Here is a 131745-nt window from a genome sequence, read left to right as displayed (position 1 = left end):
ATACACCCGGTATTACGCCAGGTATACAAACGTTCACTCATCTTTTCACGGTTGCTATGTTGATGATTTAATTGACAATCAGTAATTATTACTGGTTGACTCTCCACTCCATGTTTGACAATGAAGGTTCCAGGAAGCAGCTGTACTGGAAGGACCAACACTTCTTTCCCAAACCTCCCACCTCGCAAAGGAGTTCCTTTGTACGCCAGCCTCATCCATCCCTTGTGAGCGTGTGTTCTCCACAGCAGGAGAAATCGCTTGTAAAAGACGCAACAGACTGAAGTTTAAAACATCGGAGCATCTTATTTTTCTCAATAAAAATTTGTGAAATAAAAGCCCACAAGCATCCTCATTCAAATGATCTTCACATTATTTGAACACATTGAATGTTGCAAAATGAATGCATGGATGTGAATGATATTGTACACTTCATCATCAAATCGATGAATGACCTTATGAAAATGTTTTGGAACAGTTGTAGATGCAAAACCGTGCTGGCAGCTACATAATAGATAATAAAAGAAAAATATCCCAAACCATAGGGATCCTCCCAAAAACTAAGGATGTGCTGAATAAGATCCTTGTACACCTTATACTTTTATTACTTCCATATTTGACCTATTGTGTGGGAATATGGGGAAATGCCAGTAAAACACTGTTTTAAAACTACAATACAAAGCAATCGGAACAATCACTGGTTCCAAATGGACGGAACCCACAAATCCACTGTTTATCAAATTAAACAATGAAATCTCATGACCTGATTGACTTCAAAATCGCCCAATTAATGTACAAAGCACACAATAATAACCTTTGCCAAAAGATCCAGAAGCTTTTTAAAATTCGAGAAAGTTGTCATAATTTAGGGGGTACTAATCTATACAAAAAAATCCGAAACACGAACGAACATCACACAAAGGAGTGTATCTGTAATAGGTGTAAATCTGTGGAATGATTCTGAAACGGACCAGTAAAATGAGGAACTATCTTGCTGAGATTAAAAATGAATTCGAGAGTAGTACAAGACAACTACACAAATCAGAATTAAGCTGATAAATTCGATACACTCATGAAATATAGCAATACATCAGAAATACATTGATGAGATTATTTAATATATTAATGAAATGTAGCATCCATTATGAATATGAGAAAATTGACATATACATGTGCTCTAAAGAGTATGTACTGTATATACAAACCTAATGTAAAAATGTATTAGTACAGCATACATAAGGGTAAAAGCATTTGTTGACATTTAGATTTTCTTTCCTATTTAGAAAAATGATCAATTCATATATAAGAAGGGGTAGGACTCGGGGTAGGTTTTTTGCTTCTTTCTACTCCTTTGAACACATATTTGTGATGATGACTATTTTCTTTTCCTTTTTTTATATCTTACCTTCACCTTTTGCCAATTTATTACCGAATTGTATATTTTATATGTTCAATATACAAAACAATTTATCAGTCAGGGCGGCCCGGTAGTCCAGTGGTTAGCACGTCGGCTTCACAGTGCAGACGTACCGGGTTCGATTCCAGCTCCGGCCTCCCTGTGTGGAGTTTGCATGTTCTCCCCGGGCCTGCGTGGGTTTTCCCCGGGTGCTCCGGTTTCCTCCCACATTCCAAAAACATGCGTGGCAGGCTGATTGAACACTCTAAATTGTCCCTAGGTGTGAGTGTGAGTGCGAATGGTTGTTCGTTTCTGTGTGCCCTGCGATTGGCTGGCGACCGATTCCGGGTGTCCCCCGCCTACTGCCCGAAGACAGCTGGGATAGGCTCCAGCACCCCCCGCGACCCTAGTGAGGATCAAGCGGCTCGGAAGATGAATGAATGAATGAATGAATTTATCAGTCAGTTCAGTCTGTTAAGTGGGTTGGCTGCAGGGATCTTGAAGGTCCAGCAGGTGGCAGTGGTCAGTGACACAGTATCAGCACAGTATCAACACAGTGTGTCAGTGTGTCGACACGCCTCATGAGGCCTCATGGACCCATCACTAGTAGGCAGCATTTTCACAGCCCCGCTTTGTTCAGCGAAAAGGTCGGTGGTGATGGACAGTCTGAGGCTGGATGGATGCATGGATTGAAGAGCCGACGATGAGAAGAAAGGAGCGTTAGCGCAGAGCGCCGATGCGTATGTGGAAATGGGAGCTGCGGCTTGGAATTGAAGCGGACCCTCATATAGACACAAGGATCGTCTAATCTGGCCGCAACACTGATAGTTATGGTAAGGAGCTTGATTTTCTGCAACAAGACGGTCCCATCTCGGGGTAATAGGAGACAATGACACCTCAAGTGTGTGGTTTATGTCCAGTCTACCTCGTAATTTTGTTTTAGTCGCCGTTGCTGCAGAAACTCCCCACCTCACACAGGTAGGATGTCAGAAATAGCAACAGTGCTATTGTGGCGATCTCAGAGGATTCAGCCATAACTTTAATCCAGTTGTCTCGAACGTACTTTTAAGGCCGCCGTCATTTGCGATTTCCAGCAGTTTTAAAACTCATTTTGTGACCTCCAACGTTTTGTTTTTAGCGTAATTGGTCACCTGACGGAGAAGCGTGGTTTGAAATGAATCAAGCGTCAGAGACGGATGTAACGGAGAATCCGGTAATTTTTCAAAATAAAACATCTTTCGTATTCCGAAATAAATAAAACGGAATTAAGGCAAGTTCTTTCTGTGCGGCCCGGTACCAAATGCCCTGCGAACCGGTACCAGTCCGCGGACTGGCGGTTGTGGACCACCGCTGTATGTCACACATACAGTACATTTAACAAAGTTTATCCAATCCAATCCAATCCAAACATCAGGCCCACACAACGAAACAACAAACACCATGTGACAAAACAAAAGGTAAAAATAACAAAAAAACAACAAAAAAGCAAGGCTCTTGAAGAGCATTTGCCAACGGCTGCCTACTCCAGCGCCATCCTGGAAAAAAAAAACTATTTTACTAATGCATGTGTGTATTTGACCAGAAAAATGAAGTTGTGTGGGGAAAAGATTTGTTGTGGTGTGTTGAAGTGTAGAACCGTTGTAAGTAAGCGCTTATGTATGTGAGCAAAAGAAAATTAATCATGAATTTCAATAATTTATTAATGTGAGTGACACGTTCAGGAATGACGCTTTCAGTAGTGTCTTTGCGAGGTTATCCTGAATTATGTCCCTCACGGGCCCTCATATAGAGCAGACGGTGTGCGAGTACCGACTCAGAGTCAGTTTACCATCCCCCAGGTTTGCATTCTATATTCCAGCCGTGGCAATGGCAGTTGCTGGTCAGAGATCAGCCGGCTCAAGTCCTACTGTTCTCTCTGGGAGCAGGTTGAAGTCTCCGTGGCCCAACCCCCACTCTTGCCGTTTCCCACAGCGCCAGCTTTTGGTTTGTGTCCGATTCTGATTGGCCCGCTGGCTTTATGTGGGCGGAGCGAAGGCGTATCCTTGTGCTTTGTGACCTCACAATCAGCTGTTTTGTACGTTCTACATACTGATCTGAGGATCAGCTGTAGGCAGCAATAAATAGGAGGAGAAACGATAGCGCAGGCTCGAAAAGCTGCAGATGTTATGATCTGAAACACTGGTGTAATAATTTACACGAAGCTCTTCTTCTGAGAAGAAAGCCTTTTATTTTTATACGATGGTGTTTTAACTACCTCTCTTAAAGGCTATCTAAAGCTATGCTTTAAAAATTGTAGTTCCTACTGTGTGTGATCTCGTTTACAACTTGAATAATATTGCAAAGGCAGGTAAGCAGCTTTCTTTCTTGTTGTTTTTTCGTCGAACCCTCAGTTTAAACACATGACGGCTTTGAAGATGAATTGTCAATCGTCATTCTGGAAAAATTCCATCGCGTATAAATCACCTTCTACCTGCACAACCTAAATCTTTCAATGTCGTGTGTGATTCAAATGGTCTTATGTGTTTTTGCGACGCCTTTTGCTCGGAAGATGACACCAATCTGCATTGTGCAGCCGCTGTTGTGCAAACTGCACCAATTGCTCGATGGGCGATGTTGACGTTTTCAGAGAGGCGGACATTTGAGGTTAAGGTTCCCAGTCAACATCGCTGTTATTTTCCTGTCTGCATTACTCTATTGTCAGTGTAGTTCGACGTCTTGTCGTGTGGGCCGCGTCACCGATCAGCTTCGACTGTCATTGCTTTGACCCTTCAAATGGAGGGTTTACACGGATTATTCATCTGTAACCTGGATACTAACCCATACCGAAGTCTGCCGCTAGCTGGCTTACTCCGCATTCTGCCGTGGAGTTTTACTGTTTTTACATAACGACCAGCGCCGCACATTTAACGCTCATATATTAGATGGTGGTCGACAGGTAGAATAATGACGCCATGTCGAATGCAGTAGGACGCATTTCCTGTGGCTTCACGACTACCGCGTCCTACAATTTCCCTGCGTTTGCGCCTCAGACGCTTTTTTTGTTGCGATTTCGTGACGACATTGTGACGCCACACATCTTGTTTTCACCCCTGGGCACGCCCACTATGTAATCCCCACCCCTACAGGCAAATGAGGCACTTTTCATCTGTAATATTGGGTCCTGATAGGGAAGTCACTGTACAATTGAGTTTTTAAGACATTAGGCGTAAAATAGAAGTACAATGACTTTCCGAACGCCCTCTAGAACGAACCAGTGCCGCGGTGAGCAAACGTTTATGCTCAAGGGCCACATTTGATAAATTGACAGATGGACCGTTTATCAATGAAATAACATCATTATCATATCTTGTCGCGCCAGTACTGCATCCATTGCTTGGCAGGATCACTAGTGTCTAAGAGGTCCTGATCTGTGCAGGTGGGCCACAGTTCACAGTCCCGAAGAATGTGCTCCGTTGTTTGTATAGAATGATTTAAGTGTTACGGTTCACTGTCTACATCCCAAAAGCCCACATAAAACTCTTTCCTATCACAATTCTCACAGCGTCCACCCATATTTCTGACGAACAAATCACAATGTTTGATTCTATAAATTATATCTACAGTGACCCCAAAAATGGCGTGTTTGTTTAACCATGAACATCACAGAGAGAGCCAACGATTTTCAACTGTTCAGATTGTTCCATAACTTGTAAAAATAAAACCTGAATGTGTGGACTGATGAAAAGTATATATTAGTGAAAAAATATTTAATTTACCAAATCATGACACACAGTAGGAGGTTTTGGCCAGATGTGCTCTATGAGTAGTTGCTCTGAAGTTCATTTTTACCTTCGTGTTCTCAAAAAAAGGATAGATATAGCATCTTACCGTACGCACCTGCACTCTTTATCAGCAGACTTATTCAACATTAGTTGAACATTATTACATCATTGTTGCACATTAAGCCAGGCATTATTCCTTGCCTCAGTAAATTCTACAGTGTTGATCTCATTTCCTTTTAATTTTCTGTGTGTTCTGTAAATGTGTACTTTCTGTGTGTTGCTTAATGTTATCCACCACTCCCTCTTGTTGTATTCCTTACACTAGCATTCTTTAATTATCACATGTCTAAACCTGCCAGCATCATGAGATCCAACGCAAGATCTGAATCAAAACTTGAGTTTATACATTGATATATTTGTTTTGTTTTTACACAAGGAGGTAATAATTAAAAAAATATCTTATTACTCGTGCGGTTAAAATTCACAGCCGTGTTGAACAACTGAAATGCACACTGTGTGTGTTCTCGCAACATGACCAGTCAAAACGTTTTTGTTTGAGAAACTTGTTGTAACTTTTGACTGGTATTGTGAAAGAGCGGCTAAATAACAGAAACAGCTCTCACTAGGATGCAGCATTCTACATCATTCATCGCAAACCACAATAAACGTTGAAAATGTCTATGGTTGTGCTGATCAAACCTGATACATCAGATTCGTGATCAGGTTTAAATGTTGACACAATTTAATGGAACAGCCTAGCTAGTATTTTAAAACACAAATGTTGATGAGTACTTGATTTTATTGCAAAGTGATGTGAGCTCCTTAATATATGGTACATACTGATTACCTCTGAACACAGGTCATTGTTAAAAAAAAAGAAAAAAAAGCTTTACACTTTCATTGGCATCGTTAAAATATGCAATTTAGGATTAAAAAGCAAACCAATGAGCACACTCTGAATTCACTGTGCTCTTCACTTGTACCATTAGACACAAATCATGTCCACACCATGATGACTGGGTTTTGTTTGGAGGGAATAAAACATGTTGACTTTCTAGCACTATTTGACATTGAACACCTTTCCGAAAATGTGTATCGCCAGTGACGAACACAATTTTGTAACGCCATTATTATCTGTTTGCTCTCTTTCAGGCCTTTGCTCCAAACCAAGTGAACCCTTACATTTGCACAACTGAGGCCCACGCTACCTTCATCCAAACCAAGATTCAGCAAAGGGCTCTGAGTCAAAGCAAAGTCAAATAATAATAATAATACACCGCTACAAGTCTTACGTGAAAACGAATACCATTCAAAGGCAGCTATAGCTTTTTATTTCTTCTTATTTTTTGCTCATCGAGTCTTCAAAACTTAAGGCCGAGCCGTCATGTTTCAACGTCTGAGCAACTTGTTGTTCGGAGAGGTAGACGAAGTGGCAGCTGAACTGAAGGGACCTAATCCCTGTGTGACAGAGGCCGACGAGGAAGGATGGATGCTTGTCAACCTGCCTGGTGAGTCATCTGTAGTTTGACTGCACAGTAGCTTTCGGGAGTTAAGTAACATAAGATGCCTCTTAAGTTGAGAAAACTAGAGAAATTGACTTGAAAGAGCACAGGCGCTGTCCCCACTTGTATTGAACATCATGCTTGGAGGCGAAGTAAAGGGTGTGTGTAGACAGGAATTGGATGTGCTACAGGCCCAGGAGGCAAACCGACTTGAGTTGTTTTCAGCCAGACAATGGAAAGATGCAATTCATTTTGAACATAAACCTCACTCCTCCTTGTTGATATCAATCAGGACAAAGTGGTGTAAAAAAAGTCTTCAGATGCCACTCAAAAACAACACAAACTAGGAGAACTCATTCAAAACCCAAGAGGGTCAACACAACTAATGATGTGACTCTTTTATGTTTTGTGTCTCCTTGCTCCCTCTTCTCCCCCCTCCCCCCGATTTTTTGTACACACCCTTACATCCCCCATACTGGTATGCGTGCGCGTGCGTATGTGATGGCCAAAAATGATCCCTTCTACCTGCACGGCATTTGCATCAAATCCTCCCACATCCAACTTATTGACGTCCCCATCCCTGATGTCATGCGTGCCATGCGCTTAGACGAGTCTGGCTGCATGATGCCAGCCGACGCTGAGACGCAAGCCCAATTTACTATTGCATATCCAATCTCAGACAGTAACCAATCAAACCTGGAAGATGTTCAAACACGGACTGAATCCCTAACTTCTATTCCCCGCTTACCAAACAAGCGAAGGAGGACACGTAGCGGCCGGGCGCAGGGGGCAATATTACCGACAGACCCCGCGGCTAGTCCGAACCCATCAAACACGGGCGTCACTACATTGTCAAGACGGGCCAGACGGTCCACAGCCTCCTCGACTTCTCAGTCGACTTCTCCTGCTGGGAGCGAGTGTGGGGGCAGCGGGGATAGCAGTAGGGCAGGCTCAGAGAGAGGCTGCATGGATGAGAGCTGGTTTGTCACCCCTCCCCCCTGTTTTACTGCAGAAGGAGCCACGGCGGAGGCGAGCCCCATGGAGGACCTGCTCATCGAGCACCCCAGCATGTCTGTGTATGTCTTGCCGAGCAACCTGTCCATGGTCTCCAATGGCAACCTCTCGGTGGTGGCCGAGGAAAGCATTGTGAGCATGGCGAGTAGCGTGAGGTGAGGAATTCACAAAACACTCCCCCCCCTCCCACAACCTCAGCAACTCAACAATCACATTTACCCGTTGTCTCCCCTCCTGCAGCCGAGTGGCCGAGCCAGCTGCTGCTCCAGCCACCCACACCCCTGGGCCATTCAGGGTGAGTTTTGGACCTTATGTCCAGCCTAAGGTCGCCCACGTGGCCAGAGTCCAGCGCAGCAAAACTCGCATGGAAAGGCGCCACCTGAGCCGCAACCGCATCCAACGCCAAAACCGCACCAGGGAGCAGATCCCCCGCCACGCAAGTCACGCTCGAAACACCTTCATGCACCAGCCTAGCAAGCGTAACTTCTGCCACTAGACTCCCGAGAAACTGGGGGCCATCATCTATTCTGAGGGCATTAGCAGAGCATAGTCTACCCTCTACGCCGACTTCTTTCGCCAACAGAAATTCTGTCTAATTGAGTTTGTAATACACTTTAGACTAATTGGATTCTTTCTATTTTGCAGTTAAGCCCTCAGAGTGGAACGGAATAGATCTTACCTGTATCTTCTGCCGTGTCTAAAAAAAAAAGCAACAAAATGTTCATAAAAGTTGAAGTCAGTAAGAAGCTTTGTTCATTTTCTCTTTTTCAGTAAACTGTCTTGGACTCTTTCAAGACCAAGGCATTTTTTTTCAACATTTAACATGAACGATCTTCTCTGACTGAACAGAAAAGAAAATCGTGGGAACTTTGCATGACTGCAACGTGACTGAACTTGATTCGCACAGAAAGCAGCTCATCACATCCTCATAGCTTTGTTAATATATCTGCATGAACATTTTAGTTTTGTCCAGAAAAAACAGAAATGGATGGATATACCATGTGTGATGATTGTGGAATGATAAGCGCAATGAAATTGATTTTATATATTTATTGGAGCAAACCAAATTTAACATGGTAACGGAACATTGTGTGAGTCCTCACGTCGCACTTTGAGAGCGGTGAGCGCAAGTAGGCGATGGTGCGAGCGTGAGAGCAAAATACACTAAAGAGTAAATGGAATGAAGCAGCGACTTAGACGCAATGGCTGAGAGTAAGAAGAAAAGCAAAGCGTGAAGTGTTGTAGAGCATTCAGAATTTAAATGTGTTGATGTCGAACAAATGTACAAGTTAAGTTAGCTTTTTAATCGAAAAATATTTACAGGCTCATGATATTTTCAGTAAAATAATTGAAGACAGACCTTGCGCGTGGGTTGCATGATATGACGAGATATAGTAAGTGTGCAGAGACCGGTATTGGTGGTACAATTCTTTAGTTTGTTTTGCAGTCTGCAAGGTTCCACCAATATCAATCTGTTCACGAAGACAAGATCAATGCATTAAAACTTGGCACATGGCATGATAATGACCATTCAATTGTGTGGCGAATGTGCCAGCAGAAGCAATGTGCCCAGCGCACACCAGCCACAGTGTGCGCTGTGATTCTCCACTTTTACGAAACAAAAAAAAGCAAATGTGATGGCTTTCCTTTTTTTTCTTTCTTTTTTGCTTTAAGAAAACTAATCTAAAACTTGGATTAGGTCTTTTGAACATCACCACCCGCTGTTTGTTCCTGTCTGCTCACCAAATTCTTATCATTGTCCAACTAGAGGTTCAGCTTAATGATATGTATGAAACAATATTAAACAATGGTGCTGAAGTGTAAAATAATGTTTGTACATTATTGGAGACATGGATGTATGTTTGCACTGTCATTCATTTTTGTGAGTCAAGAGTTTTAGTGGTGTGCTGTGTGCTTGTGTTTTTCTTTTGTGACCCTTTCATTGGTCCCCCCACCCCAAAAAAAAACATTCGTTATGATAGTCCTTTATTATGCTTGTAAATATTTTTAGTGCTTTGTTGGATGTCAAAGCTCCCTGTGACCTGAGGTGAATGCTCTCTGCATCCCTTTGCCGCTCCTTATCAAAATGGAAAGGGCTGCATCCTTGCCCCCCATTTGAGTCGCATCTTACTGAGGAGCACAATGAAAATCACTCCAGGCTGAGAGTCGATGTTCCGTAGGCTTGCTTACACTGCCTCCCAGAAGGTCCGCTTGGACTTTTGAGAGGATGGTCACATGGCTGTAGTGCAATCTGTTTTGCTGTGTTCAAAAGAATTGGGGGCGAACCGGTGATTCATTCGCATTCTTTGGAAAGCGAATGGGAGTTGTTTTTTTAACCAAGTAATTTAATTGTTCTTTTTAATCCCCTACCAAAATTGTTGTTTCATAAACTAATCTCATAAAAAAGGTTTCTTAAAATATGATAGTCCCCCCCTCCCCCGTTTACGATACAGTATGTGTTGTGCAGGGTATAGATATGAAATGACAATGCACAACTGAATTATTGATGAGCTCACAGATCTATGTGTGCAAGAGTGTGGGCAAATGTATGTGCATGCATGTAAAATGCAAAGCTCAAGCCATGTGTCCTGCTTATTTTTATTTGTTTTGTTTCCACGTCTGTTGTCATGTAGGAAGAAAATGTGAACGATGTGTTGTGTGTAAGCTTCGGAAAGTGTGCATTCAGAGTAAAAGACGGAGTGGTCATACAATGTGGCGAACTCTTTTGATTAGGGAAAATGGAGAGGTAAACGATGAGGCAGGATACCGTTTCTATTTAAAGAAATCAAATTATCTATCTGTGTCATATATGCTTGTATTTTTCTGTACAGTAATTAGAGCTAGGATGTTTTAAAGGAATGTCTGGGGAGTTTCTGATGTTTATGTTGTGCCCTGAATGATGGCACCTTCCCAACACCTGGGCTTTGGCCCATGTTACATCTCAAGTAGAACACACCTCCCCATGACAGAAATATTTAGACACACAAAATGTAGTGTATCTGATAGCTATGGTTATTGTGCCTTTCACTTTTTTCTGCATGGTTTTTGTGATTTCTTCCCCCCCTTATCCCTAAAGTGGACAGTTGTTCACGGACAGGCAAAACCTATGCAAAATGAACTCATGAGTATTCCAGCATCTGTTCAGAAAATACAGGTACCCACCCAACAATCCACTCTTGAAACAATACAATAAATGCTCAGGTTAACGCCTGAATCCCGTGTCGTTATTTTCATGTGGGGGAGAGCCACAATGATGAGTGCAATGACTGCGACGGGTAGGCAGGAAGAAAATGAACAGCCATTTATTAGTACAGTATTCTAGTAGTTCACAATATATCTGGAGCGGTACAGTATATTAGGAATACCGTACACTGAAAAATAAATTAACAGATGCACAAAAAGTCATATTTAAACAAACCATTTATTTTTGGCTGTCCTACATTAAAATTATTAAATTGTAAATATATATAAAGTTTAAAAAAACTCCTCGTCTCACCCCTCGGGTGGTGTCCGTCCCTCATTCAGCTCGGGTCCTCTACCAGAGGCCAGGAAGCTTGAGGGTTCTGCGCAGTATCCTTGCTGTTCCCAGCACTGCACATTTCTGGACTGATGTCCGATGTTGTTCCCGGGATCTGTAGCAACCACTCATCTAGTTTGAGGGGTCACTGCCCCGAGTGCTCCGACCACCACAGGCACGACTGTCGCCTTTACCTTGCAGGCTCTCTCCAGTTCCTCTCTGAGCCCTTGGTATTTCTCGAGTTTCTCGAGTTCCTTCTTCCGATGTTTCCATCACTTGGGACCACTACATCCACTACAACGGCTTTACTCTGCCCTTTATCTATGATCATGATATCTGGTTGGTTCGCCATTACCATCTTGTCAGTCTGGATCTGGAAGTCCCACAGGATCTTCGCTCTGTCAATCTCCACCACCTTCGGAGGTGTTTCACATTTTGACCTTGGGGTTTCCAGTCAGTTCTTCCAGTAGAAGAACAAAAAGTATGTAAGTAAATATAAATGATAAAATAGTAGCATATTCAGATTGGGTCAGTCGGGGTGAGTCCAGTTTTTTTAGGTCAGGTCTGTCTATTCAATAGCCTGACAGTCGGCAGGAAGGAGCGGCGATACCTCTCCTTGCAGCGCCGGTGTATCAGTGGCTGAAGAAGCTGTCCAGTGCTGTCAGGGGGGCCGTGGGCTCATGATGGTAAATCCTATTGGAGTTCTAGGTAAGACATGGGCCGCTGCAATATGATTAACTCCTGCATCCATCCAGGACACCCTCTAGATTAGCGCAGGCTGGTGCAGTCCCAACCAAGCCTTGAACTGATGAAGCCTACTCACATGAGAGGCGAAACGTCTCCTAAGCTTGACATCACACCAGTGGCAATTCAATAGCCGAGAAAGAAAAGAGCCAAAAGCTTGCCCTAGGATACACAGAATAAATGCGATGTCAACTCCAAATTTGTATCACATTTAAACAAGATTTATAAAATACGTACAGTATATGTATCACATTTGTACCAAAAAAACCCCAAACAAACTATGAAGTTGATCAGAGTCAGTGATATTCATAACGCTGCATCAACAGTCAGCTAATCGTACTGTAGCAAGAACGTGTCGTGCCTAGAATTTGAGTGGGAATTCCAAGTATTGCACTCAGACCGACGACCGGTGTCTAAATTGCGTTAAGAGAGCCCTGATCATGTGTTAAGCTTTCTTTGTTGATTCTGGTGTGAAGTACGATGGAGAGAGCAAGAGTGAGAATCGTGTGATTTTAGAGGCTTATGAATATGATGTGGAGAAGAGGAGGAAAAGAAAGTGATCGAGAAAGGAAAGTTAAAAAAAATAGAATCACTGATGAGATCAGAACTACAATAGGTGACCATCTAATAAACTGTGGAATAACCCAGAGCCCTCTTTCTCAACTGGCGGACCGCGATCCACGACCGGACCGCCGACCTCCTCTGTCCGGGCCTCCTCTGTCCGGACCCTCGGCAAATTGTATAAAATAATAAATTATAAAGTGATTTTTCCGTTATACAATTTCTATTTTTGGTCTATAATCTGCGCATTACCGCGATCGCTTGTTAAAATTATCCGTTGTATTATTTGCGTGCACGAACAGATGTATTGCAGAGGACGCAGCAGCGCGACTCTGTGTGTGTGTGTACAATGTTTGACGAACTGGAGACGGGGGCATGTCGGCGATAACGACGCGCTGATTGGCTCCTCTGAATTTAAGGTGTGCCCATACATCAGCGTCACGCATTCAAAATGGATGATTGTGTCAGGAAACAGACGCATGCGCGACGCCACAGTGTGCTCATAGCTTCAGCACAGGAGAGCCACACACAGACAAGACAAATCGCGGCAGGTTTTAATTGTGTGCAGTTTTGCTCCCGTCTACCCGGGGATCTTTGCAGCTGTTTAACGGCAGAACAGCGCAACATGTTAAATGAACAACCCAATGGCGTCCTCAAATAATATTTGCATGCCTCAGACATTGCATTCACCTTTAGTGGAAGAACAGCACTGCACATTCCTGTGCTCTATGGTGTCAGTATTTAAAATGGTTCTTAACTCCTCTTCTGATATATTTTTCAATGATTTCATGGGGGATGTGAAAAGGGGAATTGTACAAATGAAAATAATAATTTTGTTTTCATTTTTAGTATTTATTTTGGTAAAATTAGTATTTTGTTTTGCTTTTGTTAAATTAATGGAAAAAAGACAACTACTGTTTAACAAAGTTAAAGTAAAAAATGTCTTATTTCCCTAAAAGGGCTATTTCTATTATTAAGCAGACACAACTTAACAAAATAAAAGAGTTCCTCTGCTTCAACACAACACCTCTCATTATTTGCTGTGTACTGGCAAAGTGAATAATTGTTATTTTCATGCACCCCATTCTTGGTTGGTTGTGAGGAGTGTTGATTTGTATAAGCTTGGCTTGACCATACTAAATTGGCATATAGCCCTGCTCCCCATGACCACCGTGCATGGGACCGGACCTTGGTCTTATAAAAAAAAAAAAGTGGACCGACAGCATTTCTAGTTGAGGACCACTGACCCAGAGGGATGACATGATGTTGTCCTCCCACCTCCTTTCAAGCACTTAGTGAAATTATTGGGGGTGCGAGTGTGTGTGTGTGTCACGTTGTGCCCGAGGCGATGAAAAATCGCCTCGTGCACAACAAAAATAATGAGGTGGATCCCAGGGAAAAGCAGACACGAAAAGATTTTGTATGAAACACAAAAGGTTTTAATAACAAACAGAAAGAGCCCGACAGGGAAAACGGTAACAAAAAACGCTGGTCAAATAAGGACCAGGGAAACAACCGAAAACGCTCGCGGAAAAACAAAGAGCGAGGAAGTACAGAGATCAGTAAACTTAGAGCAATAACAATTTGGATGCAACGCGACTAATAATAGTAGTGGCCGTAAGGCAAAAAGGCAGCGAGTAATATCGAACGATGAAATAGCGAGAGAGAGCAATGGCACGGTAAGGAATTCTCCGGCAGTGAGATGACTGCCGGAATCTCTTAATAAAGGAGGGTAATCAGCCCGAAATTACGGACAGGTGTGCAGATGGCGGAGGAAAAAACCCGCCACCTGCTGGCGGACACGCGACGTGACAGTACCCCCCCTTCAATGGACGCCTCCCGGCGGACTACCCGGTTTGGATGGATGAGCAGTGTGGAAGTCGCGCAAAAGGGACGGATCAAGGATCCAGGAGCGAGGCACCCATTGCCGCTCCTCCGGCCCGTAGCCCTCCCAATCGACCAGGTACTGGAAACCCCTGCCCCTGCGCCGAGAGTCCAGGATGGCACGCACCGTGTACACTGGACCACCCTCGACCACCCGCGGAGGTGGCGGCGGCGTGGGAGGAGGAGCCAAGTCACTGGAAGACACGGGTTTGAGTAGGGAGACGTGGAAGACGGGGTGAATCTGCCGGTTCCGGGTCGCAGTGCGGGACAACGCAGCCCGGGCCTCCTTCCACACGTGATGGGCCCGCTTAAGGTGGTGCTGTATGGAAGGGACCTCCACCTGCCCCTCCTGGGATGGAAACAACGGTGGCTGGTACCCGTAAGCCGTCATGAATGGTGATCTGCCCGTGACGGAAGAGACGAGGGTGTTGTGGGCATATTCCACCCAGGGTAAGTGATCGACCCAGGATGCGGGACGGTGGAGGCACACACAGCGGAGGGCCGCCCCCAGATCCTGATTGGCGCGCTCAGCCTGTCCATTGGACTGGGGGTGGTATCCCGAGGTCAGGCTAGCAGTAGCTCCGAGGGACCGGCAGAACCGAACCGCTTCCAGACGCGAGACACAAACTGGGGCCCCCGATCCGATACAATGTCCGTCAGAATGCCGTGGAGAAGGAAGACGTGTTTGACGAGGAGGTCGCCGGTGTCCAGCGCCGACAGCAACCTGGACAAAGGCAAAAAATGAGCCGCCTTGGAGAAGCGGTCCACGATCGTGAGCACGATCGTTCGACCCCGGGAAGGCGGGAGACCCGTGACGAAGCCCAGGGCGATGTGGGACCACGGGCGAGCAGGAATGGGCAACGGCTGGAGCAGTCCCGCCGGAGGTTGATGGGACGACTTGCCGCAGGCGCAGGAGGTGCAGGCCTTGATGAACTCCGTCACGTCACTGCGGAGCTCCGGCCACCAGAAACGCTGGGCGACGAGTTGCACAGTCCGGTTCACCCCGGGATGACACGCCACCTTGGACCCATGTCCCCACTGCAGAACCTCAGATCGGTGGGATGGAGGTACGAACAGCCTCCCCGCTGGGCACCCCGCCGGCACCTGAACCCCCTCCAGGGCTGCCTGCATCCGCTGCTCAATCTCCCACTGGACGGCCCCCACGATGCACTGGGTCGGGAGGATGGTCTCCGGGGATCGGTCCCTCCCCGCAGGTTCGTGGAGACGGGAAAGGGCGTTTAGTCTTTTGGCGGAGCGGAGATAAGCGAGGTTCTTATGATCTGTGTAGACCGTAAAAGGTTCCTTTGCCCCCTCGAGCCAGTGCCGCCACTCCTGCAAGGCGGTCACAACTGCCAACAGTTCACGGTTGCCCACGTCGTAATTGGACTCGGCGGCACTGAGTCGACGGGAGAAGAAGGCGCAGGGGTGCAGCTTCTGGTCGACCGGAGAGCGCTGGGACAGCACAGCCCCCACCCCCGAATCCGAGGCGTCCACCTCCACGATAAAGGGGAGATCAGGATCAGGATGTTGTAGTACGGGGGGACTGGTAAACGCCGCCTTCAGGTTCGCGAATGCCGCATCCGCGGTCGGATCCCACTTAAATGGGATTTTAATGGATGTAAGGCGGGTTAAGGGGAGCGCCTTCTGACTGTAACCGCGGATGAAGCGTCGGTAGAAGTTGGCGAACCCCAAAAAGCGCTGCAGTTCCTTGCGATTGGTAGGAACCGGCCAGTTAGTGACTGCACGCGTCTTAATGGGGTCCGCCCTTAACCTGCCCTGTTCGATAATGAACCCCAGGAAGGAGATGACGGGGACATGGAATTCACACTTTTCTGCCTTGACGAAGAGCCGGTTCTCCAGTAGACGTTGTAGCACCAGCCTAACGTGTTGCTGGTGCTCGTGTAATGACCGGGAAAAAATTAAAATATCGTCAAGATAAACGAAACAAAAAAATGTTAATCATGTCCCTTAAAACGTCGTTGATTAGGTTCTGGAAAACGGCAGGAGCGTTGGTCAGCCCAAAAGGCATAACCAAGTATTCAAAATGACCCAGAGGGGTCTTAAAAGCAGTTTTCCACTCGTCACCCTCCCGGACGCGAACCAAGTGGTAAGCGCTGCGTAAGTCTAATTTCGAGAAAATAGTGGCCGACTGTAATGGGGCGAAGGCGGAGTCCAACAACGGTAGCGGGTATCCATTTTTAATTGTAATTTCGTTTAATCCACGATAGTCTACGCAGGGTCGCAGGGTCTTGTCTTTCTTCCCTACGAAGAAAAAACCCGCCCCCAACGGTGAACGCGATGGTCTAATGAGACCTGCAGCGAGCGAGCTGTTGATGTACTCCGTCAACGCCTCGCGATCGGGTTGGGACACCTGATACAGCCGCGAGGTCGGCAACGGAGCGCCCGCCTGCAGGTCAATAGCGCAATCGTAGGGGCGGTGTGGAGGCAAAGAGCGGGCACGATCCTCGCTGAACACTTCCTTAAGATCCCGATAGCAATCCGGCACTCCGTCAAGGCAGATCTCCTCGGGGGGTGTGACACGTTCGTGCTTCCCGACGGCCGATTGTAGACAGTGCTGGTAACAATACTGGCCCCAGCTATCTATTGCTGGGCGCGCCCAGGAAATCACGGGGTTGTGTGTTTTAAGCCAGGGTAATCCGAGAATGATCGGGGCGTTGCGAGACCGCATCAAGTAAAAACGGCGATGCTCGACATGGTTGCCGGACAGTTGAAGTTTCAACGGCTCCGTTCTATGCGTAACTACCGCCAGGAGGCGCCCATCAAGATCACAAACCCGCTTCCTATCGATCAATTTCTCCACGGAACAACCCAGCTCGGATGCGAGATCGGTGTCCATTAAACAGTCATCTGCCCCCGAGTCTACCAGAGCCCGAACCCGCCACGACCGGGACCCACCAAATATCTCCCCCTCGAGCTCAAGTCTGTTGGGGTGTCCCGGCCGCGAGTCGACTCGCCTAGACTCGAAGGGTGGCGCGCGAGGTCGTGACTCACAGTACTCGTGGAGGACAGGGGGTGACTACCCCGGATGGCTGGTTGCGGCGTGAGGAGATGGTTGAACGCTGTCAGTCGTCGCTCGATCGCTGAAACGACGCCTTCTTTCCTCCGCACCAACGTCCTTGCCTCCCAGCTGCATCTGTTCCTCCGTGGGTGTACGCCGGAACTGGAACCGATCACCTCCACGCTCCCGGCTTCGCTCCCTCAGGCGATTGTCCATGAGGAGGGAGAGGTCGATTAACTCCTCCAGGTCGGTGCTGTGGTCGCGGGTCGCCAGCTCGTCTTTGAGTTGAGGGTTTAGTCCGCGGCGAAACAGACCACACAACGCCCGATCACCGTATCCACTCTGGGCGGCCAGGATCCGGAACTCGATGGAGTAGTCTGCTACCGATCGCTCTCCCTGGTGGAGGGCGAGTAACCGGCCCTCTGCCTCTCTGCCCCGCACGGGATGGTGGAACACCCGGCGGAACGCTGCCACGAAGTCGGGGAACGAAGTACGGAGATTCGGCTTAGCGTCACTGGTCGCAATCGCCCACGACGCCGCCGAACCTGTTAACAGACTCATGACATAAGCCACCTTGGCGGCGTCATTAGCGTAGGCAGACGGCTGTTGGTCAAATATGAGAGAGCACTGGTGGAGGAAGTGTCCACACTGCCCGTGCTCACCCCCGTAGCGAGGGGGGTGTGGAAGCGATGGCTCCCTCGTCATAATGGGATATGAGGAGGGCGCTTCAGGAATGATAGAACAAACCCCGGGGGGAGATGGTCTCCGCTCCTCCACCCGGACCAACCGAGGTTCTAAATCATCGTACCGATGAGCCAGCATGGTGACCGTGCCGCGGAGTTCCTTAATGGCTTGGCCCTGCTGACTCATCTGTTGCTCTTGTCGGGAAAGAGCGGACAAAATTTTTTCGATGTCTGCGGGATCCATGGTGGCCGGAGAATTCTGTCACGTTGTGCCCGAGGCGATGAAAAATCGCCTCGTGCACAACAAAAATAATGAGGTGGATCCCAGGGAAAAGCAGACACGAAAAGATTTTGTATGAAACACAAAAGGTTTTAATAACAAACAGAAAGAGCCCGACAGGGAAAACGGTAACAAAAAACGCTGGTCAAATAAGGACCAGGAAATAAGGGAAACAACCGAAAACGCTCGCGGAAAAACAAAGAGCGAGGAAGTACAGAGATCAGTAAACTTAGAGCAATAACAATTTGGATGCAACGCGACTAACAATAGTAGTGGCCATAAGGCAAAAAGGCAGCGAGTAATATCGAACAATGAAATAGCGAGAGAGAGCAATGGCACGGTAAGGAATTCTCCGGCAGTGAGATGACTGCCGGAGTCTCTTAATAAAGGAGGATAATCAGCCCGAAATTACGGACAGGTGTGCAGATGGCGGAGGAAAAAACCCGCCACCTGCTGGCGGACACGCGACGTGACAGTGTGTGTGTGTGTGTGTCTGTGTGTGTGTGTGTGTGTCTGTGTCTGTGTGTGTGTGTGTGTGTGTGTGTGTGTGTGTGTGTGTGAGAGAAAGAGAGAAGGAGAGAGAGACAGAGAGAGAGAGAGAGCTTTGTGATTCGATGAGTGAGTTGAGGGCTGAACGCCGAGTGCAACTAATAAAAGTATTACCGGTACATTAAACCGACATAGCCTACACCATGTGCACAGAGAAAGCAAAAGCCAAATGTGTTTTTCATTCTTCCCATCAGTGTGTAGTTGGTGCATTGTGTATTTACTAATATGATGACTTGTATTAATGGTTTGATACAAACATACATTATTTGCAAAGATTTGAAGAGTTAACCATGATCTATTTTCTTTTGAAAGAAAACTATTATGTTGGCGGCCTGGTGGTCTAGTGGTTAGCCTGTCGACCTCAAAGTGCTGCTCCGGCCTTCCTGTGTGGAGTTTGCATGTTCTCCCCGGGTCTGCGTGGGTTTTCTCCGGGTACTCCGGTTTCTTCCCACATTTCAAAACATTCATGGTTTTCTTATTTGTGTGAACAGTTTTGGAAAAATAACCAACACAGTAGTAAAAAAAAAGTTCTTAAAACATTCGAACAAACTGGAACTACTCACTTGCTCTTTCTGAAGCAATTCCCCGACTTTCCCTGACGGACATGCTTACCGGTAATTTTAATGGTTTAAAATGGTGCAGTACAACGCTGACCTCTTCTGGTACGTTAATGTCATACCGACCTAACGAGAGGTGATCTCATTGACTGACTGTGCCTCTCGTCCAAAAAGTGAGGAGTCTGATCTCATGAGAATCGTGCGGTGGTAACCTTCCTGGGCATCGGCACTATTTGGGCCATTTCAGAATTGGGGGACATTTTACGTCCCACTTATCAAATTTTAAATAATACATGTACAAAATACTCAAATATGCAGTTTCTGAGTAAATTTACTGGTCCTGAAACTGAACCTTTAAAAACTATAAGAAAAGAATGTTTGAAAGAGTTTTGAAAATATCAAATAAGTCTGGAGTACCCCCTAAAATGCCGTTTTCTCTTTGCCTACTCACAATGACCAAATTCAATCTCAAATAAAATAGTTAAAAGGAAACGTAAATGTCCTTTTTAATATATTACTTGTTTTTTCACCATCAAACAGTTTATCAAAAGAATGGATGGAGCAAAGGAATTTCCTCTCGGATATTTTTCACATTTTTATAAAGTACTTAGCCTTGATTGAATGTCTCTCTCCACCTCTGAAATGCAAATAATTAGAATAAACCAAGTCTTTGAGGTCCAGGTCTTTGCAGCGGTCTCCTAACGGCTGGGCAGTCGAGGGACCTGCATGACACCTCTGTATCCCCAGAGTGACGGATTGGTAGAGCAATTCAATTGCACCTTGTGGCCGTCAGGTGTTCATAAATTGTTGTCAGCAGGCCGCCATGCGCCAAAAAGTAGACGACGTCGGGGTGCGGCCGTCATGTGTAACGTTGATGCGGGGGAAACCTCTTTCCGGAAGGCTCCGGACAGCATAAGGCGACCTCTCTCAGCGTTTCCGGAAGGTTCCGGACAGAATTGGATTCAAGAAACATGAACTTGGACAGAATTGCCAAAAAAGGGTTATTTACAAAAAGGTTGCAAGACTGACAAAGTACAACAAAGGACACTGCTACAACACCTGGAAACCGAGAAAACCAAAAATTCTTGCAAAAGGCAAGAAAAAAAATACGAATGAAAATAGCTTGTCAATAAATGGACGAGAAACCCAAATGGCACATCATACAAAACCGTAACTAACATTTACAACAAAAACTACTTACAGAGGTAAGTACAAAAAAAAACCTAAAACAAAACAACCCCCCACCCCTAAACAAACAAACAAGCAACATGGAACATATAGATTCTAGACAGAGATGTGAGCAAGGCAAATATTTGGACAGAGATGCAACCTGTAAATCCTTAAATACAGTGTACTCGGTTGATTATCATTGGCAAGATGGAGGGAAGGCACTCCTCTGCCACCTGCCGGAGACATACAAAAACAGAACCATGACACTGACATGATGTGGAGCGCACAAAAAAGGACGGACACAAATTAGCAGGTTGAGGTAAATGTTAAAATGACTAAGATAGACTTGATTTTTGTTTTAAAAAACAATGCCAGGCAAAAGCTAGCAGAGTCGAGCAGTACCTTGCCAACTAGCTCCACTCGTGAAGCGGCATCGACCTTTCCGACGGACTCTGCTTCTACTGGAGGTCAAAGGAGACTTCCAATCCACCGCAGCCTCAGATGACGAATTTGTCAGTTTCGGCTGTGCCGACCTGTGCACCTATTACATGCACACATCAAGGATTCTACAATTTTATTCTGCCTCCCGATGACAATGTAACATTTTGGTCCCAGGACTTCTCTGCTCAGAAGTGTCATTATTACAGCACTGTCAACTACATTTTGTTTGGATGTGAACAGTTAAAACTAACATTGAGTATGTCATGATTCGGTTTGGGACAAACAGGTGGCTCTGTTTGAGCACTGCGGACGCGTACAGAAAGGGGGTTAAAAGTGGAAGTGATGAAAATGACAAGAACGCGCGCGGCATGACCACGCACTTACGGCTCGGATGTCATCCGCAGTAAAAAATAGCGCCCAGGAGCTGGTTGCCACGCGACCCTTCCTGAATGGGGCGACTAAAAGTAACTACGAAGGTACACGCCTCCTTTACTTCCTCTCATCTCGTGCTGAGATTGTAGAAGCCTCCTCTACGTGCGCTCACCCTGAGTCCAATTGGTAAGGCAGTGCGTGTGCCCAACCACGCATCCTCCTCTCCCTTCTCTCCCGGAACATCGTGTTCTTTGTGCGGGCACAATGACGGCCAAGCATCGGAAGGGGAAAAGCAACCACAAACACGAAGAGGACCACGACAAAAGTGACATTCCCGAATCCGAAGTTCGAACAGGAAGGAATAGCTACACGCTTGTGTTGTTTGCATGTCTCGTCGTTGTCATCGGCGGTGCAACGGGAGCATGGTTCTGCTACCAGCAGCACCAAACTTTGACCCACTTGACAGACACCGTAACGGGAATGCAGATGAAAGTGGTGAAGCTCCAGGCGTCACAGGAGACCATGCGACAGACAAGTGATAGGGTAAGAACCCCATCCGTGCTGCAACGCCAACGAGTGATTTTCTTGCCTCCCCCCTCCACACGGCGAGGTTGCAGTGCACGCTGCCTCTTGCAAACAGGTCAGATTTGTCATGGCCCGCTGAATTGATCTATAACTCCAGTGTATAGCAGTAGGCACTATATATTTATACCCTCTTATGGGATGTGTCCTAGCTCACATGTGGTGGCTCCAAAGCCTGCAGTTGATATAAATGATATTAATAATACACAAACTGGATCCGTAATGTGCCATGACTAAATTTAGTTCGTGGTTTAAATGATTCCGGAACACAAGGCCAGACACCGTTTACTAGTCACCTCTGTAAGGGTAACCAGCAAGAATTGAACAGAGATTTTTGTCAGCCAAGGCTCAATACGAATGATGTGTTTGTGTGTGTTCTGTTCACTTTGTAAGTAGAATTAGAATCTAGAGTGTCATCGTAGAGTGTACACTGAAATAGCAATATACTATATAATAATTAATAATGACAATATGTTGGTCTGAATCGATGCTATAGCCAATAATCAAAAGTAATTGCGGCTCATGTCGCAATCACATCATGGTGTGCACCTTAATGTCACCATTTGCACCTCATCAAAGGGTTCGCTTAATAAAGATTTGAACGCTAAGCTTTGGATAAATTGCAGATCATTGTTCAAACAATTTACAGCTCAGGCGACATGGTAGGGGAGAAATTAACCTCTGCAGTAATGTCCTTGCAAGTTCTCTTAGCTTCATTGGATTGCATATTGGTTTGGAATAAGAAGCAGTCAGCAAGATCCAGCCCAGAATTCGTTGTGGTCTCAAGCGGCTCAACATGTTTGTTGCGCTTCTCGTTGCAGGTACATGTTTCGGATGACGTAGAAAGTCGCGTCAATGCTCTGGAAGAGTCATACATGTTGTCCCAGAAGCAGGTGGATGAGGCCTTAGCTACCGCAGAGCACTTCAAAACGTCGGATCTCCCCGCTCAGGTGCTATCACTACACACGGAGATGAAATCCCGTCTCGCAGAGATTCAGCGGACAACTGTGTCTGTGGAGCAGCTGAGCCAGCTTCAGGGGAAGAATGAGAAGTTTGAGGAGGTCGGACTTCAGGTCGAGGGCCTCGTTACGTTGAGCACCGACTTATCTAAGCAAGTCCAAGCCATAACGGGGCGCCTAGAAGAAGCAGAAGCCATGCTAAATGATGTTGCTACTCTGAGGGATAAACTGAAGCAGCAGACTGCACAGCTGATGGGCCTGGAGGTGCAGCTGAAGTCGTTCCAGACTGAGATGGCGACCATCAGGTTGGAGAAAGCAGCTTTTTGTGCTGGGCGGGAATAACTCCTGTCCTCTGACCCATAACATTATGTTTGCTTTGTCAAAGCCCTGCTGGCTACGGCTCTGTGTTGCTGCAAGTCGCTGTTGGTAGGCCCCGTGATCATTTTGCAAGAATTCACCAACCTATAAAAACACTCGGGCTGAATATTTGCCAAACACGTTTCAGCACGCATCATCTGCAAGTTGCAATGCTTTTGAGCTTTTATGCTCACTAAGCATTCTGCAGAAGTAAAAAGAATAAAAACTCATTCTTTGTCCTCAGAGAATGGCTGCCGAATGAGCGCTCCAAGCAGCTCACACAGGACGACATGGAGGAACAGATCGGTGCACTTCGAATGAAAGTTCGGCAACAGAACTCAGCCAGCAGCCGCCTGCACGCAGAACTCAGAGCTCAGCTGGACAACTTACAGTGGCAGGTTACACAGGTAATGGTAAAGAAACCAACCAGAATCATTATTGGCGTTTATTCAGTGGGTGAACGCAGTACGATGTTTGAATGTATTGTATTTTTTCGGGCTACAAGTCACACTTTTTTGATTGTTTGGCTGGTGCTACAACTTCAACTCAGATGCGATCTGTATATATTAAAATGAGCGCATGGACTGGCACCCTTTACATAATTAGAAGCGAACATTTCAGCCAATCGGAATTCGTTCGCTACATTTGCCAGGGGTACGTTTGGAAATTCACCTCGACGCCCTGACACCACTCTGAGAGTGCATGTGTTCAGAGAAGCATGGTGCGCTCACTTCCTATTCACTTCTGGATGCAACCTATGTTAGAAAGCCATCAGCAGCTCACACTTGAACTGTCTCCATCTGGGCTGCCTGATGCACTTCCCTCAGGCAGTCCTTTTTAGGGACTTTTTGAACGTTACGGTTCCGGAAGGGTCCAAAACAGAATCAGACTCTCAAAACGTGGACTCAGATGGAATTGACCAAAAAAGGTTTTATTCAATCAAAAATGCAAGACCGACAAAGTACAACAAAGGACACTGCTTACAATAACCGGGGAAAAACAAAACTAAGCAAAAATGCTTGCAAAATAGCTTGTCATAAAAAGACAAGAAAATAGCCAAAACACAAAGGAAACAAAAATAAGACTACGTTGAGCAACAAGAATACTTACTATGATGATCGAAAGAACGAGGCGAGAAAATACATGGAGTGAGATCGTCTAGAAAATTCAACACTTGTCGACAAAGTCATGAGCAAGGTGAGGACTAATCCGACAACGGCTTGACAGTCCTTAAATACATGGCAATTGATAAGAACTTTGGCAGCAGGTGTGCACACTGACGGGAGGGCCCTTGACTGCCATCTGCTGGTGACACACAAGAACAGGATCATGACACTGAATAGCTGAAAGGCATATTTGAATAATGCTCTAAGTTTCCGAATAGGGGGAGTGAAGTAGGGGCATGCTCAGAGAATATTTCCAATCGCACCCAGGATGAGGGAGCAGGAATTTTGCGGACGAGTCTGAGCACTATTGTTTTTGGACTAGTTTTTTTGAAATATAAATTTCTTACAAAAACCTTATTTATAATCCAGCGCAACATATAGTCCCAAAAATACCACAGCTGTGATTTTAAAACCATGTTGTTTTATGAAATTAGATATACAGTATACATTTTAATATACAGTACAGTTATCCCTCGTTTATCGTGGTTAATGGGGACCAAAACCACCCGCGATAAATGAAAATCTGCGAAGTAGCGTCCAATTAACATAAACAGGTTAAAAAAAAAATATATATATATGTAATGTATTATATATATATATTTTTTTTTAAAGTCCACAAACGGTCCACAAGAAGCTGCAAAACAACAGCGAGTCACTACTACAAAACTACTGGTATACTCAAAAATGGTTCAATGATTTTCTTGTTTACGATGATACTAGTGCAGCGTGTTATACCGGAGACAAATTCCTTGTGTGTTCTACATACTTGGCCAATAAAGATGATTCTGATTCTGATTCTGATAGAGCAACATATACAGTACTGTACTCCGTGTACAGCATATGTTAAATTTGATATATATATACACACATTTCATTCAGGGTGGCGTGGCCTGGTGGTCGAATGGTTAGCGCTTTGGCTTCACAGTGCAGAGGTGCAGGGTTCAATTCCGGCCTTCCTGTGTGGAGTTTGCATGTTCTCCCCGTACTCACGTGGGTTTTCTCCGGGTACTCTGGTTTCCTCCCACATTCCAAAACATGCATGGCAGGCTGATTGAACACTCTAAATTCTCCCTAGGTGTGAGTGTGAGCGCAGACGGTTGTTCATCTATGTGTGCCCTGTGATTGGCTGGCAACCAGTTCAGGGCGTCCCCCGCCTACTGCCCAAAGACAGTTGGAATAACGCTATATGAATAAAGATGTATTGTTTTTTTTAGGTGTCTTGGCCACTGGGTTCAGATGTTGTGGTCAAAAGACGTTTTTTCAATGGGAGAATGCGTGTATGGGAGAATACGGGCCCCACTGCACATCATTTATTTTGTCTTCTTCAAGATGATAGGAGGTGCTGAAACTGTCCCAGAGCCCATGAATGAAGCTGAGGGAGAACCATCTCCTTTCGAGGAAGAAGGTCGAGCTACAGAGGAGGAAGCAAACCTTGGAGCAGCAGATTCTGACTCAGATGAGCCGGCGCAAGAAGCTTCAGATGACGAGGCTTACACTGAACAGACGGAAGAACCGCTTCCCTCTTCCGAAACTGCAGAAACCGATGCAACGCACACAGAAAGGGAGGAGCCAAATTTGGAAGAGATTCTGAGTGATGAAGAGGAGTTCTTCGATGAGTTACTGCTTGATGAGGGTGATGCCAAACCGGGGGCAGATGCTCACGATGACAATGTTGAGAGCCGAGGAGATGCTGAACAATTTGAATCAGAAGAAGAGGAGGTCGGTGATGAAGTGGAACTGTAGAATGAATGCATCAGAAGGCAATGTTTGTGAGGCAGTAAGATAAGCAAATTCTAATAACCTTATACAGTAGTCGAATTGATTTATTGCACCATCACATGGCTGCTAATATGTGTTTGTTGTGTCACCAGAGGGGAAGAACGTCTTCCATCAGCAGTGAAAGTATGGCAAATATACAGGCATCAGTGCTTGCTGTGTGTGCGGCATGCATCAGGTGACACGGGTGCTCTTTGAAAGACCGCTTGTTGATAATTCAATTACAAGATTTCAGATTTATTTAGTCAATAGCCTCACAACCTCCAAAGCTTTTTTTCCCCCTCCAAAATCTTTCCATTTTAGTGTAAATTATGTTTCACTTATTCCAAAATCTGGGTTGGGCACTTAAAATGAAGAACTGTAAATGAGTGTTCACTGTAAGCCATCGTGACATGGTTTCCTTGTTCCCATGTCTGCTTTGTGAGTGTGTGAGGAGAACAAAAATATGAAGAAAGAATATTCAGCTTACAGCTTGGAAAAAAAACAATAAGAATGGCTGTGACATAATTGGCTTTGATAATTAATTGTTATTGATGGCAGGATTTTGACACTATTTGCAACTCAACCATCACCAATTTAAATCTGGGTGACTGGAAGGTAAACAGGGATGCGAACCATAAAAAAAAAAAAAGACAAGACCTATGCAATTCAAGAGAAGCTGTGATTTTTGGTAAACATTCTGAAACAATATTGTGAATTCATGTTTCATAGACTGGTTTACTTTACTACTGTAACAGTATTCCTTTTAACTCATTCACTCCCAAAGACGTTTTTAAACGTCTTTTCAGACTTGGTGTATAATCCGCTGGTACTGAATGAGTTAAGCACTGCTGTACATTTGACCCAGAATTCAACTGAACTAAGATGAACTTCAAGTTCAAAATGTCTTTAAAATAAACAAAATTGTTCAGTTTTGTAAAGTGCGTCTTTGTGTTAAATTCACTACTTGGTTTTGTTGATCATGTTCTATTCCAGCTGATTAGCCGAGAGGTAGGATGGATCCAAGACTGGTCACCGGCCACTCACAGGGCACATAATTCAGAAACATCAATGAGCATGCATGTTTTTATATGTGGACAGAAGGTACAGTAAAATTGCTCTGAGCACCTTTCCCTACCCAGTGCTGGGCATCGCAGTTTTTCATTCTGCCATCTGCATAGGCTTTGGGAATGAGATGCGATCGACCGCTTAGCGCCGTGCAAAAGCCAAGCAATCTTTTTGCAAATTTGGCCCTGAATTTGAAGAGGCCTTGCACAAACTCCACACAGGAAGGCTGGACTTCCAACTCCAAACCTCTCAACTGTGAGGCACATGTGCCAACCACTAGACGACAATAATGCCCACATTTGATTATAAAATACACAGACGCACAGATGTCAATGTCATGTTAAAAAGTCACAGGCATCTCCAGTGTATCCAAATTCCGTTCATCTAATTGTAAATCTATATTTACTGCTTATTAGTTCGAATTACACTAAGGAGCTATCGAGCAGTAGCGCAATCATGCAGTACAAAAACCACTTGCTTGAGCTGGGATGCAGATAATATTCAGCGAATGACAGCATTAAAATGTCAGAGTGAATTAACACTGATCCATTTATATCAAATGAGTGAGCCGGTTGTAGAAATACACCAATTTATTTGGTCAAATCAAATTCGGGTTACTTGTTGGAATATGCTATCTGCCCCGGTGTGTAACTGACTCAGACTTGGGCAACCAGAAAGTCAGAAGTGATTGATTTCTGCATGTTACCCCTCCCCATGCCCTTCCTTTACCCTCCATGCACTCTATCCTGTTTCCTTCCATCTCTCTCTCTCTCAGCCTCTCCCTTTCATCGCCGCTGCATTGCTTGAATTTCTGACCTCCTGCTCGAAATATGCACGCTTTGGTGCCCAGGTACGTTTCACGGGGAAAATTATTTCTTCCCTTGATTCTTATTTTTAAACATGCAGTGTTTTAGTTTCTTTTTTTCTTTGTTTGGTTTCATTTTTTAATGTAATTATTACATCGCTCGAGTTCCCCTTTGTATGCTTGTGCAGGTGCTGAAGGCCTGTAAAACTGATGTCATGTGAAGCTTTTACGACAGGAAGTGAGATGATATTGCCCCTTCGCACTGATGATTATCCTTTTGTTAAAAATCGTTTTAGCACGAGCCCATTAATCCCAGGAGTTACAGATGTCGACGACATTTTGAATTGTAGCACAAGTGAGGTTTTTAGTGGAATGTTTTGTTTCTTTTCCAATGATAGAATTGAACGTGAACTCTTGACTGCATCTGAACAGCTGATGACTCTGAAGCCGCGCGCTCTCCAGCATTTCAGGCTTTAGCCTTCCTCTGAAAGTGCACAGTCACGTCAGTCCATCCCCACTCAAGCTTTGCGCTGTTGATTCAGCAGAGTGCGCTGCCGACCAGCTTGTCGATTCTCAGGATTCGAAAGGCACTTAAAAGCAAGCACGGGAGCACTGGGGGAAATCGAAAACTCTCCCATAACGCTGTTTACTCAGCTGTTTTTCTCTGTGGCGCCACAAATAATGTTTTGAAGGCCTCATTCATATTCCTATTTCCTTCAGAATTTCAGTAAAATATGCACATTCTGAAAGGCGCTCAGACAATGAGGTAAACCCCTGTGTTAGTCCTGTAGACTGAAAACAACTGTGTTTGGGATCAACAGATGCAGTTTGTATTTCAGCTTTTTTTTCTTGGCCTATTAGCTTTTATTTCTTGCCATTTAAATCTGGTCGTGGTGCAAAACCGCACGATTCTCTCTCTCTCTCTCTCTCTCTCTCTCTCTCTCTCTCTCTCTCTCTCTCTCTCTCTCTCTCTCTCTCTCTCTCTCTCTCTCTCTCTCTCTCTCTCTATATATATATATATATATATATATATAATGTAAAGATAAGATAAATATGACTATTCATAAAGACCGTGAAATACTAATAATGAAATTAATATACAGGGGTAGGACTCGATAAGTTTCTGCTTCCGCCTACTTATTTTTTGAACATTTGCAAGTAGGGAAGACATCACCTGTGTTGTATTGTTTATTAGTAGTTTTGTTTTGCTCATTTTTTTCCTTTGATTGTCATTATTTAGCTTTTTTTTCTATAATTAAGTTACTGTACAAAGTTACTGCTCTTGTTTTCAATGACATTATTGTTACCGTTCTTGTTCAGAACAAATTATGAGCCAATGCTGATCCCAGAATATGATTTTAAGACACAGCCATTTTGTCTTTACGTCTATAGTTAACTGGTGCTTTGAATTTGGACTTTCGGGAGTTATAAAAACAAATACCTTTTCGGGTTATATTGTGTCTACTTTCTGATTAAAGCCTGTAGATATCTACCTATTTGTTGTAGTTTGTCAAAGATTTTCTTATTCAATGATAGCGTGATTCATTTTCTATATTGTAGATTTGCAAAATTCATTAAGTTCGTTAAGTGTAAGTGCATCAACAGTCCTGATGGTTAACTGTCAAAATTGCAGGCTAGTATAATTATGAACTATTTGTTGCATAACAGGTAACTTACAGGTTGTTTAAAAAAATTGTCTGTCTGGCTGGCTGTTCTAGTTCCAGACATTATCTGTCACCCGTCAGGGATGAAGACGCAGAGTCTCAGAGGAGGGCCAAATCTCGTCATGCCAGACAGACCCGCAGGTCAACGCAGGTAATTTCGGGATGAAGTACACAAGCCAAAAGATCACTGGTGTGTGTTTGATTCATTGATCCATGACGTTAAGTGAATGCTACGCAGGGTGTAACTCTGACGGACTTGAAAGCGGCTCAGAACATCAACAAAAGCTCAGAGGAGTTTCTACTTGATGGGAAAGTGGAGGATGGAGCAAAAGAAACCAAAATCAGTCCAAGATGGAGCAACAGAGATGAGGTTGGTGAGAATATACATCATTTCATGCTGTCAGCTTCATGAGATTCATTTCTAAATTCAAGATTTGTTTTCAGTGATTAGCGTGTTGTCATTCAAAATTGGTGTTTTGTGAATGTACAGTGGGGGAACATCGGACCCAAGTTACAAAGTGTTGCTGAGTTCACAGAAGCCTGCTGCTGGCCTGCGTCCACCATTGCAGGGATAAACTCCGTCAGAGGTCACGTTTTTTATTCGATTTGATCATCAAAAAAGAGGCAAAGTTCATTTAACTCAATGAAACTTTGCATGTGCAGTGGGTGGAAGAAGGTGGAGAGATGAAAATCAGAACCCTCTTGAAGACGAACATCTTACATGTGCAAGACAGAGGAGCAGAAGTCATGGATTGGATGGATCTGATAAATCAGACGGCACCGTCACAGAGGTACGGTGATCAATTGAAAAAGTCACGCACCGTCATTTGCATTGACCCGATAGTATAAATCATTTCAATTTATATATTACCCAAAATAAATCGGGTGCCTGCTTCGACGAAGTGTAATAATCCCCGAGAAGAGCTTTGACAAGGAACTGACATTTGCTCCAATACAAGTCACACTTGTAGCTGTCAACCCCCCCCCCCTCCAAAAAAAACATCCTGCTAAAGGTTTGACGACATTCTGCCAAAATAAATACGTATATAAAGTCAAACCAAATGTTGCATTTAAAATTTGCCTGTTTTGGTTCTTGCAGAAAATTGGTCTAATGTCAAGTAAATCCAATTCCAATGACAATCAGCATGATAACAATAGAGTGCAGAACACCATGCAGGCTGATGAGCATTGTATCACACATCATACAGAACAAAGAAAGGTTAAAGTAAGCAATGATGATGACCCCAAAAGCCCCCCAAACCCTCCTCCCCAAAACCTAATTGATCTGTAAAAAAATGCTGTGCATAAATGATGCAAGAAAGTATGACTAAGATTTGAATATACAAACAGTCTTGAAAGGGTTTTCATGTCGTTCTCACTACTACCACTAGAGAGTGTCACAGGATTTTTTGCTCACCAAGCACAACTGAAAAGAACACATATTGATTCATCGCCATGCCAACTGATAGTTTGGAGGCCCCTGGGAAGAAAATTGTTTTATGGCATACTTAAGTTGTAATGGAAGATGTAAAACCGAGATCTACTTGTCCGCCACAAACAATATGATTCCACCAAGTACATTATGGCACCTCAGGATGAGTCCGTTTTCATTACAGCCGTCATTCCAAATTCTCATCCCGGCTCCTCCGTCAGCCGAAAGGCATCTGCGCTTCAAAGGGACTAAGCTCTGGTCGCTGACGCAACATTTGAAGATGCGCTGCAACCGTAGTTGTGCCGCTTACCATCCCGCAGAGGAACCGGCTCCCCTCCCTCAAGTGGCTTTGCTTCTTCACATCACATGGCTAAAGTGTCTCAGCATTCCATACCATATTGGGCAAAACACAGGCACTTTCTGTGTAGTCCGAGCTTTCGAATTGGAGGGATTGCCTCCCTGCTTTTACCTTCTTAGCTGATACCGTGCTAGGTGGGTGAACTTTGACTCTGAACGCTGGTGCTGATTCCTCCCACTTGCGGCAGCAAAGGATGGATCGAGCAGCACAGTGTCAAACAGCATATTACCAATGCCCTTTGCAGTATGGCAGAAAGGTCAGAGGATCAGCTGCTCTCCGCGGTGGCATCAAAAACAGAAATCAGGCGGTGGTAACGTGAGAGTCTCTCAGCATTACTAACAGGACTATATCTGGCTGTGATAATCACTGCCAGGCTTTAACAGTAGCGCGGCCGGCTGCCTGTCACGAATGCCTACCGCTGTTTGACTCGGCTATGACCCCAACAGATTTTCCACATAGCTTTTCAGTAACAAAGAGGAGGACAGGTGCAAATGGATTCAGTTCTGTGATCTCGCCACCATGGAGCTGTCAGAATGTCTTGTATCAAGCTGCAGATGATCTTATGAGATCGTGTACAACATGCATATGACTCCATCGCTACTCAAATGTTTGTGGCTCCACATGTTGGAAAACATGAAAGTTCAAACTACCGGTATGTAGAAAAGGGATGTGAGTATCTGTACATGTCGTGGGTGGGGGAAGCGTTGGACACCCCAGCTGCAACCTTTAATAGTCTGCATCACTGACAGTGTACTTCACTCTCTGTATACACAAAGAATACCATTTGTGTTATTCCGATTTGGAAAATCAGACATGAGTTATAGAGGTCCAGACTTTATACAATGACACTTCTGGAGAACTAAACAATCTTTCTTGTTTCCCCCACCATTTGGAATTGTCATTTTTTTTATCTTCAGGATTGCTAAGGTTGTTTTTAAAAAATGTATTCTGATGCACTTACCGGTTACCGGTTTAAAATGTATGTAACATAAATCCAAGTACCATAATCTTAAAGTCATGAAACTTGATTACTTTTAATTACTGTTGGATTACTCGAATACCAACTATGTGAAAAAAGGCCAATACGACACATGTTTTTCATCTTTCTCTGGTCCTTTCTGTCCAATGGTTGTGTCATATGCATGCTTTTGGAATTCAGGTGGAAGCCCAAGCACCTGCAATTCAAATATAAAGAAGGAGAACTGTGAGGCAGCCATGCTAACCGCTTGTGCTGCATGCATGAACAGATAGATAGACAGATAGCTCGATAGATTTCTTTTGACTGAGACTTGATCCTGCTTGTATTATGATCAAGGGTAGACATAAGTGGTACGCAAGTGCACATGCGTACTGAAAATAGTCACGTGCGCTCCAGATTGATGCAATGACTATGAAATGTGAAGTCAACCATGAAAAAAAAAGTTCTAATTCGTTTACAATTTTCCCAGTGGCAAGTTTATCTCATGATATTGCTAATATAACACTTGTAAGTCATAAAGTTGTGGGTAATCTGTGACGGGAAATAGTGAAACATTTACTGACAAGTTGCGGGATCAGGGCTAGCCTGATATCTCCGAGGCGAAGTCTTGTGCATGCTAGAAAACGTTGTAAATGTTTTTGTCCGGGTTTGTACAATAGAAGGTTGCAAAGGTTTTCACAGACAGTTTTTGGCTACGTTCAGACCACTGGCATATCTGATTCACATCAGATTCCTCCTCAAATCTGATTTCAAGGGCTGACTGTCAGGTTTTTAGGAAGTGCACAAGATGTGGCCTGATCAGTGAACCATATGACAGGCAGAAGACATGTCTTTTTTAGTTCTTTTTTTTATTTGCCATCACCAGAGACCAAGTACCCGGTAAAATTGATCATCATGCCTGGGGAAACAAGGTACAAAGAAGAAGGCAATAAGGAGCATCTTGTTTTACGTTTGTTTGTATGAGGACACGACAAGCAGAAGAGTCACTTCGCAGCAACCTTTCAACAATAGACATTGCACACATACATGCGCACGCTCATATTTTTAACATTTTTGGAGGAACCAAAACATTTGAGTGTTAAAGGTCATTTTCAAATGAAGACATTTTCACACAGTCACTTTCCCCGTGGCGGGACCATGATCGTCGGGCCTGGTGACCTGTGTGCTGCGGAGCCCAGCCAGTGATGTGTGCACTCGTGAAAATTTCAACCCCTTTTCATTGTTTATAAGAAATATGCCTCCAAGAGTGCGGGAAACCTTCGGGGCAATCGACTGGTTAGCAAATCTGCGTCACAGTACGGAGTTCAGTGTTCGAATTTGGGTTCCGGCCCTCCAGCATAGAGTTTGTTCTCCCCTTGCCTGTGTGGGTTTTCTCCGGGTATTCTGGTTTCCTTCCACATTCCAAAACGCATGCATGGTATGTTAAATGGACATTCTATGTTGTCCCTAGGTGTGCTTGTGAGTGTGAATAGTTGTTGCTTGTGTATGTGTGCCCTGCGATGAACTGGGAGCCAGTTCTCCCGCCTAAGGTTGATCAAGCACTGGGAGAAACCCTGTCGTACTGAAACAAAAATAAATGCTTGCAATGTCACAATGTTATTATTTATTACATGTGACAATTTGAAATTTCGACACATATTTTAGCAAAAATCATAGAAACGGATGCACCTGTTTTGCTTTCGTTACATAGAACATTATGTGTCGGGGTCAGATGTGGCCCGCGGGCCCTGAGTTTGACATATGCGCCGTAATTAATTCCGTTTTTTGTGTGTGTTTTTGTCCTCCAGTGAATATGATACAAAGCAGTCAACATTCTGGTCACCTTTGAACATAAGTGCTTTAAGACCTATCTAGTGACCTGTCCGATTTAATTGTTGGCCAACACAAACCTCAGGTGGGAGGAGCAATGCCGCTCCATTAAGCTATTTTCTGACTAGTTATCCACTTAACCCCGGGAAAACTTGTTTGGCCAACTTGTTTCAGAGCGGGTGAGGACTCGACTGTGGTGTCTCCCACGTTGAAAATATAACACTCCAAAAGAATCTACATTTTTAATAAACATACCTTTTATCTGATTACATTTTTTTGATGTAACGGTAATGGACTACAGTTATTTATATTAGCTTTTGTATCCTGAATACGTAATGCCGGTACATGTATGTCGTTACTCTCCAAGCCTGCTTATCTTTCCAGCTAATCTGTTTGCACTGAACAGTGAAAAAGGACATCACCATGCAAACCTCACTATATATGGAAGGCAGCAATAGTCCAAGCTATTGCAAACTCCGTGAGCATGTGTGTGTGTCAGTGTGTGTTCAATGGAATACTTTGACATTTAGGGCTTTGCCTTCATTGTCGTTTCGGTGGAAACTGCAAATTTTGATATGACATTGCTTATGGCCACGTACTATACCGGCGTGTATACTTTATAGGATGCCAGCGTATATTGTGCTCCTGCGTGTATGATAATGATACCTAAAAGTTTTATAAAACATGATGCTTTTACAAAGCCAACAAAGGTTCATTTTGATTGGCACTGTCCATTTCTTTAATAATGATTATGAAAATAAAGTGGTTGTACTTTGTCCCGTGAAGGTAAAAGTAAGGTAACCAAAGACCTCTATGTGTGATTCAGTAAAGTTCTTCACCACAGTAAAGAACAACCACAATCATCAACATCATTCTCAATTTATAAAGAATTGATACAACCGCTAGTGTCAATCAAGACGGAGCTTTACCATCGTGAAGTTCATTCGTTCATTTTCACTGGATCTTATTCGTAAATGTAGATATTGCAAAAGATTTGTCTTTGTCCACTTAAAAGAGAACATATTCTTTGAAGTCAACTGTTACATTGCTTTGTATAAATCATGCAGCGAGAGAAATATTGTTGCAATGCGAGAGGGCAGAGCTCATAAAACCATCTGGCCTCTAACAGTTACAGTAAATGAAACACATTTTGAAAAAGTGCCCATAGTTTGCAAAACTTAGTTCCTACAGTATATCGATTTCATCATGAAGTTCCACGCTTGCAAAAACATTTTCTTGCAAAATCACCTGCCAGGTAGACTCGAGAGGCTTGTCACCTGGCGGCTGCTGACATCTCCTTAGGTGACCTCCTTGGCGTTCCTAGATGAAAACTCCAGACTCTTCGCCAGTGCTCCGCCTCCTCTGTGCAGTCCCGCGCTTAAATGGCCAATTTTAGGCCTCAGTGGTGTGTCCCTGTGCAGAGCCTCTGGAAAGATGCCACAGAAAGCTTGGAGGGGGAGAAGCAAAGGGGAGAGAAGGGCTGGGAGGGCGAGTGGGCCACGAAAGAAGTAGGCGGGAGAGAGAGAGAGGGAGCTTCTGATGAAGAGAGAGTATAACTTTGAGGGACCCACAGGAAGAGACAGCAGAGAAACTTTCTTTTGGGCCTTTTCACATGTCACAGGCATCTGTTTAAGGGCTGAAAAAAAAACACAAAAAAAACCCGAGAGATTGTGTCAAGGACTTGATGAAAATGTGCATTTTTATCAAACTATGAAGTGACTACTGAGGCTTGGAAGAGAGAAAAGGAGCAGAAAGTCTCTGGGCCATAGCTCTCCCACCTGTTTTCACTCCGGATTCCCTGGAGTGCCAGCATGGGCTCTGGTGCTTGAGGGAATCTTTGCATCTGTTACCTGGAGGCGAGAGAAGCTCTAGAAGGGAGATGTCATCCTACTTCCCCCGCAGCAAAGACCTGACTCGTACCAGGAGGTCAGTCACCGACTCACCGCCATCGTCTCCATCCCCTACAGACAAAAGCTTCCGAGTAAGAACCTTCCTTCCCGATCAAATACTTTTCTGTCCTCAACCGTGCTCTCACCACTTCCTTCTTCAACCTGCATGAGGTGTCAGCAAATTAACTTTGTCTCTTCAAATTCAATCGTCCATCTGCTTGGCAAAGCCAAACAAAGCCTTTGTTATCCTCAAAGCATTAACGATAGATTAATGCACTTGATGAGGCTTTCGAGCAATGATTCAAGCTAAATCTACATAACACCTGAGAGCTCAAATTCTCTGCAAAGGATTTGTGATTCGAGTGGAATCCGAGTCGGAGTGCTAAAAGCGTTGCTTTTTTATTTGTATTTTTTTTTAATAATTGCGCTGTGACAGCACATTCAGTATATTTTCTGATTTACTCACACTGCTATGGAATGGCCCCCTCGTGAAGCATCAAATTAGTTTGTTAAAGAGTCACCTTTGCTGAATTCAGTCTGTGGAGAAGAAAACTTTCCTTCTGCAATTTCCTGTTATGTTCCCCTCTCTAAATGGACTATTCTCAGTGGGCTACTGTCAGTGCATCGGTGCGACGGTTAAAGAGACAGAGGCATCAAACACCATTCGCCTTTCTTTGCTCCTGCAAAGTCATTGCGCGACTACAGGCTGTTATTGTAGCTAGCGTCCCAAGTCCCTCAAGCATTGTGAAACTTGGCCATTCAATTTCAATGATGCATGGGAGAGAGAATGCCACGCACTGATTGGTGCAATATGAGAGGAATGAAGTCTACAAAGGTCATTATAATTAGCATCATTTTATCCATTTCCAGCAAGAAAGATGGGGTACAAGGGGGTGTGTGAGGGGAGGTCAGAGCGTTTGTGTGCAACCGACAAACATTTTCCGACTGTAGACTTGAACAATTTAAGAAAGTTGAACGTTGCGACAAAAAGGAGAGGGGAAAAAAAAGTGACGAGTCCTCCAATGATGATGTCATGTGCTATTGACAGTGCTTTCATACTCTTAGGCAACTTGTGAGATTGTGTGAGTGTGTGTTGTTACCAAGGCGATGGCAAATGTTTGGGTTGAGTGAGACAAAGAATCAGCTGAGAGCACAGACTAATTGCAGCAGAAACATTCAGGACGGTGTCCGTCAAAGCTGATCGTTCTTTTGTCTCATCTAACAGATTGTGCAACTGTCTGCGTTGTTGATATGCTACACGCGTTGCACTTTCCGGTGTCGTACTGTAAATCTGTCCATCCCATCCCCCCATTTTCTCTCATGCGTCTCCTCACTAGGGTCGCGCACTCGCGGGTGACCTGGAGCCTCTCCAAGCTGACTGCAGGCGAAAGGCGGGTTACTCACCAGAACACATCTAAACAAACATTGATTCGTTGGCGCTTACTAAGTGACAACTTATATTTATCATTGATGAGCGTCAAGGGAACTTTGTGGCTTTAAGAGCAAGTTGACCATATGGGACATTGCGACACATCCTTCTGAATGAATAAAAGGCATTTACACTTGAAAAATATTTTGGAAGCATGCTCTGAATCACGTCAACGGCTTTCTTTTGTCGGACATGAAAAGATTTAGTGCGCGTGGAGGGGTGGAGGCCCGTGTTTGGTCAGCTCTCTTCAAACACATGACCACATAAGGACACGCAGCGCCGCCTCAGTCGTGCAAGCACGTGCTAACGAATCGCTCTTTTGACGCGCGACATCACACACTGGATCCTCAAACGGGAATAAATGTTGGCTCTTCTGCAGGGAACATTGATTTCGCCCCCGCAGAGACGAACGATGCTTTCAACCCCACCTACGTGTGCCCATTAGCTTTCATCGTGAACAGAGCTGTTTGAATCAGTAGTGTGAAATGCATACGTCTGTAGCAGAAACTTGGGAACAGCGGGGCTTCGCTGCAGCTAGTAAATGTCAGGTTGCCAAGCTTTTTGATTGGGCGGTGGAGATTCATAACATCACTACTCTTGACACATTTTTGAATACGTGAACTTTCACAAAACGCTCGTCACTACACGCAGCCCTTAAATTCTTCAGTGAAAAGGAAAGAACACACAGGGCCGCATGTTTGCGGCAGCGGCAAAAGCTTTTCCAGGTTATTTCTACAATCTCTCAAATGATGTTATCTTTATGCAACTGGAAGAAATTGAGGGATTAACTGGCTACGCCAGCAACGCTCTGCCTTTGTAACGGTCTTGAATTCCCTCGAGGATGCTGTGCACTCTTTTATTATTTACCTGGCGGTTATTCGCAGAACGGAAATGATTTCCTTTTTATCTAACGTAGACGAAGAGATACTGAAGATCTGGCTGTAACCACACTTAATTGTTCCCAGTGTTCTTAATGATCCCCAATTGACTGATTTCTTCTTTGTTTTTCAGCATGACAGGCTGTCAAGGTAAATGTTTCGCTTTTTTTCTTCTTCCAGTTACGCAACTATAAAGGTTAACCCTTCATAACACACGCACCAAAATACTTCAAGATTTGAGCCCCAGAAATGCATGGCAGTAACACTTTTTAAAACTCGATTACCGTCTTTAATGTTTCATATTGTATACGACACTAGTGGGGAGAACGTCCCTGACAGACTGGGCAGGACCAGCTCCTACACTCGCAGGGAGACCAGGCTAGCTTCTCTGAACAAACCGGAGCAAGACACCACAAGCAAAGACTATAAGAAGGTGAAACTCATTATAAAGTCATTTTCCAGGCTCTCAAAATTGTCATACTTGATGCTCCAGAGATTTTCCAACAATGTGAAAAAAGACACATTTCATTTGAAATAACATTTGTAATGACATTTCATATCATGTTTTGTGATGTTTTCTCTTTATGAGATGTACGCCGAGGCGCTACAGGAGAATGAGCGTCTCAAGTCCAGGTTGCAGGACAGCAAACAAGAACTCGTCAACATTCGTTCCCAGCTGGAAAAAGTGGCTCAAGTAAGTGACTTAATCACTTGTTCTTCCAAAGGCCGCATGCAGAAAAATGGAAGGAGGGAAGGACTACTTTGACATCCTTCATGTTTATTGAACACACAAAAGCCGATCTGTCAATGCACGTGAGATTTGCTTGGCAATTATGAATTCTTTTCACATCTTTTTTTTTTTTTCATATATCTTTTTTAAAAATAGCTAGGCGATAAAGCCATTTTTTTCAGGATTTTGAGGTGGTCCGCAGCGCGGTAACCCACTTGAATAGAACATCCGCTGATGTATTGATCAGCAGGAGACTATCTACAAAAAAATTAATTATTTAAAAAGACCAGAGCAAACTCTTTTAAGATGACCTTGACAGGGAGTAGAAAGGTTTGACGCTGTAACAGAATTCATCTTTTTTTTGATCTGTCCATTTTTGCTAGTTAAAAGAATAAACTATATATGCTCTATTTAACCCCTCCGTGAGCCGTCACCTTACCGTGGTGGAGGGGTTTGCGTGTCCCAATGATCCTAGGAGCTAAGTTGTCTGGGGCTTTATGCCCCTGGCAGGGTCACCCATGGCAAACAGGTTCTAGGTGAGGGGCCAGACAAAGCATGGCTCATAGACCCTTATGATGACTACAATATATGGACCAAGGTTTCCCTTGCCCGGACGCGGGTCACCGGGGCCCCACTCTGGAGCCAGGCCTGGAGGTGGGGCTCGTTGGCAAGCGCCTGGTGGCCGGGCCTACACCCATGGGGCCCGGCCGGGCACAGCCCGAAGAGGCAACGTGGGTCCCCCTTCCCATGGGCTCACCACCCATGAGAGGGGCCAAAGGGGTCGGGTGCTATGTGAGCTGGGCGGCAGCCAAAGACGGGGACCCTGGCGGTCCGATCCTCGGCTGCAGAAGCTAGCTCTTGGGACATGGAATGTCACCTCTCTGGCAGGGAAGGAGCCCGAGCTGGTGTGTGAGGCAGAGAATTTCCGACTGGATATAGTCGGACTTACCTCCACACACAGCTTGGGTTCTGGTACCAGTTCTCTCGAGAGGGGTTGGACTCTCTTCCACTCTGGAGTTGCTCACGGTGAGAGGCGCAGAGCAGGTGTGGGCATACTCATTGCCCCCCGGCTCAGTGCCTGTACATTGGGGTTCACACCGGTAGACGAGAGGGTTGCCTCCCTCCGCCTTCGGGTGGGTGGACGGTTACTGACTGTTGTTTGTGCATATGCACCAAACAGCAGCTCAGCATACCCACCCTTTTTGGAGTCCTTGGAGGGTGTGCTGGAGAGTACTCCTGCTGGGGACTCCCTTGTTCTGCTGGGGGACTTCAATGCTCACGTGGGCAATGACAGTGAGACTTGGAGGGGCGTGATTGGGAGGAACGGCCCCCCCGATCAGAACTCGAGTGGTGTTTTGTTATTGGACTTCTGTGCTCGCCACGGATTGTCCATAACGAACACCTTGTTCAAACATAAGGGTGTCCATATGTGCACTTGGCACCAGGACACCCTAGGCCGCAGTTCGATGATCGACTTTGTAGTTGTATCATCGGATTTGCGGCCGCATGTTCTGGACACTCGGGTGAAGAGAGGGGCGGAGCTGTCAACTGATCACCACCTGGTGGTGAGTAGGCTCCGATGGTGGGGGAAGATGCCGGTCCGTCCTGGCAGACCCAAACGTATTGTGAGGGTTTGTTGGGAGCGTCTGGCGGAATCCCCTGTCAGAAGGAGTTTCAACTCCCACCTTCGACAGAGCTTTTCCCATGTTCCGGGGGAGGCGGGGGACATTGAGCCCGAGTGGACCATGTTCCGTGCCTCTATTGTTGAGGCGGCCAATCTGAGTTGTGGCCGTAAGGTGGTTGGTGCCTGTCGTGGCGGCAATCCCCGTACTCGCTGGTGGACACCAGCAGTAAGGGATGCCGTCAAGCTGAAGAAGGAGTCCTATCGAGCCTTTATGGCCTGTGGGACCCCAGAGGCAGCTGACGGGTATCGACTGGCCAAGCGGACCGCGGCTTCGGTGGTCGCCGAGGCAAAAACCCGAGCGTGGGAAGAGTTCGGTGAGGCCATGGAAGCCGACTTCCGGACGGCTTCGAGGAAATTCTGGTCCACCATCCGACGTCTCAGGAGGGGGAAGCAGTGCACCACTAACACTGTGTACAGTGGGGATGGGGCGCTGCTGACTTCGACTCGGGACGTTGTGAACCGGTGGGCAGAGTACTTCGAAGACCTCCTCAACTCCACCAACACGCCTTCCTTGGAGGAAGCAGAGCCAGAGGACTCTGAGGTGGGCTCTCCTATCTCTGTGGTTGAAGTCACCGATGTGGTTAAAAAGCTCCTCGGTGGCAAGGCCCCAGGGGTGGATGAGATCCGCCCGGAGTTCCTCAAGGCTCTGGATGTTGTGGGGCTGTCCTGGTTGACACGCCTCTGCAACATCGCGTGGTCAACAGGGAGAGTGCCTCTGGATTGGCAGACCGGGGTGGTAGTCCCTCTTTTTAAAAAGGGGGACCGGAGGGTGTGTTCCAACTACAGAGGGATCACACTCCTCAGCCTCCCTGGTAAGGTCTATTCAGGGGTGCTGGAGAGGAGGGTCCGTCGGGAAGTCGAGCCTCAGATTGAGGAGGAGCAGTGTGGTTTTCGTCCCGGCCGTGGAACAGTGGACCAGCTCTACACCCTTAGCAGGGTCCTTGAGGGTATGTGGGAATTCGCCCAACCAGTCTACATGTGTTTTGTGGACTTGGAGAAGGCGTTTGACCGTGTCCCTCGGGGAGTTCTGTGGGGGGTGCTTCGTGGGTATGGGGTACCGAACCCCCTGATACGGGCTGTTCGGTCACTATACCACCGATGTCAGAGTTTGGTTCGCATTGCCGGCAGTAAGTCGGAATCGTTCCCAGTGAGGGTAGGACTCCGCCAAGGCTGCCCTTTGTCACCGATTCTGTTCATAACCTTTATGGACAGAATTTCTAGGCGCAGCCGAAGCGTTGAGGGAGTCCGTTTTGGGGGCCTCAGTATTACATCCCTGCTTTTTGCAGATGATGTGGTGCTGTTGGCTCCTTCAAACGGGGCTCTACAACTCTCACTGGAGCGTTTCGCAGCCGAGTGTGAAGCGGTTGGGATGAAAATCAGCACCTCCAAATCTGAAACCATGGTCCTCAGTCGGAAAAGGGTGGAGTGCCCCCTCCGGGTCGGGGGGGAGATCTTGCCCCAAGTGGAGGAGTTTAAGTATCTTGGGGTCTTGTTCACGAGTGAGGGCAGGAGGGAGCGAGAGATCGACAGGCGGATCGGTGCAGCGTCTGCTGTGATGCGGACGTTGTATCGGTCTGTCGTGGTGAAGAAGGAGCTGAGCCAAAGGGCGAAGCTCTCAATTTACCGGTCGATCTACGTCCCAACCCTCATCTATGGCCACGAGCTATGGGTCGTGACCGAAAGAACGAGATCCCGGATACAAGCGGCCGAAATGAGTTTTCTCCGCAGGGTGTCTGGGCTCTCCCTTAGAGATAAGGTGAGGAGCTCGGTCATCCGGGAGGGGCTCAGAGTCGAGCCGCTTCTCCTCCACATCGAGAGGAGCCAGATGAGGTGGCTTGGGCATCTGATTCGGATGCCTCCTGAGCGCCTCCCTGGTGAGGTGTTCCGGGCATGTCCCACCGGGAGGAGACCCCGAGGAAGACCCAGGACACGCTGGAGAGACTACGTCACCCAGCTGGCCTGGGAACGCCTCGGGATCCCCCGGGGAGAGCTGGAAGAAGTAGCTAGGGAGAGGGAAGTCTGGGCTTCCCTGCTAAAGCTGTTGCCCCCGCGACCCGGCCCCGGATAAGCGGTAGATAATGGATGGATGGATGGATGCTCTATTTAAAACATAAACCCAATTCATTAATAGTAATAGTTATTATTATTATTATTATTATTATTATTTGCAGGTAGCAAGATATGCGTATTCAGGACAGGGGTCAATATCAGCTGCCCTTTTGTGGCCGTTTTACAACTAGGAACTAAAGACTACAGTAGATGTCCGATGCTGAAGATTTCTATTGAAGTCTTGTAGGACTTGATCTTGATGTCATTGTTTCACACACAACCTCAAGTCATGGCGTGTTTCCCAAAATGAAAACGGTGTAACATATAATCAAACAAAAGTGACATAAACACACATCTATGAAAAGGAATGAACAACTTCATTTATTAAATGGATTGCACCATGCAATGCATTCTGAGAACCGAGGAGTTTTACTGTTATTATCGTGGATCTGAACATTCGATAGCCATGACGCTCGTGCCGCCGAGATGTGGGAAAGTTAGGATTCATTTTCAACTCACCGGCATTGCCTTTTAGGGAACGTTGCCTGCCACCAGAGTTGCTGAGCTGGGCTGCCACTGTGTTCTCATATAACGGCAGTTGACAGGCGTGTGCTTTTGTAACAAGCATTTTGTCACAATAGCAGTCGCACCGAGCTTCCAATCAGTGCAGGTGGAAGCCATCGATTGCTGCAAATACATTACAATGCATCTTGATATATATACAGGAGCGGTTTCTCAATGGCTGCAGCTGTAACAAAGCGCTCTACAGAACAGTTAACGTAAAATAATGAAATAATATAACAACACATAACGGACAGTCATGCAATCTTGACAACTTTTCCTGCATAGGCGTTGTTGTTTGAAGCAGTTGAAATATTTTGAAATTGGAGCGTTCCGTATTGTAATTCTCAAACAATAAGTCTTATATTTCTTTTTTGCCCCCATCCTTCCATCCATCCATCTAATATCTGATCCGTTTCTCATCACGAGGGTCACGGGTGCGCTGGGTCTGAACCGGTTGTCAACCAATCGCAGGACGAACAGCCATTCACGCTTATTTTCACATCAAGGAAATTGAAGTTATTTCCAGCTCAGCAGAGTGCTAAGACGTGACATTAGATTTCTTCTTCGTACGTCATTACATGGGTGCCACTCAGTGTTCAGACTAAGATGCCACAGTTGAATTGAATGGTGACAAACTTGTATTGCCAAAACTCGGGTGAAATGGTCGGTATTCCTTCATGTTATTTGCAGCACTGTTGTTTTTCAATTTAACAAATAATTAAACCACTGTACTCCTTGAAAAAAGTTACATTGCCACATACCGTATTTTGGTTGGGACCTTTTCTGGACGCGAGATTTCTTTTCATTTATTTTTTTATTTTAAATGCAGATTTTGTGTGTTCTGTACGAAATATGTATTTCATGAAGATATAGAAAATGCCATTCTTTTCTTTCAAATTATCTGCCATCGTGTTATGTTTTCAAGGTTCTAATGGAACACAATGTTTGCTGGAAAAAAGAAGTGAGGGATGAGAATGACGTTTTTCCTCTTACCCGGTGTAGAAAATAAGTCGGTCAATGCGGGCAAACAGCACGAGCCAATTATTAATCTTATTAAATGCCGCAGACCAATAACAATTGGATGGCGGAACGCAAATGGCCCCGAGGCCATAATTTTTACACCCCTCGGTTAACCATTGCGGCACACACAGAATTTCATGTACGGCACATGCATTTCTTTCAACATTCTGATCCATTATGTCATAATGAAGTAACCCTCTTATTTGTAGAGGCAAGACAGGATAGCAGAGAAATCTACTCTGCTTGAATCCGAGAAAAAGGTAAATCTTTGTGGCGCAATGATATACTGTATCTTATTTCACCACACTTGTTTGCTGCTCTGAGGGAGGTTAGCTGTTACTTTATACAATTCAGATGAAACCTTATTGACTTTTTATTTGCAGGAAAAACGGGCCCTTGAAAAAAGAGTCTCAGGCATGGAAGACGAAATGAAGGTCAGTCAGTCGTACATCTGGAGCGTATTTTGAATCACAGGTTGGGGGTCTGGTCAGATCTGAGAGGTGTACATCCTTTCATTTTCTCAAGCACCTGTCCTCATAAGGGTCTCGTATGAGCTGGAGCTTATCTTGACTTGAGCGAGAGGTGTGCGATACCTTGGACCGGTCGCCACTCAACTGCAGGGCATTGATAGGCAAACAATGAGTCATTCTCACATTCACACCTATGGAACATTTTTGAACTAACCTAACATGCATGATTTTGAAATGTGGGTGAACGCTCACACAAGCACGGGAAGAGCTTGTGCCAGCTGAGTCAGACGCTTGAAGTGTTAGACACACAAATGAGATGCACTCAGTTAGCCAGGTGGGATTGGAGTCAAGGAGAGGGAAGGTTAAAGCTTCGGGCTCATTAGCCACATTGCTCTGCTGGGTCACTTCCTGTCAGGCTGAGGAGTCTGCGCTGCGCCTCCCCAGCTCTGCTTATCTCACTGGCGGGGTTGAATGTTGTGACCTAGTTCCAGTTGAATACCAAACCCGGTCCAATGGCAAAAGACCTGCTTTTGTGAGACATTCCTGCTGCGCACACAGTGTTCCATTTTACAAAGAGACACAGTGCAGCAGATTGTACGCCCGTGCAGTTTCTGCAGGGTGATATAAATGTTGCAAGAAAACGCTGATGCATCCTAATACTGTACTATGCAAAGGTCAAACTCAAACACAATCGGCAGACCTTTCAAGCACTAAGTCTTTTTACCTATATTTTTTGCGCCGTTTGCCGCAACAGGGATTCAACATGCACTAAATCAGTGTTAGCAGTCCCATCCCAATTTCGATTTTACCTGTGTTGGTGGTGATTTTTCAAAACAAATGATGAAATAATGACGGAGGAAGATCAGCAGCAGGCTATCATCAGATGTTTGACATCCATGTTGTCACGGTTCCCTCAGCAGGACCCCCCAGCGCGGTTCCGCTGTGGGTACCAGCCCTGAGGGGAGGGGGTGGGAATGGTGAGTGGTCTCCATGACACCGGAGTTGCAGAGCGACACCTGCCTGTCACCTGATGTGAATGTCTTCTGTCAAAGACTGGGGCATGTTTTCACGTGTTGACACAATCCAGCTCGATATTTTGGTCACAAACCTCACCACTTTTGCACAGCCTTTGACCTCCCAGTCACTTCTTTACAGGATGAGCATCAAAAAGCTTACACCTCATTTTGAAATTTACAGTTAGCCAAGTATTCAGATAAAGGGTGTGTTTTGAGGATCTTTCTTTTAGGCCGCAACAGATGTACAAGAAAGTTATTCATTGTGATTAAAGTGTAGACTTTGAGTTTTATTTGAACGCGTTGCATAAAAACGCAACATGTATCATCTACTGTAGCAATTACTGCCATTTTATGATATCATTGGCATTTTCAAGACTTGGATGGCCTGAATTTGAGCCCACGGACACAAATTTTGTGAGGTCCTTCATGAGTGTCCTCCCTTAATATGCGATAGGTCAAGGCCTTCACAGAAGCCACTTCCAGTGGTAGCTCGTTTCTGGATCTTGCTCCACTTTTTCTTCCGGGAGTGATAAAGTATGTTGTGTTGACCTTGAATTGCGGCACTGTAGAATATTCAAAATATTTGCCTATAAAGTCTTGAGCAGCATTTCCTGTTGAGCCCTGTTTACTGTCGTTAGTCATCAGCACTGTGACATGTCATCCTATGACTTTTTAGCATTCGGCTGAATTGGAACGGAAGAAAGCCTTGAACCACACAGTCTCTAGTGCCGTCCTGTGTAGCCTATGCGCATGAACTGATGAAACTCGCTTGAATCAAAACAGCAGTTGTGATTCAGTGCACTGAGATTGAAGTAACCTGCTTGAATGAGAATATTCACAGGCCTCAATGAGCAGCAGGAGATTCAGTCGCCGAGCTGCCATACATGCTCATGCGCAAGGACAGACTTGACATGATATTTATTCCTGTTCCACATATTTCTCTGCCAGAATGAGGAGGACTCGAAAACAACTTCACCTTGGTTTCATCTGTCCAAAGAAACGGATTTCAGAACATCCGATGCCTTTGCACCTGGGTGTAAAGCCTTTGTACAGTAATTATATTTATCAAGGCACATTGTGACTGGAAATTTTGACAATGACACTTTACCCTTCTCCATAGTATTGCAAGCTTCTCTTGATGTTGTGAAGTTTTTTTTTGTTTTTTTTCCCCAGGGAAAGTATCCTGCTAGCATCCACTTCAGTGTTATAGAAAAGCAAGTTAAGACTTTTCAAAGGCAATATATATATATATATATATATATATATATATATATATATATATATATAATTTTTTTTCTTGAATATTCTTCAGTGGCCAAAACATTCAGTGCCAGTAGAGCAGAGATGGGGAACTCCAACCCCGTGACCCACGTCCGGGCAAGGGAAAACGCCGTCCAATGTTTTCGTTCATCATCAGAGTCGATGAGCCGTGCTTTGTCTGGTAACCTCACTTAGGATCTGTTTGACATGGGTGACCCTAAAGGGGCATAAAGCAACAGATCATTGGGGCACACAAACCCCTCCAACACAGTAAGGTGATGGCAGGAAATCTTCTGCTCCAATACTTCTCTGGACCTTACAGTTGAGATGCAATTAAATGCACGAGATCACGTTTACTGCATATACGTGTCTGGATTCGTTTTCAAATTCTAATGACACAGAGCATCAAGAATTCTCATCACACTACCTATTCTAACCCCCCACCGCCGCCACCACCCAGCCAAGAGGATTTCTTCAGAGAGTCAACATTGTATGCATGACCTGTTTTGTATGAAACAAGGGCATTGCTTTAAATCGCTTATGTAATTCAGGATTGGAAAAAGCAGTTAGATGTGCTCCTTCTTCCTTATTCTCAGCCGCATTTGTGTCTGCAGGCCTGTCTTGTGTGTGTTATATGTGACTGTGCACACGCATTACCTTATGTGGATGTATGCGGAGTGAAATACTGTCAGGAATTGCCTCAAATCTCTGGAACAACTTTGCGGGTTGCCTCAATTAGTAAAATCAAGAGAGGGTTGATTATATCTGTTTGCCAGGCCTTAACTGTAATCAGAGCCAATTTGAATGTTAAAATGAATAGGATTAGGCTATGAGTGTTCGTATTATTTGAAATTCACATTCACCTTTCGCATGCAACCATCCACTTTCTTGAGCACCCTTCATGAGTCGCTTTGCTTTTGTTAGCTTTTCTCCCCAATTTCATCTGAAGGTTTGATTTTGTGTCCCTCAGGGCTGTTCTTTGTTGAGCGTTTGATTGCACAGCCATCCTCTTCCTTGCACGCTTTCTCTCTCCTTGCTCCTCTGTATCCTTCTCCTCCTCTTCCTCCTCTGTGCAGGCTTTCCCTGCTCTTGCTCAGGCGCAGGCCTTGCGGAGCGTCAACGAGCGCCTCCTGGCCGAGAACAGAGCTTTGCTGCGCGCCCTCGCCCGCCTCTCTGAGACGGCCTCCATACCGGAGACAGAGGACCTCTGAACTCACTCGTCTTCCTCTCATCCCCTTCCTCAGCAACATAACACTCCTATTGGAGCCTCTACAGGCCTCTCATCCTCTTCCATGTTCCTCTCAGGCAGGTTGTGCACCGCTCACCATTGCCTAACCCCTACCCGCCTCCCCCTGCATTCTCCCCCCGTGTCCTGCATTTTTCAGTGCACCCTTTGACCCCCTGTCTCGATCGCACGAAACACACGCACTACTACTGCAAACGTTCGCATTTTGAATACTGATCATATTTTCTTACATTCATATATGTGGCATCACATGCTCTCGATAGGTATTGATCAATCACAAAGCGGATTCTGGCGTAACGTCACTGTTATCATCATGAGTCTTCATAAGAAACAATGTGAGAAAGTGAGGATCTGTCACTTAAAGGGCAAGTCAAGTGACAATAATAAATGACGGTATTCTTTCTAATACTGCATTTGTACAGTATGAATTAAGCAGAAAAATGCGCCCGTTTTTATTTCGGACAGGAGGTGGGTGGGGGCAGTTTGCATTGTCCTGACACTTGTTGTCAACTAAAAATGACATCACAGCGCCTACTGCTCAGTCCAGACCGAACGTGAAATATCGCGCTGCGCCACCTGTCTCTCGTGTGTTTACTGCAACAATTGACAAAACAAAGGTAAATGGCCACCCCCTAAGATTGATAAGAACAGGTGGACTTCTCTGCTTAATTCATATTCCACAAACTCAATACTAATCAGAATATCGTGTTTAGACTAGTCCAGACCCATACAGCATATTATCCTCAAGAAACATTTTCAACTGACTTCCCCTATAATAAATGGCTTGATTTATCATATGAGTTACATAAATGAAAACAAATGGCAATGAGAGAGTAGTTCCACATTGTGCCAAAATGGGTACAAAGATCATCCATCCGCCCATTTTTCATATCTTGATACTTATCTCATTCGTATTGCATTCGTATGGATAAAACCTATGCAAACATGGGGAGAACAAACCAAAGGCTGGAACCGAGATTCGAATCTTAGAACTGAGGGGCACACGTGCGAACTCCGCGCCACCATGATGCTGCAGATCATATTCAAGAATATGTGTGGCCTCCTTCCAACATTTAACTGTCCTTATAGTTGTTAAAGTTGAAGTGAAAGTTCAAATTTATGAGTTTGGCTCCAAGTCACCTCTACGTTACTAAGTAAAGATGCTACTCTGCAGTTACAGCCTAATGGCATGCCTAAGTGGTCCTCATTTGACATTTTTTGATACAGTGCTTCCAATATCCCCAGATACATTGCATTCATTCATTGCTACTGCTAAATTTTTGACAACAGCAAGTGCTAACAGCGGGATTTCAATGAATGTGTGAAATTTGGATGGACATTGAAAGCGTGAAATGTTATTTACGTCTCTTTGCTCTGTCATTGGTTTCAGTGACGTCTCCCGTAGAGCAGAAAGTGGAGAGGAAACACTTTGACAAAGAGGCTGTTTATTTTTAGTCATTGACCCCTTGCGAGGGACGCGACCTAGATTTTTAAGATGTCTTCTTGTTTCTCTCTTTGACCTTCCTCTTACAAGTTCCTCCTCACTGCATGATTGCGTACCATGAAGCATGTCCATGCCGTTTGGCTTTCAACGTCGCTGGTAATTGGTTGTGGAAAATGAAGTTGCTTTGGTGCCGCTGAGCTGTGTGACTGCACCATCAGCCGCTTTGCATTCCACAATTGGTGTGATTTTTTTTTTCACTCTCCATGCAACTGTGATTTCAATGTTTGCATTCACTACCCCAGGTCTTGACAGAGCTCAAGATGGACAACCAGAGGCTAAAGGATGAGAACGGCGCTCTCATTCGAGTCATCAGCAAACTGTCTAAATAAAAGGATGTCACAACCCAAAGCTCCTTGTTTGCAGATGTTCAAACCATTTATGAGAGATCTTGATTCCCGCAATCAAGTGCCTCCCATTGGGCAGTGTTAAGATGAATGGATTGTCTTGTATAATAATGACCACCCCTTATCATTTTTAGGGACCATGCATGCAGCGTGATTGATATTTGATAATAATGAGTGCATGAAGACCTCAACATATAACCTCATAATTGTTGCTCCAGTTTGCATACCGAACATTGTGTACGGAATACTGTATGTTGTCTTATTTATGAAAAACAAATCGAGTCCTTAGTGCTAATTCCCACCCCAGAATGGTCATAGCAAAATGAATACAATTTGTGAGTGCTGAGATTCAATGATTGCTCTTCTTGCAGTGGCACACAGAAACAAGCACTTAGAAACACAAATACAGCAAAAATAGTAAAAAGAAAGCAAAAAAAAAAAAGTCTACAAAAGGTTCAATTGGGACTTTTCTGATTGTTCAAGGTGTTTATGTTAACACGGCAAATCTGTTATAAACCCAATGAGATGAAAAACAAACAAACAAGCAAACAAAACAATTGGCATACTTCCACTCTTTCCTGTCCAGACTGACGCAGTTAAGAAAGGCATGCCACTGCACGGATAAAGAATGCTAACACATCAATTCAAGTATCGTCATTGATTTGGCTATAGTTAGAATTCTGAGCGAGGCTCACGTCTTCTGCATTCTATTTTCAGCACTTTCAATATGTTTCACATTTGGCAGTTTGCTGCTTCCTCAGCAGAGCCAACTTGCTACGCAGAGGGCTGAAAGATATTTTATGTATGTATTTCTTTTGATTGCTTGGTTTTCATTTCAAAGGCATACACCAGTTACTCTGTCAGAGGAAAATACAAATCACCAAGCCAAAGCATATTTGTATCCTTCACAGCTGACATATTGATGTGAAATGCTACGGGACACTTTGGAAAACCACTTGCAGTTGTCATTATGTATGCCAAAGGTGTTGCTACGCAGTTTGATTGTGAATACGTGGTCGCCCTCAACATTTCTTCTACCATTTGTAGCAACATTATCTTATACTGGGCTCAGATTAAAGTCTGCTCGTTTTGCATTGCACAGTTACCACAACTGTTGTGTGCTGAAATTAAAACAGGCTTACTGTCATCTGTTAGAAATTGAAGTCAACATCAGTCAAAATCTTGCTACAAAGCCAACAACTGCAAATATTTTGGAAGCCTGACTCACAGTTCTTTTGGGGTCATCAAAAGCATGTTGACATAGAATATTTAAATGAAACTTTTATTAAGGTTCCTCCCACATTCCAAAAACATGAGTGGCAGGCTGATTGAACACTCTAAATTGTCCCTAGGTGTAAGCGTGAGTGCAAATGGTTGTCCGTTTCTGTGTGCCCTGCGACTGGCTGGCAACCGGTTCAGGGTGTCCCCCGCCTACTGCCCGAAGACAGCTGGGATAGGCTCCAGCACCCCCCGCGACCCTAGTGAGGATCAAGCGGCTCGGAAGATCACTTTTATTAAGGCTACTGTAGTAAGGACATAAATATATCATCCACAACAGAGACAAACTATAAACAGCCCATGAACTAATGCTAAGGTTAAACCATGAGTCATTTTTGAAAAAAAGTTTACATCGGCGTATTCTATCAAGCTATCAGAGAGAATGCAGTATTTTCGATTTAAATGTTTTAAATGATTAGTATGTACACTTTGGTGTTTTCACACTGCTCATTAAAATTGTAGTTAAACAAACCAGCTGTTTGTGTTATTGAATTTTTGCAGTCTGCTACCACAGCATACCAACAATCTGAGCAAATCTCTTTTCAATGTCAGCAAAGTTCTGATTATTGATATCTCTTAAAATGATCTTGAACAATTAACCTGGTGTGGGGTGAGTTGCTCCACCGATAATCAGGGACGAAAATTTACAAAACCTGTTCAACATTTCCAATCACAAAACCTTATGTGAGCGGTCAACACTGAGTTCGGCCAAGCAACAGATTCTCATTGTGACGTGACGCGGCCAATTAGGAAGTAACTGGAAGCTGTCGTTGTTGCTGGATTACACCAATGGAGGAGGAACTGGTTTTTTAGAGTGTAAAACATGCCTTCGAAGTCATGAAAGGAAAACAGCTTGCAATGCAATCTTATTCCCGGATAAGGTAACCGGCAAGCTTTTCTCCAGCTTCCTCTACTTCTTTCCTCTTCTGGCAGCCTCAATGCCCGCTACCATCATGCTGCCATTCACGAGTCAGTCTCGGTACTGTCAGTGGAAGCGTGGTTATGTGTAGCGTTCTCTGTGGATCATCGCGATTATAATGCAGTAAGTTATTAGCACACATACGGGTACCGCCCTTCCATTTTTGGGGTCTCATTTGAGAAATTGTAAAAGACCGGCATGCGTTGTTCTCTCTTAACACAACTGCACCACATATTGGACACAAAACATCATTGTACTTAAAAGTTCTTTATTTCCTATTTTATTTTTGTTTTTTACAGAACTGGTAACACATATGATAAACTTGTAATAAGTTATTTGGCTCCCTTGATAATGTTATAAGGATCCCCGACATTTGTCCACATAAGGGTCAAGAGGAGTTTGTGAGCAATGTTTGTGTCCAGTCAAGGGCTAAAGCATGCGATCCACAGTAGGCACAAGTACTGACATGAACACGCGCACCACGACACAAGACACGAAGGAACACAGCTAGAGGACACAACCTGACAGTCCTCCGATCCATTGCTTTCGAAGAGAATGACAAAGAGAAAGAAAAAGGAAAACATCTTGAATGAGAGATGCAAGCGTTCAAAAAGGGGTCAGGTACAGGAATTTGGCAGTATTCACGATGTCCATGTTGTAAACATGGAGGCCGGCATTCTTTACGCACAGTAAAAGCAGAATTTGGGGAAGAACTCCAGGCGCTCACTTCTTGAGAAGAATGATTGATGATTTACACAGGAACAGGACAAGGACACAAATATAAAGGTAACATTCAGGTAGACAAATGCACACATTCTGCATCTGAAGAATACGTCATAGAAGGAACATAAGTGATTGCACATTTTGCTCAATAATAGCACGAATGAAAAAAAGCGAGTGATGACAGTTGAATGTGTGTGTTTGAAATTGATGAACGTTTTCCCTTTTTAAATCCCAGAATTAAAATATCTAAAACAGCTGCGCACGTTGCGTGTTACAAACAAAGATAGTGAGCAACATTTGAATACAAATGCACATTTAGGAATGAATGTGAAAGAATGATGCGAGTGTTGCACCATGGCTGCTGCGGAGGGTTGTTACTTCAGTTCCAAACAAATACACAATCCTTTCTGTACCGCAACCGAGCTTCGTCGATTGTGACAATAGCAGAGACTGAAAATCTCATCAATGTGCTTGTTTCTGCAGTTACTTTTGCTTTGTCGTCTCACATGTTACTGTGTAAACAAGTCTGGCCCTGCGAAATCTGGCAACAAATGCAGTTGGTCGCAGCAAGGAACTGGCCGCCTTTCCAAAACACTGAAATATTTTCTACTCAGATCATCAGCGGAGCAGTAAAAGCTAATACTTGGCCAAGTTAAGCAAAATTCCTTTTGCTAGTGTTTGTAATTTTGAAAACATTAACAGTTTTTACACGAAGCTAACCTCCTGCAAAGGGTTGTATTTCTGTCTACGATAGCAGCATTAGCTAAAGCTGGGGCGGAGGTAACCCTTCCTACTACCTGTACTGTATTATTAGCTTAGCCTTGCTCCAAACAATGGAGCCATGACTATGGTTCTGGTGAGAGTATTTTACAGCATGGTCTTTAAAGCTATGATCAGCAACTTGAACCTCTCTAGCTAGTAAATATGACAACACTATTATTATTATTATTATTATTATTATTATTATTATTATTGTTTTGTAAAAATTAAGCTCAATTAGCTAAGTGCATCCAGCTAGAAAAAGCATTGCTAGCTGTTGAGTTTACATTTTTATAATCAAGCAAGCCAGCATTAAAATGTTTGCTGTAACAAGTTGTTCTTGGTTTTGTAAAAATGGGTTTGAAACCATTTTGTTAGTCATTTTCATCAAAACTATGCTAAGCTAAAAAGCAGGCAACCCCAGTTGAGTTGAGACATTACACTTAATGCCCTCAGTACATCATTTTGGAAGGGTTATAAAGAATGGTGTGACATGACGGTGATAAATAATACACTCACCCTACCATTGTTAAAAGATAGGCTACTGTCAATGAATAAATAAAACATACATCTGCCCTAAAAAAGTGTTGTGGATGCACACATTTGTCTTACATATTGCCCTCTTAATGAACAAAGAGCTCCAAACCGAATGTCAGGACCAACTCTGCAGCTGAGCTCTAAAGAGTTAGTGCTTGAGTTTTATGGCTTTAGTTTTATCATTCAACTTCTCTACATATATTGTATAATAAACACAGTTGAAGACACATAGCCGAGAAGGTCATTTGAATACAAAGAATAAATGAAAAGCAAGGAAAAGTGGGTCGGGGGGTGGGGGACAGGAAACTCCAAGTCGTTTGTGATCAGTGGAATAGGCTTGTTCATTATTTTGGCCCCGCTGGAAGAAATAATCCAGACATTACTGTACTTTATTTAGGATCACCATTGGCACAAAGATTATAATACAGCTATTATTTTTGCTCTTTATTGTAATAGTCAGGATATTTTTGGAAACTGTAGGCTTGGAGACTTGGATACCCTTGTTCCATACATTAAAAACCAAAAAAAAAAAAAAACTAAACTAATGCAAAACAAGATTGAAAGTAAAGCCAAAGTAGCTTTCATATAAAACCTGAACCAAGATGTATGGTAAGCATGTTAAAAAAAAAAAGAAGAAAATTATAGTACTCGGACCACAAGGGATTAGATAGCAAGCATGCGGCTATATTTTCATCCTACATGAACTCACGCACAGTACTGGACGACACACTTGCTTAAGAATTTCAGGCGTGGAAAGGATCCTAGTAATTAGTAGTATTACGCTAACATCTGGATAGCATTCCCTCCGATGACCCTCATGGAAAATAAATATTCATTTGTTTCATTTAGAAAATATACAGTGCATCTTTTTTTTAAACCACTTTTGATGTGTTAATAAAATGACAAATGACACCCATTTAAGTACACGAGATATTTTTGCTCCGTCTCTAAAACATGCTCTTATGTACAGTATTTTGTATAAACATGCAGTTTCAACATGGATGAACTATGTGTACAGTATAGGCAAAATTACACCAACGGGTTGCTTGATTGCTTCCATGTCGCCTTTTCTTTAGTGTTGTCAACACAAAATTGATGAAGAATTCTTAATAATTGGTGGCAATAAAGAAAAAATGATTATCGCTTCCAAAACGCATTTGATCCATATTGACGAAGCATAGTCAACTGGTAGTTTTTGCTGTGAGTACTGGTGCAGTTATAGTTGTCCAATTGTGCTCATGAAATGAAGTCTTTGCAATTCAGAAACTTGAGCTATTTAAAATACAGTGAACCGAAGACAGTACCAGAAATCAATTTAACTAAAACATTCCATCCCCTCAGAAAAAAAGTAAATAAATCAGACCAAAGAACAGCGTGCTACCGAACAGAATTTAGTGCAATAAAATTCAGCCGCTCGGTACACTGTGCATGAAACACACACCAATCAGTGCCGTGCACCAGCCATTATCTTTGCAATTCAAGACAAGTTACACCCAAACAATTGAAAGACACGCAAATCTGCGGCATAAAGTACACACAATCACCTCCACAGATTATCCCGTGAATAATTCTTCCTAAAAGTAACCATTAAAGCTCTGGCTTTGAACAATGTTTAGATGAAACATTTGGAGTTAAAGTGCTTGAGGAATTAAGGTGTTTTAAATAAAATAATGGCATAAATCAAAACGAAGCGAACAACAACACTAAGCGGAAGGCGTCCCTGGTAGTTGAAAATTGCTTATTTTGATACTTGGAAGGCTTGTCTCCTTTATGACTGTAGGACAGTACAGCGGTGAAACCCTTATGTGGAGTCCATGACTTATGGCAGTAGCACTGAATGAGTGAGATACGGTGCCGTTGGGACGGGAGATGGTGGACGGCAGGCAGCGACAACCGACACCATGTCAATGTCATGTCGTTGGTGGGAGCAGTCGAGTCTTGGTCCTTGTTGCCACTCTGATAGTCCCTTGAAATGATATTTTGCAATCACAGTCAAAGACACATAAAACACACACATTTGCCCTCATCTTTGAAACCGAAGATCCATCTACCCATCCGCATGGAGAACCCGCCTTCATGAAATACGATCAAGTGGTTTCTCTCTCACCGTGCTTTGATCATAACAACCCGTGTAGAAAAAAAGGCGTGGCGTCTCCTCTCAGTATTCCTGAGATGATGGGTGGAAGGTGAACTAATCGAAAAGGCAGTGTGTCCGTGGGTAACTGGATATGTGCCTAACACTACTTGCTACCCAACTCTAGGAATGTACGTTAACCGAAAAGAATGGCCGAGTAAGATAAGTGGCAGGTGTGGAGCGTGGTGCACAATACACCCAAGGAATGGACCTGCTTGTGTTATTCCTCTATCATATGGCAGTATAAAGCATTTTTATTATTAAGCACTATCATAAGCAGACTGTGTCGCTAAAGGGAAAGGTATGATATAGATGACGAATGGGTGTTTAATCCCCCTGCTTGCTAGATTCCCATTTAGCGCTCTAACTGTTCATCGTAGTTGATGCTGTACTTTCAGTAACAGAACCACAATCCCAATACAAAAATAGATCTAAAGAAAATCAACAGAGCATCTGTCCATCCTCTAACTTGTCGTCTTTTTTTTTCAATGGCATGATTTCATATAACCTGATGGTTTTTTTTTAAGCTCTATTTTGCATCATGTACTGTATCTATGGATCTTTTGAAAGATGGTAGAGAGGAGAGGCAGGGAATTGGGAGGGTGGGGGGGATCATAATATACATTGACACGTGGGATCATGTGGACCTGATCGGAAACATGTGGGTCATTCCAGGGCACCGTGGGGAGTAGGTTGGGAGTTTACTTCTTGGCAGCCAGGGCAGCCAGTGCGCCATCCACCTCCTCCTCTGGCTGCAGTGGATGCCACTGGGCAATGGGGCGTCGGGGGTTGGCCAACATGTCGGACCAGTGTTTCAGCCCGGCCCCAGTCGACTTGCTCCCTACCCAGATCTTCCCGATGGCATCGTTTTTACCAATTTTGTCATAATCCAGCACTGTGATCACAGCTTGAATTTTCTGGGAATTAAAAAATATATATAAATATATATATTTATATACAAGAGAATATGTCTTAATCAAGTAAAAAAAAAAGAAGAAAACACCTAAATGAGAAAACTCTTACAACTTTCCAATATACAGTATTTAGAGACTATTAAACAATAAGCTCCTGTTCTCACCTGCATTTGTTCGAGAGGAATCTCAAAGCTGAACGACTCGTTGTAGTAAGGATTCAATGTATTCTTCTTAACTGTCGTCTTCTTCTTCTTCAGCCTCTTCCCATTCTGTAGCAGGTTAATCTTCACATAGGGATCTGAAAGACGGATAACACAATGAGCAGGACACGAAGGTTTGCCTGCTTGGGCTGCAATGAAATCCTGTATCAACAGATGGAGCCACAGCGGATTTTGGGGGGAGTGCAATGTGCTGCATGGTAGGTACAGTAGGTACTGCTGAATCTGCATGTGACGCACTCCTCTATAAACTAATTGAAAGCCTGGTCACCTGTGGGATTCTTTTTTTTTTTTTTTGGTCAAGTTGAACAGAACGTCCCAACTTCACTGGAATTGGCTTTGAAGGCAAATAATTAAGTGGAGAGAGGAGAGAGAAAAACCCAAATACGCCTCTCCCAGATATTTTTCACTTTAATGTTACATATAATTGAATTTAAACATCATTGTTATGGTCATTCATTCATATTTTTTCTTTGAGCATTTAGGCATATTTGTGTCAAATGTAATCTCTGACACTTCAAAAGTATTTTGGAGCAAATGGTCGCAGGGCAGTTCCTAACTTGAAGCTCCACTGTATTCTCAGGGTGTAGGGATAGTCACACCAGGGATGTGCAGCTGTAAACAAAGGTGCCCGAGTTCTTATAGGATGTAGTGTGGCAGGGGCGACTCATGCTTGACAAACCTGAAAGACCCCCCACGTCCATTTTCTTCAGGTTCTTGGCCTCCAGAATGCAGATTGTGAGCTTACCAGCAGTGGGTACATAACGAAGAGAGATGCAAATGTCACCCAGCTTCTCCGGCTGTTTTAAGAATGAAAGGTGAGAGAATGTTAAAATACAGCGGCCATGGTCTTGAGAAACAACGGGACGCATCATTAGCGCCAACAAAATCCTCCATACTACGCTTGATTACAACGCTCTTGAGAGACCGCGGGTATAAATCAACACCCATTTTTGTCATCCGCCTTTTAAAGCAGAACAGCCGGCTTGGCCACGAAGCAAGACAACGATTTTCTGAACTTTAGAGGGATGTCTGTTGGAGTTTTGCTTCCAATCAATTCAATACATTTGTAAGGTTATCGAAAGGAAGTGCAGGCTCATATTGTCATTGTAGTTCATCCTGAATGTGTTTGATGGTACTGTATTCCACATCAAAGTCATCCATACCGTTACGGTCCTTGCTTTGTGAAGTTTGGTTACACATAGGTGGAAGCATAAAATTCCAATGAATCCCCAATGGCGTGATGAATTAAGAATGAATCGGTGCATCCAAAGAGTTTTCTCTAACATAGTGCCTGTATGTAGAGCAAACTGAAGTAATGTCGTGGGCTTCCTAAATGCAGCGAAAATTCCATCACAAGAAACTAGGGAAACAGGCAGTAGCTTTGAAGAGGAATAAAGCTGCAGGATAGCACTTTGCTTCTCGACTCTCTTACCTCTTCTTGGTCCGCGCTGTCTAAATCTCGCCACTCCTCGATTGGCTTTGCCAAGTCAAGGGTGTTCATGGGTATTTTAATCTCGCCAATGACATCATGTTTTGAGAAGCGATCAAAGTCATAGACAGACATGACCAGAGTTTTTCCTCCCATCTCTTGGAATGGAATCTGGAAAACAAACCAATCCGAAATTAGGGAATAAAAAGCAAAATCCAGATTATCTGCAAAGCAAAACGACATTAGCTGTGACTTGAGTCAGGATCTTACTCATGGTTGGCTTAACACACAGCTTCAGTAGACTTGGCCAGCCTTTGACAAGCTGTTTGAAGTGTTTGTGTGTTAAATTCACCGAGCTTTGTCAGCAGGCACCAAAGGTGGCCCTGTCCTTTAATTTAATTCTCGCCCACATTCTCCTTGTCGGCCACCTTCAAAATGTCTGCCACCTTTTATTGCCAGTGGATGAAAGTATTAGCGCTAATCAGGTGCTTAATTCCCAGAGGGCAGGGAAGCAATCCAAAGCCAGATCATGACTGGTCAACCAGACACGAACGTTTGAAATAGTAACGAAAGAACGACAAGGCCTACCTTAAAGATAAAAGTCTCATTGAAGACTGGGTTGAGGGTTTTCTTGTGAACCTTTGTGTCAAACTTCTTTTTCTTGTCAGGTAGGACAAAGACTTTGACATAGGGGTCAGAGGTTCCACCGCTGTCCATGGAGAGGAGATCAGCAGCTTGCAAGATTCCCACTGTCAGCTAGAAGATGAAACACTTATGAGAAAGAGTCAGAAGAGACGACTCTGCGCATCTTAGTGTATCGGACCAAATGATCCTTCCATTGGCCTGCTATTTGATCAGGCCAAGTGCTGCATAAATACTGAGAATGTGATGAACCAGTATGATTTTGTTTCGAAAAACATTGTACGACAGTACACAGGAAGTGAATATTGAAAACTGATTCTGAACTTTGAATTCTGCAAACTTGAACGTGGCTTTACAAACCAATACCTTTCTTTTAGCTTTGACATTGAAAATTGGTGGAGGACTAATTTCAATCCACGAGATACTTCCTTTGTTACAGTCGCTATACTAGTGTGAAGGGACCTATGTCCTTGCCTTGTTCTCCTGGAAGTCATAATCAATGGAGTACTGCAGCTTGCCAAGCTTCTCCTTCTCCTTCACCTCCTCTTCTTTCTCATCTCCAGTCAGTCCAGGTTCAACATCGTCTTCCTCGTCGTCATCGTCCTGTTGTTTCTGCAAGACAGAGGGGCAGAAGGCAGTAGAGGAAATAGTGAGCGGATGCTCCAAAGTCTGAGGTTGTGCTGATCAACAACCCTCGGCCATCAGCAGACGGACGGGGTAGTCACAGCACCTACCTGTCACTTACCCCTGCACACACAGGTGTTACTAGTGCAATCTGTTCATCGATGACCACGGTTGCAACCTGACTTGATTTCACTATTTCTTGGGTGACACCATTTGCTGTCAGTTAGTTTGTTTGTATTCGCTGTCTAAGATTTAAAAAACGAGGTGATGAAGTTGCCCTGACCTAGAAAACAGTTTCACTGAGTTAATATATGGGGCCGGGGGGCAATTATATACGCACTGAGGTGGAAATCCACTGTAATTAAAAAAACAAACAAACAACAAAAAAAAGTGCAATAAAAGTAAGAGTTGTCAGTTGTTGCTATGTTGACAAACAATCTCCCTTACTGAAAATGACTGTGAGAACTTTCACATGAAAATGGTCTGACCAAGCAAACATAAAAATAACACGTCTGTCAAATGTGACGTGAAAAACAACACCGTGTTCCTGTTTCTTGACATTTCAAATAATGTGTAGTATTTTGTCCAAGCTGAGAGGCACTGAGCGACACAGCAATGAGGAAAAGCCCAACATTTGACCCAGTGATTTCTGACTTGAGTTCTGAGAGTAAAGGCCGTTTGACAAAATAGGGTGACCTTAAAGCAAGACATGATTCCTGCTGTCGGTTTAGCTTCGGACATCCTCGCTTATTCCATCGCTTACGCTGCTATTGTCTCTTACTCTCATTGTAACTAACTGTTGCGGGTATTGGGTCTTTTTTTATGAACATGATGGATGGCATAAGCAATATGACTGTCTCCGAAGAGTTCAATCGTGAGTCTCGAGACAGAATTGACCAAAGGGGCAATAATGTTCACTCAGGCTGTAGGTTTGGAAAATAAAAACTACTTCCACCTGCTGGTTGGGAGCAGGTGGTTTCTGGGAAATGATATGCCCGTTTATCATGTGGCTCCGAGTTTGTCAAAGTCCAATAAAAAAGACTTTCAGTCACGCTTCTTATTCTTGGAGCTAGAGAGTTTTGCTTTTTATTCGCCCTTTCGATTTGGATTCAAGTAGAGTATTGCTGGCTTTCCTAAGGCTGCCATCTTGAGAAAACTCAGATGTCTTCGTAAAAACCGGACGGTCCAGCTACTTTCTGGTCCGCTGAAAGAGGTGAGCTGGAACAGGGCGCATACACATATAAAACACACAACCTTACTCCACTCATTTTTCTCCCAACACACGCAAACACTCGGCTGTCTTGCATGCGGTCCAGCGTGCATGCTTGATAACTCAAGCCCTCTTGTAAACTCACACGATTGTACCTATTTGTGGCATTCCCTATTTTGGTAGTGGGCAATGCGTTTCATTCAAACATGCCAGGCCACAAAATGCAGGGTATGTTTCTTTCTCTCAATGAATCACCTTGTAGCTTGAGCACGGACAGTTTGAAAAGGGCACACATTTTTGTCAGGGCCGAAAATGTCGGAACTCATGATACTGCCTTGAGAATTGTCAGGTTTCCCCGAAAACGCCTGGGGAGGGTTCTGGGGTAAGGACATGGTATGTCTGGATGCATGCCCTTTGCTCAACATGGGATGACTATCAAGAAGAGCTTTCACGTGGAGAAACAGTGCGGTGACCAGCATTATCCTTGGAATGGACTGAAACCAGGATTCTCAGAACGGCAGATGCGGGGCAAACATTCAGGCACGCCATCTCTTTCTCATCAGTCACCTTGTGTGTCAGCAGCATGGGTCATCCAGGAAAGTTACTCTCAAGTCAAGTTGTGGCCATTCAATGTTACCTACTGCAAGGCTGTAGGCTGGTCTTTGTCAAGAGATACAAAACAAAACAAGTCTTATCCGTCGTGGAACTCGGAGCATGTTTGCACACGTGGGGCGCCAGTGAGTCAATTTCAGACATCAAGAGCAATTCGTTGCGAATCACTGATAACCACGTTGATTTGTGTGGCACTACAACGGCCCATGATGGTGGAAACAAGCCCAAAGTTCACCGGGGGTTGCGTTTGTAAGACATTATCCAGCTTAGCCCTTGCACATGCATGTTAGTGATCTCGAGTGAATTGCCGAGTGCACTCGTCATTCAAAAGGCTCAATCAGAGGGGGGGGGGGGTTCATATTCACTTCAAACCATCCGCATTAAAACGGGTCTCTGTGGCGTTTCACATTTGTGAAGAGAACCATCTCTGTATCAAGACATAGCAAATTGGTGCGGCATGTCAGTTCAGTGGATTTTGCGAAGCAGCTTAATTGCTCCCAAAGATTCCTCAAGCACCAGCAGCACCTAAACTTGCAAAGAACTAAGAAAGCCATCGCACTCATTGACATCACCACTGCAATCCATCCCTTCAAGCCCAGCCCGCCCCCACAGCTCCCCCCCTCCGCACTGGTCTGCGCTTACTCAGAGCGGCCAGAGAGGGGTGCCGCGTGCTATCAGACCTACCGTAGGCAGAGAAGTCCACCACAGTCAAGATACACGGAGCACATATAAGACACAAAGCAGGAAGGAGGAGAGCAGAGACAAAGGAAGAGATTGAACTCACAGCAGACACCAAAGAAGGGTAATCATAGCAAATGCAGTCAGCTAAACTGTCGGGAGCGAGGAAAATGACAGAGAGGCCAACCTCCTCATTACCACAATCGTATCTTGTGCAGCAGATCCATTGTGCCTTAAAATAACTTGACTTTTAGATGTTTTGTTACGCATCTGGATGAGTCGTCCAATCATCGCTAAAGCATGTAAAAAGAAATTATGATTATCAGACCCGGAACAATTGTTCTAAACTACTATTTTTATAATCACTCTTGAAAGGTTATGAAAACAGTGTTGGGGCTGAGTTGAATAGATAGGACATGTCATTTTCCACTCAAACGTGTGTGTGTGAGAGAGAGAGAGAGAGAGAGAGAGAGAGAGAGAGAGAGAGAGAGAGAGAGAGAGCAACGATAACAGTTACAGTTTGACAAATACATTGCATAACAGAAGAGAGGAAAAAAATAATAAAACAGATAATAATGCTTGGTTAGAGTGTTATTTTCATCTGTGAAGAATAGACTGACCTGGTTACAAAGCCACTGAATAGAGTCTTTGCTCATCATCTGCAGTCTACTGTTGTTCAAAAAGCAGTAATAAACGTCGCCAGTGGTCTAAAAGCCATTCGGTCGTTTCTTCTCTCAGTAGTTACTGCATAGTGTTTGTAAAGTGGTAAGAAACAGGACCTCTTAGTTTCTCTTGAGTCAAAGCTATGGCGGCCTGCACCCAGGGATGGGAATCAGGAGAAACATTCACCAATACCACTAATGACTTCACCTTTCCTGATCGCCAACCGGTCACAAACCTTGTTTTGAAAACGAGAGCTACTTCACAGGTCTCGGTAAATGGGATGGGCTACTGGTTCTGATACACACTTCTGAAATTTCAAAGTCGCTCAAATGACCTGTGATTGTGTGCTTAGTCATAATTATTGATATTTCATTAATCTTTTTGAAATACACCGCTCGTGATAATTTCTCACAATAATTATCAACAATGATTTAACAAGGTAGGAAACTGATTAATGACTAAATGCAACACTTTATTTCTGTAAATCTCTACAAGTGTTTACATTTTGAAACATTCACTTTTACAACATTCCGAGGAAACCGAAATGTCACATCACCCGCGAGCAATTTTCATAACAGGCCTGCGAGCTATTGGTGTGGTCCTTGGGGGCTACCTGGTGCCTGCGGGCATCATGTTGGTGAACCTTCTGTTCGACCTATTTGTCTCCACTTGCGGAGAAAAAAACAAGAGGGCTATTTTCAGAATTTTCAACTGAAAATAGACACAACTAAGTCATTTTAGCAATTTCAAATCTATCTTTTCATCTATCCATCTGTCTGGGTGTCGCGCTTTAAAAATGGACATTGCTACTCAACTACGTGGCATGCTTATCACAAGTTGATTGTACAAACAGTGGTTTATTTCGCATGTAGAAGATGACTTTTGAAGATGTGTTTTATCATTTGAAACTTACAGGCAGGTTTGGAATCTACCATCGGTAAACTACGCTTCAGAGAATATTAAGGTATCTTTGATTAGAAGAGTGGAGTGAATGAATAGAAAATGCAGGTTATTGATCAAATTGAACGAAATTGTTTATGAAAAGCCCTGAAAAGAAGACCAATTCCTAATAGTTAGACTTCATCAAGCAAGGTGGAAAAGGCTGACAAAATGACATGCTTTTGGAAGAGTAGCGACTCAGCCAATCGTTTTCTGATTGGAAAAACGAAAGCAGTTGGCGTAAAAATGGATTTGTGTGCCTTTATGATTCTATTTCCCAAATACAAAGCCATATTATTAATCACGTACTAGTCACAATCAAAGGCTTTAAAATGGGAAAGTACCCCAAACTCCCCCACAGTGTCACTTACCTCTCCGCCTTTGAGGTTCTTCATCCCCATGTCACCCTTTCCCTTCTTGCCCTTCTTGTTCTTCTTCTTCTTGCAACAACATTTTTTGACGATGCAGAAGCAGCACGTTAGAATAAGTAAAGCGGCGACCACAGCAATGGCAATGATGGCCCAGGATGGCACTGAGGATGGAAAACAATTCCACGTATAGGTGAAGCATTTCTAACCCGAGAGGAAAGAAACAAATAGTTTGACATTTGACCGAACACTCGTTTAGCCTTGCCCATGTCATGCTCCGGGCCAAATATATTTAGTCGGAGGTGGCACGCCTGCGATTAGATTGAGGGAAAATTAGATTTCTCTGCCATTAGGGGGGGCAGCCACTGATCAATACCGAATAAAGTCGTTATGAGGCAGCCAATGCCTGCAGCAAAAGCAGAAAATCCAATTCCAAAACGGCTGATTCGTCATCACAAGTTGATTGGAAGTTGGTTCAGTACTCACGTGGGATCTTATCGATTTCATTCAGAAACTTGTTTTTGATCTCGTCAAAGGCATCGTTCTTGCTGACTGGCTCGGTGGAGTTGTCTGCAGAGACGAGTGCGACAGGGGCGGGAGTCACAGTCAAGGCACTGGCCCCTGTTGGCTTGGCAGCGACCATGGGCGTTGTCTGGTGCTTGAACAAGTTCCACTTAGTCATTTAGGCTGCACACAGTCCCTGAAATGACATCAGGAAAACAATCATTTCCCCTGTTGTCTGTCATGCTTTGGTGGTGTTCAGCAAATGACAACCGAATCAGCGCTCATGCGCAAAAAATGGCGCTAAGCGCTAAGCTAGTCAGCAAATTCCCTTTGATTTTAAGGCAGGGTTGCCCAATACATCGATTGCAATCGACCGGGAGCCAGTGGACTGGTCCCAAGTCGACCGCGAGAGGTGGGAGGAGGAAATGGGGGAAACAAAAAGATTTGTGTGGTCGCTTCAAAAGTCGATCTTTGGGCAAAAACGTTTGCCCTAGGTGGCAAGCTGACCCGAGTAGTAAGTAACCGCTGCAGTTCGCATGCAGACAGTGCCTCTTTGAATGGCAACAACGGAATACAAAGCAGATTTGAAGAGGATTGTTCAAGAGAACGAATGCCAGAAGCAAAGGAAGGTGCTAAGCAACATGCATAGTAAGAGAAAAACGTTCTTATGTTTTTGTTTGTGGACTTGGTTGAACTGAGCGTTTGTGTGTGTGAGACAGTGCACACAATATTCATTGTTGCAAATGCCTGGCCTTTGGTCTTAGTACTGTAGGAGTCAATTTCTGTCATTATCATGTTGGTTTTTGACACTTACAATAAATTCGGCTGAGCAGAGGTAGGTGTGTGTGTGTGTGTGTGTGTGTGTGTGTGGGCGTGCGCATTCGCGATGGGGATGCAGTGATGCTTATGTGTGCCCATGTGTATGATTTGCAGTAATATAGTAACCGGCTCTTAGTCTCTGACTGGTTGGCCACCCCTGATTGATATTCACCAATGCGGCTTAGTAGTAAATTCCACTTTACGGCAGTCGAAAGAGAGAGCGAGAGAGAGAGAGACAGAGAAAAAGCACGGGCACAAAACAATTATTCCCTACTGAATGTGTAATTTGCCCGTTTGTGGAACCTGACTGCAAGACTCCATCAGAGGACAATTACCGTACTCAGGTTTTCAGTTTTGTTCAAAGTCTTACACACAGTGTCTAGGTTCGCGATTCTATAGGCAGCTGTTTACATCTTAATCATGTGTTACGTTTCAAAAGGGAATATCGGTCTCAATGTCATACGTATATACCAAGACAGAAGTGAGAGCGTGATTTAAGCCAGTGATTGGCTGGCAACCTGTTCAGGGTGTACCTTGCCTACTGACCAAAAACAGCAGCTGGGAGAGGCTCCAGCATGTCCGCAGCCCCATGTGAGGATAAGCGGATCAGAAAATGGATGGACGGATGTACTGTACATAACTGGAGATTTCTTTTCTGCAATCCGTGTGTGTGTGTGTGTGCGTGTGTGAGCGTGTGTCTGTGTGTGTGTGTGTGTGTGTGTGCGTCCTTTTAATGATTTGTTATTGTAGCATCAGTGTTCGTCATTTAGGAGAAAACAGCTTTTGGATAGCTGTCCATTGTTGTGAGATTTAACATATTAGAAATTCATTTAACTGTATTGGAATATGTTAAAATGTGTGAACACACGAAATAAACAACATTAAAAACATGAAGTTCACAGTTTTGTTTCAAAAAACAAAACTATTTCATCAGCGAGTAGTCAGTCCTTGGTTGGCCAGCCCGAAGAGTAATAAAAAAATCTTCCTGGTGGAGCTTGCCTTAATTAATGCGTGAAAGGGTTGAGGTCGTTGCTGGAATATTAATGAACATAATGATAAATTGAGAAGTTTCACAAATGCATGATGATGCCATTCCTATTCCCTGAACCCTTTGGCCTTGATCCAATCCATCTATTTTTAAGAAACAGAAGCGTCATATTCTGTACAGTGATTGACGATGGCAGCCTGCGCTACGGTCTGACACTGCACCGGTTCCAACATATTTCACGAGGCAGTGAGGTCAGTGGGCGGTGATTTGAGTTCACTTGGCAACAATATTTAAGAGAAATAACCATCAATGCTCAGTTATACATCACTTTTGCTTTGTTTGCTTGTCACCTAACGTTCGCGCCAATTGTGCCTGACCATGAAATGTGTTAGGAGGAACAAAAGAAACGTCCCCACACGCGTCCACGCGCCAAACACATGCTCAATCAGAGCTCTTTTTGGTTCCAGAAATCACCGTGTGCCAAGCGCAGGGTGGAAGCGACAAACTGATGACTGATTGGGCAAGAGCGGAGAAGGATGACAGGAGTAACGAGTAAATTCTTGTTGATTTTATTAACGTCATGGTGATATAGTCGAAAAAGCAGGATTTTTCCATTTCTGAAGTGCCAATGGTGGAATTCCAGCCGCCGTTTATTGCCGCATATGAATTATTCAGATTGAGTTTGACAAGGAGTAGAATGAGCTCGCGCCACTCACGGTCAACTCAATACTGGATATGTTTTGTACATGTCGAACGCCTTGTGCTGCTGATATACTCCCCAAAGGTGAACTGAAATAAATACATTGATTAAATGGTGTTTGTTCTGCATTCACGACAATGTATCTGGTCATGCTGAATGCAGGCAAAATGACTGCAGACCAAATTGTATTAAACGTTTACGGATACGTGCTCAACCATTCATCTCCACTGCTCGGAGAGCGACAGCAAGGACGGACAGAGAGGACAACGGCATAGTTTTTATGAGCGACGGCTTCCAACAACCAGTCTGGTGCAAAATCAACAATTAATCTGCTTTTTCTTGAGGAGCAGCGGTCGCATTCAATGAGCCAATTCCTGAGTTAAAAGCGGTTCTTCACGTCAAGTTTTAATGTTCGCATGTTAACATTGGCCTGAACATGAAGTACAACCGAGGTTCGCCAAATAGTTTGCTCCACCACTGTTCCACCACTTCCATCATGCACCCAAAAATAATAAAAAAGAAGCATAACAATCAGTATATATTGATGACAAGTTGGTGGAAGAGAAAACAAGGTTTTTTTTTTTAACAATCCTTCCATTTAAATGTGACATTTTATGAAAACAGAACCTGGTAACCTAATGATGATGCTGGGGAAAATGTCAGAGGATCTCCAGAGTGATGATGATGGATCATTTGGGCTCCTTGAACATTTGTACAAAATCTCACAGCAATCCATCAAGGTGTTTTTGAGACACTGGTGAAAAAGCGGGTGGCCATTGAAAGTGCTTTGAGCTAAATCATGTTTGAATAGCTTAAAAAAAAAGAACAGACAGAAGGATTAACAAATTTGTGAGTTAAAGGGTTGGACAGATGGGAAATGGATTTTAACCTTGGAGCAGGGAATTCAATCAATCCTTATCTCAGCCTTTTATGACACAGAACTTCAACATATCTTTTCACAAACTGAATCACTTTGAAAACTCAGTGATATACAATTACTTGTAATCAAGCGTATCATGTAAAACATGACATCTTGGATATTTCAGCATTTTTAACTTCATCGTGCTTTGTCACTAGTGTCTCTGTGATTCAAATGGCTGTTACCATGGTGGGGGTAAATTTGAATTTTATCATGGCTAGAAAGTAAATCACTCCTACCTCTGGTGTAGAATTTGAATCGCGTAATGGCATAACAACAGTTTTAATACAGCAGTCTTGTTAACATATCTTAATCCCTTCAGCTCAAATCAACTGTATCTATAGAGCACTTTAAAACAAGCACCGCTGTATACAAAGTGCTGTACATGGAGCAAAAATAATTCACAACAACAAACAATGAAACAATAAATTTATAACAAAGACTGTAGAAAACAAAACCAGTCAAACCAAAAATCAAGTCTCATGCCGAGTCGAAAGCCAAAGAATAAAAATGAGTTTTAAGACAAGTTTTCAAGATAGATAGCGAGAGTGCTTGCCTAACATTCATCGGTAGGCCATTCCAAAAGGAGGGACCAGCAACGGAAAAGGCTCTATCTCTTCTGAGCCTCCGCTTAGAGGAGATAGAGGTTACCTCTAATAGTGTCTGGTCCGCAGACCTGAGGCACCGGGCAGATGTGTAGGGGCGGAGGAGCTCAGAGTGGTAGGGTTGGGCATGGCCAAATGAAGATTTGAAAACAAATAGGATCTTAAAAAGAACTCTAGAATGTCTAGGGCAGGGGTGCTCATTGGGTAGATCTAAGACAGGTCCCAAGTATAGCCGAGGAGTGTCGAGGAGAAAAAGCACAAACCACCATTTGTGTATCTTTGTACATGTTAATAATATATATTTTTGTGTTAATGTACACTGCACTCTAATCATCTTATCAGTCTCATTTTCACCCAAAAAATATTTAAAAATAAAATAAAGCAGGTAAATCTTGAATTTACGGTGGCGCGTGATTACGTCAGCAGAAGTCGTTAGCTCTCAACAGTCTGCAATTGCAGCTTGTGATCAGAACTGTTGCGCTCTATTATCGTCATTATTTTCAGAGTTTGCTTCGTGTACAATTCACTGAGGGCACAAGCAAATGGGAATCTAGGAAGGCCCAGGAAAGCACTTTAAAACGGTACATGTGAGCTACGATAGTTAACAGGCTGCAAAAGTACAAGGACCGCTGGTAGTGCACAGCATGGCCAAAAATTGCCCACGGATAACTGAAACTTTTTCATTTGTAATATATTTAAAGATAAAGAGGAACCATGTATTTCACCATCCTTTTCGTCATTACAAAGGACATTAATGTGGTACCTACTATATTGCTAAAACCACGTTGCGAGGTGGACCCCAAAAAGCAGGCAGGAGGGAAACAATGACCCGGCACCGAGTGTTCGGGCAGGGAGTCCTTTTAAAGCCGCTAATTAACGACCAACAGGTATGCAGCTGCAGGGTAAAGCCCCACAGTGCCACCTTTTGGTTACAAGCCAAAACATGACAGTACCCCTCCCTCAAGGGACTGATCCCAGACGTCCCAAAATTGTCCAAAGGCTTGCCTCGCCGAGGAACGGGAACAAAAGCGACGACGACCTTCACCTCGCCGGAGAACAGGATCAAGAAGCGACGGCAACCCTTTGGCTGGGCGTGGCCTGAAATGGTCGGAGCTCGACGTCGCGGGGGACATGGGATAGCCGGACGTGAACAGGGGCTCAGCCTGACGTGGGCGTGGACGTGGCATGGCTCGTCATGGACGTGAATGTGAATGTGAATCCGCTCGAACAGACACGTGACGAGCCTTGGCGCAACATGGACGCGGACGGGGCTCGGCCTACCGTAGACGTGGCTTGACGAGATGAAAACATGGAACAGCCGCATAACCTGCGCTGCCTGAAGGGGAAAAGGGTTTCGGCCACAGACGTGCTCCGCCAGGCATATGGTGGAACAGGGACCAGTCCTTAGTACCTGCGGGATCCAGGTGGTCGGGTCATTCTGTCACGTTGCGAGGTGGTGGTGGACCCCAAAAAGCAGGCAGGAGGGAGGAGCAGGGTGAACTTGACGAACTATATTTAATAAAACAGAGAAATCTGAATACAAAACAAACAAAGTGCTAACAATCAAAACTAATCCAAAGTAGCAAAACAAAACCATGATTGTGGCAAAAAACTAACAGGAACAAAACCATGACAGTTGCAAGCAAACAGCAACAATGACCCGACACTGACTGTTCGGACAGGGAGTCCTTTTAAAGCCGCTAATTATCTAACGACAAACAGGTGTGCAGCTGCGGGGTAAAGCCCCACAATGCCACCTGTTGGTCACAAACCGAAACATGACAAAACCATCAATAACAATATGACCTCCTACAGTGCACCAAGCCTGAAGCAACAAGCACGCACAACAACCATTTCCTCATTCAATGAAAAGAAGAGGAAAAAACGGAACTGCATTTGCATCATAAATCGATGTCAGGAGGCCAGTTTGATTGCACAGCCTTTCCTGACAATGTGTTATGATACCGTTCAACAGGTTCAACTGAGGAGACAGCAGTCATGTCTGACATCACATGAGCCTTAGCAAGTGTTAAGTTAGTCAATAAAGTTTTTATGATGGCAGATTATTGGTATTCTGTGTGGAAAATATCTGCCCTTTGAGATTCCATTTTATATTTGTAGTCTCAATTGCAATTACAACATTTGTTTGTGGATAGCCACAAGTTTCCCAACAAAGAAATTAAAAATATATATATGTTCTGTATATACATGCAATGCCATCATTAGTAGACGCAGCCTGCTGCTGAAAGGTCAATCTAACAAATACGTAAAATGCAGCATCTGCATATATAGTAGGGATACCATATCTTGCGGCAAAACAGAAAAGACTCCCATGCAGATAACATGGCTCTAATTGTAGAGGAGAGAGTTTATAGTGAGCCTATTAGCTCCCAGGGTGGATCCGCAAAGCGAAAACAACCAAAGGAGGTTGAGCTCAAATCATGCAGCTGTTCTATTACACAAGTACCCGGCACAGCAATTAATTAACTATTTGTCCTTTGTTTCCCTGACCCTGACAACTTCCCTCAACACTGCTGTACACAGCTGTCTGCAAGTGTCCAATGTGTGTGCGCTTGTGTGTGTGTGTGTATATATGTCTGTGTGTGTGTGTGTGTGTGTGCAGATTAACGAGCATGTCTGTGTGTTAAATGCAATCTTGAATTTCGCATCCATACAAAACCTCGAACCACTTTAATCCTCACTTTCAAAATGGCTTCTGTCAACGAGGAGAAAACTGGTCATAGGAATCGTATGGTTGCAGCTGAGGGCGACATTCAGGAGCAGTGGGCCGGAAAATTAACTATTGAATATTAGGCACTGTAAAAAGGCTACCGTATTCAAAAAGGGAGACAACAGGAATCGCTGCTCGGCTGTTGCAGGTCACCAAACGAGCAGGTCCTCGAAGATAAAGAACAATCTGTGTAATGTGGCCTGTTCAAATCATTCGGCCCACACCGAGGCTACTGCTGTCTTTGATGTTGCTAGGTTATTGTATGGTGGAGTGTGTGGCCTTCACTTCAACCGTCTCTGCACCTACGTTTTGCCCAACTCTGATTAATTTGACCGCTACTGTACATTGGTGTTTAGAGACGACAGCTTATCACTTCATGTATAAAATTAAAGTAGAAGCCAAATTATCGCTGACGCTCAATGTGCATGCTCTAATATGTAAGCACTTTTCATGCTGAGAAACTCTTTCATCCAAATCTCATTGAGCTATTTTGGGTATGAGTTTGCATAAAGCTGCAGCTATCATTTAATGGGTGTTTCATACATCACATTAGAATGAATACAGGCACGACCAAGCACATAAACCAGACGATCTCTGATCTCTGAACTGAGCTTCAAAGTGACTTAAACCTGATACACACCAGTGGTGGCTGGTGGAGTTTTCACCAAGGAGGCTCTTAAATATTGAACACACACACACACACACGCACACACGCACACACACACACACACACACACGCACACACACACACACACACACACAGCATGCACAGGACACAGGTTGGCATTCTATAAGGACTGACATAAGGTCTGTCAGTATGGACTCAGTCCATCACTGACAGACTCACGTTTTGCTGAGACTGACAGAAACACTCGCCTTCTGTGTTTGTTTTTGGGCTTTGAGCAAATGACGTTGTCCCATACTGTTTTTATTTAATCAATCACCATGCTGTGTGTGTGTGTGTGTGTGTGTGTGTTTCTTTTTAAAATGTATTTGGCTGCGTGTCTCCTTTGCTGCACTTTCTCTCCAAAACCTCTAACATGGGTTGCCTACTCCTTCCTGATCCTATCCAACCTGGTCACTCCCAAAGAGAACCTCAACATCTTCATCTCTGCCACCTCCAGCTCTCCTGTCTTTTCTTCAGTGGCACCGTCTCCAGTCTAAACAGCATGGTTGGTCTCACCGCAGTTTTGTACACCTTTCCTCTCATCTTAACCGAAAGCCTTCTATCGCACACACACCTGACACTTTTCTCTGGCCGTTCCAGCCTGTCTGTACACGCTTCATTTCTTTTCCACTCTCTCCATTGCCCTGGACAGTTGAAAGAAGAATTTAGATTTCTAAAATGACTAAAAGAACGGACAGTGAAATTGATTTTTAAAATGCTTTAAAACCTTTTTAATCATACGCATAGGGAAAAAAGTATCGTTTTTAACCTGATTTCAAAGAATTTCCTCTTGAGGCGGACTTAATTTCTCTAGGTAGCTTATTTGCATGCAGAGTAACAGCTAAATACTGCTTCCCCATGGCTGCATAGAACTCCACGCTCCACTAATTGAACCAAGTATGCAGATCTGAGTGCCCTCCTGGATTTATCATTCGCAAGTATTCTCGAGAAAAACCATTAAGTGATTTATAGACCAGTAGCAAAATGTAAAAATCTATTTTATAGCTGACTGGCAGTCATTGTAAAGCCATTACGACTGTGCTTTGATCTCTTTGTTCTGGTCAGAACTCGAACTGCAGAGATCTGAATGAGCGGCAGCTGTTTGATGCTATTTTGAGGGAATCCAGTCAGAAAACCGTGACAATAATCATGTCTTCTGGAAAAAAAAGCACTGATAAGTTTCTCCTGGTCTTCTTGGAGCATTCACTCTAAATATGTTTTTTAGCTGGGAAAGGCTGTTTTGGTGATTGATTTCATATGACTGCTAAAAGATAGATCCGAATATCTCAACATAGCAAGGTTTGGGACTTGGTCTTTGCTTTAGTTAGCAGTACCTCCACGGGCCCTACTTTGGTTAGCTGGTACCTGTGCCTGGCTGAAACTTTTTTGAGCCAGTGCCAGTCTTGTCTCGTGTGTTTGGGGCCATGATTTTTCTGTCTGGGTGTTCCGGTGCATGGAGTTTTCTCTCCCCCAACACATCTGACAATTTGGTAACAGAAAGTCATCTGCGCTCAGTGTAAAAATGAGCGCATGGTCATTTCCCTGCTGGGGCAATGGTCTCGTCCAGCGTGTTTGAATTTTGGTACATGAGCTATGATTCATTGGCCATTAATGTCGAGTCCCGCGGCCCATCTCACAATTTGGGGACCAAAATTTTAGACTATGTAAGAGATTATTATTTATTTTTTTTGCGCAGCAAAGGTATATCGTGCTGTTGGGGTACTGGATCGAGAGGCGGGCAGAAAAACTCGGATGTACTGTACTGCATATGCTGGATGCCAGACGATTTCATTCATAAATATGATGCCAACATGAGACAGTGAAGAAATCAATTCTTTCAACAAATTCTAATTATTATCATCTTAAAAATGTTTTGATAATAGACACCTCACTATTGGGGACGGTGGGAGATGGTCACACATGGATGCACGATCAGGGTTGCAAAGCGGTTTTCAAATGCCCACGTCACATGCACGGCCGTCTACATCATCCATTGAGGGGAGGTCTTGCAGTTTACCTGCCTATTTCATGCACAAACCCCAGTGAGTCCATTTTTGTTTTGGGCACGCCAAGCACGGCATACTCGGGTGTACAAATGAGTGATGCTGCCACGATTGGCTAGGAAAAAGCTTGTCCCACAATGGCGCACAATGGTGCAAATGCCCAATTTTACCTATGCAAAGTAGAGCAAAATTACCAACAGAAAGAAAACTCCTCCCATTCACACACAATGAAAATATGCCAGGTTGCCTAGAACAGCAATCCTCTTTTCTTTATTGACAGAAAACAATTAAATCAGTTCTGCTTCATCCAGTTTTTCATTTGTTTTAGGCAATGATATAAAACGGTCATTCAGCTGTTGGAGCATTTGGAGACGTTGATATATGTCATCTGGATGGCCGTGATAACTAACACTAGAGTTATGAAGAATTTGACACAGGGCTAGCATATAGAGACCGAACAAAAGGGGTACAAGGACTGACCCTTGTCATGGCCATTCAATCAGATTCAAAACCAATGGTCACAAAACAATAGCTTTCGTTCAGGTAGGACCTGCACCATTTCCATTAAATCATACTGAGGTTTTCTGATGTTTTTCTAAGATACTAAACCAGAGGAGCATTAGCACTGATGCGACACCGAAGACGGAGAAGTGTGCCCGCTAGCCGGTTAAGCTCTGACAGGAGGATTTCAAACTCTTCTCCCACTGATTCATCATGCAATCCTAGGCTCCCTGCCCCCCAAAAATTGATGAGTTTCTCCTCATCACAAGGAACAAGTCTTTGCAAGTTCTGCTATGCTCTGCTGTACCGAAATTTGGCTCAGCGAACACATCCTGGATGGTGCGTTACATCTCCATCACTGAGCTATGGGGGGAAAACAAAATGTGGCAGCATATGGTTCCACATCAGTGAAAAATGGCGTACTGATGTCACGGAACTCAACACAAATTGCAGCCCAGGCGAGTCGTCGCGTTTTTTTTTGGAACTGGAAATCATTTTATTCATCGTGCAAGTTTTTATAATTTGCAGTGTTGACATTTCATTTAAGCTAACTTAACAATGAACTTTCTCAATGTAAACAGCACATTGATTGTCCCGCCAGGCAAGGCAACATTCTAGATCAGTGTTTTAGCATGCTGAAAGACACATACAATTCTGTTTTGCATGCAGCTTTGGTGTTGTCTGAGCAATTTTTAAGAAACTTAATTTCATTATTCAGACACAAACTTAAATGTGCAAAACCTGAAGTGAAAACAATGAGGTGAAACAATTATAAAAGATGAAATGATAGGACTGTTTCGACTGCACAGATTGGAGTGTCTTTGAAAGAGTATCTGGAAGCTTGGATGAATACACGGAGATGATGACATTTTTACTTCAGTATTTGTGAGGACATGCTTGTCCCACCAAAGACGTTCCGCACATTCAACAACAAATCATGTTTCACTGCTAAACTTGGACAACTCCATCAGACTAAAGATGATGCCTATCGGAATAGAGATAAAACTCTGTATATGTAGGACAGAAACCAGCCGACAAAAGAAATTAACATTGCCAAGAGAAGCTATCCAGAAAAAAAACTGTTTACTGCTGACAACTCTGCGTCAGTGTAGAAAGGTCTGCAATCAATCACGAACTATAGGAGACCACCCACCCGCCTAAGCAGAGAAAAATAAGAGGCTTCTTATGGCTGCTGAGGAAGCCCGGCCCAACGCGGTACAAAACATGCCATTATAGACTTTTCCTAGAACAAATTAGACTAAAATGAAGATATGCCCATTTTTACGCCAAGTGAAGGGGCACTTGTCTGTGAAAATAAGGCCCTCTGAGTCCGTTGCTCAGTATAGCTCTGTATTGACCCCATACGTACTGGAACCATTGAAGAGATTGGATAGGGGAGGGGGGGGGGGGATCACTCAACACAGGAAAGTCTTTTAAGAAAACCTTTATTAGTCTCGCAATGGAGAAATTCCCAATTCACAGCAGCAAAGTAATGAAAGGAAGAAGTAGAACAACAAAATATACGAGCTGCTGGAAAGGCAGACACTCTCGCGGCGCCATTTTGAAGTCAAAATAACAAAAATAACACAACCAAAGGACACAGACAGTCGTGCAATCTTTACCACTTTTCCGCATACACTTTGTTGTCTGAAGCAGTTATAGATGAAAGAAGAGAGGATCAAAGTGTCCTTTCACCCGTGGGTCAGAGACGTCATGCTGAAAATGTGCACACGTCTGCTACAAGCTAAGTTTTGAAGGCAAACGAAGCTGTAGCGTCCATTGACGAAAAGAGATTAGTTCACTTCTCCTGTCCAACGTAATCCGCTTCAAACTCCAAGCTGCGACTCCCAGTTGCACATCCGCATCGGCGCTCCGCGCTAACGCTCCTTTCTTCTCATCGTCGGCTCCTCAAGCCTTACATCCATCCAGCCGCAGACTGTTCAACAGCACGGATCTCTCCGCTGAACAAAGCGGGGCTGTGAAAAATATTGCCTATTACAGGCGCAAGACACAAGCGCTCCGGGACTGTCCAGCAACGACAGTCAAATGGCGCCGACATTCCTCCCAGTCAAAAACAGTGCTAGTATACCCATGCTGCCGAGAAGGCGCAACCACCAAGCACAGTCTCCTCCTTGATGAATGTCGTGGCCAAAGAAATGCTGAAAAAAGTCCACATCAGGTCCACACAACGTAACAAAAATAACAAAAAAAAAGTAAGGCTCATGAGAGCACTTGCCGACGGCTGCCTACTCGGGCGCCATCTTGACTTTTCGAGCTGCAGGCAGATCGGGCCATTGCTGATGTCGATCAGAAGTGAGGAAATGCTCAAATTCTGCATGATTTTCAGTGTGTGTGTTATGGTCCACTATATTTTGTGGCCGTTTATTCTGTTTATTTTGTTTTGTATGTGTGTGTGTTGGGGTTATAATCTTTGTATGTGTGCGGAAGCTCTGCCACTGCTCCTCCCTGCTTGGTGTCCCTTGTTTCCAACTCAGCCGACCAATCATGCATGGGCGAGTGACATATCTAGGTGAATAGTTTCAGGTGTGTCACCACCAGAAAAGATGAGCTACCATTTTTAAAAAGTTGCTTTCAGTTAAATGAGGATGCACTGTTTTGTGTGTAGTCAGTACCTGGGGCTGGCTGTGTCGTCTTTTTGTGGTTGTCAGCACCGATTCTTCCAGTGTCTTTTGGTATCACTGTCTTTTGGTTCATTGCCATAGCCATCATCCATTCATTTGTTTCTCTACATTATTCATTCTCGTGAGTCGTCGTTTGTTTTTAGACAGTCCAAACCATGTCAACGCTTCACATTTGACTCCTCCCCAACACCCACACTGTTGTTAGGCCCTTCCTCAGTTATCATGTGGAAGGGTCAGAACAGTGTGTAAACCACACCTGAGATCTATCACAGAAAGCACTGATCCAATCTCAAAGGCAGAGTTCAGAGAGTTACTTTGTTTCAATTACAGATCATTTGCAGCTTTGTTCCTGAACTCTACTACTCTACTCTATAGTAATGCACTCCTGCCGAAATGGGCTTGGAACTCCCAAAGTCGCAATGGTTTCATTTTGCTAAGTTCTAATAGGATTACAGGGAAATACTGATGGCCACATTGCTTATTTATCACTGAAGGTTGAGATAATGGGAGGATCATGGTCTGAGCAGAGTGCATTCAAATGGAATATGGAATCTTCAATCTCTCAAAAAGAACTGCTCCAGTGCTTCTATCATCAGCGTTTATTAAATTTTGAAGAAATTGCACATATTTAGACTACTTCAACATTGAACTAGGTTGTGTCTTTTGAGCATGGCACATTTTACATTTCGGCCATAGAGCTGCCTTGAACGCTCCCTTTCTATGTTTTTTATTCCTTTAGATGTTGTTTATGACTGTGCTCTTTGGAAAAAATATCGTGTGTGTGCGCACTGGACCAAAATGTAATGTGTTTAGAAATTGGAATAATTATTTTGCTCTGAATATATTATTGAAAATGTATGTTAATGGGTCAATTTGTCAATATGGTTTGTTTTGTAAGGCAGTAAGTACACATCATTGAAACAAACTTTCCACATTGCATTTTTTTTCTGTTGCTGATGGAAACCAGGAGAAGCCACAGTTCTTTTTCTACAAAGTGATCTGTACTCCAACATAATATGATATGTTCCTTATTCACTGCAACATAGACAGCAAAGTTGTTTATGCAACCTTTCGGGGTGAAGAATCTACTTGGGCATCGCACACGCCCCCACACTTCCCTCAGGGTTGCAGATATACTGAAAGATGTAGGCAACAGAGAACCAAAAAAAAAAAAGGACAACAATTCACAGGAAAAGATTGTGAGCATGATTCAGTGTGGCAGCTGTGTCAACATAATGCAATTAGTTCAGGAAACCCTGCCAGTGCCAGCACTGATCTGAGGGCAGCAGCCGAGATAAGGATGTCACAAAGGTGTCTTGCATATCACCTCACTGGAGAGCGTTAACGTAACGCCTCGCCTCGTATATCTTGCTGTGTGCTGACCCAAAGGGTGGTCCGTAGAGGCTTATTTACAAACGTGCTTGTGCAGATAAAACAACGCTTACTCTCACCTGCAGCTCAGTGTGACTCAGCTATTGTCAAGGGGTATTTTTGAAAATGGATATGGGAGGCGCCCGGGCTTGAATGCTCAATGAGTAGATCTTGGGATCATTTACAACCAGTTGCCAGACATCGTCAGCGCCTGGCCCTCAGTGCAACCCCTCTCTCTGTCCCCTGATAAGTCGATTAATCATTCTGTCACTGATGTAGTGAACCAATCTGCATGTAAGACTGTGCAGTGGAAATGGGAGCAAGGACAGGAACACTGCAGCACTCCAAACGATCCACATCCAGAACCACAATGTGGAAAGAGTGGGCAATGAAAGCCCAAAGACACTGCGACACGTTGGTGAATAATCTATCTATCCAGCCATTGTCTGATGCGCTTATCCTAACGTATACTGGAGCCTCACCCAGCAATCTTCGGGCAGTAGGTGGGCTTACCAGCCAATTGCAGGGCACTGATGGACGAACAGCCACTCATACAAACACACTAAAGAACAATTTCGCGTGTTCAATTAACCTACCGTGCAATGTTTTTGGAATGTGGGAAGAAACTCTAGTACCCCCGCAGGCACAGGGAGAACTTGTAAACTCCATACAGCAACGCCGGGTTGCCAGGATTCAAACCCTGGACCTCTGTACTGTGAGGCAGATGCAGTCATCCACTGTTCCACTGGTGAATATCCCATCCATCCATTTTCCGAACAGCTTCAGGGACAATTTCGAGTGTTCAATCAGCCTGCCATGCATGTTATTGGAATGTGGGAGGAAACCGGAGTACCCAGAGAAAACCCACGCAGGCACAGTGAGAACATGCAAACGCCACACAGGGAGGCCGGAGCTGGAATTGTACCCGATACCTCTGAACTGTGAGGTCGACGCACTAACCACTGGACCACCGGGCCGCCAGGTGAATATTCCATAAATTAAAAAAGAAAACAGCAACAACATTGTCAGACTGTTATAGCACTTTGCAAGCTCACAGTTCAAAGTATTTTCTTTTTTGATAGTACTGTATAAAGTTGATGGGAGGAAATATTTTTGGCCTTGAGCAGTTGCTAGGCAACCAGTAGAGATGAGAGGAAGATAGCGTTTTTTCAACTTTTTGGACAGACAAATCAAAAACGGAACATGTTACTTCATGTAGGCCGGTTTTGTTGCAATTCTTATTTTGCTTCTTCATTTCTAATGAGAATGTCAAACAATATGACGCGACTACATTTTGTGTGCAGTGAAAATCTCTTCCTGGAAATCCAGCTTTTCTTTTGAAGGTTCATGAGATGCGGCATGACATTTTTAAATGTTTATACAATCCCGCAACATTTTTGTTCACCTGCGATTCAAATTCCAAACTGGAGCAAAACTTTGCCACTCGTGAGACTAGTTGCAGAACCCATACACTGCAAGACAGTTCAGTCACGTTCTGGTTGTTTGGCCTTCAAAGAAGTGTTTTTAAACAAATATTTAATTACCGGTACATCATCCAATTAATCTGGAGGTGCTCGTCACAGACTGTTGCATTTCGGATCGATTGGGAAACTGACTCACATGTTAAATTAATGGCTACGTTCTCACAAGAGTTTACCTTTTTCCTACCTTCATGGGAATAAAATGCAGCCAAATATTACACTCACCCTCAAAATCGTCCTTCAGAAAAGGATTTTCCTTTGTACTCAAGTATTTTGTGCTAGTATCCATGCTCCAGATCTAAAGTATTGTCTATCTAGACACCTTTATTTATTTATTTATTTATTTATTGTAAAGAGAAGTTCCAACCTTGTTAACAGTCTCTGCTGTCAATACTCGAGCCCAGAGATATGAATACGTAGATACGTCACACCCTTTTTGAGATGCACACCTATGGTGGAGCAGAGCGAGGAGCGTCAAAGTTGTCAGCGCATTTCAAGTGTGTGGACTGCAAGAAAAACAACCTTTTTAAATGCTATTTATTGAATGCTTCGGCATTTAAAAAACAATAAGCCTCATAAAAATCGGGGGTAAAATGACAACTTGAATCCAATGTCGATGCAGTGAGAATCTCTCCAGAGAGGCTGCCTAGGCATGTCAGTTTGCTGAGTGCTACAGAGCTCCAGACACTAACACTCACATCTGACAGTGCGCGTGTTCGTCGAGGCAAAGCGTACTCCCTCCCATTAATTTCCCAACACAGCCTATGTGATAAAGAAATCAGCAGCTCCTGCTGTTTCCATCTGTACTTCCTGATGCAGTGGACCCTCCGTGTCCCCAGTCAGAGCGGCTAGAGCGCGCTCCGGCACTCCTTTTTGGGTGTACTCTGAATAACTGAGTGTCATTTTTGAGTAACGCTCTGAGTATCCAAATGGTCTGAGTGGAGCATATTTCTGTATGCATCGTTAGTCTTTATTTCTGTGCGCTTTGCATGTTGTTGAGTATGAAGTAGAAATAAGTCCTGCATATGCCCCAAGTGCCTCCAAAGGCATATGTGGCTTTGTCCCGAAAAAGACTTGCTTTGGAAAATACTGTACTTTTCGCCATAGGGGAACACGCCTTCATTGAAAAACCGTCATTGGGTTTTTGTTCATTTACGGATGTTTACTTGTTCCTCTCCTGAGCTTTTTCGGTACACAACTACTGACAAAGGTGTCATGGTTCTTGGTGAGCAGAGACAATTATGTTATTATGGTGCAGAAGAAAAGGAGTCGTAGTACGTGTATCACAGAACACTTTACTCAACATACTTCTCCAAACTACACAAGGAGGATGAACAAGGAAGTAGCACGGAAGTCTGGAACACCAAACACCCACCCACACACACACACACACACACACACACATACAAACACCATTTCAAGAAAAAGAAAATCCATGTTCTTCTCAAGATATTAGCATACTGTTTGATTATCAGTATGTCTCTGATATTTCTTTGCACCTTCATGTTCATTCACTGTGCATTATTTTTTGGAAATGTTTGCCCTCACCCAAGTCTTTCATGAGACAAATCGTCAGGCATGTCTGGTTAGTGTTGTGAAGTGTCTGACTATTTATTCCGTGTGAATCTGAGAAAAATAGCTCAGCAAATGTCAACTCTGATGACAAAATTTGATTTTTGTATTTTTATTTTATTTTTTTCTTCAAACTGTCGACATTGCGCAGTCAGGACGCTGGTGACACATCTGACAGCACCGAAACGCCTTGCCAGCTAACCCTCACAGAGGTTAGAGCATAAACAGCAAACGACATCTGGACATGTGATTCCATGAGGGCTCAAACATCCCAACAATCCAGAAAATCCAGAATAATTTACCAAGTGCTTCTTTTCTTTGTTACTCATGGAGTCGGCCAAGCATTTGGGCTCCAGCTGTCCTCTCGACGGGAGTCAATTGAAACCAGAAATAAGATTGGTGAACTTCAAAGCATCCTCATTTTTCTGGCTTTGCATGAGAGACTCGGAGAGTATTTGTCTGTGTCAGAGCCACAGGATGCGGCAGCCTGCGGTTCACACTTAATGAGCCTGCCTGAATGTTTTACAGGAGGAAAGCTTAGCATCAAACGGCCCTCCGCTCCTTGCCACTGCAGAGGTAAACATCTGCTGTATACACCAAAAATAGGATGTTCTCCGCGATTCTTTACCATCGCGTAAGAAAGTTGAGTGAAAATGTGACCACTTACGATATTGACTGCCCCCGATCATTTGCACACGAGACACTCTGGGGACAGACCAAATGTAGGGTATACTGTACTGTATTTAAAAATGTTATGTCAAGTCCTTGAAGAGACTGTGAAAATTGTGAACCCCTATTTGCTTTACAACTGCACACATTCCGACCGCCCCAGGCTCTCACTAACACTACATAGTTATTTATAGCAAGCTAGATTAACGTAGCAACGAATTTGAATATAATTCACTCAAATCTCTTCTAATGACTGGCCTAATGTGGAATTACAAGCAGCCCAAGATAGGCTTTGTCCTTGGTCCTGTCACCTCAGTGCTGCTGCCAGTGTTATATGTCCCATGAGAGACGGTGGGGGGAAAAAGAGCATCCTGCAGCACTTTGTGAAATCCTACCTGTCATTCTCCCCTCTTCTGTCAGCCTCCTGACTACTTACAAGAGTAAGAGCACATTCCCCGCTGTGTGTTTTGCTACATAACGGCAAAATACAGGAGGGAAAAATTATTTTCTTTTGGCTCCACTTGTGTTGTTTCTCACTGATCAAGGCAATTTAGTGAGCGGCCATAATTATCTTAGTGTCAAGAAAAGCATCTCTCAGCAGGACACACTCGTGGACACTCCTCGGGAAAGAGGCACGTCATCCGTCAAGTGTGCTAAACAAGATTGGGACCCCATCTCCTATCACTTTTCTTGAGCGAAGTTCCCGTCACGTGCACGGGCTAAAAACAACAAAGTAGGAAATGCAAAGATGAAGCCTGTCATCCCTCAACAAGCAGTGAAGTGTTCAAGCACATGCTGAGAAGAGAGTTAAAACACACCCTTACCAGCAATGCTGTGATTCCGTAATACTGTTCCCCACAACCCATTCACCAAAGAGGCACTTGGGGTTAATGATAAAATGCCTTATAAACGTCCCCAGACCGCTCTTCCATCAGTACCAGCAACTGCAGTCCTCTATGCACTGTTTCCACTGCAACGCTACTTGTTCCCCCACCCACGCAGTCTTCCGACTACCCCCACCTCTGTTTCTTTCAGTCCCTCCTTCTTTCCATCTCTGTCATGGATCCCCTAGCCCCGCCCCGCCTCTCCACCACACTTCCCCTCCCCGCACTCTCTTTCCATCCCTCCCTCCAGTCTAGTGCTCGGTACTCAGCTGATTTGCGATGCTGCTCACAAGGTGCTGTATGCAGCACTCTGCGTACCAGTCCAATGCACGCGGGCAGCCCAGATGCATCCGCATGCACTATGGACAGAGTGGTCGACGTCATCACTGTTCTGACAGCGAATGGGGTTACGCCAGCTTAAACAAACGAGCGCTTGCAAAGCAGTTCAAACAAATGACACACTGAAGATGAGACCTGGAGATAATAGGATGAAGATGATAGGAAGACGGTCATTTGCTGACTGCTTGGCACAGCATCCGACGGCTCCATGCTGTCTTGATAAATTTGTCGTGGAATATGTGTTTGGACTCGCACCACTCCCACTGTGATCAGAGTTTCAGCGTTTGAAACTCACAATCACAGCACAAATATAAGCAGGGTAAATGGTGCATAGAAAAAACAAGTTTTATATGGAGGATTTTAAGCTCGTATCACAATAATTTTCTCTTTTACTCATGAAAAGAAACGGCTTCAGAATCGGACTTTTGAAATAGTAAAACTCAACCCGCGCCATTACCAAAAGGCCACTCACAAAGCCACTCGCTTAAACTCTTTTTTTCCCCCCTACTACGTAGGACAGGACATGTGACCGTATAAATCTGCAGGTTTAATGACAGGACGTGACACACTCATTAGCTTAACACCAATACTGTGCCAGACACTTTGGAGCCCTTTGGGTAGAACAGTGTGTCACCAAGAATTATCATTGTCCCTTAAGTGAATCTCCTTGCTTATTGGGCAGGAATGGGCACTTGGACCAGAAATCAATAAAATCGCAATCACTTAGAATGAAAAAGCAGCGAGACACAGTGAGGTAGAGTTTTGTCATTTCCAAACATAAAACTGCAAATGGTGGAACCTAATTTGTATGTTGCTCAAAGGCCATATTGCGTTTCTCAGAGCAGGAGACAGGTGTTAATGAGATCTTTCTATTTGATTAAAAAGGTTGGATGAAGCTTTACGTTATTACAGAAAAAACTAAAATCATTTGCACTTGGGCGGTATCTCCTTCAAACTTAGGTCCTATACCAGAGGCCTGAGAGCTAGAGGGTTCGGCAGCGGATCTACGCTGTTCCTAGGATTGCACTCTTTTGCATGGAGACGTCAGATGGAGCCATCCACCCAGCTTGGGGGTTAATGCCCCCAGTCGCTCAAGCACGACTGACACCACTGTTGCCTACATCTTTTCTCTACTCCAATTGAGATGCTGTGGTGTGACCCAAAACGGGCAGTTCGTGCTTGAAAAGCCTCCAATATGGTGGAGTTGAAGCAATTCTATGAAGAAAAGCGGGGAAACATTCCTCCACAGGGATGTGAAAGACTCATCACCAATTATTGTAAATGCTTGATTTCAGTTATTGCTGCCAAGGGTGGCGTAATCCATTTTTTAAGTTTCTGGGGCCAATTATTTTTTTCACTTTGGTACAGGCTGGTTAGATTAATTTTTTTTTTTTGTGCCTTAAAATATTCGATTGGCATTTAGAAAGTGTGTTTTTTTTTACTTCCTTGGGTTGTCTCTGTGTGATATTAAAATTGGTTTGATGAAATGAAACCTATGCATGTGATAAATATGCAAAGAACACAGAATTCAAGAAGGGTGCAAATACCTTTTCACGGCAGTGTATACCTTTTGTGTACATCGAAAAAGTATTTGAATTCACTTTGTGAAAAATGGGAGCAAAAACAATCGTGCAGAATGTCCCTTTTTTTCGGAATGATAGCTAGTAAATCGATTGTTTGAGTTTGTGTACTTGCCTGTACATAGCAAAATATTTTACACTTTTCTAGCCTGAACACTAGTAGGTAGGTCTGTGCAGGAAAGATGTTATTGATCCAAGCAACATCCAGGGCATGCTGAGTAAACCCAAGTGGATTTGCAGCAGGCCATTTCCCGGGGAGACATAACCCTAACTCATCGACTGACAGTAATACTGTTCTGGTATGTCATGACCACTATGAAGATTCTCACTATAGATCTGTATCTGCGACAGGAAGCAAATAATCTTATAATCACGAGTGTAATCTTATTGTGTGAGCAGTAAGAGAAACACACGGTGAAATAAGCCTCCAAAGGTTCAGCGCAAGATAGAGTACATATTTTATACAGCATATTTGTCGCAAAGACGAATCACGTGGAACTCACATTAAATGGGAGCTACTGTAATGCCTTGACATTTGCCGCTGTCCCAAACATTACATGCAATATCATATGCTTCACCCGTGATGTGTTCTTACAGGCCGAAAGGGTGCTCGTGTCGCATAAACCTTCAAAACCGAAATTGAAAATAGAATAGAGTGGGAGGACTGGCAGGGCAAATAGATTATTTGCGTTGTGATAAAATGCACGGAGCAGACATGCGCAGACGGACGGAGGAGTGAATCTACTGTTATCGACTCAACTTTCAAGACTGATTCTGCAAACATGAAGCAACGGAGCATTGTTGCAGCTGCAAATCTTCTGCGAATGCTATCCTTGGCTATGTGAGCCAGATATCAAGAGTGGATTAGATGTGGCTCTCTGCATGTGCTGGTGCTAAAGATGCGAGAAGGTGCAACAATGCAGTACTTTGTTTGGTTGTGATGGCCCATTTTTTTATGTGGCATAGTGACTGGAAAACCTCTCTGCTACGAAATTTTGTTTCCACAATGTACTTCCTCACTGTAGGTATGCTTAGTATGGAAACAGAAATCTACCCAGAACTGAATGATGTGTGCTACGACTGAAACAGAAAATAAAGGCAAACACTCTCCGAAGCACAGACCGATGTGTACAACTTCATGTAAAATTGTAATCATTTCGATCCAATATTTTGTTGTCTTCATTTCAACACGTGCTGTCATTGGTTTCATAGCCGCCAGTCGTTTGTGGGCCGTCCCATCGAATTACACCTTCTGGGTTGCCATGCAAACACATTTGCCCAAGGCCTTCAGAAATCCTGTGTGCTACTATTGACCACACAAACACACACACACACACACACACACACACACACCGCTAAAATGACAAGTTCTTTTTTTTAACCAATCAGATTTCAGATTCATCACTTTAATGTTTTCATTTTTAAGTCCTCGGATTTGGTCAGTCTCACGGTAATCCGGTTTTCTCCCACATTCCAAAACCGTGTGTGGCAGGCTGATTGGAACACTCTAAATTTTCCCTCGGTGTGAGTGGCAGTGCGTATGGTTGTTTGTCTATGTGTGCCCTGTGATTGGCTGGCAACTGGTTCAGGGTGTCCCTCACCTACTGCCCGAAGACAGCTGGGGTAGGCTCCAGCCCGCACGCTATGTAGTCTGCTACGTGCACGCCTGTGATTGAGTCATTTGAATATGCCCACCAAAGATTGATTTCCAGGGGAGGACAATGTTGGACATGATTGAAATTCATTTTTAAGGCTCACTTGTCAAGAAAAAAAATGAACATTTGACCATCACCATTTCTGACTGACTTGTTTCAACCTGGAAAAGGAGATATGCACATACAGATACAGCACATACCGTAATTTATTTAAATGGCTTATATTTTTCTCATGTTTTTGGATAAATGTCGATTGTGAAATGCTCTATTGCAGTGCCCAGGTCTGGAGTTGATATGTCGGATGAAGCCCCCTCGCTGACCATCTTTAAAACTCGTATCTGTATTCTATGGCGTTTGACACGGCATGACTCAGACTTGATCTTAGTCTTACTGTTTGGTGCTTTCTATCACTCTATTTATCTGTCATATTGCATGTTTCTACCTTATTATATGACCTGATAGTGTTGGATTAGGTCACTTAAGGCTCAAGTCCAAAACTCACTGCCTTTCACTGTTCCTAAGATTAGTGTTTACTTCTTTACTTTTTCATCTGGTCCTCCTTTCTTGAAAGTGACATTCATTCTTTGTCTGTAATGAAATACATTTTAGCCTAACTTTCCATCCATCCATCCATCCATCATCTACCGCTTATCCGGGGCCGGGTCGCGGGGGCAACAGCTTTAGCAGGGAAGCCCAGACTTCCCTCTCCCTAGCTACTTCTTCCTGCTCTCCCCGGGGGATCCCGAGTCGTTCCCAGGCAAGCTGGGTGACATAGTCTCTCCAGCGTGTCCTGGGTCTTCCTCGGGGTCTACTCCCGGTGGGACATGACCGGAACACCTCACCGGGGAGGCGCTCAGGAGGCATCCGAATCAGATGCCAAAGCCACCTCATCTGGCTCCTCTCGATGTGGAGGAGAAGCGGCTCGACTCTGAGCCCCTCCCGGGTGACTGAGCTTCTCACCTTATCTCTAAGGGAGAGCCCGGACACCCTGCGGAGAAAACTCATTTCAGCCGCTTGTATCCGGGATCTCGTTCTTTCGGTCACGACCCATAGCTCGTGACCATAGGTGAGGGTTGGGACGTAGATCGACCGGTAAATTGAGAGCTTCGCCCTTTGGCTCAGCTCCTTCTTCACCACGACAGACCGATACAACGTCCGCATCACAGCAGATGCTGCACCGATCCGCCTGTCGATCTCCCGCTCCCTCCTACCCCCACTCGTGAACAAAACCCCAAGATACTTGAACTCCTCCACTTGGGGTAAGATCTCCTCTCCGACCCGGAGGGGGCACTCCACCCTTTTCCGACTGAGGACCATGGTTTCAGATTTGGAGGTGCTGATTTTCATCCCAACCGCTTCACACTCGGCTGCGAAACCCTCCAGTGAGAGTTGGAGAGCCCCGTTTGAAGGAGCCAACAGCACCACATCATCTGCAAAAAGCAGGGATGTAATACTGAGGCCCCCAAAACGGACCCCCTCAACGCTTCGGCTGCGCTTAGAAATTCTGTCCATAAAGGTTATGAACAGAATCGGCGACAAAGGGCAGCCTTGGCGGAGTCCTACCCCCACTGGAAACGATTCCGACTTACTGCCGGCAATGCGAACCAAACTCTGACATTGGTGGTATAGTGACCGAACAGCCCGTATCAGGGGGTTCGGTTCCCCATACCCACGAAGCACGCCCCACAGAACTCCCCGAGGGACACGGTCAAACGCCTTCTCCAAGTCCACAAAACACATGTAGACTGGTTGGGCGAATTCCCACATACCCTCAAGGACCCTGCTAAGGGTGTGGAGCTGGTCCACTGTTCCACGGCCGGGACGAAAACCACACTGCTCCTCCTCAATCTGAGGCTCGACTTCCTGACGGACCCTCCTCTCCAGCACCCCTGAATAGACCTTACCAGGGAGGCTGAGGAGTGTGATCCCTCTGTAGTTGGAACACACCCTCCGGTCCCCCTTTTTAAAAAGAGGGACTACCACCCCGGTCTGCCAATCCAGAGGCACTCTCCCTGTTGACCACGCGATGTTGCAGAGGCGTGTCAACCAGGACAGCCCCACAACATCCAGAGCCTTGAAGAACTCCGGGCGGATCTCATCCACCCCTGGGGCCTTGCCACCGAGGAGCTTTTTAACCACATCGGTGACTTCAACCACAGAGATAGGAGAGCCCACCTCAGAGTCCCCAGGCTCTGCTTCCTCCAAGGAAGGCGTGTTGGTGGAGTTGAGGAGGTCTTCGAAGTACTCTGCCCACCGGTTCACAACGTCCCGAGTCGAACTCAGCAGCGCCCCATCCCCACTGTACACAGTGTTAGTGGTGCACTGCTTCCCCCTCCTGAGACGTCGGATGGTGGACCAGAATTTCCTCGAAGCCGTCCGGAAGTCGGCTTCCATGGCCTCACCGAACTCTTCCCACGCTCGGGTTTTTGCCTCACACACCAGCTCGGGCTCCTTCCCTGCCAGAGAGGTGACATTCCATGTCCCAAGAGCTAGCTTCTGCAGCCGAGGATCGGACCGCCAGGGTCCCCGCCTTTGGCTGCCGCCCAGCTCACATTGCACCCGACCCCTTTGGCCCCTCTCATGGGTGGTGAGCCCATGGGAAAGCCTAACTTTCATGATTTTAAATTATGTTCACAAACCGGACGTGGGCATGATAGGAATACTAATACTAATGCTAATACTACTACTAATAATAAATCTTTATTTAACTGGGACAATGCCATCATACATACCTGTAGCTTGCTGCTGATGTGATGCATATAGAGGTTATAGCTAATGCTAATTCTCAACTCCAATCCCGGTCGGGCTCTTCAATCCAGACTGACGGAAGGTCCGTGAGTCTGTCACGGAAAGATGCCCATTTTGCTGACGATTGACGAATGACGAGAAACTAAAATGAAAAACGGACTAAGCACTGACAGAAGTGGGTCTTCATCTGTCAGTGCAATCTTCAACGAATCAAGTACCGACGGACCTCCTTCAAAAGCAGAATTGCATTTGTTCGAGTCTAAAATTGTAATTGTATGAATTTGTATATAAACCTTTATGGTTGTGCAACTATAAGTCTTGGTGTCATTATTTTAAGACAGTCTTGATGGGTTTGTGTGCGGGGATGAATTATATATGAGCAGGGCTGCTTCCATTGACTCTAGTAGTATAAAGAAATGCTTTGCGCTTCCTGTACTGTGGGTGATGGGATGCACCAAAGAGCTGAAATCAGCCAATGAACCAAGAAGAAGAAGGAGAAGCAGACGACAAGCGTTTAAAGACACAAGTAGATGTGCAAGCCACTTGGAATGAATTTTACCCTTGGCCACAATGCGAAGCTGGATTGTGGTTATGGTAAGCCAACTTACCGTAAATTAAAACATTTGGGTGTTTCAGAATTTCAAACAGCTGCAGGCATCTACAAGTTCAAAAGATTGGCAAATAATTGTATGTGAAATGCATGTGAGTTTTGTCTGTGTTTGGGTAGCCACTGTATGATGTGGATACACTGATAGATATTGCACTACATTTACCATTTTAATCGCAAATAACTAAGATTTTTTATGTCTGGTGGACTATGACATGGTTTTTGGGTGGAGGGGTGAAGAGACTGACTGGAGGACCGGTGGAATTTAGCGACGGCAGCGGATGATAGAAGCGTGGTTAAAATAATATGATTGACTGACCGACTGCCGATTACAGTTTGGTTCTGCTTGAAAAAATGTTCGACTGACGATGATGGACTGGCAAAGTCTAGTAAAATGTCCACCTCTGCTTTTTTCAATTATTCAATTACCCATTGTGATTTTTTAAGGTGGGTGGGGGTGGGGGGAGTCGTTCAAAATTCTAGCAACCCAAAGATGCAATACTACTGTCCAGTGGTACCTTGACCTACACGTTTAATCGGTTATGTGATCAAGCCCATCACTTTTTTTTATATTTCCAATCAATATTCCTGATTAAAATGATGTGAAATTAATTGGTTTCAAGCCCACAAACAACAACACAATTTTTTTTCCGACTATGTGTTTTTAATGAAGAAAAGTCTGCATTGTATAACAATGTTGGGACTTGCAGCAACAACAGCTGTCGTGTTGTATTCGTGCCTTTAAGGAGGGTGGCCTACTGAGTGATGTGCTGTTATGCTTCATGTGAACTCTTGGATGGAAGTTTTGACCTACTATAGCGCTTTGCTAGTTTTCACATTTTGTATTTGTGCCTTTGATATTTTGGACTGTTCAATAAACGTCTGAAAGTGCATCTATGACTATTTCCCCACTTTTTTTTTTTTTTTACCTCACTTGAGCAGGAGTGTATTATAGCCGGCCCATCCCTAAAATTTGGCTCATTAAAAGAAAAAAAAAACATTTCAACCAAGCAACGCCTCATAACTTGAAAAGCTCCTAAATTGGAGTACTGGTATGTCATTTAAATTCAGTATTTCATTTAAATTCTGACATAGTACCTTGTCCCAACCTGCAGAAGAGGTTGAATGAATTACGCACCTCTCCAGTATAGACAGAAACAGGTCCCAAATCTCTAATGTGCTTAATATTCAAACCAAGAGTACCCTAAGGCATGTAAACTCATTCACTGGAAGAAGCCATGATCACTGTAAACATGAAGAAAAAGGCACAGTGGGCTGAAATATGGTGATCGACTATCGTAGTCGTGCTAATATAAGAGCCGAGTCCATCCTTCCTGGCACGGTGGCTGACTGCGGGGGTTTATTGGTTTGTACTTGCCCAATTCCATCACTCATGTAAATGACTTTGATTCATCGTCCGAGTGCTCAAATGTGCAGGTGATGCAGGCAACACGCACAGAAAAAGCCAATTGTACAGCAAATATGACTTGTTCACACTGCTGCTGTATCTCCATCATCCCTGTGCCTCTCATGTTCACTACCAACTGCTGCCAGGGATGGACTGAAACGAAAAAATCGGCCCTGGCGCTTTTGGTTGAGAGCAGCCCGTCATTTGTATGTGTTACCTGAAAGACAGTATTTTTCGATGATGCTGGCACTGGCTGGTTGGACTTGACAGTTCTAGTTACATTTTATAAAGTGATCAATTAAAACTCTTGAGCAATGGCGATTGATTATTTAGTAATGTTAATTGATTGCCATTGCTGATGTCAGGTAAGAGAAACTTGCTGATGTTATGGAAGGGAAACCAGTTAACGTTAAAATCATAGCCTCAGAGTCCCCGCCTCACTCAAATCTTACAAATCTGCTAACACTTTCCCACTCACTCACCCATTGTCTGTGGGTGTTCTTCTACCTGCCCGCTGCTGCCTCAAGCCTTCGGCTGTCCAACTGGCAGTTGCTGCAGGTAGAGCCTCGCCGTCACAACGGTGGCGGCAGCAGCAGTCCATCTTGCGAATGTATCTGTGATTTTTGCTCATTTTGCAGCATCTCAAATAAGATTCTTCAAATTTTTTGCACTCTTTTTCAATTTTGGCTTGTCTTTTACAACATACTGTACATTTGACATACTGATTTGTTCAGTGTACCATTTATGCTGGAGATGAGCCAGTGGGTCACCCGGGAAGAAGCTGAACAGGTTTCGTCGGCTACGATACTATATGTTGACTGGTTCAGTGGACTGTCTACACTGTAAAGGTATTAATGTGTCAGGCTCTCTAAATTCTGGGCTGGTATCTTGGGAATAAAAGAAAGAAGAACAAAAATAAATCAATAGCACCACATTGGTCCAAAAAGATGGCAGCCAAGCGGGCATTTGCCTGCGGTGCCTGATAGCCAGTCCAGCCCTGACTGCTGCTTCTGCCACATGGAACATTTTTTCCCCGAAAGGAAGTCTTGATTAGTATCCCAACATTGTTGTCAAATTATTACATTGGTTTTAGAAAGTACAAAGAAGTACACTTCAGATTTGATTTGGGTATAAAAATGGATCGTCATAAGCAGATAACCTCATAAAAAACATGGTAAAACTGTTTTATAAATTTGTTTAGGGCACACTTTCTCCGTGGTGTGTATGACAACAGCAGATTGGGAAATTAGATTGCATCTGTGCATAGGAAGAGGGAGTATGGGAAGAGGGTCAAATGCTGTCATGGGAGACCACAGCTCACTTCCGTCTGTGAGTCAGCCCTGTACACTCAAGGGCATCGCAAATGAATCTGTTGGATGTATAAATAGATACTTCGCAAGAAAAGAATGTCGAGAGAGGGGGAAAAAAGTCAATAGAATCCCTTTTTATTGAGGCACCTTCAGTGTGTTACCATGATGTATGTTTGTTGAAAAGAAAACACACAACCATGGTGAGTGAGCCACCCGGGCCATGCTTTTAGTGGACATTCAGTGAAGCCAGAAAGGCGGGCCAGGTCTCCGCAATGACCAAGATGAATGATATCCTTTCCGCAGAGGATGGAGGCTTGTAACAATGTGCAGTGATGTGTGCCCTCATAAAGAGGGCGGTCACAGCAATGACACTGGACTTTAATGATGAAGTAGAGAATATCCCGTTCCTCCCCCAACAATACTTCTCTCGCAACCTTTAAATTCGCATGCCTCACAGTGTTGTCAAAGAGTGTGCCACATCGAGGTTCCATGCGGTTGGGCACACAAGGATCTGTGCTAGTGGGACACTTACAGCCAAATGTTGAATCTTGAAGGAGTAGCTGGAGGTCACAGTGGAAAAAGCTGCCAGTCTGATATCCTGCAAAGGAAAGACTGTGTGAACTCAAACCAGCACATTCACATTGAATTAAAACAAGCAGTTTTATGTTAAAATTTACATATAGTACACACATGCATAGATATCACTCAAATGTATTTTAATTTACTGCTAAAGTAATCCAAATGTCCCAAAAAACCAAACAAAAAAAACGGGAGCTAAATATTGGTTGCTGCTCTGTCACCCTTGAAAAAACCAAAGCCATGAATCACAAAGCTACAAGGGCAAATAAGTTAGTGGTGACTGCCATCAATTCCAGTGCTTCTCCGCAGTAAGTCAATTGATTTCATGTTAATGCAATCTTATTGACTTCAGTAGACCTCGCATATCCACGATTTGGCATTTGCAAATTCACTTTTCACACAATTTGCTTGAACACATTGCATTCTTCTCGGACGATAAAAAGTGGTAAAGCGCTGGTCGATCAATAGCCTCTAATTCAGTGTTTTTCAAACTTTTTTGAGCCAAGGCACACTTCTTTCATTGAAAAAAATCTCGCGGCACACCACTAGCTGAAAATGTAAACACCGCCCCCCCCCCGCTTATTTTAACAATTAACGTGTTTTATTGTTACTCTAACCGTTTTTAACATTGAAGAATGACGTTATAACAGTTTGAATTGGAAATGAATACAAAGAAAACTGTATTTTATCATCTTTCATATTTATTGTTTCACCGTCCTGCATTCATGTGTCACAAATTCGCTTGTCTCTCGTCGAAATACAAGGCAATTGGCTAGCTGTTGCTGCTTCCTGCGGTATGGGAGGGTACTACATGATTACTTTCTGGGCGAAAGACCGCACAGGAGACACAATAAACGGTTACTGCAGGTTATAATAACACCCCCAAAAAAACATCTCACTCATTTTTCGCCAAAAGAACACATACACACACACACACACCCACACACACACACACACACACACACACATTACCTGCACTCGCTGCTCAGCGCCCAACTCACTCATCCAATCACAAAGCTAACAGCGGCAGGTCGATTTATAATTGGATGTGGGCGACAGTCAGAGAAGAGGGAAGATGGTGGCACCCATATCTGCTACAGAGTTGTTTTGCTTCCAAATCAGCGGAATCCGAAAAAATTGCTGCACGGGAACATCGTTTAACATATCTACAACTGCAAAGTTGTATTGTCACTGCACGGTCCCAGCAGCCTTTACAGCGCTAACCATTTCACACAACTTCAGACTGCTACGCTAGTAGGACCACTGATTAGCGCGTCGGACTCTCGGTGCAGAGATCATAATTCAATACCGGCTGTGGCCTCCCTGTGTGGAGTTTGCATGTTCTCCCCGTGCCTGCGTGGGTTTTCTCCAGGTACTCTGGTTTTCTCCCACATTCCAAAAACATGCATGGCAGGCTGATTGAACACTCTAAATTGTCCCTAGATGTGACTGTGAATGGTTGTATGTCAGTGTTTGCCCTGCGATTGGCTGGCAACCAGTTCAGGGTGTTACCTGCCTACTGCCCGAAGACGGCTGCGATAGGCTCCAGCACGACCGTTGTGAGGATAAGCGGATCAGAAAATCGATGCATGGATGGATACTTCAACTCGAGGTGATATGCGCTCTTCCTTCAGGATTACAAGGAAGAATCTCCCCAAAATGTTGCATCGAAAAGAAAGTGTTAACATGAATGACAGAGGGAGGCATTTGCTGTATCTTGTAAACATCGTGTACGGTATTTTAAACCGCATGAGTGTGAGTTTTGTTCATATTTCATCAAGTGTAGCTCACCAGACCACTATATCACACGTCATGTCTTGTAAGATGCCAAGAACATGATGTCAAATCTACAGTGTTCTTAAATGTGATCGCTTGTAGCTGTTGGCTGCCGGGAGAGGAAATAATGTTTTATGATGAGCCCCATTCAACTGTTCCTCTGCAGAACCTATTTTTTATGTCGGTAAACCGTCAATTTCATGACTCACTGGGCTTAATTGCTTCATTGTAATTGTCACTTGAAATACATCCAAGGCGGTAGATAAGTAAGTTCAATTTGTGCATGCCAAGACAAAGCATCCGTTTGCACGATTGAAAACAACCAACCGCCTGAAAAATGTTTATCTGTTTCATCTGCTGTGTTTCTTTGTCTGATACCAAAGGCTGTCACAGACAAGTGCAAATGCAGTGCTCCCAAAAACAAAAAAACAACTGCGGGAAAGCATTGAAATACGGTAAACTGAAAAAAATGTTTCACTGATATCTTTTTTTCAGTAGACGTATCGTCTAATTAGAAAATATACTTGGTTTCGGATGATTTTATTTTGTGCGGCCACTTGACAAAATAAAATGGAATAGATTCAACCCCCATTTCTTTCAGCGTAGGCCTATAGCATACACTGCAGCTATGACAGAAAAAAGAAGGTGGGGCTGACAAAACCAGGTGAAGTCAATTATGACATCATGAAAATCAGACCAAACCTACCAACTGCTGTAATACTGTCATGTCATGTTCCGCTCTGCTTAGTTTTGGGTTTGTTTTCAGCACCAGCTGAAGTGTTGTAAGTGACCCTTTAGCACCTGTGTCTCGTCTCCCAATCAAACTCCAGGGCTGACAAGTCTTCAGTTCGTGGCGGATTATTGAGCTTGTTTGTTGTTCATGCTCAAGGGCTATTTTTTGACCTCATGTTCTTGCTCATAGTTGCTTTTTTTCACCTCAATAGATTTTGTTTTTTGTAAGTACAGTACCAGTATATTGTCACGTCATCTTTTACTAGTTTTACTTTTGTGTGTCTGGACTGTCGTCATTTCGTTTTGCGGGTTTTCTGTTCTTAACTTTACATTGCCCCCTCCGTGAGTCGTCACCTTACCGTGGCGGAGGGGTTTGTGTGTCCCAATGATCCTAGAAGCTAAATTGTCTGGGGCTTTATGCCCCTGGCAGGGTCACCCATGGCAAACAGGTTCTAGGTGAGGGGCCAGACAAAGCACGGCTCAAAGACCCCAATGATGAATACAATAAATGGATCTAGGTTTCCCTTGCCCGGACGCGGGTCACCGGGGCCCCCCTCTGGAGCCAGGCCTGGAGGTGGGGCTCGTTGGCAAGCGCCTGGTGGCCGGGCCTACACCCATGGGGCCCGGCCGGGCACAGCCCGAAGAGGCAATGTGGGTCCCCCTTCCCATGGGCTCACCACCCATGAGAGGGGCCAAAGGGGTCGGGTGCAATGTGAGCTGGGCGGCAGCCAAAGGCGGGGACCCTGGCGGTCCGATCCTCGGCTGCAGAAGCTAGCTCTTGGGACATGGAATGTCACCTCTCTGGCAGGGAAGGAGCCCGAGCTGGTGTGTGAGGCAGAGAATTTCCGACTGGATATAGTCGGACTTGCCTCCACACACAGCCTGGGTTCTGGTATCAGTTCTCTCGAGAGGGGTTGGACTCTCTTCCACTCTGGAGTTGCTCACGGTGAGAGGCGCAGAGCAGGTGTGGGCATACTCATTGCCCCCCGGCTCAGTGCCTGTACATTGGGGTTCACACCGGTAGACGAGAGGGTTGCCTCCCTCCGCCTTCGGGTGGGTGGACGGGTCCTGACTGTTGTTTGTGCATATGCACCAAACAGCAGCTCAGCATACCCACCCTTTTTGGAGTCCTTGAAGGGTGTGTTGGAGAGTACTCCTGCTGGGGACTCCCTTGTACTGCTGGGGGACTTCAATGCTCACGTGGGCAATGACAGTGAGACCTGGAGGGGCGTGATTGGGAGGAACGGCCCCCCGATCAGAACCCGACTGGTGTTTTGTTATTGGACTTCTGTGCTCGTCACGGATTGTCCATAACGAACACCTTGTTCAAACATAAGGGTGTCCATATGTGCACTTGGCACCAGGACACCCTAGGCCGCAGTTCGATGATCGACTTTGTAGTTGTATCATCGGATTTGCGGCCGCATGTTCTGGACACTTGGGTGAAGAGAGGGGCGGAGCTGTCAACTGATCACCACCTGGTGGTGAGTAGGCTCCGATGGTGGGGGAAGATGCCGGTCCGTCCTGGCAGACCCAAACGTATAGTGAGGGTTTGTTGGGAACGTCTGGCAGAATCCCCTCTCAGAAGGAGTTTCAACTCCCACCTCCGACAGAGCTTTTCCCATGTTCCGGGGGAGACGGGGGACATTGAGCCAGAGTGGACCATGTTCCGTGCCTCTATTGTTGAGGCGGCCAATCTGAGTTGTGGCCGTAAGGTGGTTGGTGCCTGTTGTGGCGGCAACCCCCGTACTCGCTGGTGGACACCAGCAGTAAGGGATGCCGTCAAGCTGAAGAAGGAGTCCTATCGAGCCTTTATGGCCTGTGGGACCCCAGAGGCAGCTGACGGGTATCGACTGGCCAAGCGGACCGCGGCTTCGGTGGTCGCCGAGGCAAAAACCCGAGCGTGGGAAGAGTTCGGTGAGGCCATGGAAGCCGACTTCCGGACGGCTTCGAGGAAATTCTGGTCCACCATCCGACGTCTCAGGAGGGGGAAGCAGTGCACCACTAACACTGTGTACAGTGGGGATGGGGCGCTGCTGACTTCGACTCGGGACGTTGTGAACCGGTGGGCAGAGTACTTCGAAGACCTCCTCAACTCCACCAACACGCCTTCCTTGGAGGAAGCAGAGCCTGGGGACTCTGAGGTGGGCTCTCCTATCTCTGTGGTTGAAGTCACCGATGTGGTTAAAAAGCTCCTCGGTGGCAAGGCCCCAGGGGTGGATGAGATCCGCCCGGAGTTCTTCAAGGCTCTGGATGTTGTGGGGCTGTCCTGGTTGACACGCCTCTGCAACCTCGCGTGGTCAACAGGGAGAGTGCCTATTCAGGAGTACTGGAGAGGAGGGTCCGTCAGGAAGTCGAGCCTCAGATTGAGGAGGAGCAGTGTGGTTTTCGTCCCGGCCGTGGAACAGTGGACCAGCTCTACACCCTTAGCAGGGTCCTTGAGGGTATGTGGGAATTCGCCCAACCAGTCTACATGTGTTTTGTGCACTTGGAGAAGGCGTTTGACCGTGTCCCTCTGGGAGTTCTGTGGGGGGTGCTTGGTGGGTATGGGGTACCGAACCCCCTGATACGGGCTGTTCGGTCACTATACCACCGATGTCAGAGTTTGGTTCGCATTGCCGGCAGTAAGTCGGAATCGTTTTCAGTGGGGGTAGGACTCCGCCAAGGCTGCCCTTTGTCGCCGATTCTGTTCATAACTTTTATGGACAGAATTTCTAGGCGCAGCCGAAGCGTTGAGGGGGTCCGTTTTGGGGTCCTCAGTATTGCATCCCTGCTTTTTGCAGATGATGTGGTGCTGTTGGCTCCTTCAAACGGGGCTCTCCAACTCTCACTGGAGCGTTTCGCAGCCGAGTGTGAAGCGGTTGGGATGAAAATCAGCACCTCCAAATCTGAAACCATGGTCCTCAGTCGGAAAAGGGTGGAGTGCCCCCTTCGGGTCGGGGAGGAGATCTTGCCCCAAGTGGAGGAGTTCAAGTATCTTGGGGTCTTGTTCACGAGTGGGGGCAGGAGGGAGCGGGAGATCGACAGGCGGATCGGTGCAGCGTCTGCTGTGATGCGGACGTTGTATCGGTCTGTCGTGGTGAAGAAAGAGCTGAGCCAAAGGGCGAAGCTCTCAATTTACCGGTCGATCTACGTCCCAACCCTCATCTATGGTCATGAGCAATGGGTCGTGACCGAAAGAACGAGATCCCGGATACAAGCGGCCGAAATGAGTTTTCTCCGCAGGGTGTCCGGGCTCTCCCTTAGAGATAAGGTGAGAAGCTCGGTCATCCGGGAGGGGCTGAGTCGAGCCGCTTCTCCTCCAGATCGAGAGGAGCCAGATGAGGTGGCTTGGGCATCTGATTCGGATGCCTCCTGAGCGCCTCCCTGGGGAGGTGTTCCGGGCATGTCCCACCGGGAGGAGACCCCGAGGAAGACCCAGGACACGCTGGAGAGACTATGTCACCCAGCTGGCCTGGGAACGTCTCGGGATCCCCCGGGGAGAGCTGGAAGAAGTAGCTAGGGAGAGGGAAGTCTGGGCTTCCCTGCTAAAGCTGTTGCCCCCGCGACCCGGCCCCGGATAAGCGGTAGATGATGGATGGATGGATGGAACTTTACATTGCCGTTTGCAGGCGCTTTATGTTCTCATTTGGTTTTTCTTGCCTTTTGTCGCTGATAATTTCTGTTTATACTTTGTTGGTCTTTGGCTTTTCTTGAAATATTTTTGTCGCCATTTTATCTGAGTCTGCCTTTTTTGCATCCACTGTCCTTGTCAAAAACGAAATGAGAAACGAAATGAGTAATGGATGGTCTGAAGCGGAATTATTGTGTGTGTGTGAGAGAGAGAGAGAGAGAGAGAGAGAGAGAGAGAGAGAGAGAGAGAGAGAGAGAGCGAGAACAATGTAAGATGGAGGCAAATTAGCTTCTGGAAGAATTGCAGCTTCATGATAACTTCACTGTGATCACCGGGGGTTGTGGGGAGAAAAAAACTACACAACAATCTATTTATAGAGTATGAGCGCGATAGAGAGAAGCAGGCAGGGGCATTGTCATTTGATATTGCGGCATCTTTTTCTGATAGTGGACACAAGTCGCAATAGTCTGCGAGTAGATAAAATGACAGTAGAAACAAAAGGTAATGATCCTCAGGGGATCCTGCTGAGGCTGACATCGGTTCCAATGGACTGTTTTTTTTCCGTAGAGGTTATGGAAAACATACAGACTTTTGACAGGTGTGGCTCCAGCATGTGACATACCCACAGTTGTTTGCATCCATCTGGGCATCAGTTGTGACAGCTTTACATTGCAACACTCTTAAAATGAGAATGAGTGCTTTTTTTTCAATCAAAATGTAAAACAAAAAAAATAATAAACAGATTTCAAACAAGATTGTTTGTCTCCAAGTGAAACAACCACGAACAAAACACGACCGATTTTGTATTTGTCACTTACTTTACAAAATGAAGAAGACACAAACATCTCGCAAATCACCGATGAGGACAAATGTAAGGTCAAAAGCATGCCTTGGAAGATCGTAAATTGGCTTCATGACAGGCTCTGATTTGGTGATTCTGAGATACAATCAGGTGAAATGGAATTGCTCGGTTTGCATAATTGGATCGTTCCCCTACCTATTTGCGGTACCAAGGGCCTGAGCAATTTACTGGAGAAACCAAATGAAATTTAATGAAGGCTCTTCATCGCCATTACGAGTCCTTGTGTGAACCACTCCAAATGAACACTGCTGAGCTAAAACGCAAGGTCAGGACAGGTAGGTGTAAAACAACTCATCCACGTATAAAATCCTTGTTGATTAATTATCAAAGGGTGTCTGGTCGAGAAGATGTCATGTCATTTTCCAATAATCCAACACAAAATCAGCCCCCTAATCGTTGGTGGTTTGCAGGTCAGCTGGTGATAAATGTGTACATTTTTATTTCAGATATCAGCGATGGGCAGCTCAGCCATTGCATTGGCAATGCCAGATCAAATGCCCACAACCACCGGGCCATGGACTGAGAGCAGCCCGTGAGTCATTAGGCACCGGGTCGCACAGAGTGACTGAACATAAACAAATTATTGGTTATCGGAATCTGAAAACTGTTTTATTTTGGAAAAATCTGGTGCACCCGTCTGGTCCTCTGTACAGATGTCAAACCGCTCATCTCAGTCGCATGATATGATACGAAAATATGGAAGCTCATAGGCCAGTAAAAATAAACATCTTTGGAAAGCTTTCTGCGTAAAGGGGAGAAAGCCAAATGATGAGAAAAAACTACTACATCTGTCTTTAAAAAAAGATGGACTGGCTCACTGAAGACGCAGGGTCCCACTAATTACAACGACAGTACTACTCCTACTGGTGAGTTTTATTTTTTTAGTTCTTATTTGTTTCTATGTCAGAGGGTCTGTCATATGATATGATATGATATGATATGATATGATATGATATGATATGATATGATATGATATGATATGATATGATAAGATAACCTTTATTAGTCTCGCAATGGAGAAATTCCCAATTCACTGATGGACCAGCCCTGTTTTGTGCTGCATTAGCACAAATGTCACATGTGACGTTACTGTAGAGTGTTAATCATGATCCCACCCACTATTTCAGTGGTGCACTTCCCATTGTCCCATATTTATTACACTAGCCAAAAGAATGATACTAGTCAGAGGCACAAAAATTACTCTTTAAATTACATTATTTTACTTCTTGGTTCATTCATTACCTAAAGATCCAACTCTCCTTCTGGTGGCAGCTGAAAACATCCATCCATCCATTTTCCGATCTGCTTTATCCTCACAAGGATCGGGGGGTGCTGGAGGCCACCCCAGCAGTAATCGGGCAGCCGGTTGCCAGTCAATTGCAGGGCACACACAGAGACAAACAACCATCCGCGCTCACATTCACACCAAGGGACAATTTCGAGTGTTCAATCAGCCTGCCATGCGTGTTTTTGGAATGTGGGAGGAAACTGGAGTACCCGGAGAAAACCCACAGGGAGAACATGCAAACTCCGCACAGGAAGGCCGGAACCGGGATCGAACCCACAACCTCTGAGCTGTGAGGTCAACGCGCTAACCACTCGCCGACCAGGCCACCAGCTGAAAACAGATGCAGTCAAATATTTGGACAAGAAATGATTAAATATAGATTCTTTTGCAGACTTGAATATTTTAGTTGTAGCCATGGTAAAATGCCTTCCACATTCAATTGAAGACTACAGCTTTATGACTTTTTGAATATGATAAAAAAAGGTGGACATTTTTTGGTCAGCGAGTGCAGCATGTCCACCTCGGGTCATCAAAGGGCCGCTGTCCTGCGCGTTTCATATGTCTCCCTCCTCCAACGGACCTGATTCAAATGATCAGCTCAGCAGCATGTTCAGAGCAGCCTGATAACGGGTGTGATCATCTGAATCAGGCGTGCTGGAGTAGGGAGACCTAAAACAAGCAGGGCAGGGCGTCGGCCGTCGAGGACCCGGTTTGGACACCCCTGACCTACACAATGAACATCTGGATTGCCTGCATGGCTTCTTAAATACGACTTTGGAGTCACAATGGCAGAGCCCCTCCATTCTTCACCAAGATTTCTGTTCCGCTTCTGAGAGCCAGCACTTGAATTACTTGACACCCCCCCCCCACCCGCCGCCAGGACCATGTGTTGTCTTTTTCTCTCTCTCTGGTTGTGTCTGCATCTGTCTCCACGACACGTGGCTCTCCATGACAAGTTTCTCCCACTCAGGCAGGGAAAGGGATTTGTGGGAGGGGCGTCGTGGGGGAGGGGAAAGGAGAGACCACAGAAGATTAGTAGGGCTTGTTGAGTTGAGTCAGGTGCCGTGCATCCTCTGCGGCGTTCCAGATGAGCACAAGGAAATGTGCACGTGTGAGAGTGGGTGCTCCTCAAATGGGAGGGATGTGGCCCAAATTTAATCTCTCTATTGTGACGATGATGGGTTAGAGTGAAAAAAAGGGGACGCGCCTGCTGAAATCCCCCTGGCAGTGCTGCAATGCAGGGGTTTAACATGGAGCCGGGAGGCAGGCGAACACATTTAAGAAGGAGCCCGGTGTGAACACACACAGTTTACAGACATACATCAAGATGGACACTGATTAATACCAATAAAAGACTCTTTGCTCGGCGATGGCTGTTGAAAGTCACTGTCCGGTCGAGTGCGACCTCATGTACAAACAGCAGGCCTAATCGAACCAATACATGATTTTAGCACGGATTGAGATAAAAACCGTAAACAAAGGCACAAAAATGAGAACACATGAAGACCTCGTATTGTTAGCCTGTACAGTCTCCCAGAGTGGCGTGCGTGAACTAAAGAGCATCATAGTAGTTGCCAACATGACAGATTGTTGACTGTGGGAGCCTTTTACAGTCAGCACAAGCCAGCAATTGATGACTCTTCTTTTACACGTTGATACACACAGTACTGGCGCAAGAGATTAAAAAAAAGCGCACTTGTATGACTTTTGCACATAGAGGACTGTGGCTATGGTTCAGTGGAGAGCAGTAACCCATCGACTACTTATTCGGCGTGCATTTCCATGTTTAATGCGATCTTATGATAAAAGCCAGTCCAGTGAAAATGATGCAAAACTTACTGTCAATATTAACTGCTGCTTTCATTAAGAGGCCCCGTATGCTTTAATGTTCCACCTTTACCAGGTCCATCCATCTTTCGCCACGGAGCATAATTACAGTTTATAAAATGCAGAAATATCAACAACAATGTCATCACAACGACAGTAGTCCTTATGTTGCCATTTCACACCCTGCAATATGAGCTTCTTCGGGTTAAGATCATGAGTATATTTTCATCAATATCAGATTCCAGTTGATCCCACGTTGGGGAAGGATAATGACAACTGATTCTTTTTGTTAATTGGTACCCAGTAATTTGATTCCTAGCAGTCGTTTATTTGCTTGCTTGACCATTCTGCTGATCACTTTCGTTAACAAAGCAAATCAGTGATGACAACCCATGCAAGAAGTTTATTTTACACAGCATCAAGGCAGAAGCACTCCAAAGTTGGCTTTATTTAAAATGGAAAGATGATAACGGGGCTACTCGTCCGTTGACTGGGGTCACAATTTTAGTAGGCGGAATTAGAATTGTGCTTAATACATTGTGTGTAAAATAAAAATGTCTAACGTAGGGGAAAAAAATGTTTCTACACTGATGTACCATATGAGACGGGAACAGTGTGTCAGTCGCTTTTCTATTAGGGCCCGACCGATTCATCCGTCGGTCAGTTTTCGCCCTTTTTCAACATAATCGTAATCGTTCATTAGACAATAGTTATATAGTACAAACGTTATCATCAATTGCCAACAAAATGTGAGTCATGCAGAATGATGTCATTTCTCAGTTACATGAAGCGCTGCAAATGCAATTTGCGTCTTTCCTGAGACGATGGTGTGGTTGTCCCAGTTCTCTCGTGACCATCAACACATGAACACTCCGTCGGATTTTGGTGGCCTTAAATGAGACTTTGTATGCGGCCTCAAAACATTTACAGCGCAGCCTCCAAATCACGTGTTGGTCCACAGTACAGTGCAGCCCAATGTCATGCACAGGGCCTGTGCGCTTTTGTGCTGCACGTTAAACAGGCTAACTGGAGTTGGGCATCATTTGAATTTGAACGATTCCGGTTCCTATTTACGATTCCGCTTCCAAACGAGTCTCGTTTCTGATTCTATTCGGGGGGATAGTCAAATAAGTTTGCTTGGTTTAAATTACGGGCAATTATTTTTCTCGCGCCCGTAGCATAGACGAAAATGATTTTTTTGATCTGGCCCTGAACTGTATCACAGTACTGTACTTACTTTCTACACTCGGTGGCAACAAAGGTAAAGGGAAGATGATCTTTGTTCTCATCTCACTTCCTTTTTAGTCAACTAATCGGACATCATACGGTATGGGCACTGCACTCTAGGTAATGTTGAAAAATGACACCAGTCAACACATTTTTACACATTCTTTTTGCCCCGAAAATGCAGGTAAACTTCTCTTGATCATTATGATCATTACATGTGAAATTGCCCTCTGCATCGACCTTGACCTTGCATTCGACCCGTGGGTCGGCCAGGCCACACGGCAGAGACACTGTAGACCAAATAACACAAAACAAGTCACACTTCGGGAACGTTTTTTTTTGGTTTGTTTGTTTGTTTGTTTGTTTTTTTCCCCCGCGTTGTTAGGCACAGTTTGATGACGGACTGCATGCTGCATTGGATTATCTGGGCCAAGTTTTAAAAGCAAGTAGTTTGCAATTGCACCACATAGCCACTGACTGAATGGCGGAACACGGCACTCATATAGTGGGGGCGGACCAACACATGCCAGAAGCTCAAGTGCATCACTCGGCCCCATTTTACCCATGGCCCAGAAATCCAGACAACTGAATTTAACGCTATGGGCTCTATATTCATGCGCAGCACAAGTCTGGCGTAAAGCGTGGTCGAACTGTGCACATGGGCGGGCTACACTAAGTATGAGTATTTTTGCAGCCGCACGCAGCTTGCCGCATTTATGCTGCGGCGGATTAAATGCAAGTTGAGTTATTTATTCGATGCAATTAGATTACATTACAAGTCAATGCAGTACATTTGCTCAAGTTGGAAAATTTAAACCGGAAGACACATATCGCATCGCGACAGCCGATCGGTGCTGAGAAAGAATGAAGGAACAGTGCAGGACAAAATAATCATCTTTGCTTGTAGGCAGCGGGAGCTGTGCTTCCAATATGAGCAAAAAGGAGCGTGCTTGGAGGATAGGGAGTGAAGACTTTGGTATGTATGGTAAGTGTATTTACCTGTTTACAACAATTGAACATGTCCCTAAATAGTAGGGACTATTTTTTCCATTTACATGTCCCTAAATGTAAATGGAAACATTTTCCATTCACAAAGGTTTTACCACAACCACGTCAAGAATTTATTTTTGTCCGAGTATAAGGAGGAGCCCATCTACCGGTAGTTCTCTGTTGTGGTGAGGCAGGTACGTTCAGATTCTGAAACCAAAATCATGCAAGAAACACCAGGCAAAAAGGGACATTTCGTCTTTGTTCTGACGGCATCTTTACAAACGGGTGGTTTGCGCCATTGTGGGTGTGAACACACCCAGCTTGATTTGCAGCAAATGGAAGCAGCTCCTCTCATTACCTTTCAAGTTAGCACACAAAAAAAACACAGTCTTTGATATGGCGGAAGCAGAAACGGTTTTGCCGGAGGCCATGCAGCAGGACGCAGCAGGCAAAGTGCGTTTATGAGAACTGCAAGCAGACCTCCACAGGCGAATGAGATGAAGTAGGCCAGGGCAATCACAGATCACCACTGTGAAGTGGGAACTTGGAGACTGCCTTCCACCACGATATTAAGTGTCCATGTGACACTCCCAGAGCCCCGATAGTTGTGCCCCAGCCAGGAGGGGGATTTTAAAACATCATAAAGATAATGATGCGAACAACAATGATACATTGAATGAATTGATTTCAACAGTGATTCAGAAGGGTTGCTGCACAATTTTGAAGTATTTATGAAGTACGACCATCCATCATGCATGTCCACGGCGCTCCGAATCTGTCTGCCCGTACTTTGATCAAATTCACCAATATTGCGTGACACAATCCATGCCAATGCCTCAACATGGCTCCAGCAGGTGTAACGTTTACTCTACTTTCAGCCACCAAATTGTCGGGTTGTGTCAAAGGAAACGCCAGAAGGTCCAGCATGGCGCAGAGCCATCTGCCAAATTCTCCAACAAGCCGAAGGGGGCTTGAACCGGCACGCGAATCAAGATGCGCCGTTTTTTACGCCCGAGTACACCTGCTTGGTCAATGAATATACTGCACTGTATAGCGCTATCCACCCATTATCCGAGCCGCTTATCCTCACGAAAGTTGCTGGCGTACTGGAGTCTGTCCCAGCTGTCTTCAGGCAATAAGAAGGGCACACCCTGACCTGGCAGCCAATCGCGGGGGAACACGTTGACAAACAACCATCCGTGCACACGCAGGGACAATTTAGAGCATTCCATCAACAAATCGCATATGTTTTTGGAATCTGGGGTTAAACCCTCGCAGGCGCGGAACGCATGCAAAATCCACACAGGAATCAGCCAAAATCGAACCCCAGACCTCTACACTGTGAGTTGGATGTATTCATATATGTCCGTAGCATAGCAATTCTGTCCAAATACTCAACTCATTTTCAGCACTTATCTTCAAATATATTCCATGTGCTTGGGGTGGAAACAAAACACAATGAGGAACTTTCCAGGGACTTGAAGATAAATTATAAATAAATGTATATTCACTGTGTTTTATATTCAGTGTAAATGGAGAGAAAAAAAATTGAGAAATATTGCCATTGTCACATTATTTTAAGGAAATATACTAAATGGCCATATATATTCAAATATGGGTCTAAAATAACCAATATAGGATACACAATTTTGTCCATATCACACAGTACTGTCCTTATCACATCATAAAATGAGAGATATGAAGATTGTTCAACAACTGAAATCATATATCCTTTGTCATATTTTTTTTAACTCCCCCAGAGAATCGACATAAGGAATCAGATGGATAAGCAGTATCGGTGACAGAATCTGAAACATATACACAAAATACACATATATATTTAATTACAATCCCTACACATCAATGTTTGGCTTTACTCTTCATCAAATGATATTGTTAGACATATTTTTTAATGAAAGACATCTGTGAATTCTTCATGGCTGCCACTAATGAATCACATTGTAAACGCCAAATTTTTAACACTCGCACTGCTCGTCGTTTCTCTGATGCCTTTAATAACCTTTGCGTACCCTTGTCTAACACAGAGGAACTCACCACTTGGTTCGACTCGTCATGCCGTGCCATCCTGGATTTGGTGGCTCCTTCAAAAACTGTGCTCCCAAAACCTAAACCCGAGCCATGGTTTAACGACATTACCCGCGCAGCTACGCAGGGGTGTCGCAAAGCTGAACGCACTTCTTTCAGGAGGTTCTCCCGAGTGTTGGCCCATCGGTCTTGGATATCATCAACTGCAGCCTCTCTTCTGGTGTAGTTCCCCAACAGTTTAAACATGCTGTGGTCCAACCCTTGATCAAGAAACCTGGTCTTGATCCTGATGTGTTGTCAAGTTTCAGGCCCATTTCCAAACTGCCTTTCATTTCCAAAATTCTGGAAAAAGTGGTGCACAACCTTTTGTGTCAGCCTTGGCTGCTCTGAGTCACGCACTGCTCCCCTGTCATGTGGTGTTCCACAGGGCTCAATTCTGGGGCCTCTGCTGTTCTCGCTGTATCTGCTCCCATTGGGTTCCATCTTAAGGAAACATGGTATTCCCTTCCACTGCTATGCAGATGACTGCCAGATCTATGTCCCACTGAGCAAGAAAGATGCCTTCTCATTAAGGCCACTCCTATCCTGTCTGGAAGAAATCAAAACCTAGATGGCACAAATTTTCTTGAAATTGGCCCTTGTACATTCCATCCTGTAGACTTGGGCCCCCTGTCTCCTTATCTTAAGTCAACAGTCTCAAACTTGGGCCTTAAACTGGACAGTGATTTCAAACTCAATCGGCAAATTGGTGCCGTTGTTAAATCCAGCTTCTTTCACCTTAGACAGCAGAACACTTTGAGACAGTAATTCATGCCTTTGTCACATCCCGGCTCGATGACTACAATGCCCTTTACTTTGGAGTCAGCCAGTCCTCCATTAAGCGCCTTCAGCTGGTCCAGAATGCCGCTGCTCGCCTCTTGACTGGTACTCGTAAGAGGGAGCACATAACTCCTACTCTGGCATCCCTTCACTGGCTCCCCATTCATTTTACAGTTATTTTCAAGATCCTCCTCTTTGTTTTCAAATCTCTGGATAATCTCGCGCCACCTTACCTCTCTGAGCTTGTATTCTTTGGCATTCGACTCAGCATGACTTAGATTTCTTCTTGGTTTTACTGTTTGGTGCTTTCTACCGCCTTTATTACCGATTTGTCTTACTGTTTATTGTGCATGTTAAATTGCTCCATGTACAGCACTTTGTATGCAGCGATGGCTGTTTAAAAGTGCTCTATAAATACTGTTGACTTGACTTGACTTGACATTTATCACAGTTCTGAAAAGCATGACTAGCTTCTGTCACTTCCCCCTGTACTGACATGCTGTGGCCACCACGGTTTTATTCATAGCATCCCCAATAACATGTTGTTCGGCATGATGGCCTATGAGGAAATGTATCCGAAGATGCATTTTAAGATTTATCCATCCATCCATCCATCCATCCATCCATCCATTTTCTGATCCGCTTTATCCTCACAAGGGCCGAGGCGAGTGCTGGAGGCTATCCCAGCCGTCTTCGGGCAGTAGGCAGGGGACACCCTCAACTGGTTGCCAGCTACAGAGACGAACAACCGCTCACACTCAGACCTACGGACAATTTAGAGTGTTCCATCAACCTGTTATGCATGTTTTTGAAAACCGGAGTACCCGGAGAAAACCCACGTAGGCCTGGGAAGAACTTGCAAACTTCACACAGGAAGGCTAGAGCCGGAATTGAACCCTACATCTCTGCACTTGTGAGGCCGACGTGCTAACCAGTCACCCATCAGGCCGCCCCATTTTAAGATTTACTTAGTATTTATTTATTTGGGCTTCTGGTAGTTTGAGAGCACATTAGGCCAAAAAGTATGTTGTCACTTAGAAGTCAGTGCCACAAGGGACATTTCAAAGTGTAACTTAAGATGAGCAAGTGAGTTTCACGGCACAGCAAAGACGAACAAAATTCTCAATTTTTCATCTTCCCGTTGGAAAACAGTGCTCAGTATACCCTACAAAAAATACCGCCACAATTATGAGATACTCAAAAACAAATACATAATTAATTGTATGTTGCAATGTTGCAGAAATGCGGGTAGTACAATAGATTTGATATTACTGTCGAGGATTTTAAAAATCGAATGGACAAGAATCCTACATCGTCATCAGAACTGAGAAATGAATGAAAGGGCATGCACTCATAGTTGAACATTGTATGATTTTGCACTTTTCATCAATCCATAATTACAACGAAGCAGAGACAGCACGACATAACCAACAGAAATATTTCCATGTCTCTTCCAGCAATGAAGTTGCATGGAATTTATTATCCGAATTGAAATTAATTTTTCCCCAAAAGGATTTCAAAGTAAAGCAATTTTATGAAACAAACCACATGTTGCAGGTACAATACATTATAAGCGAGCTAACATAAGAACCGCTGTCATTGTTTGTGTAGTGAATTGCCATTTTCAACACCGCTTATCATGTTCGGGGTTGCGGAGTGCTGGAACCTATCCCAGCTGACTCCTGGCGAAAAGCGCATTCCACCCTGAACTGGTCACCAGTCCATATCAACAGAGCACATACGGAGACAGGCCCCCATTCACACTCATGCAAACAGAGCGGGAACTGAATCCACGCTGCCAGCACACGAGTGTGCCGCTACACCGTCAGTGATATGCAAGTCTTTAAAGTGAAAGCGTTCCATCTTGGCATGAGGCCAGAGAAGCACACTCAGGAGAAGCGAGAGGGACGTTCTGTTGGTTCGGTCGAATGCAGGTATTGTAGGACAAGTGCGTCTACTCAAGGGGGTCGTTCAACCTTCGCATTGTCAGAGAAGTCAATTGTGAGGCCCAAAGTTGGAAAAGCGCGGCGCCACCGGTCCAAACGCAAATTGAGGGTGACAGCTCGACCCTCATGAAGAGCTATACTTGTGCCGCATTAAAAGTGACTCTTGTTGCCGCATAATTATGTCAGTCTCAGTGCATTAATGGCTTTCCGTCTCTCACACTGCATGAGCCACAACATGCTGGATTTAATTACAAGTACTTGTGGCTTTAATACGTTGTTTAATTTCGTCCATGATGCTTTGTCAATGACAACTGCAGGTTTTTTGTTTTGTTTTTTCCCGCTATGTGAAGGACTGGTTACTTTTGAAAAGTGAACTGGCAGCACCTTATGAATGAACAGCGGTATTATCTGTAGACAAGTGATGTGACCTACACCGCTGCAATATTTAACTCCTATCTTCTGTACAGTAGGACGAGATGCGTTTTCAATTAAGCACTCATTTAGTCCCAAATCAGGCAGTGGCCTCTGAAGCACACCAGCACAGGGAAGAGGACAGAAAGTTAACGTCATGCATTTTAATGCACACATCCCTCCCTGATTCAAATTCAAACTCAAGCACACTGGTGTCGATATCCAGTGATTTACTGTCACAGCTAAAAATGTTGGAGGTATCCTTAAAATACGACACGGCGTATTTCCAATAATGTCCCACGTTCCGCCGCTGCGGAATGAATGCGGCGGTTAAGGAGCGGGGCGATATTTCCGTGATAAATGACAGGCTGTGCTTTCGGGATGCTCCTGCACCAACAGTCCCACGGCCCGGTGTGTTATCACCTGCCCTCCTGTAGCCTCCGGATCTGAGCGCGGCATCACGGATCAATGAAGCGCAGCAAAGAGAAGACAAGAGCAATCAATGCTTTTGGGAAAGACAACAGCGTTTCTGCGCAAAACACAACACGGCAAAATGCTGCAGTCTTTTATTAATGACAAACACGAAATCTTCTTTAGTCCCAGGCTGAAAAGTAAGCTTTGATGATCATGAACAACAGTTCTACCCCAGAATGAAATGATCTCTTCTCTTTGTGACAAAGGTGTACATTCAGTGCTAGGTGAGCAAAAGTCAATTATTATCGGGATTATTGTAAGAAACAGCTTCATTAACACCATTCAAAATCATTTACAGTAGCTCGAGAGACTTAGGCTCATTGCTGCAAAACTGCAAATGAAATAGAAAAGTAGGAGATCAGCTCGAAATTGTTCTTTCTGCATTTTGATCAAAAATGGTTCGCACCAACCCTCCTAATGAAGGCCACATATTCACCAAATGTCATAAACATTCAAGGTAAGGGTCAAGTGGCTCCTTAGTTGTTTTTGTAGCAGCTGGGATGCAAAAAATACGTGACCAAACACATTTAAAAGAAAACGGTGTCCTTTAAGACACACGTTAATGATAATCATTTTAGTCCTAATCCTTCATTGGTATAAGTGGTCTCCAAATGAGTGTTTTCCATCCCAATTGAGTATTCGACTGTTTACTAATGGCTACTTAATTGACAGGCACTTGGAAAATTGTTTAGCTTGAAGCTTCCTAATGACAAAGCACAAGTTACAAATGTGAATATAGAGTAATTAGTCTTGAGTTCACACTCGAGACCCAAACAAAGTCCCAACAATCCATCCGGAAAGGAATGTAAGAATTTTTGCAAAAAGGCTTCACAAACTGAGACACAGAGAGCAACGTGTTTTTTTTTTGTCTGTCATAAACGACATTAAGGAACACAATGAAATTGCACATGTCCCCCTCCACATACAAACCACAACAACATTCAATCAACAGCAACCACACAGAATGTAACATAACATTGAAAATTGCTTCGATGAAAATGCGTGCTGCACTCACAGCGCCTCTGTTTTTGGCCAAATCTACGCTCTAGGAACCGTGACAAAAACAACCGTTCCACCGAGTGCTGCAGTTAATCTAACAGAGCTTTCATTTGGCGGTATCGAACCAAGAAACAGGTTCAATACAATCTTTTCTCGATACAGTGCTTATCGACCATGGCGAGCTTACTCTCCAATTGGCTTTCACCAACTCATCATTGCTTCTTCAAATTAAGAACCACACAGCCTTAATCACGACTCTTTTCACACTGGTGGCATGATGTCAAAAGCTCCACAGACTCAACTCAACAATTCTCAGTTATTGAGGAAGAGAAGGGCTGCCAAATAGAAGCGCACCCCTGGCAATGCAGCAGTAAATCACTAGATAGAGCACCATCTGCTGCTTGTCAGAACATTGGAACATTGATCTTTAAGCCTGGCTTGAGTCTCAAAGTGAATCTGAGCTTAAGCGGAGATGAAATGCTGGTGAAGAAAATGTGCATTACCTTGCGGCAAGGTTTGATAGGCCTCTGTCTCACGTCACCATCGCCACCTACCCCCACACACACTCATATATATATATATATATATATATATATATATATATATATATATATATATATATATATATATATATATATATATATATATATATATATATATATATATATATATATATATATGTGTGTGTGTGTGTAGTGAGAAGTTATATATATTATATATATATATATATATATATATATATATATATATATGTGTGTGTGTGTGTATACATGTATCTATATTTTTGTTTTCTTCTTTTTTTATGGGCAGGTGCTGCAGCGGTTAGCGCATTGGCCTCACAGTGCAGACGTCGTGGGTTCAACCGGCTCAGTCCTTCCTGTGTGGAGTTTGATTGATCTCCCCGGGCCTGCGTGGGTTTTCTCCGGGTACTCCGGTTTCCTCCCACATTCCAAAAACATGCGTGGCAGGCTGATTGTCAACTCTAAATTGTCTCAAGGTGTGTGTGTGAATGGTTGTTCGTCTCTGTGTGCCCTGCAATTGGCTGGCAACCGGTTCAGGGTGTCTCCCGCCGCCTACTGCCCGTAGACGGCTGTGATAGCTCCAGCAACCCCTGCGACCCTTGTGAGGATAAAGCGGATCGGAAAATGGATGGATGGATGAATTGATTACTTGTTCAGGGACCATGTTTTAGTCTTTTAGTCTGTTGTATCCTTCTCTTGATCCAAAATGTCCTGTATTTCAAATTGCAGCGCCTTCTTTCCTAGGCTAAGGGCTGGCTGACATCCTGCTAAACGTTGACAGCGCCATGGATTCAGTTTTCACAGTGTTTGACTTGTATAATAGAACATCAGTTAGCTGAGATCTCTATGGAACCTTGGAGGAGATTTGATCTCACCTGTCTAATGATCTGTGTCTGACAAAGACCTAATAGCTTGCCCTTAGTTATTAGCTCTCTGGAGGTTTGCACCTGCACAGGAGTACTATTGAAACTGCTGATATGTCAACAAACAAGAAGTAGTTGTTATCTTGTTGTTTTCAGTTAGGGAGCATTAATCAGGCTATTTGTGTGCAGGGTTCATTTTCTTTTTAAGTGCGCAGATTGGACTGCACAAGCCTGCTGATATAGTTATAGTGAAGAGACACATCCTCATAAGCACTCTGTGTGATTAAACGCAGAGGGTGGTGCAAACCCTGACTTGCTTTAAAAACTAAATAACAAAAATGTGGATTGCTGTGCGGCCTTAAACAAGAACACAAAAACTTCACCGTGGATAAAAATCCCAAACCCCATAACTCTGAAGCGTATCTGCAAACGACTTGTATGCTACACTGTTTGACATCAAATCACTGATGAAAATGAGGGAGTCAGGTCTACACTGATGCTTCGATCTTATGACTTCTGCAACTCAGCTAAAAGTACATATTTGTGCTATTAATGCAATTCATGCTTAAATGTACGTGCCCTGTTTTTGTAGCCTTGCACCAATGCACTCAGCCTAAAAACAGGCGCAACTTCATTTCCTTGCTGGGGCAAGTCTAGCGTCGTGTGTTTGTGATGTTTTTTTATTTGACTCCCCCAGTGCACGTGCCAAATCGGTGATTAAAAAATACACAAAATTTAGACTACCTAAAACCGCGTCTTACTTGTGGCGCAGGTGGCGAAACGCAATTTCGGTCGATTTATTCAGCACTCCACAGAGGTCAAACACGGACGCGCGCACGATCGGCGGGTGCAACGTGGTCCCCAATTTTGCCCACGTCATCACAACTGATGTACGACTGATCATGTCATCCACAAGCTGAGATCATGCAGTTTGCGAGTAGAAAGACACTTTATGGGCGGACCCAAGCGAGTCATTTTCGAATTCCGCAATGTTCACTTCCACTGCCCTGATTTTAATATGAACGTGGGGAGAGATTAAAAAAGTTATGAAGGCTATCTCTTGCAAGTATAAACCTCTGCACATTGGCTGAGATGTGTCAAACACCTGCCCTCTGGTAGAGTCACGGGGGCGCGTATTGGACAGTTTGCATGACGGGAACTTGGTAAGAAAGCAGGTCCGTACGACAAACGAAAATGCGCCTGATTTCCTTAAGGTTTACACATGCAAACACAGTCACAAACTTTATTGCTCATGCAAACAGATGTGTAAGCTGATCTGCTCACTGGGCACACCCAGGAACGAGTCTGCCAAACTTGCAAATTTGCTAATCGGTTTTTGGGTTGTTCTGGAATGAGTTTATGCAAATAGATTAATTTAGCACATAAAATATCCATCCATCCATTTTCAATGCCGCTTATCCTGAACAGGGTCGCGGGTGGCCATCATTGCTATCTAAAACATAAAACTCTCTTTCAAAACATCAATCTCCACTTCTCTTTAAGATGTTGCCAAACACGTGTGAAATCTAAACGTGAACACACAATTTAGCACTCACCTTTTACCATCTCAGCAAATCAGGTCCTAAGTAATTGAAAAAGACACCTTATAATTATGTAATGCATGTCACTAACAAAACTGCAGTCTTAAAAGGAATCAATAGAAGCAATGCTGGGCCGCGTTGCTGACAATAAGATTTATAGCAGGGTTTTCAACACAGTCTATCAACGAACAGTAGTGCAACATCACTCAATAGTTTGAACGGTGCTAACAGAGTTCCCCATTTTCCCAACAAGTGCGATTAAAGATAATATCAACTATTATACTGTATATATCTAGTGTACTATTTATATCATAGTGGTAAAAAAAAGAAGTCTTCAAATTTGCAATTCAAGCTAAATTTTTTGAAAAATATGCATAACCGTCATTGTGCATCATGACCCATGAGATGTCAGTATGTCACATAAAATTCGAGCGTACGTCCCTTCAGCACAAGTAAGACAGCATCAAGGCATTAACTCAAAGCAGGAGACTACAGCATGGGTGCAACTGCAAATACATGACAGAAGTAAAAAGAAGCAGCCCAGTTTATGAATATTGTATTACATAGGGCTTGGTACTAGGATCCCATATTGCGTTTTCACACTGCCACAGCATGTTTTGTGTGATTTACTTGGGCCGGACGCACACCGAGCGAAAAGTGAACCATCACCACAGAAAAACTGTGACCCTGTAGTGAGAAGCTCTACAACAGATTTAGAAGTAATGGAAAACACCATATTTAAAAGTGGATGTTGCACTTCGGGTAGCGCGAATGGTTTTCACCACGGAACATTTGGTAGAGCACTGCAAGTGCAAAATGAACTCAACTCACCTTTATTTATCAAACACTTTGGAAACCGAGAGCATCTGATACAAAGTGCTGTACATAAGTTAAATCAAACATAAAGCAATTCAAAATAAAACGGAGGCAGTCCCTTTAGGAGCGGCAAGCCTACGCTGCGCTGAGAAAGCCAAGGAGGGCAGGGCCGGAGAGCCCAAGTCCCACAGATGAGCCGATGACGTGTTCCAGGCTGGCATCAATGTGATCCAGTAAACGCCAGGGCACAACAAAGAAAATGATAAATCCATGTCATGTCAGCAAGCAGCCATGTCTCTGTGGAACACAACGGGCCACACTCGCTGTTAGCCCATGGGCTGTGAGCACCAGCCCTCACTTGGTTTTTTTTGTTGGCGAGCGACCTCACGTTCCTCAGAGCCATCGACGGAAGGAATGGCGTTCATCTCCTTTTTTTTTTTTTTACACACTTTGGCGCTGACTCTCTTCCCTTTGTGAGACCCTCTCCGTATCTTCTCCAGGAAGCCCTTTGAGGAGACGTCAGCTCCATGTTTGAAGCAAAGCACCTCCTCGCACGAAAAAGTTTGCTAAATACCAAAATTTTCAACCAATAGTTGTCACGGCAAAAAGGCTGTCATCGTGCAACTAGCTTTGAATGTCACAATAAGAATACTAAATGCTGGAGTTGGAGATACAAATAAAAGAGATGCCGTAACAGGCTGTCGATTCACCGCGCCTCTTTGATCAACTCAAGGGGAAAAAATGTGTGAAGTGATGGGACTGGAAGTGTGCGTGGGAGACAAACATTAGTGAGTTTCAGAAAATAACTTTCTCAAACTATTTGGCCAAACAAGTCTCCCCTGAGTCAAATGGATTACTAGCCACAATCTACATAGCTCAATGGGCCGCTATTGCTATTTTGTTAGCTGACAATTAAATGAGACATGTCTTGAAGTGGTCAGTTTCACAAAAGTCACTGCAGAATGGGAATGGAGATTGACCGCATTGTTATTTATATGATTTAAATAACCTAAACACGTGTGAACTGTCATCCAGACCGCTTGTTACTTTCGGAAGCAACTTGTTATTAAATTCTTCACTAAATTCCGTCACGAATCACCCAGAGCCTTACCGCGTTAATGCCATACTACCAATATCATCAATCTTTGGAAAATGTTCATACTTATCAGAATAATGCATTTCAATGAGTGAGGCCACATAGAATATATTATTGTATGGAAATGTTTTGCGTTGACTTCCCTTTAAATGGGAGTTAGCACACACCTGCCACCATTTTAAGTATCTTGGATTAACCCCAAATATATTTCAGTTCTTCTCCGTAGTAGGCTTTTTCGAACATTTTTTCTTTCCCTTTCTCGCAGAAGTTTGAAGGAATTGTGCAAACTAATATTTGGAACCGATTACACTTTCCTCCACTTTCTGTAAACCCCCAATTCTAACTCAAGCATAAACATTGCTGTTCCTGATCTTGTTGCTTATCTACCCATTTCCAAAAGATGTGCCTGTGAGTTAGCAGTTCAAATTTTTGCCCTACAGTGACTTCTTAACAAGTGATCTTTCCCCAAAGTAATGCTATGCTGCTTGAATCACATCCTGTAATGTGAAAGCCAATAAATTAGTAAGGCAGAAATGAGATTTAAGCGTTTTCATCAGCAGCTCATATTTGATTGTCCAGTGAAGGTGCCATGGGAGGGTCATTTGTCTTTGCTGATGTGTCTGCTGCATGCATGGACCCATCTGCACACCAATTGACAACCGCTGACTCCATGAGCGAAAATTCAACCGATGTTGCCTTTGTGGGGACTTGAATGTGTGCAATTCACACTTTTCAACTCCGGGGTTAACAATTACCCAGTCCCTAACTCCACCCATAGCAGTCATGCTAACGAAAGCCGATCGATTCCATTGTAGGCAGGGCAGGATGCTCATCTGCAGAATACATGACCCCCCTTTTCAAAACAGGGCAAAAACAGGTGTTTTCAATGAAGGTATTTTGATGACATCTTGTCATGGCCATGTCATTAAAACAAATGAGAACTGTTTCAAATGGGGGAGCAAAGCAGAATATGTCTCCTCTCACTCAAGTGCAAATGATTCCCAAGTCTCCACCTCAATGTTGTACTTTTGTTGACAGTCTGATTGGCCTTCTCTTATTTGGTTCTTGTTTCACATAAATTGCAGACAGCCGAGTCCAGCTGATTATTCTATGCCAATATGAGGATAAACAGAACGCCTGTACGATAATTTCACATACTCAGACATAAAGATGAAAATTGAGGGTTCATCATCTACATGAAGTTAATGCTTGATGTTCTGGCCTCTCTAAATCAAAGTAAAGGATTTTGGACAGTTTTAACCATGTTCTAATCTAAAAGTGAAAGAATATATTTTAGTGAAATCCATATGCTCAAGTGGGGGAAAATACGAGGTGGGGTCTGAAGGGGAAAAAAACCCCACTGAAAACAGCAGAAAAAAGAAGACGTTTCATCTGTAGAAAGGTAAAAGAATCACCGAATTGATGTTACACAACTGAAATTCACATCACATTAATTCAGCTCCTGATGTACTTCCTTTTATATCTTTCAGCTCTTCCAAAAAAAGATGTTTGTGCATTACTGCAAGAGCACTGCGATATATATTCTTTGTGTATGATGTGTCCTTCGCCTACAAGGTGGTCTGTCCATTCTTGTCGAAAAGAAGGCAGCATTCATGCCCAAGATCTATGTCCTTCATTTTCTAATCATTGACTGAAGGCAGCATTTGCGCAGGTTAACTCATGCAAACGTTTGATTGAAAAGCAAATACAAGCGTGCCTGTGGTTTCCAGCAGATGACATTAAAATATGCCACCTGCATCTGGAGGTCGAGTGCACACTGCTGCATGAAGTTAAGTTCAGGATGGCGTGTGAAATGATCACAAAAAAAAAAAAATCATGAGATGTTTACCAAGCACTATATTCCAATGAAATGAAGGAAATTTAAAACCAGACGTCCCACCGCCCTTGTTGGCCCCGCCCTCTGCATGCCTTTGCATGAAGCCATGAATCACCGTGAAGTGAAAATCACACTGCAGATCACAATGCCAACCACCTTTTAAATTGACATCAATATAGATGCATTCTTTGTGTCACGTTGTGCCCGAGGCGATGAAAGATCGCCTCGGGCACAACAAAATAACGAGGTGGATCCCAGGTAAAGCAGACACGAAAAGATTTTGTATGAACACAAAAAGTTTTTTAATAACGAACAGAAAGAGCCCAACAGGGACACAGTAACAAAAAACGCTGGTCAAATAAGGACCAGGGAAGAAATAAGGAAACAACCGAAAACGCTCGCTGAAAAAACAAAGTGCGAGGGAGTACTGATTAGTAGTGATGGGTCCAGCGACACCGATGCATTGACACATGCGCCGGGCTCACAGAGCAAACCACGTGTCGATGCATGTGCTGGCTCATTACGTCACGTGATTGACACGTGAACTGCGTTGACACAGTCCAGGCTTCTAATTGACACACCGGCTGCGTTGACACAGTCCAGGCTGCTAATTGACACATCGACTGTGTTGACACAGTCCAGGCTGCTAATTGACACATCGGCTGCGTTGACACAGTCCAGGCTGCTAATTGACACGTGAACTGCACCGGTGCAGTTTAGACTGCATCGGCTGCTTGGCACAGTACAGGCTGCGCCACTTAGTCCAGGGGGCGTCGACTCAGTGCAGAGGGCGTTGACGCAGCAAAAGCCCGCCACACAGTGTTTATAAGGAACACCTGCCGAAACAAGCCAGACCTCACTCACGCTCGCTTGTCGAAGCTCGTGTCAGTGCAGACTTCGTGTTCGTGCCTTGCCTTCCTTGCCGATTATGGAGCAGAGACGCAAATCATCCGCCGTGTGGGACCATTTTGATGTCCTGCAGAATAAGGTATTGTTTATTTATTTATTTATTCAAATCGCCTTCTGTCGCCGAGAGCCTCTCGGCGAGAGGCACTCTGCCTCTCAGATTATTGACATGTGTTGTACCATTCTAATCCGAATACATTTCAAGGTAACTCTTAGCTACTTCTTATTCACATTTCATTACAGGTGAAATGTCGAATTTGCCAAGTCGAATTGTCATACACCAACAGAAGCACCTCCACCATGCTGAGGCATTATCGGGCCAAGCATGAGAATGAAGTTCGCGATACACCCGGTATTACGCCAGGTATACTAACGTTCTCATCTTTTCACGGTTGCTATGTTGATGATTTAATTGACAATCAGTAATTATTGGTTGACTCTCCACTCCATGTTTGACAAACAAGGTTCCAGGAAGCAGCTGTACTGGAAGGACCAACACACTTCTTTCCCAAACCTCTCCCACCTCGCAAAGGAGTTCCTTTGTACGCCAGCACATCCGTCCCTTGTGAGCGTGTGTTCTTCACAGCAGGAGAAATTGCTTGTAAAAGACGCAACAGGCTGAAGTTTAAAACATTGGAGCATCTTATTTTTCTCAATAAAAATGTGAAATCAAAGCCCACAAGCATCCTCATTCAAATGATCTTCACATTATTTGAACACATTGAATGTTGCAAAATGAATGCATGGATGTGAATGATATTGTATACACTTCATCAAATCGATGAATGACCTTATGAAAATGTCTTGGAACAGTTGTAGATGCAAAACCGTGCTGGCAGCTACATAATAATAAAAGAAAAATATCCCAAACCATAGGGATCCTCCCAAAACTAAGGATGTGCTGAATAAGAAATCCTTGTACACACTTTTATTACTTCCATATTTGACCTAGTGTGTGGAAATATGGGGAAATGCCAGTAAAACACTGTTTTAAAACTACAATACAAAGCAATCAGAACAATCACTGGCTCCAAATAGACGGAACCCACAAATCCACTGTTTATCAAATTAAACAATGAAATCTCATGACCTGGTTGACTTCAAAATCGCCCAATTAATGTACAAAGCACACAATAACCTCCTTTGCCAAAACATCCAGAAGCTTTTTAAAATTCGAGAAAGTTGTCATAATTTAAGGGGTACTAACCTATACAAAAAAATCCAAAACACGAACAAACATCACGCAAAGGAGTATCTGTAGTAGGTGTAAATCTGTGGAATGATTCTGAAACGGACCAGTAAAATGAGTAACTCTCTTGCTGAGATTAAAAATGAATTTGAGAGTAGTACAAGACAACTACACAAATCACAATTAAGCTAATAAATTCGATACACCCATGAAATATAGCAATACATCAGGAATACATTGATGAGATTATTTAATATATTAATGAAATGTAGCATCCATTATGAATATGAGAAAATCGACATATACTTGTGCTCCAATGAGTATGTACTGTATATACAAACCTAAAGTTGTAAAAATGTATAAGTACAGCATACATAAGGGTAAAAGCATTTGTTGATATGTAGACTTTCTTTTCTATTTTGAAAAATGATCAATTCATATATAAGAAGGGGTAGGACTCTAGGGTTTTTTTTACTTCTTTCTACTCCTTTGAACACATATTTGTGATGATGACTATTTTCTTTTCCTTTTTTTATATCTTACCTTCACTTTTTGCCAATTTATTACCGAATTGTATATTTTATATGTTCAATATACAAAAAAATTATCAGTCAGTTCAGTCTGTTGAGTGGGTTGGATGCAGGGATCTTGAAGGTCCAGCAGGTGGCAGTGTTCAGTGACACAGTATCAGCACAGTATCAACACAGTGTGTCAGTGTGTCGACACGCCTCATGAGGCCTCATGGACCCATCACTACTGATTAGGCAATATAGACGTATACAAATTTAGTGACTAACGCGAAATAGCAAGAGTACGGCCGCAAGGCAAGAAGGCAACGAGAAATCTTCAATAGAGGAATTAGCACGAGAGAACAATGGCACGGCGTGGAATTCTCCGGCAGTGAGTGGACTGCCGGAGCCTCTTAATAAAGGCAGATAATCAGCCCGAAATTACGGACAGGTGTGCAGTTGGCGGGGGGAAAAGCCCTCCACCTGCTGGCGGGCACGGGACGTGACACTTTGTTTGTTGTCTGCAGTGAGGGTGCCGTGCCACAAGAGATCATCTCGGGGGCTGCGGGAAATTGTCCAACACGCGTATGGCTTAATTTGTCGAAAGATTTTTCAGTTGCCAACTAGAATGTTTTATTAATGTGCTTGAGGACATACAATCTGTATGTTTTCTGTGAATTGAATTTATACAGACAGAACAATTAAATGCGCTTCCATTGGATGGCCGAAGGTAGAATAAGCTTTCGACCTTTTGCCATTCATACAAGAGAATAAGTCGTGGCTTCTCTCAAGTACTGTATGTCAATTTTGTATGCAATTAATTGCATCCTTTGTCAGTACATTTGAGAGTAAATTGAGCCGAGATGATTATTTTTTTCATGAATCATACCTTTTGGCGACATTTTTGTGTGACGGTGTGCTGTAGGATTTCCCTCATGTAAAATGGGTGCCTTGGCTCAATTAATGTTGGATAACACTGGTCGAGTTCATGAATTCACATGCCATGACCTCACACCCCTTGGGCCACTCTCATTACAACACTGTCATCAACCATGCCCGTTGTCTGAGGCCAGTGAGATTCACAGGCAACAACTGCCGCGTTTGTGTTTGCTCTTTCAAACCTCTGTGCATTGTGTTTCATCAAAGTACATTTTATAGTAAATACTATGACTGCAGGATTGGCTGGCGACTAGTCCCAGATGTCAGCTGGGATAGGCTCCAGCTCACTCGCGACCCCATTCAGGGCAAGCATTATAGAAAATGAAAGGTTGAATGGCGTTTATGTATCCATGCTTCTTCATAACAAGCTTGGTGTCCTTTACGATCATTTAAATTTTTGAGCGCTCAGTCAGAAATTAAATGGCAAACCACAGCTGACATATCTTTTGTTTGCTAATGTAACAGTTTGGGGGGCATTCCTATTTTGGACCACTATCAATGTTCCTCCTGTGTATGCGCGACGGTAACAATTTGGTAATCCAAGTCTAGTCCTGAAAGGCTTAACAGGGCGCAGTTCGGAAGCTTGTGCAAGGACAAATCCGCACGTCTGGCAGTAAATTTGTAGTGTTCTCGCAAATGGAACAATCCAAGCATTGAGAACCCTGAAAACAGTCTCCCTTTCAGATTATCCAAGGCTTCGCTGACAGGATTGCTTAAAGTATTGAAGAACTGCAGACCCAGGTTGTTGCGCCGGTAGAGAGAAAGATGTCGAGCCTTGATCTGCAGTGATGATGAGGCGAGGTGACAGAGGTGAAGGCAATGCAAAGGTGGCCGGCAAACTAATATTGCTGCGGTGAAGCCATTTCTGAGCCCCGACAGCCCTGACAGGGAACACACTCATACATATGCAAGTCTGAAAACATTTCATACATCCACAATTGGATACAGTTATTCAGATCGGAGAGTCATCTTCACAGACCCCGAGGGCCTCCTTGTCACATGCATACGCATGCACACCTGAGCACATCAGTGAGCGCATTGCTTGATGAGACCATCCGCAATGGGGATCCACTTAAAACCAGCCACCCTTGTAAACAGCAAGGAACAACCTAGATTCTGGAAAGAAAAAGACTAAATATAACACGATGCTGCAGAGGCAAGCCACGCCTCCTCCTCCGAGCTGATGGTCCATCTCATCCGGGTGAGTTGCACCAGATGTGTCATGCAGGAAGGTGTTTTGGTACAAATCGGATGAATAAAAGAGCTCTGAAGTATTTGGCCGCGAAAGTGGAGTGAGCAGATGGGACGGAGACACGAGCTCAAAAGGATGGCTGGTACAGCTCCGATCTGGCATCAATATTTCTTAGTGTGCACTCACACTGTTTGGGCAGGAAACAAGAAAATCGTTCGGCTCGGGCGGTATTGCAGCGGCTGGCTCTTCATGGCAAGTTATCGGTGCCGGTAGCTCCGCCCCTAAACATTAATTATGCAGCTCAATGCAGCACACTGCTGCAGCTCTCCCTCACTACTACCCTCGATCGTTGCCTCTCTCTCTCTCTCTCTCTCTCTCTCTCTCTCTCTCTCTCTCTCTCTCTCTCTCTCTCTCTCTCTCTCCATTTATTATGAAGACGTTGAATTACTTACTTACTGCTAAAAGCTATTCATTTCTTCCAGAAAGTGCCCAAAATGGCCTTGAGGTAGCTGATGCTCCGCCCCTTCTCATTTTCTCCAGCCTGGTAAATTTAACATAATCCCCACTGCAAATTCAACCATATCCTCCTTCTGGTGTGATTAACTATCCGCGTCTATTTTTGCCTTTTTCTCCAGGCATGCCGCTGCTGCTATAGTGCCAATCGGTGGCAAACAAAGTGTGATGTTGATGTCCCGTACTTAATATGGCCTAACAACATCTCTAAGGCGATGTGCATTGGACATGGCAACTTCTAAAGGCAGCAAACGCGACTGGACCTCCAGTCCACAATACGCCATGTGAGCCCGTCGCATCAGCAAATAGAGGGAAACCAGAGAGGAGATATAATGAGGGAAGCTCTCACGCGGCGCGCGGCCGTCCCGCCCCCGGGCAAGCAGTTGGATGCAAACGCGGCAGCTGATTATGGAAGCGGAAACAAGCTTCTCCGCCGTTTCCTCGAGCTTTGACATGATTATGATTCATTTCACATCGGCATGCGTGTATGGGTGCTGGTGTGTGTTAGGAAGAAAGTGTTCTTGCCCTACCAAAAACCGTACAATTAATCCGACTGAACTTTGTGTGGGAGCCATCCAGGAATAGTGCCTGACTTGAAATGAAACAAATGGCCATTTTTTTTCTTACTTCATACAAGCCCGCGTGAGATGAAGGTCGCAATGGATCATTATTTCTAATTTGCTCGACGGGGTTGTGCCTTCAAAATGTCAAACCGGTGGGATACAAACACAACTTTTGAAGGGTTAATGTTGTCTGCAAGGCGTTTGGAGCGCGTTCAATAAATTGCCTGTCCGTGTTTGCAAAGATGTCACCTCTGGAACAAAAGCAAACTGTGAGGCAGATGTTGCTAATGGAAAAAACATGGCTAGGGAAGGTGGGATCATTCGGCCGGTATTGGGTGAAATTGTTACACGTTTACATAATCCGTGGGGGGGGGGGGGGGGGGCGCTACTCCCTCTTGCTACATGACAATGCGCTAACTGGCTTTTCTTGAAAGAAAGAAAGAAAGTGAAAAAAAGCCAAGCAGTGCTGCTCCTTTTGAAAAGGTCCTGACCAAAGCTCTTCGTGAGACTCCTGCAGCAGGGAGCCCGCCACGCTGTGCATCTCTGCTGCTGCAGGGGTCTCATCAGTGCACGGAACCGGATGGCGAGCAGAGAACGCGGCGGGGGCTGGGCACCGCAATGTGCTGCAGTGCTCTGAGCTGCGCGATGCACACCCACTCTCTGCTCTTGCCTTTCAACATGTCTCCGGCTCTCTCTTTACCTCTCGCATCGATTCGCTTTCCCGTACAGTATCTCGCCTTTCTGCTTCAACCTCTCTTTCACTCACGTCACGTTCTTTGCTGTTTTGTAACATTTTCCCAAGACTTGAAGAAGGCGCAACTCTTCAATTCTGCCTTTAAGCATCCTTGACTAATGTGCCATTTGTGCACGCAAATAATATTTGCGGACGTTTCTGGGTGTAGGAGGAGATCATATTCCTTACACTTCAAGGTCTTTATTAAAGAATGAAGTATGTATTTCTCTTACGGACAACCTAAAGTAGTAAGTCACGTTCACGTCCATGCAATATGCATTGCCTTTTCCCCCCCTTCACCCTTGTACTCTGATGTGAAAGGTTTTGCATTTCCAACTGTAGCTCGTCCCGCTGACTTCAAGCTGACCTCCCCATCATTTTTGCAGGATGCCCGAGCCCTGTCGCACCGTCTGGGACGGAATGTTTCAAATATAGACTACCTTTTATTTTTTTTTAATGTGCAGAACTCCTCATATTGCTCTGTCAAACATAATGCTGTTTGCAGTTCTTATTTTAGCATATGTTTGGTCTCTTCCTGAGCATACGCTTGACCAAATGCTTTAACTGCCGTGCATTGCACTAAATCCCAGGACACTGTTTCGTTGCTGGCACTCAGGTACTTCTTTACAAAGGATGCATGCTAATTTATGGGATCAGTGTGAGCTCTCTTTGCCGTTTCCCATTGGCGTGCTAAGTGTTCTGATTGTGCAAAGTGTGCTCACTGCATCCTGCGGATATGCCTCCACTTCTTCTCAAGCATGGCGTTAAGTCAAGATTGATGTACCTGCGACTGTCAATTCAGCGAGAGCTGCGGTCATTTCGTGTCTGATCATTTTGACAAGAGTTTGCACACAACAGCTCGTGCTACACATTACATTTAGCCGCAACGCTTTCTATCGTGCCGGTGAAGTTACATTTTCTGCAGCAGAGCGGCGATAATGGTTGATGGGTAAGTGTGAAAATGCTCTAGAACATTCAGCGATAAATAAGGCAGGCAAAAACAGTCCAGGGGTTTTCAAGATGGCTGCACTAATGCAAGACATGTTGCTACATGCTGCGTGACCTAAAAAAAAAGGCATGAATAATTAAATGTTTTGTCCACGTGAAAGATGGATGTGCTAAGCCAACTGCAGTCCCAAACGGAAGAAAAATGCAGAGGCGACGCAAAGGCTACACGGGTTTTCCTGATGTCAATGCTCGAAGCTATTCAAGTTGCCTTCAAAGAATTTTGAGCAAGTGCTCATGACTGTATGATCTGTCCATGGTGCTGAAATTGGGTACGTTTACCTCGCTGCAGATAAATCATTCTTAAATCATGAAAACATCATCAGACCCACGGTTTTATCCCACATATCACATTTGACTATTTCAGTCAAATCTATCAAATACACGAGGTCTATCCGTTTTTCTTCTCCTTCCAATTCTGCAGCAGGACATTCGATTGTTACTGAGAGATCACACAGTGCCCACTGCTGGACAGTGTCAACTCTTCAAGACGACATGTTCCTGACGAGCCATGAAGGTCAGAAACCTACCGTGAGGAAATAAATACACCAAGAATGCTCCTAAACTAGTGCAAAAGTGAGAGGAAAACTGTATGTTCCTTTGTCGACGATCCAAATGATTTTGTGGCACTCAAAACAAATCACCAAAAAAAAATCTGTAACATAAGCAGCCCCACTTATCCATCAGGAGAACACACAGGGTGACAGCAATCTGTCCTTTATCTCAGTATCATGTTCAGCTTTGCTGCAATCCCACACGCTTTAAACACACACACACACACACACACACGCACACACGCGCGCACACACACACACGGAGCTGGTTTCAGTCCCCGTCCCTCGCAGCAGCAATGATGAGGCAGGCAACTGCTCTCAGGATGTAAGGGGGATACTGCAGCACCAGAGAACCGTGCGCACACAAACTTGCCTAGAAGCATCGGGGAGTCCCACACTTCCCTTCCACCCACCATAGAACCCCCGCCCCAACCAAACACACACGCATGCCCCCCCCCAACCCCCTGCTTCTCTACAATGATTTTATTCTGAAAATGCCAAATGTTGTTTTATAAACCACCCACCCAGCAGCAAGCCGAATCAGAAAAAGAAGTTGAAAAAGTCCGAGCACATATGCTGTCATCAAGAAAAAGCAACACAGCCGCTTACCTTTTAATGTTGCTTGCTTTCCGCCGGACACTCAGCTCTTCTCCGCAGACAGCAAGACACTTTGAGATAGAGAGGAAAAAAAATCAATGTCCGCCTACTTTCTCTTATGTCCACTTTGACATAATGAGTCTTTAACACAGCTTAATAGACACACCTTTGCTAACTACGCCCTGCCGTTAACTACACACGCGCATACACAGAGTGTACCCCGAGACCGGAGTACCCTAATTGATAAAGATCTGCTCAGGGGAAGGATACAAACTACTCACACTCACACACTGCAGTTTTTTTCTTCCTCTTGCCCACTCGCTCTGCTGATTTTTCCCCCCCTAGCTGTCTTTGCCTGCACTGCGTCCTGATTGGCCAAGCCGCTCTTCAATAACATAAGCTCTGTTCATTAGTTGGAAAAGGGGCACCTCCCGCCCAACTCATCTCCCCAACCCCCCGCCCCCTTTTTTCCCTTCGAGCATGTGGAGAAGAATGCTGAGCTCTACAATTTTATGCGCATAGAGCAAAGAAAAAAAGGAATGGAGGGCAAGCGGGGTGGGGGCCGGACGGCTGGGAGAGGCCAAGCGGCGGGAGTTTCAGGAGTGGTGGGGGTGGCGGGATGGAGGCTGAATGAGTGGGCTGCGACGGGACAGGCCACAGCAGCGTGCGGGACAAAGAGATGGTACCGTTGGATGTCGAGCGGCACCAGCCGCGGCTTGTGGAGGGAGATTTCCCAGAGCTCACTGCAGCTCGAAACTCTGCTGCAGTGTGCAACCTGATTACCAGGCGGGCGGGGTGGAGGTTCTCCTTTGCGCTCACACGGGGTGGGGGAGGTCGGCTGCAGTCATGCCGAAATAGTCATCCAGTCTGCATGGCTGTCGACGGTGGGTTGAGACGGGGAGCCCGTGTGCTCGGCGCTTAATGTTTTCTCCCGATGAATTATTGAAGGTGCCCCGCAGCAGAGTGGGCGTGTCGCAGCCGGCAAAGTACCCAGATTGTTTCTCGCAATCACACATCAAATCATCATCTAAGATAATTTCACATTATTCGCTGGACCCTCTTGACTAAAAAAAAATAAATAAAAAATCTCACACTGTGTGCAAAGTCCGCCCTCGGGTGCACGTTGGGGGTGAAATGAATGTTCGGAGTACTCATCCCGAGTGTCCGCCCCTTTTTCTTGACTCACGTCTGGTCCCGCCATTGTGTCCCGGCAGCATTAAAGTACAATGCTCAGGGAGATCAATAATGGATCATACTTCAACCATCTGCAGCGGCGTCAATGAGCACTTAAATGATGCCCACACAGTCATGCGGATGAGATGTTTGTTCAATGAACAAAAGGTAAAACCTGGTCAATCAATGTGCAAATAAAGAGATACCTGATATATGGCCCCAGAGCGGAATTGTGGAAAAACAAAATATCACTGGAGCACAAAGCTACCGCAGATAAGAATTACACATTTCATGAGCACATCATGAGGCGCAGAGCTTTACATGAAAAAAAAAGTTCCGATCCTCCCCTTATTCAACTGTTGCCAAACTTGGCGTCAATCTCAATGTTTTATTGAGAATCAGAATTAGAATTCCTAATCCACTCACCCATTTTTATGATGCTTACATTTATATTTTGATTTGTATATTTACTTGTATACTTTTTGTTCTTCTACTTCTCCCTTTCATCATTTTTGCTGCTGTAATTTGGGGCTTTCTCCATTGTGAGACAAATACGGTCAAGGTTTTCTTATCTTATCTTTATTGGCCAATTATGTAGAACAAACAAGGAATTTGTCTCCGGTGATACAGGCTACACGAGTATTTTCAAGAACAAGAAACTACTGTAAACAAGGACATGTCAAATAAGTATCGAAAGACCTCCCATAATGTAAGGGTACGTACCACCCAATGACAGCTGTGAGACAAATGTGCAAAGTATTGAGGAGAGATAAATTTGCCGGTCGCTCTCTTTGGAATGACCTTCCACTGAACATTCGGCAAGCCCCCTCGCTGCCCATCTTTAAAACTCGTCGCACAACTCATGCGTATTCTTTGGAATTTGACTCAGCATGACTCAGACTTGATCTTCGTTTGACAGATTTTGTGCTTTCTACCGTCTTCGTTTTTCATTTACTGTTTTATTGTTGATTGTTGTATGCATGATATTTGCTCCATGTACAGCACTTTGTATACAGCGGTTGATTGTTTTAAAGTGCTCTCTGAATGCAGTTGAGTTGAGTTGAGATAAAGTGATCAGTGCTGGGGGATGAATACGTATACGTCAGAGCATGCATTACCGGACCATATGCATGATAAAAATACTCTATTTAATATGGACATAAGACTGTATATGCATATTGCACATGCAAAATGCATACTCTTAATACAATATATTTTATTTTAGATCCTACATTTTTCAGCGCATTAGTAAAAGATCCACTGTCCCAACTCGACAATAAATGGTTTGAAGCAAACAACAAAATAACCACACACTGTACATTTTTTCACCCAGTGCAAAGGGCTCTCTTGCATGAAAATTATCATTCAATGACAGAACAAGAAACCGACATTAAATGCAAGAACTCATTTTGTCCATATTTTTTCACCCCAAAAATGGTATCATTGAGGTGCTCTATCTGTCGTGTCTATCATACCAAATCCGCAAAAAAAAAAAAGTACCGGTAGGCCTACTCACCTCGTAACATGAGGCAGTATACGACCCAGTATGAGTGCAACAAAGAAATGCCTGCCATCTGATTGTGCTTGGTGATATCACAACTTAAAACGACAGTCGCCGCCTAAGTATTTGCAGGACAATAAATTTTAATAACTAATATTTATTATAATAATAATAATAATAATAATAATACATCACATTTGTAAGCGCCTTTCACAACACTCAAGGACACTGTACAGCCAAGACCAATAATAAAACACAGATAAAATAATAAATAAAGAAAGAAAGATTTAA

General features: G+C 44.4%; 5 protein-coding genes and 2 long non-coding RNA genes across 13 annotated transcripts; 5 read left to right on the top strand and 2 right to left on the bottom strand.

Moving 5' to 3' along the window:
* The first annotated feature begins 3455 nt into the window (after positions 1 to 3455).
* Positions 3456 to 10876, top strand: LOC127595205 (tumor protein p53-inducible nuclear protein 2). Of its 2 annotated transcripts, none has more exons than XM_052056842.1 (4): positions 3456 to 3740; positions 6307 to 6662; positions 7264 to 7825; positions 7911 to 10876. In XM_052056842.1, the coding sequence occupies exons 2-4, from the start codon at positions 6539 to 6541 to the stop codon at positions 8164 to 8166; spliced, it is 942 nt and encodes a 313-aa protein (XP_051912802.1). In that variant the 5' UTR covers positions 3456 to 3740; positions 6307 to 6538; the 3' UTR covers positions 8167 to 10876. The 2 variants fall into 2 exon arrangements, with proteins under 2 accessions (XP_051912802.1, XP_051912803.1); XM_052056843.1 differs by having other exon boundaries at positions 3461 to 3740; positions 7669 to 7825.
* A 10563-nt stretch (positions 10877 to 21439) lies between these two features.
* On the top strand, positions 21440 to 27207 carry zgc:66479 (uncharacterized protein LOC327541 homolog). The gene is made up of 5 exons (XM_052056772.1): positions 21440 to 21990; positions 22851 to 23293; positions 23590 to 23752; positions 25841 to 26288; positions 26383 to 27207. The coding sequence occupies exons 1-4, from the start codon at positions 21712 to 21714 to the stop codon at positions 26252 to 26254; spliced, it is 1299 nt and encodes a 432-aa protein (XP_051912732.1). The 5' UTR covers positions 21440 to 21711; the 3' UTR covers positions 26255 to 26288; positions 26383 to 27207.
* A 116-nt stretch (positions 27208 to 27323) lies between these two features.
* On the top strand, positions 27324 to 30734 carry LOC127595397 (protein phosphatase 1 regulatory subunit 12C-like). Its single transcript, XM_052056862.1, has 5 exons — positions 27324 to 28184; positions 29858 to 29954; positions 30042 to 30173; positions 30294 to 30390; positions 30467 to 30734. The coding sequence occupies exons 1-5, from the start codon at positions 28165 to 28167 to the stop codon at positions 30601 to 30603; spliced, it is 483 nt and encodes a 160-aa protein (XP_051912822.1). The 5' UTR covers positions 27324 to 28164; the 3' UTR covers positions 30604 to 30734.
* Positions 30735 to 36158: 5424 nt separating this feature from the next.
* On the bottom strand, positions 36159 to 36878 carry LOC127595400 (uncharacterized). Its single transcript, XR_007961255.1, has 2 exons — positions 36737 to 36878; positions 36159 to 36342 (listed from the first exon to the last, which is right to left on the bottom strand). It is a non-coding gene; the product is annotated as an uncharacterized LOC127595400 (long non-coding RNA).
* A 1976-nt stretch (positions 36879 to 38854) lies between these two features.
* Positions 38855 to 50997, top strand: LOC127595387 (protein phosphatase 1 regulatory subunit 12B-like). Its single transcript, XM_052056859.1, has 6 exons — positions 38855 to 39010; positions 39167 to 39271; positions 44834 to 44884; positions 45008 to 45058; positions 48447 to 48679; positions 50363 to 50997. The coding sequence occupies exons 1-5, from the start codon at positions 38870 to 38872 to the stop codon at positions 48579 to 48581; spliced, it is 483 nt and encodes a 160-aa protein (XP_051912819.1). The 5' UTR covers positions 38855 to 38869; the 3' UTR covers positions 48582 to 48679; positions 50363 to 50997.
* A 1915-nt stretch (positions 50998 to 52912) lies between these two features.
* LOC127595015 (synaptotagmin-2-like) lies at positions 52913 to 129166 on the bottom strand. Of its 6 annotated transcripts, none has more exons than XM_052056736.1 (11): positions 129062 to 129166; positions 128793 to 128851; positions 94350 to 94415; positions 65601 to 65814; positions 65118 to 65278; positions 60495 to 60632; positions 59967 to 60134; positions 59382 to 59549; positions 58629 to 58746; positions 57893 to 58026; positions 52913 to 57731 (listed from the first exon to the last, which is right to left on the bottom strand). In XM_052056736.1, exons 4-11 carry the CDS (start codon positions 65794 to 65796, stop codon positions 57516 to 57518), a joined length of 1299 nt encoding a protein of 432 aa, XP_051912696.1. In that variant the 5' UTR covers positions 65797 to 65814; positions 94350 to 94415; positions 128793 to 128851; positions 129062 to 129166; the 3' UTR covers positions 52913 to 57515. The 6 variants fall into 6 exon arrangements, with proteins under 6 accessions (XP_051912696.1, XP_051912698.1, XP_051912713.1 ...); XM_052056738.1 differs by having other exon boundaries at positions 128947 to 129083; XM_052056753.1 differs by lacking the exon at positions 94350 to 94415 and having other exon boundaries at positions 129062 to 129159.
* On the top strand, positions 120510 to 122169 carry LOC127595409 (uncharacterized). Its single transcript, XR_007961267.1, has 3 exons — positions 120510 to 121068; positions 121230 to 121350; positions 121451 to 122169. It is a non-coding gene; the product is annotated as an uncharacterized LOC127595409 (long non-coding RNA).
* Positions 129167 to 131745: the final 2579 nt, after the last annotated feature.

Source organism: Hippocampus zosterae, chromosome 2 (assembly GCF_025434085.1).
Source record: "Hippocampus zosterae strain Florida chromosome 2, ASM2543408v3, whole genome shotgun sequence".
NCBI lineage: Eukaryota > Metazoa > Chordata > Actinopteri > Syngnathiformes > Syngnathidae > Hippocampus > Hippocampus zosterae.
The sequence above is the reverse complement of the archived record's forward strand: the minus strand, read 5'-3'. Positions and strand labels throughout refer to the sequence as shown.

Excerpts from the sequence above, each read along its gene's own strand:
- LOC127595387 (XM_052056859.1), top strand. The coding sequence starts at position 38,870 with ATGTTTCATATTGTATACGACACTAGTGGGGAGAACGTCCCTGACAGA. Across the intron at positions 39,011-39,166 it reads CAAGCAAAGACTATAAGAAG|ATGTACGCCGAGGCGCTACA; the intron begins GTGAAACTCATT and ends TCTCTTTATGAG. Across the intron at positions 44,885-45,007 it reads TGCTTGAATCCGAGAAAAAG|GAAAAACGGGCCCTTGAAAA; the intron begins GTAAATCTTTGT and ends TTTTATTTGCAG.
- zgc:66479 (XM_052056772.1), top strand. The coding sequence starts at position 21,712 with ATGACGGCCAAGCATCGGAAGGGGAAAAGCAACCACAAACACGAAGAG. Across the intron at positions 21,991-22,850 it reads TGCGACAGACAAGTGATAGG|GTACATGTTTCGGATGACGT; the intron begins GTAAGAACCCCA and ends TTCTCGTTGCAG. Across the intron at positions 23,753-25,840 it reads TACAGTGGCAGGTTACACAG|ATGATAGGAGGTGCTGAAAC; the intron begins GTAATGGTAAAG and ends GTCTTCTTCAAG.
- LOC127595397 (XM_052056862.1), top strand. The coding sequence starts at position 28,165 with ATGCACGCTTTGGTGCCCAG. Across the intron at positions 30,174-30,293 it reads GATGGAGCAACAGAGATGAG|TGGGGGAACATCGGACCCAA; the intron begins GTTGGTGAGAAT and ends GTGAATGTACAG. Across the intron at positions 30,391-30,466 it reads AGGGATAAACTCCGTCAGAG|TGGGTGGAAGAAGGTGGAGA; the intron begins GTCACGTTTTTT and ends TTGCATGTGCAG.
- LOC127595205 (XM_052056842.1), top strand. The coding sequence starts at position 6,539 with ATGTTTCAACGTCTGAGCAACTTGTTGTTCGGAGAGGTAGACGAAGTG. Across the intron at positions 6,663-7,263 it reads GATGCTTGTCAACCTGCCTG|ACGAGTCTGGCTGCATGATG; the intron begins GTGAGTCATCTG and ends CCATGCGCTTAG. Across the intron at positions 7,826-7,910 it reads AGCATGGCGAGTAGCGTGAG|CCGAGTGGCCGAGCCAGCTG; the intron begins GTGAGGAATTCA and ends CCCCTCCTGCAG.
- LOC127595015 (XM_052056736.1), bottom strand. The coding sequence starts at position 65,796 with ATGACTAAGTGGAACTTGTTCAAGCACCAGACAACGCCCATGGTCGCT. Across the intron at positions 58,747-59,381 it reads ACAGCGCGGACCAAGAAGAG|CCGGAGAAGCTGGGTGACAT; the intron begins GTAAGAGAGTCG and ends TTCTTAAAACAG. Across the intron at positions 58,027-58,628 it reads GGACGTGGGGGGTCTTTCAG|ATCCCTATGTGAAGATTAAC; the intron begins GTTTGTCAAGCA and ends TCCGTCTTTCAG.